The 144,179-nt window shown below is 41.3% G+C and overlaps 4 protein-coding genes across 5 annotated transcripts; 2 read left to right on the top strand and 2 right to left on the bottom strand.

Annotated features, from left to right (window-relative positions):
• Positions 1-1,320: 1,320 nt before the first annotated feature.
• On the top strand, positions 1,321-29,151 carry LOC140993970 (inactive phospholipase C-like protein 2). The gene is made up of 12 exons (XM_073463527.1): positions 1,321-1,663; positions 12,720-12,821; positions 13,032-13,181; positions 13,318-13,478; positions 14,715-15,183; positions 15,305-16,528; positions 16,983-17,232; positions 17,355-17,641; positions 18,496-18,699; positions 20,666-20,741; positions 27,537-27,646; positions 27,826-29,151. Exons 1-12 carry the CDS (start codon positions 1,418-1,420, stop codon positions 27,982-27,984), a joined length of 3,438 nt encoding a protein of 1,145 aa, XP_073319628.1. The 5' UTR covers positions 1,321-1,417; the 3' UTR covers positions 27,985-29,151.
• Positions 29,152-30,388: 1,237 nt separating this feature from the next.
• Positions 30,389-53,012, bottom strand: tbc1d5 (TBC1 domain family, member 5). Of its 2 annotated transcripts, XM_073463211.1 has the most exons (23): positions 52,949-53,012; positions 47,151-47,202; positions 46,628-46,746; positions 45,260-45,317; positions 44,994-45,102; positions 44,694-44,783; positions 43,598-43,672; positions 42,642-42,709; positions 42,397-42,499; positions 41,847-41,935; positions 41,669-41,719; positions 41,486-41,555; positions 40,453-40,625; positions 40,224-40,366; positions 39,114-39,220; positions 36,544-36,629; positions 34,810-35,123; positions 34,570-34,632; positions 33,129-33,337; positions 32,909-33,008; positions 32,487-32,566; positions 32,132-32,383; positions 30,389-31,627 (listed from the first exon to the last, which is right to left on the bottom strand). In XM_073463211.1, the coding sequence occupies exons 3-23, from the start codon at positions 46,725-46,727 to the stop codon at positions 31,337-31,339; spliced, it is 2,631 nt and encodes an 876-aa protein (XP_073319312.1). In that variant the 5' UTR covers positions 46,728-46,746; positions 47,151-47,202; positions 52,949-53,012; the 3' UTR covers positions 30,389-31,336. The 2 variants fall into 2 exon arrangements, with proteins under 2 accessions (XP_073319312.1, XP_073319313.1); XM_073463212.1 differs by lacking the exon at positions 34,570-34,632 and having other exon boundaries at positions 52,949-53,010.
• A 5,370-nt stretch (positions 53,013-58,382) lies between these two features.
• Positions 58,383-71,748, bottom strand: satb1a (SATB homeobox 1a). The gene is made up of 10 exons (XM_073463382.1): positions 71,532-71,748; positions 71,239-71,415; positions 71,027-71,153; positions 69,204-69,327; positions 67,855-67,966; positions 66,041-66,576; positions 64,157-64,354; positions 62,536-62,691; positions 60,336-60,539; positions 58,383-59,243 (listed from the first exon to the last, which is right to left on the bottom strand). Exons 1-10 carry the CDS (start codon positions 71,746-71,748, stop codon positions 58,383-58,385), a joined length of 2,712 nt encoding a protein of 903 aa, XP_073319483.1.
• Positions 71,749-82,826: 11,078 nt separating this feature from the next.
• On the top strand, positions 82,827-137,688 carry kcnh8 (potassium voltage-gated channel, subfamily H (eag-related), member 8). Its single transcript, XM_073462797.1, has 16 exons — positions 82,827-82,902; positions 99,450-99,683; positions 104,324-104,455; positions 106,841-106,968; positions 108,462-108,699; positions 109,169-109,326; positions 114,418-114,622; positions 117,321-117,530; positions 120,462-120,661; positions 122,902-123,151; positions 127,556-127,770; positions 129,424-129,462; positions 130,617-130,900; positions 132,031-132,146; positions 132,406-132,485; positions 137,098-137,688. The coding sequence occupies exons 1-16, from the start codon at positions 82,827-82,829 to the stop codon at positions 137,686-137,688; spliced, it is 3,156 nt and encodes a 1,051-aa protein (XP_073318898.1).
• The last annotated feature ends 6,491 nt before the right edge of the window (positions 137,689-144,179 follow it).

Below are 144,179 nucleotides of genomic sequence, written 5' to 3'. Positions count from 1 at the left end.
AGCTATTTCATGTATTATTGACCCCCAGTTCTTCTTTAAGGTCCCCGTCTAATTCAGTTGTTTTATGAGAATGCTGCAACACTGTTTTGCTGTGAAGCCCCAGAAATGTTTTGTGGACTATGAAACTTCACCTGACTTTCCATTCACTTGGGGATAAGTAGATCATGACTGACTTTTCATTCTTGGGTGACTTATGCTTTCAATCTGTCAGTACACAATAATATGTTGTCAACATTGAAGGTCAATGTATGTATTATAAGAAGAATAATCTGTAAAATAAGTGTTAGCCTACTGATATTATTCTTAGACATCACCTCAATGCACAAATACATGCAGCCTGCATATGTCTGAATTAAAGTTGTCATTAGTTACAAATCATATTAGAGGTTTTTATTATCATATCTGCTGTTGCAAATGTTTATAGATCATTATTAATGGGTTTTAATGATCAAGCCTGCAGTTATGGATATTATAAAGGTCATTAATATGGTCATTGCGATATAAAGTCTGCAGTTATGAATTCTTATAAGTCATTTATAAAGGATTATAATTCAGACACTGCAGTTAAATTAATAAGCCATTAATAAACGGTCCTCAAATCCACAATTAAAATGTGCAATTATGAACGTTACGAAGTCATCACTTCACTCACTACTTAATCATAAAGTGATAAAACTTTGGTTATAAATATGTTTTTGTGTAGATAAGTCTGCAGCCCTTTTTCTAGAAATAAACCATTAAACTGTCAAAGAGAGATTTCCCAACCTGGCAACCCAGAAGTTGTTCCTGTTGATGGATTATAACTGATCTGTGAACCATAAAGTGATTTATTAAACATTAATAGAAAAGGAGCACCGAGACATACACACTTGGTTGCTGTGGAAACGGAAAAGCAGAAACCACCCACTCATTTAACAGATGATGATACAGCTGCTGCTGCTGCTGCTGCTGCACATAGACACCCAGTGACTGAGCACAGACGATAGCAGGAGCTGGTCCAAATGTAAAAAATCATCATCATGTACACACAGTTGTGTGGCGGAGGAGGAGGAGGAGGAGGCGACAGGCTCCATCTACGTTTCCTGAACGCAAGCGCACACCCAGCTGTCGAGGAGCTGCGATGAGTTATTGGCGGCAGACTTCTGGAAGGTGTGTCAGTCACTGCTGTCGCTCAGCTTTCTCCCCCCAGTGTGTGTGTGTAGTGTGTGTGTGTAGTAGGAAGACGCTGCGTGAGGGAGAGCGAGAGAGAGAGAGAGAGAGAGGGAGGGAGGAGGGGGGGAGAGAAGTTTCCTCTCTTGGCGCACGCTCCGCCGCTTGCTCACTTCAGACGATGGCACGTCCGTGTCCGTGTGCAGCGCTGTTGCGTCCGGAGCCCCGCTGCTTTCAAGACAACTGAGGAATCCCGACAATTGTGACCATGGCTGAATTTGGAGGGAACAAGAGCTCCGTCGGTCCACCGGTTGCTGGCTGGAAAGCTGCGTCAGGAGGCGCCGGAGTGAGCCTGGAGACGCACCGAGGGGAGCCGGTGTCGAACGGGAACTGCAGCGCGTCAGACACCGTGAAGAGGGTCCAGAACGAATCCGGCTGCGAGTCCCCGACGTGGGAGAGCTCGGGTTCGGATTCAGCCACCAGACCGATCCCTCGACGCAGCAGTCTGATCAAGGTAGGCCATCACACCCACTAAGAGATGACAGCTCATTTTTTTTTTTAAATCCAAAATAAGACTATAATATATAATCAAAATCATGCAAACTGTTGCTGTGATGACTCCACAGAAGATCACAAAGTAGGGTTACTTCAACACCACAAGCCCCTGCAGGAATGTTATGATGATGCCATGAAGCTTAAAAAAAATCCAATAAGTCATGCACATGGTGACCTAACACACACACACACACACACACACACACACACACACCTCACCCCATACAACTGTAATCAACCTGCAACCTGAGAATGAACAGTTAACACACTGTCACTCTGCTTCCTGTCAGCTTCCTCTCCCATCTGTGACGAATAGCAGAATAATCAGTCACCTCATCTCACTCACATGTCAGCACTGTTGAGGAAATTCATTCAGATGAGCAGAAGAAGATTTTTTTTTTCCTTGGCCAGGCTCGTGTCACACTCAGGATGAGTTCAGACCCTTGACTGACACCACATGACTCCTAATCAGTATTAACAAAATGCTCAGTTGAAGAGATTTTCAGCCGTACGTGTCACACAGAGTCAGTGTGTGCAGGCGAGCTTTTTGTTCCAGCCTCAGACAGCAGCAGGCGATGTCACTTATTAGCACTCCATCAGCTCTGGAGAGGAGGGGGAGGAACTAATAAGTGAAACCACCTGCTGTAGTCTTTGATTAGAAGAAGAAATTGCATTCTCTCCGCCCTCTGTGGCTCACACTTGAATACCCCTGTCCAATTAACCCCACCGCCTGCCCTGATCTGAGCTCACATTTAAGCAAGTTTATAGTTTATACGTGTAAAGCCCTCGACACAGATTTCACACTTACTTAACAGTTCACGTTTTGCCACAAAAGCAGTTTAAAGTGTTGTTGTATCAATAACATCTAATCAATAACTCATCCCCCAGACTTTGTTCCTTTTATGGCTTGGGCCTCGGGCATGTGGGAGGTCTCATATTGATCTCTAGTTGCTGCTTGTCTCCAGAGCTGCGGCCTGCAAAGACATGACTATTTGAACATGGCTTCTTCTGCGCTTGATTGGCTCACGCTCAACGAGACAGGAAGCCAGCCAGTTGGCCAATTTCCTCACACAGTTAATGTTGCAATATTGCTATTAAGTCATGAGCAGTTGGTGAGGACACGTCCCTTTCTCTTTCAGTGGAGCACGCACGCGCGCGCGCACACACACACACACACACACACACAAACAAACACAAACGTTTCTCACCTCCTTGCCCACACACAGGCCTGCTCTTGTTTTTCTTCTGTTTGTTTCGAAAGTGCAGCCAGCCTGACATGGAGGATTTAAAAACACTCTGTTTGCCTGCATGAGGTTCTGCCATCTCACGCTGGGTCGGAAATGGTGTTGAACAAGTCCTGGGTGCTTCCTGATATCCACCGCCATGTTTGATGTGTGCTGTTAAATGGACATTTTACCCCAAAACACATATTTTTCGTCATACCTGTAGTGCTATTTATCCATCCAGATTGTTTTGGTGTGAGTTGCCAAGTTTAGGATATCAGCCATAGACATGGCTGCCTTTTCTTGAATATAATAAAACTAGATGGCACTTAGCTTTTAAATAAGTATTTTAATAAATATAGTCACTCGTGAATCATCTCCATAACTTTCTTCCATCTACTACGGTAACTTTGCTCTGCCTTTGGCCCAGCGTCCATAGCATTTTACTCATACAGAAAAGCTCCGCTCTGGGATAAGGCAGTTGTGCCGTGAGACAACAAAGCTCTGATAGTGGGTTTTGATTGACATTAGCCAAGTAGGCTAGTTAACCTAAGGCTAAGTTAACAGTGTTGAATTCACATCTAACAGACAAGCTTCCAACGCTCGGGGTGATAAAAGGACAACAGTCATCAGCGACATTCAAAGTCCGGCCTAACTGCTCCCACAAATGTGCTTTTCTCTCTCGGTTATAATAATTTCTGGCCTGAACCAAGCCCCCAGGAAGAGCGCCAGGCTCTGAAGCCCGTTTTTTGTACTGGCCAAACCATGTAATTACATCGTCACGTGATGCTCTGAGGCCCCAAAACAAGCTTACGTTGTGAAAGAAGCCTCTGTAAAGCAGTGGATAGAAGACTCTAGTGCGCATGCACCATGGGAAACACAGCGATGAAGATCTGGGTATTTTCATACTTTATTGGCTTCAAAAAGCGCCACTGAGCAACTTCCGTAAGAATGAACACGACTCCGCCTCCAATGCTGTGTCCTGATTTAATGTAGCGTCCTTGGCCTAAACACACGTGAAAACAAGATGCTTTTGAAACATCTGATGAACAACTTAGTTACAAGTTATTTGAATCGCAACCTCACATCCAATGTGCTGACTTTAACCTCTAACGCTACAATATCAGAAGCGATGCCTCCCTCCTCCTCCTCATCATCACAGGGATTATCAGTGTCTAGCTCGATTATTACTCACTAGCAAGAAAGTTATCAGTTTGAAGTGTTTTTGTGATATCTGAATGCCCTCTAGTGGACAGAACGTATGTAACAACCACATGCTGATAGTGGCACTGGCAATGCGTAAGCCTTCGTATACAGTGTATAGATACATGTAAATATTGAGTTTGAGTTTTTGTTGTTGAGTTTTTGAATTTTTAGCACTGTCAAGTTTTATTCTTCTGGCGCTTTGAGCATCACGAGCCGAGTGCCATCTAGTTAAATTACAATTAAGAGAAGGCTGACATCTTTAGGCCTGATATCTCCAAAACTCAGCAACTCACGTCCAAACAGTCTACCTGGATAAACAGCACTACAGGTAGAGAGAAAAATATTTATTTTGGATTTTTTGAATGAACTGTCCCTTTAAATAGCCCCAGGGCCCAGAGCATCACCTTCCCCCTGGGTAGGTCTTTCATGTGCAGTGTGTTTGTATGTTCAGTGGGCACATTTAATGCTGAGAACATTCACTGACGCAGCAGTGCACATACATTTGTGCCTTCACCCTAAACATGCTTGTGTTATGAATCGCAAACACCTGAGGCTTTAGATGGATGGAGCTCAGTCCAGGAGCCGAGGAGTTATGCATCCACCTGTCAACACAGCAGTGTGTATTCCTGTGAGCTGAACTACCCCTATAGCTGAGCTCAGGATTCCACACAATGGGAGTCTGGGTAGATAAACAGGAAACATGACATTCCAGTCTGGCTTTAACAGGAGTCCGGGGATTTATGTCCAGTGTATGTGTGTGTGCGTCTGTGTGCTCTTTTTCTCTCCGGTTGAGGTAATGAGAGTACCCTTAATTGTATTTCGGCAGAATGTCCTCCGCTGTCCTCTCATTTATTCTGTCCCGCTCTTCTGTGTGTGCGTGAAGGAGATGCAGGATCAGATGCTCACTCAGTGTGTGTCTATTTCAAGTTCATCTTGATGTAGATAACCATCAGCTACTCTCTTTTTCTCTTTTAGATTTCAAACCACACACACACACACACACACACACACACACGCACTACACACACATTTAGTCACGCACTGACCTGCCTTCGAGTAAAACACAGCTAAGCAAAACAAATATCTGCTTTCCAGTTCCCTCATTACTCATGATATCATACACTATAAGACACCCAGTGATACATGGCTGGCATGTTTATGAGTGTGTGTGCATGTGTGTACGTGTACGTGTGCACATTGCTGTCCTGTGAAATATCTCAGGGATCTCAGTTTTTCACGAACAAAGAAAAATTGATCCAAGGGGAACTTTAAACCAATACTTGTCTCATCTCATAAAGGAGATTTCAAGTTACCTGCAAACTTAAAGGGAATAGTTTGACATTTTGGGAGATATGCTTATTAATATCTATTATTAGTATTATTATCAGATGAAAAGATAAATACACTGGAGCCTGGAGACAGTTATCTTAGCATTAAGACTGAAAGCAGGGGGAAACAGTTAGCCAGGCTTTGCCCAAGAGTAACAAAATGTGCCAACCAGCAGCTCTAAACTAATTTACACGTGATACCTTGTTTGTTTAAAGGAGACCTATTCTGCTTGATCTTTTTTCCTTTCCTTCATTGTGTTATAAAGGTTCTTGTGCATGTAAAAGGTCTTAAAAGTTAAAAAGCCAAAAGTCCACACCAGGGGAAACACTCCTGAAACGCCTCGTCAGTAGTCCCGCCTTTAATCCCATAACTTTGTGACATCACACTACATCACCATGTCACACATTTGCATAATGGGGCTTAAAGAGACAGGAGCTAAAACAGAACATCTCAGACAGAGGCGGAATACAGTGCAACACTGGACAGTGCGAGAAAACTGATGCGTTTTTTGAGCACTAAAGCATGTAAACCTAGTTTATTTGTGCATTTCGGTTGTCTTTTTGTGTGTTTTTCAGACTAAGGGAGCGACACTAGCCTTAGGGGTTAACAAGCAGCTGGGGAGGGTAGTTGTTTGAGTCAGAGTAGCCCTCAGCACCTCCTGCTGTTCAAATCAACATCCTTATTTTATTTTAGCCTGCATGAGTACGGCCCTCTGCAGCACAGTGCATAAACCTTCTCACTGATTGTGATGGAGCCACAGGACATAGCACTCTGAGCTACTGGTGATTGAGTCGCTCCACACTCTACATGCGTTGCATACATTCAGCCATGTATGTGTTGAGCTGTACAGAGATATATGTGTGTGTGCATGAGATGTCTGAGTTTATGCTTGTATACCTCACCGAGGTATGTGAAAACCCAGCTCGCTGCGCTGATCGCTCAGTTGCCCGACTCAAGCCACCAACCACCTGTTCTTCGTTTTAGCGGCCCTTCTATCTTCGGTTAACGCATCTGTGACGTTTGTCAGCTGAAATCGCGGTTAGCTCTCTGACAAGATGACCTTTTCAAGTCAACCTTTTACTTGTTTCATTTCGTGCAGTGTGTGTGTTTGATTGTGTGTGTGTGTGTGTGCCTGAGTGCACATGGAACTTCAAAGGTTTGAAGCGTGAAAGAGCATCTGCCGCTCTACTTGCCACAAGGGCAGAGGTTCATAGTCACACTGAGCAGTTGATTTACTGTGAACGCTCACCACATTTTCTGTTGAACAATATTCCCATACACTGAATCACTTGACCACATAGTGCTTCCTGTGCGCTATTTAAACCTAATGTCCTGTCTTCTGTTGCAGTCACACACGTGTGCAGCCCCCCACCCAGCACACACACACAGAACGTCTGATTATTACACACTGTAAGTTGTAAAGGCCTTTACTCACGAGGGACGTGGCGAATAAACAGCAGGAATATGCGAAATACACGATTGCGAATATGTTGCATCAACACTATTGACACCAGCAGAAACGCAGATTTTCAATAACATGCATATACGAATTTGCCCCACGTGTACATTATAACATTTAAATGGTACTTCTACTTAGGGTTGTACCGATCCGATCACGTGACTCGGAAATCGGGGCCGATCACGCCACTGAAGACTCGATCGGGACTCGGACGTTACGACCCGATCAGAGATCGGTTTTATATATATTTATTTAGTCATTATTTGTATTAGATTGTTGATATATGGGCTATTGGTGATTCAAAATAAAAAAAATAAAATGAGTATTTACTACCACCGTTTACGACATGCGCATGTGCAGAAGACCAGCACGCCAGTTTGTTTTGAAGCGGAGTGGCGAGTTGTGGCGCACCATGTCTGCTGTGTGGAAGTATTTTAAAGTGAGTGACGAGAACGATGCAGTTGCAAACTGTCAGATATGTAAATTTGGGATATCGAGGGGTGGTAAAATATAATAAAAAATAAGGGACACCTTGGATAGTTTTCTTCGATCTTTTTAATTTTTTAAATGTATTATAAGAGTATCGGATCGGGACTCGGTATCGGCAGATACTCAAAAATCAAAGGACTCGGACTCGTATCGGGGGCAAAAAACCCTGATCGGAGCATCCCTACTTCTACTACTGAGCGGCTCGCTGACAGGTAGAGAGAGGTTGCATTCATCATGTTCATCTCAGCTGCTTGGTCTGGTCCTTAAGAGTGTATTAATAAGTAAACTAAAGTTTCAAACAAACTAACTGATCAAGAAAGCTGTAGACCAGTAACTCCCATGTTCCCGTGTTCGAGGTCACTCATCCCAAGTCACCTTTGTCACATTGTCTTTGAAATTTTGCGTTGTGTTTTGCGAATTAGAAAATGTAAATGACAGTGTTAGACCATAAAAATCTAAATGAAATAGTCTTACACTAGCATAGCCGTCAGTATTGAAAAGAAAAAAAGGTAATCCAATCGAATCGTGTCAAATCAAAAGACAATCTGAATCGTGGATTTGGAGAATCGTGACAGTAACAGTTAACCGGCACATAGCACAGCCATAAATATTGTTTCTATGTTTATCAGTAGTGTGTTAGTCTATACCTTGTGTTGACTGGTTGACTGGAACTACAGTTTAAACGCGGGCCAATCGGAATTAAGTATTTTCATTATTGATAAGAACTGTATTCACACACATAGTCCTAGTGGTGGCTGCTGCATTAAATATTAAGTCCAGATAGTAGAGTCCCTTACTTCCTCGAAGGCCTTTTTTTGCACGTTCCATACATCATCTCACGATCCCAGTAAATCACCTCCTAACCCCCCTCCTGGTGGTGTGGTGCTCCGGGGTGAGAGGCACTGGAGTAAACTATGCCATTAATCATCCATCACCTGCCGTCTTCACCACACACAAAGCTACAGGGAAGACGATTCAGCCTCCCCAACAATTCTCACTCCTCTATTCTTTATTTTGTCACAACTAACAACCGTCTCTCTTTCTCTGATTTTCCATCTGTCTTAATTAGCGGATCAAAGACGACGCCCACTAATGACCTACATCTTCATTCATGCTGACTCGGAGATGTTGTAATTACTGTAACGGGCATACAAACATACGCTCTCATACATCATACCATACATTCATGTAAGCTGGCTAATGAAGGCACAAGGCCATGCTGGTGCCAGCAGGCAAATACCAAGTGCAGAGGCTCTGTGACTGTACACACGAAGATAGATCTGACAGAGAGCTTCTTTATTTATTTCTCATCCATCTTCTAGCTCATTTTTCTTTCTCTTTTGTTATTATCTATATCCTTCTCTCATATTTCAACTTTCTGTGATGTCTCTCTGTCATCTCATGTGTCTCTGATAACTGCTTCTAATCTGTTCTGCCACACAGTTGCCCACATTTCTCTCGCCCTTCATCCTTCCCCACATCTGTCTATCTGTGCATACAGTTCAGTCAGTCGAGATGTCTTACAGGAGCGCAGGCAATCTCATAGCAGCGCGTAATTTTCCAAATGTATTCACAGTAATCTTTTAGTTATATTTCCATCAGATATAAATTGGCAAATGAAATAGATGTTGGACATTTTTGGTTATTTTAACCTTAAAAAAACGTAAAGTTGCTACAATCGTTAATAATATGAAAGGAATCAGTGACGTTTTGGACAATTTCCAGCTGTGTTTGTGGCAACCATTGAAAAATAGATCTGAATAAATTTGAATGGGTTTGAAGGTCTCAATGTTTGTCACTTGTTGAACTCATAAAAGTGTCAAACCTAAAAATAACAGATACTGTATCACGATAAAGTGACAGTGACATACAGAGACATCCGGCCTTACTGTGTCACCGTATCAGGAATCCTTTCTGTCTTTCTTGTCTGTGTTGTCACTCGACTCTCAGTGGAGCCACAGGAAGCTCTCTGTGACTGGCTGACAGGCGGCTTCCTGTTTTGAAGCGCAGTGGTGGTTTTGGAGACTCATCTTGCTCTCAGAGAGAAAAACAAAACGAGACCTTTGTGACGGAGACATTCAGTACATTCTGACGGAGATTGAGTTAAATGGAATTTGAATTTTATCAGGGGAACGGAGGCTGGAATTGTTTAGCTGTGTGTGTGCGTGCGTGTTCGTGCATGTGCATGTGTTTCTTCATCTCTAATCTGGTTAGACAGTGTTTTCCTATTTTAGAAAAATCAATAGATTTACTTTTCTTATTTTATTCAGATGTTTATCTTCTCGCGGGGTAATTTGTGCCCTCTCTAGTTTTCTCTTGTAAGGAAAATTTAGAGTTTAGAGTCTGCAGTGACGTCAGCGTTGTTTGGTTGTGTGTTTGAGCTCTTGTCTCTGTCAGTTATTTATGTTGTCGGCAAACAGAGGTGCAGGATGTGCAGGACGGCCTCCACACAGGAGATAATTGAATCCCAACTGTTGAACAGTCCTCTTGGACAATCCTGGTGTTCCCCCTGCTTCAAACACTGCTAGTGTCAGGCACACACCATAGGAGGTTTATTAGATTTTGGTAGTTTCACAGCAAAAAAGGGTTGCAGCGTTCTCCTAAACAAATGAAGTAGATAGGGACTTGAAACAAACCAAAAAACACAAACATAAAATGGCTACATACAGTTCGTCTGGTGTAATCCGAGTCTCAAGAAGCACCAACATCCCAAATTGATTTGAAAAGACGGTGTTTACACCCTCTTTTTAAGCCAAAATCTTCACTGTAGCTGCTAAGCTAAAAGCGTAGTTGCAGCAACAAGTGCCTCTGTTTGATCTGATGTTACATTTTTGGTCTTTGTTCTATTATCTAACCTTCGTAGATATAAAAAAATGTTTTTTGTGTGCGCGTTCTTTATCGTTGGATGTATTGTGACTTTCCAGAGACTACTAGACTTTAGCTCGATGGCTAAAATAAAGATTTCTGCTTAAAAAGGGTGAAAAAAGCGTCTTTTCAAGTCAATTTGGGATCTCGGTGGCTTGGAATTTTCATTATTTGGCTGAACGGTTCCTTTAAAGAGAGGTACCCATAGCCTCAACATGATTTCTGTCCATTGCTCGTCTATTAATCAGGGCTGACGTGTTTGTTAGTAGTAACATCGTATACAAATGTCTGCCGAGACCCTGTTATTTATGTGACCTTTCCTAACTTGGTGACGTGTGCACAGCTCTTGGTGCCGATACAGCCACAGTGGGACCATTACCAATGTCACACACAGAGGGAGAGATATAGATTGAGACCAACATTCATCTGCGGTACCCGTCAACGCACTGCATGAAAGGAAAAGGAGAGAGTGACTGATAGAGTTGGTACGGTATGCTTCTGTGTCAAGGTGCGTGTGTCTTTTGATTTAAGTCAATAATGTTAGCCCTCATTCTGCGTCGCAGAGGAATTTCCCACGAGGTTTCAGAGGACATTTCAAATGCAGTGCTGTTTTTCAAAATAAATTACTTTTAAGAGTGAGAAGCCTGATTAGGTTTTTATATTTTTCCCCTGCTGGAGGGGTGGAGCTGTGTCTTCATATTTGAGTTAAATTTAGAGGTGTTGCTGAAGCACTCCAATGGGGTGAAGCTTTTTAATGAGAACCCAAAAATCAATTATCTCAATTACAAGTCAGCGTTTTATTTTGCTAATGCATCACCTTTCACCTAATATCTTTTATAGGGGCTCAAATTCAGAGCTCCTCCTCTTGCTTTCCCTTCCTGCAGCTTTCAGAGTAACATTGGAAGGCGGGGGGTCTTTACTATCTCCCTCTCTTCACACCCCTTTCGCTCCATCTATCCTGCCCCAAGGCACTAGAGGTATTTTTAGAGCACCACCTCCCGCCCCTCACCACAGCAGCTCAGAAAAACTTGTCGCCATTGGAAACACTTCTCCATCCTAATGAGGCGATTCTGAGAGGATTTGTGATGGTTAGGCGGCTTCCGTTCCCTCTGAGGGAAAACCTTTTCATCCTCTATGAATCAAGCTTCCCCTCTTTCACGTGTTCATTCATATTCTTCAGATGAAACACAGCTCAGGTCTTTCTTTCTCTTGTCTCCTTTTGCCTTTCATATCCCCCAGATTTCCTTCAAAAGAAGGGTTGCCTCTTTTCTTCTCTCATAAAAGACCCGAGTGCTCTTGAGGTTCATATGAACGCTTATTTGAATGAGATCAGATATATGCTGATTAGTAGAGATTAATCAGCCACTGATCAGTATTCATGTTCGTTATAAATATGAAGATGTTGATCAGCCTACTGGGGATCAATTGGACTTAAACAGCAGTCCAAAAACGGCTTTGAGAGGCAAAGATATGACCTTTATGCATTTGTTGGCGACAGATCAACAGGCGGCTGGATCTTCTTATGATTAAAATATTTTATACGTGTTTTCCACCATTTCAAAAGAACTTTGTGAAGGAAATCTCACATAGACTGTGCTGATTAGTGTTACATTTAAACTTTGCTTTCGATTTTAATTCAAATTTTGTACAGATGAAACGGCTGTAGACAGAAAATTAACTGGAAACTTTTGATAATTGATTTATCCTTCAAAAAGGTGCAATGTGTAAAATGAGGCCAGCATTTTGCGTGATATATGTTAGTAAGACAGCAGTATTTTAAGCATGTGGGTGTTTGCTGCTTCAATCACTCTACTTAGGATTGACTCAAATACAATTACGCTATCCTGCTTACCCTGCCTTAAATTAGCTTTAATGAAGACTTTGATTAGATTTTATCAGGACTATAATATATCCATAATTGAATAAGCTCTCCCACGTATATGCTTTTATCTGTCAGTGTAAGGATCTCTGTGGGGCTGACATCTGATCGGTCAATAAATCAGATGGATGAGCTGTGATGGTGAGCTCAGATAAACTGATTGGGTCTGCCAGTGTCGTCGTGAAGGGGCAGAATTAGAATGCTGCAGCCTGCTGCCTCTGTCTCGTCAGGTATGATTAATGGTGTAATGGTGAAGGGCAAGGGCAAGCAAAGGCTTTTAGCATCAGGAAAAACAATAACAGATTGGGAGGAGGAGGCTTTATGTGGTAGAACAAATAATCTGTGTTTATGTATGGTTATATAAGCTGATATGCCCTTTAATCCTCTGAGATCCATTCAGCACGGGAAAAATGTTTGTCATGCACAAGCAAAAGATAGTCTTCAGAGGGATCACTGTCTGTCTTTCTCTCTAAACTCATTTTCTTCTTATTACACCCCCCTTCCTCCTCCTCTCTTTATCTCCCCCGTCCTTCCTTTCATCCTTTCTTCCCTCCCTCCTCATCAGGATGGGTCACGTGCTGGTCGGGAGAGGAAGAAGACGGTGTCCTTCAGCAGCAGCCTGTCAGAGAAGAAGATCAGCAGTGCTGCAGACTGTATTCACTCCATGGTGGGCCATCTACAGTGTGACCCTTTACATAAAATACAAATTTTACATACCTTGACATGAAATATGTAATGTGCAATGCATGCATGGGGTTCTGTTAGATCGCAGGCTTCTGAGCCGTCAAACGCTGAAAATAGCTTATCAGAAGTGACATGTAGTGAGCCCTGCACTGAAAGTCAATGAATGACATCTTCATCCATATCTTGCTTTCAGGTTGAGGGGAGCGAGCTGAAGAAAGTCAGAACCAACTCCCGTGTTTACCAGCGTTACTACCTGCTGGACACGGGCCTCCAGGCTCTGTGCTGGGAGCCATCCAAGAAGGAGTCGGACAAAGCTCGCATCTCTCTCGCCTCCATACGAGAGGTCAAAAACTTTCTGAATCTGCCCTTTATGAATGACCTCATTGATTCTTTTGGTCTAACTAAGGCAGCCATATGGAATACAACAGTTGATTTGTTTTTATTGTATCTGATGTGTCTCTTATGGTGTCAAATTCTAGGTACGGACAGGTCGCAACACAGAAACCTTCCGCACCAGCGGCGTTTATGAGCAGATTTCAGAGGACTGTGCATTCTCCATCATCTATGGGGAGATGTATGAAAGCTTGGACCTGGTGGCCAACTCTGCTGAAGTGGCTAACATATGGGTGACTGGCCTAAGGTATGACACAACAAAGAACTGGGAGCAGTCTTACTGTGAATTATAAAATGTACCAGAAAGACTCTACACAGACTTTTTAGGTAAATAATCTTTTGATCTTCAGTGCTGCTTCTTAACATTTCATCAGCAGTATACCACAGCAGTAGTGTATATAAAAGACACGACAATGAAATTCCTTTTTTGTCATATAAAGCAGTCTCGGTCAAGATATTGTTGATTTTTTGGTGATTTATTAGCAGCACCTTACAGGATGACATTGTGTTTCGTTTCAGAAAAGTTAAACCAGGCTCAACTTTTTTGCCAAACTTCTGCCTTTTTTTTTGTTTTTTGTTTTTCGCCGTAGCCCTCTGCATCGACACCCCTGCTGTGTCGGCAGACTGGCCTATCGTAATGAGTAAAGATGACGTTTTTTTTCACATGGGGCTAAAATTGGTCTTAAGCTGTAGCTGTAGTCAAGTCTATTTTTATTCATATAGCCCAAAATCATAAATCACAATTTACCTTAAAAAAGGGGTCAAGTCTTGAGACCCCTAAACACCAAACTGTCATCAAAGAACAAGCTGCGACCAGCTGCCAACTGTTGTGTTGCCTCATGTCTCCTTTATCTCAGCCAAAAAGCTGCACTTGAACACACAGCAAAGATAACACCTGGCAGCCAATAAGCTTGGACGCTCTGTGCCTGTGTGAATACCTCTCTGCCAATAAACAAACCATTGATATGATTAAGCAGCATGTTTTGACCACTCTCGCTACTACAGTCACTCCAAATGGAGAATATGTCTGATAAAAAGTTGCAAATTGTACTGACAAAGAGGCAGAGGAGAATAATGAGGAACGCCGCTAAATCTCTTTTCTGCACTGATCCACTTACCTGAACAGCCAATAACAGTGATTTGACATGAAGATCAAACAATGATGACAAAAATTTAACTTGTGGTCTGTACATGTGGGATAGGCTACGTAAATATTACTAATTTATTGCTAATTTTGGTAGGCCTTAGTTCTCTTATCTTAGTTCTTAGGCTTTGTGGGGGATAATGAGATCATGGCATTGATTTGTTGTTACAGTCGTCTGAGATGTGCTTTTCGTAAAGGGTTATGACAGGAAGTGATTTTACTTTAAACAGAGTCTACTGCCGCTGCTATTTTAGTTTAGATAAGTGTCAGCATAATACTTGTGATGTAAATGAAAATGTTGCATCGACTCATGTTTATTCTTCTCTCATCTTCCTCCAGGTATCTGATGCAATACGGGAAACATGCGCTCGACATGCTCGCCAGCAGTCAGGACAGCCTTCGGCATGTCTGGCTGGAGCAGTTGTTCTCCTCTGCAGCTGAGTCGGACGGACAGGAAGACGTCGATGAAGGGATCCGCTTGCAGTCAGCTGTTAATTTGATACAGAGCGTGAACCCCGGGGTGAACGGCGACAAAGTGGAGCACAGGTTTAAAGAGCTTCAAAGAGTTAGGGAGAAGATGTGTGGGCTTACCCTAGACAATGGATCTGGAGTGAAAGATCACAGCGAAAACAAAAGACTTATAGGAAGGAACGAGCGAGTCACCAAGCAGGAGTTCATCGAGGTCTTTCATGACTTTTGCACACGTCCGGAGATCTACTTCCTGTTGGTGCAGTTCTCGAGCAACAAGGAGTTCCTGGACACCAAAGACCTGATGAGGTTCCTTGAGGCTGAGCAGGGCATGGCTCAAGTGGGTAACATAAATGAGCCACACATATAAATCAGGTGTACATTCCCAAATGCAATTCCCAGCCTTCTCATTGTATGTCCAACCCCTGTCCAATTTCCCCTTCTCTAACTATGTCCTTTAGGTGAGTGAGGAGACCAGCCTGAAGCTCATCCAGTCCCACGAGCCATCTGAGGAGGGCCGGCAGCAGGGATACCTGTCGCTGGACGGCTTCACCAGCTACCTCACTTCGGCAGAGTGCCACCTCTTCGAGAGAGAGCATGGCATCGTGTGCCAGGACATGTCCCAGCCTTTGTCTCACTACTACATCAACTCCTCCCACAACACCTACCTCATCGAGGACCAGTTTCGAGGTCCATCCGATATCTCCGGCTACATCCGCGCCCTCAAGATGGGCTGTCGATGTGTGGAGGTGGATGTCTGGGACGGCCCTGGTGAGGAGCCGGTTGTGTGTACCGGACACAGCCTCTCCCCACCACTGGCCTTGCGTTGTGTGTTAGAAGCGATTGGAAAATATGCATTTGTGGCATCGGAGTATCCATTAATTGTATGTATTGAGAACCATTGTTCACATCAACAGCAGAAAGTGATGTGGCAACATCTCATGAGGATACTAGGGGAGAGGATATACATAGATACCCCAGACGAAGGGGAGTCATACCTACCCTCGCCCCATGCCCTAAGGCACCGAATCCTGCTAAAAGGTAAAAAGCTGGGGCCAGATTCTGATGTGGAGGATGGGGAAGTAAGTGAGGAGGATGAAGGGGCAGAGATGTGTCAACGGTTAAAAGCAGCTAACAGTGGAGGGACTACACCTGGAGGAAACGAGAAGGACACGGTACAGAAAAGTGTCTCTTTCACAGCGGTCACTCAGTCTAATCCTCTTCATCTTCCTCCCAAACGTTTCCAACTCTTGAAGGAGCTCTCTGACCTTGTAACTCTTTGCTGCTCGATCCGCTTCACTGACTTTCAGACATCATCCGAAGAGCAAAAATCTTGGGAGCTGTGTTCCTTTCACGAGACTCTGGCTTTGCGTCTTGCGAGCGAAAGCCCCGGTGACTTTGTAAATCACAACAAGCATTTCCTGTCACGGGTGTACCCCAGCCCCATGCGCATTGACTCAAGCAACATGAACCCTCAGGACCTGTGGAAGTGCGGCTGCCAGATTGTGTCTATGAATTTTCAGACGGCAGGACTGATGATGGATCTGAACACGGCCTGGTTCCGGCAGAATGGGAGCTGTGGTTATGTCCTGCGGCCGGCCATCATGCGGCAGGAGGTGTCTTATTTCAGTGCCGACACCAGAGACACGGTGCCTGGTGTGTCTCCGCAGCTGCTGCATGTGAAGGTATGGTGGAATAGGGTCCAAGCTTTGTAGCTTTGGCCATCATTCTCTTGGGTAATAATAATATCTGGGAAAATGGCTGAAAATAAGTCAGGCAGTCATGCAGGTTTTAAAGAAACCACCGAGTTAGTGATGCATATTTAGAAGACACAACAGTGGTGAAATTACATTTCACTTGCGCTAACTTTCATTTTTACTTCCAGACAAAGGTGTTTATTTAATTGGTGGCTTGTTAATAGTTTGACCTTCTTACAGCTCATTTCTTACCCTGTTGGATCTCAGCAATTTATAGCACCTGTTTGCAGGTGAACATATTGTCACAATAACCCAGAAGTTAATGGCCAAAGATACAAAAATAAGACAGCAGTTGTATTTAACTGCAATAATCCTCTATACTCATGATAATGCTCTGAAGACCAATAATGCGTGAATAACTTTGTGTTGATCCATCTACCAGGTGATAAGTGGCCAGAACCTGCCCAAGCCGAGGGGTTCGGGGGCCAAAGGAAACGTGGTGGACCCCTACGTGTACGTCGAGATCCACGGCATCCCAGCTGACTGCACAGAGCGCCGCACCAGGACGGTGACCCAGAATGGGGACAATCCCATCTTTGACGAGAGCTTTGAGTTCCAGATCAACCTGCCGGAGCTCGCCATGGTTCGCTTTGTGGTGCTGGATGATGACTTCATCGGGGATGAGTTCATAGGTTGGTGTCAGAGTCAGAGGTCAGATTACTGTAAATGAATTTGACAGTGATTTGTATATGAGTGGATCAGGTTTTCATATTCCTTTGAAAGGCTTTGAAATTAAATCTCCTGACTACCACAGGTCAGTATACTATCCCTCTGGAGTGTCTTCAGCCGGGCTACCGACACGTACCGCTCCAGTCTCTGACCGGGGAGGAACTTCCCCATGCCAAGCTGTTTGTCCATGTGGCTCTCACCAATCGGAGAGGAGGGGGGAAGCCTCACAAAAGAGGACTGTCTGTGCGGAAGGCCCGCAAGGGGAGGGACTACACGGCTCTGAGGGACCTGGGAGTCCGGGCTGTCGATGATGTTTTTAAGATGGCTGCTCCTCTGCTGAGAGAAGCTACTGACCTGAGGGAAAACATGCAGGTGAGAGGAGTGAATTCACCACGAACCAATGGCATGGTATTTTTATTAAGTCATTTACCAAGCAAAAATATACTGGTTCCTGATTGGGAAATGTGGTGATTTACTGACAATTTCCTTTTTTTATTTGGTTTAAATTGAATATCCAACAGCCCCTGGTGGTAAGACTACACAAACAACATAAATATATGTCAAATTGGTGTCTGGGACATTTTCTAGACCAAAAATTCATTATATAATTGAAAAAAACTGATGAAAAATGAAAATAATTGTTTGGTGCAGCCCCCAAATAATGTGCTCGATAAATGTTTATTATAAGGGAATGAGGAGTAATTTGGATGTCTCATTTCTCTTGATCATTATCAATGTATTCAGGGATGATTGCGTATCCAACAACATACAGAGGGAAACAAAATACTGGCACTGGTGATGCATTTTCTGCAATTGTTGAAAGCTGATCCAACCTTCACGAGCCAGGCAGCCATTTGTTCTGTCGGTGCTTGTGTCACCCTGAGGCAATAAAACAGTAATTATATGTTCAGTCAGTGGGGTGAGACTGTTGGCATCCAACATATCTTGATTTCCTCCATTTCAACCTGAACAACTACCACGGCACAACAGCAACGGGAGAGCAAATCAACTGTCGAAGAGAAAGACAAACAGCTATCTTGCAGAAGTGGGTTTTCATTATGTGTGTGTGTGTGAGAGAGAGAGTGAAAACAAATCTTGCAGAAGAAATGTTTGACCTCATTCTCTGTGTCGTTGTTCCATCGCGGTCAGGAAATAAGAACGATTGTGAAAGACTTTGTGTGCGTTCGTGTTTAAATTTGCAGATGTCCTCTCTTTGTTTCCAACAGAACTCAGTAGCAGTGTTCAGGGAGCTGTGTGGGGTGTCCGTGGTGGCTAACCTCATGCAGTGCGTGCTAGCTCTGGGCTCCAGGGTGTCAGGACCAGACGGGGTGCCTTTGCTACTGTTTGACCTCCGGGACCATTACCCCACCCTGGAGCCACAGGGGCCCCTGCCCGATGTCCTTCGCCGGGTCGTCTCCACCTACGAAATGGTGAGGAAGGAAGAGAGTTGACAGTTAATATGCTATGTATTTCAGAGGCTCACATTGCTGAAATACATTTAAAGGAAGGAACAGCCAAACAATCTCCCATCTCCTGTCTACTTGACCTAACAATGAAAACCTCCCCTCGCAGACAAAAGCTTCCTTTTCAGCCAATATGCTCTGAAACACTCAAGTGAGCTCTCATTGTTATGTAGCAGACAACTTTCCCGCTTGTTGTGGCTGTAACCAGGCTCGTAAACACACCAGCGACATCCTCACCTTGGCCTGAATCCAGTCTCTGTGTTTCAACCCAAATAGAGACTTTCCATCGACCCGAGGAGAAAGTTATTTAACAGCGTAAATTTATGTAACGATGTCTAAAAATAAATCCAGTCGTCGAGAAAAACTCCCCCGCGGAAATAAATACAAAGAGAGAAAGAGGAAGAGAGAGAGAAAAACGGGGGCAGAGCGGTCAATTGGTCTTTTAGATAACTCAACTAGTCAATAAGGTGGGATGGAACGGTTTGAGTGGGATTAGGATGCTCTGCAAGGCTTTCTCTCATATCTAGCTTTAACATATTTCTTTTCAGTCTCTATCTCCATCTCTCAGACTCCTCTTTGTCCTTCTCCTTTCCTTTCCTTTCCTTTCCTTTCCTTTCCTTTCCTTTCCTTTCCTTTCCTTTCCTTTCCTTTCCTTTCCTTTGTCATTAATCTCTCTCAGTTCTTGCCTTGTCTTCTCCCTCTGGGTCTGGTTGGACTGTGGCTGGCCACCATAAGTGGTTTCCTTACAGCTGTGATGGCAGCCTGTCTTGCAATGTTTGAGTGTTGCTGCGGTAAACGACATTACAACCCCCTTTTTTTTGCCATCGTCTGGCTGCTGCAATACTTTTTAAATTGATATTTGCTCAAAGTGCACTTCTTCATGTTTCATCTTAGATATATTCCCCAGGAGTCTCCAGGGTAGGATGATGGACAGTCAGGATGAATTGCCAATTTAGTGATACTGTCCAGCGAGCATATGTGATGTGTGTAAGCGTATGTGCGGAAGGGAGATAAATAGATCTGTTTCTAGTCTTATTAAGTTATGATGAAGGTTTCGGTGTATAAACCATGACGCTTTAATTTAACTACGGTTGTTTGTCACTGCTATGCAACTAGCAACCACACACAGACCTGCGACTGTCTTCTTGTGCATTAGTGTGTATGTTAGGATGTGCACGTGTGTGTCTGTGTGTGAGTGTGTCTCGCTACTTCCGTTTTCAGCCAAGCAGATCAAAGTTGAATACCATTAGCATAGATTTGAATGTCGTTCTGCTAAATGGGTTCCACACCTCAGTCCTGATGCCTGGAGGGGAGAGGCAAACAACAGAGACAGGAAATGGGGATGACTGTGTGTGTGTGTGTGTGTGTGTGTGTGTGTCTTATTGAATTGGATCTGGTCAAAGTAGTGTACTGTAGTTAATCCCTTATTTGTCGAACAGCATTTTTTCCTCCCCACAGAGGGGTCATGTCCCAGCAGGGTTGGTGAGAGGAGGTGCAGAATTAATCAGGCAGAAGCTCCTCGTGTCATTCCTGCGCGCGTGTGTTTGTGTGTGTGTGTGTGTTTGTGTGTGTTGTGTAGTCATTACGAAAAGAACTGACACACTAGTCTCCATGGATGTCTACACATGCATGTCTATGTATAAATGTGTGTGTCGACTGTGCATTTTATGGTAAATATGCCTACAGTGTGGACTTCAATTGGCTATTTCTATCACTTTAACACCCATCAACGTATGCAAAACATGTTCAACCGCTATGTAATTTACACCAATCTGTTCTCGCCTCGATATATTCTCCTTATTATTTTCCTTTACAGCAGACAATAAAACAGACTATGTGTGTTTAACTGAAGGATTTATGCACATAAAACAAAATGGCAAAATTAGTGAATGGTTTATGGTTCACATGCTAATACATGTTTCCCTGTTTGCAGATGGTCCAGGCGAGCAGAGCAGTGATCGAGCTCTCCGATGGAATCCACGACAAGATCCTGCATATACAAACAATGGGTGTGTAGGCGTGTGTGCCTGTGTGTGTGTGTGTGTGTGTGTGTGTGTGTGTGTGTGTGTGTGTGTGTGTGTGTGTATACGAGGTGTTGCTGCTATGTAGAGTGTGTGTTATGACGTGTGTATAATGAATAGAAGCCGGGCTGTGCTAGCTCATGTTCCTAGTCCACTCATGAAAACTCCCACACAGCCTCTTCAACAGTGCTGTTATCCACACTGCAGTGGTCGCTTTTGTTATTAACTTAATACCTTCCTTTCCTTTCCTTTCCTTTCTTTTCCTTTCCTTTCCTTTCCTTTCCTCCCACCATATTTCCCTCCGTCCTATCTCCTGCAGATATATCTGTCTAATGCCTCACAGTGTTACACAAGGTCAGCTGAGTCTTTAACTGGCCCAGTTCATCAGTATGTTTTGGACGGAGAGGGTTTAAATTGGCGCAGCTCCTGTCATCGATCAGCGTTCAGTCTCTTAAGCGCAGGGCACAGTATCTGACCTGCTCCTATCATTTCTGTGATCTTTGGCAGAGGTTTGTTTACTTCAGCCGGGCCCCTTGGGTCATCTGACATTAGTCAGCCAGACTGTCGTCATAGTGGCAATAAACAACCCCACACACACACACACCAGCACACACACACGCTGCTTACATCCCCTTCCTAACCCCGGCTCAGTCTTCAGCTGTCACCCAGTAGACACTGTGATTGGCATTTGGAGGTGATAGCCAGTGACTTTGAGCAAAAAATAAACACATTCACGTCATTTATATGATTCTCAGGGTGCTGGATTAAAAAAAACAGAAAAAAACAAAAGCTGCAGGTACAGACATCACATGTTTTCAAAAGATGACTCTTGGGGCATATTTAAGCATCGATGGGCTTCATGAGATTTTCTTGGGTTGAAATGCCTGTAAAACTCAAAACTGTCAGCTTTTAAATACCACCCCCGGGAGGAGTGTGAATAGAAAATAAGGAATTAAGATAAAGCTGGAGCAAATTGATATTTCGAGAGGAAGATAAGGGCTCAATTGGGGCCATTGTGGAGACAGAGAGACTATTTGACGGAGATGAATGTTGTTTACAAATTTGCAGACTGCTCCACGTTACTCTGAGACAACTCATCCCGCCCGCCGCTGAACTTTATTTTAGGATTTCTGGGGCTGTGGCTTCACTCGCTGATCAAATACTTTGTGACATATTCATCCGTTTTGCAGCTTGGACTGCAGCAGAGGACAACCGCTGCTGAGATCCTGTCACACCGTATTACACTCTATCATAGATCTTTTTTATTTCACGTGTGATCCCTTGTAGCAATATTAGTGAATAGAGTGAGATTTGTGAGTGTGATAGCCCAGCCCTGTGCCGTCGGCCCGTTGCCAGTACGTTCATCTGATAAAGAGCTGCAGCAGAGTCTCATGAACAAAGCTCTTCCTGTGTGTACAGAGTAAAGATGGCGATCAGGTGATCCCAAGGCGGAGGTCCACCTCTCTGTCTTGGAGGAGGGGGTGGGAAGCGAGAAGGCATAAACAGGTCACACAGAGCCATGGGACGGATGGTGGCAGAGATGGATGTCTGGAAGTTACATCAGAGCAGGGACATGAAATGGAGAGAGGGAGAAGAAAGCCGTGGGAAGATGAACAGCAGAGATGGATAGCTAGAGGCGATGCTGAGAGGAAGACAAGAAAAACCGAGGGAGAAGAGAGAGGGAATCCACTAGAGTATATCAGGATGTGTTGGTGTGTGAAAGGCTTGGTTTATCCAAACTAAAAAACACTTATTGTCTCAGTTTTAGTGGTATATAGTCATGCAGATAGTTTTGGTTCTATTTAGCCAGGTTTTCTCTTTATCACTTTTTAGATTGAGAAACATTTTATAAGAAGTCACTCCAGTAACACGACACTGTAAAAACAGTTTTTTTCTGATGATGGGTGAGATCAGACGTGCACTCTCTTGTAACCACACCCAACAGTGGCTCTGCTTCCATGAATGTATTTTTTATGCACATCTTCAAGTATTGCATTAGCAAAGGTTGATGGAAGCAGCAAAATTAGTTAAAAAAAAACAAAACAAAAAAAAACTATGCTCCTGGAGAAGAAGAAGAAGAAGAAGACAGATTTTATTTCTTCTTGTTGTTCTTTGTGGTTTATCGGCAGTTGGCACACAATTGGTTTCACTCAACCACATCTGCTTCTTCTTCTCTGTTTGTTACAGCCATACATTACATATCCTGTACCAACAAATACCTATTTAACTATATTTTGAGAAGCCTAGTTGATTGGCTCTATATCAGTTAGTGGAAATGAACCTAATTCACACTTTATTTATTTAATTTTTGTTTGTTTTACATTTTTGCAACATTTCAAAAGTTTGCTTCAGATTTGCACAACAGTTAGGAAGCACTGCTACTGATGTTGCAGCTTTCTGTTAACACCCTGAAGTACACATCTGCGACCCTGCAACAAGGTGTGAAGTTCAATCCCTCGAACCCCTTGTTTTGTGTGTGTTGTTCAGAGGGCAAAGAGGTTTTATGAGAAACAATGAAGACATTGTTTCTCGTAAAACCTCATTGCCCTCTGAACAACACACTATTCTTGGGGCCCTATTTCTTTGGTAGAACGTAGGATGAAAACATGTGTTTATCAAGAGTAGTTTCTGTCGCTGTTCAGTTTTTCGATGCTGTGAACACGGCAAATAAAAATTACCTCTCAGTGTTCTCAGTTGGACACACTTTGTAATGGTGACATCGCTTTGAGATTCCCTCAAACAAACAGCGAGGCAACAAATAAAAAAACACCCTAAATAAAGAGGAAACATGGATCCGCAAGGAGTCACATGAAAGAAAATGACATGAATCATATGCATTGGCCTTCACACCCACCAGATGTCAACCTCTGGGAGATGTTGGAGCTGCGTGTCAGACAGCACTCTCCGCCACCATCATCAAAACACCAAATAAGGGAATGTCTTTGGGAAGAAAGTCCCTCGTGGAGGCAAGGTCAAGGAGCATGGAAGCTCTTCATGAAGACACTTTTTGTTGGTTTCTACCTCAATTTTTCACCCATCTGTATGATTGTTTGTGTGAACTGACCCTTTAAGAACCTCAATGAGCAGCTGCCTCCTTTATCCACTCCTGGATATATAGACTTTTTACACTTAATGAGATGCTCATGATTATATTTGCCTGCTTGTTTCTTAACGCCATCATGCTGGAAGTCGGACCTGCAGGTTTTCCCTCTCTCATCACGACCACTCACAGTTCACGTAGAGGACAGGAAGTGAAGGTGACGCACGTCCTGTTACGTCCTTCTTGGACGGTCCTGAAGGCTTTTTTGGCCTGCGGGTTAGGGTGTTTGTCTGTGTATGAACACTGTGCCAGTATTGGCTTGGAAATAATGTTCCCTCCATTGGCTTCGCTTGGTTTCACAGGGAAATAGACACACACACACACACACACACACACACACAGATATACACACTACATTGGCACGTAGGCTTCGAGTTGCCTAGCAACCGTGCAGTAAAGGTTATTATTCAGGCAACTTCTGTAGGTGTGTGTGTGTGTTAGTGAATGTGGAGTAATGACAATGTATGTGTGTGCAGGTGTGTGTCCATGCTTGCGGTGACAGAGAGGGATTATGTGTGAGGAGCTGGTGAATTATACTCACACCCAATCTGTTTACTCTCTCCTCAGAGTATGTGTGTGCGTGTGTGTGGTCCACAGCCTGGCATGTTAAACGTCTGGGCTCACGATGATGGCTCTTGGTGATGGGTGCTCGTGTTAACCCACTTCCGGGTTTCCATGGTAACAGTGGGACAGTGGCCCGGGGCGGTCAGTGCGAGCCAGACACACAACACAACTCATTGCACATACTCTTAACTAGCCGGCGGCCTGACTTTCTATGACACTCCCTCCCTCTGTTTCTCCCTCAGTATCTTTCTTCATCTGTCTCTCAGATGTTCCAACATCTTGACATCAATCCCCATCCTATTTTTTGTTGCTCACTCTTTGTTTCTTCTAATCCTTCTTCTCTGTGAACATTGATCCTCAGAGGTAAAGTTGAATTTCAGTGAAATCAATTTGAGGTGTTTATCAATATTCATATTGGGTGGCAACGTAAAAAGACTTTGATGATTAGACCCCGCTGATCGTCATTGAGGCCTGTGTGAAGATAGGATGGAGTCTAGATGCTGGTGGTGGTGGATGATGGAAACTAGAGCATGGATATCAGACAACAATTTAGAAATGATGTCTGGGTTCAGGTCAGGTTTGGTCAAGGTAATGACATTGTGCTTTCAAGTTCTTTTAGTATGGTGTCAAAATACATAAATATAAAGTAAAAATAAGTGATGAGTGAGGCAGCAAGCATTCACTTTGTTTTAGCTAGCTAAGGATGGAAGACGTACAGCAAAACTTTTCATTGGGGAACTTTAAGACTACCGACAAACCATGCTGGGAAATCGATGGGTATGAGTATGGAAACCTCTAGAGAGGGCATTTTGTGTTTTTTTTGGCTATTTGCCGAAGTATACAAACAGTTATACAACTGTTATGGGTTGATGATAATGGATCCTTTTTTAGATATTTTTTGCCTCCACACCGGTGACAGTGGTTGGCCGGAGGCATTATGTTTTCAGGATGTTTGCTTCTTGTTCTCGTCTTCTTCAGGCAATTTCTTCAAATCTGGCACAAACATCTACTTGGAATCAAGGACGAATTGATTAGGTTTTGGTAGTCAAAGATCAGAAGTGCCTTGGCTGCGCGGCCTTTGCAACGTCGCCCGGTTCCTTTCCAGCTGCTTAACTTTGTTGCATGTCTCTCTCCCCTGTTCTATGTCTGCTTCTGCCTCTGCTGTCTAGTAAACATGAAAGGTCAAGGTCACTGCGAGCTCACGTCCGTCCCATTCTTGTGAGTGAAATATCTCAGGAATGCCATGAGGAAATTTATTACATTACATAATGTCCACTTAAGCTCGAGGATGACCTGGTTTGATTTTGGCAGTCAAGGGTCAAGGTTACTGTGACCTGACAAAAATTGAGGTTTTTGGCCATGAGTTGAGTTTATACACTAATTATGACAAACTTTTACGAAACATTTCTCATAGGATAAACTGATGAAGTGAAAACATCCAAAAGGCCAAAGGTCAACTTCACTGTGACATCATAATGTTCTGCAAATACACTTTTGTATTTGCAGAACATTATGATGTCACAGTGAAGCTGACTCTGGCCCTTATTCAACACCACTGGCTGCACTGAAACTCCATCCACATTTTATAATTTGTAGCTTCTTTGGGGCAACATCCATATCTACCACCATTGCTGCAACTACAACTGTATTCTATCAGAATCAGCTTCATTGGCCAGTCATGTGAACATATACAAAGAGTTTGACTCAGTTTTTTTGTTTTTCTCAGTTGCAATAGTCACAGTATTCCACCACAAGATCATTGGTTTTACTGATATTGAGCTTCAGGTGGTTGTCGTTGCACCATGTGACGAAGCTCTCTATCAATCCTCTGTACTCCTCTGTAAAAAAACAGTCGAAGTGAAGACAGCATGTTTCTTACTGGAAACGATTCACTGAAATCACACGTTAATAGTGTGACTTTTATTCAATTCCTCTTAATTCTACACTGCATATAGCAGCTTGTCAAGTTGACAGAGGTATACAACTGTGAGGCAGTAATTCTAATTTTTCCCCATTTCACAGCATACAGAAAACAAGTAGCTGGTCAGGAACACACTGAAGTCTATTACAACTGTTTGTTGTTGTGTTGTAGTGATAGTTTGTCAAACTGAGTGGTGTGAAAAGACTAATGTGCTCTAAGCTCTAATTGATGAGTGTGCAGAAATCAAAATAACCCTCTCTGGGCAATAATAGCAACAACACTCTCTTGCTAACTCATACACTGTGTTTAAGACACTACAGTTCTTTTATTTGAAATGAGAAAAGAGAAGGCGTCATTCCTTTTTTAAACCAAATGTCTGTGGACACATCCAGCAATCACAGCAAGCGAGATTAACACTGAGATGATGAAACTTGTGAATCATTTTGAAGGCATGTCTGGGGGGAATGGGAGAAAGGTGAACCAATAAAAGTCACGGCATCACCTCGAATGCTTAAAAAATAAACCCAGTTACAGCAACTATATTGCAGTGATGTTCAATTGTCACACAGTGTACCCAAAAGAAGAAGGTAAAAATATCATGTTAAAGTATAAAAACTAAGTCTTGCAATAATGTCTCAAAAGTACAATAAAAGTAAATTAAACATATGTTTACAGTTATGTAATACTGTATATTATGGGTCGACCAATTACCTGCCCGGATAATTACTGATCCGCTATTCAGAACATTTCTGATTATCAGAATCTGTTTTATTTATTTTTTTTTACTGCCGATAACATAATGTGATTTACATACGTATGTGCTGCTTTGGCTCTGATGCAGCAGGTAATCTGCAAAGTAACTAGTAACTACAGTCATCCAATAAATGTAGAAAGTAAAAAGTACAATATTTGCCTCCAAAATGTAGAAAAGTGGAAGTATAAAGTAGCAGAAAATGGAAATACTCGAGTAAAGTACCTCACAATTGTACTTTAGTACAGTACTTGTAAATGTCAGCCAATCCATCCAGTGGTCGTTAAGAAATTTCGTTTTGTCCAAACTCTTGTTTGGATAGTGCTTATTGTGTACAATTACATCAATTACAGGGAAACATGGATGACGTTGGTCTGACTTTTGGAATAAAGTACAAAGCACTGTCCTCTAATCTGCTGTGATGTGTGTGTCTGTTTTGGGCTCCAGCCATGGAGTTTCATGAGAAGCTGCAGAGTCTGGCGGCGAAGGAGGGGCTAAAAGGTCGCAAGGTCAGCCGAGCGCTGGAGAGTTTCAGCTGGAACATCACCATCCTTAAGGTCAGCGACACTCCCCCACACACGCAGTCATACACTCACAAAAACCCAAAACCCAAACAGCCGTAGGGGTGGACCATTAAAACATGTTTTGTCCTCTAACTAGTTACTCATCTTTTTCGCCCTCTGTCCCCTCCCCACTCTGTACTTCTCTTCCTGATTTCCCAATTTGCCCCGCTCAGGGTCAGGCTGACCTGCTGAAGCACGCCAAAGCTGAAGTCCAGGAGAACATGAAGCAGGTCCATGACGCTGCTTTGACTGGAAACCTCACCAAGGAGCGTGCGGGAGTGAGAAGAGTCCGCTCCCAAACACGACGAGGTCAGGATGACAGACCCACCTAGACCGCTAGGGGACCGTCGGCGTAGCGATCAAATGGTCAACAAATGAAAGAGGATGCGACCAAAATTGCCATTGTAGCTGCTGTGACAAACCCTTTTCATGTCATTAAAACTGTTCCGACGTCTTACTCCACCTTGGATGCAGACTTTATGAGACCTAGAGCAAGTTTTAAGAGAAAAGAACAGAAGAGTTGAATGTAAAAGTCTTCAAATTGCAGCCACCATCCACCCACCTGCTGCAGATAACCCTCGAGAGCTGGTAAAGTCAGGGCCCTGCAGAAGATTCATGGCACTGGGGAGATGAATGTAGTTAGATTTAAAGCCAAGGTTCAGTTTATACTGTATTACACTGTAAATACAACAAGTGTCTATTAACCTCTTCTTATGTGCAATGTGTCTCGAAGACGGAGGGAAAATATGTCGTTTTTCTGGCACAGTCTGGGATGACTCAGCTCAGCCAAAAGATGTTTCAAAGCCCTTTTGAAAACTGTTGAAATGCTGCCACCTCCACATGTCGGCAGCTTATGTTTCACAAAGCTACTGTCAAGCAACATCAAGTAAGGTTTCAAATCAAGATCGGGTAACTGAAACACACTTTTCTTTATTATTTAAACGAGAGACAAGCAAAAATCTGAGGATGCTTTAGGTCTTTTAAGGTTATATATCTTGGTGAAGCCCCATTAATCACACTCCTGCTTACTTCCATTAAGCATCTGTAGGTGCTGGATCGCTGCTCTTCAGTCAGTCACCTTGAGGTCCTTCGTCTTGCCATGAAATCTTCCACAAGTATTGTTGACTTGCAGACAGTGTTGCAGACTTGCAGACTATATTTTTGTATTTTCCCGAAGACCTTGTGCTGATTAAACCACTGTTACCCGCCATAACGATCATACATGTACTGTAAATGTCTGCCTCTAGGGAACAAATACTGTTATGTTGTAAGTGCTTACTTTGTGTGCAAAAAAAATACACTGTACAGTATTTTAATATGTAATTCTATCCTTTTGCTGTAAAGAGTATTTTATATAAGTTATTGATCCTGAAAGAAAACATTCCAGATTCATGTTATCGGTGCAGTAGATGAGGCCGACCTGTTCAGCTCTGTATAAGGTTGCAGTTCATGATTACCTTCCTTCATAGTCGGTATGGAAATAAACTAGTTTTTAATGACTGATCCCTCCTGTGTGTGTGTGTGTGTGTGTGTGTGTGTGTGTGTGTGTGTGTGTGTGAGTGTGAGAGACTGCCTTGACAGCTGGGGACTGTATAAGGAGAAACAGATAACGGTGCTGTAATGTGCAGTGGATCAAAGACGCCAATCAGCCTCCATTCATAGCTTTAACGATCCTATAGTCTCACCACAGGGTCCATTTTGTTGCCTGTTCTCGTCAAATGATTTTCATCAGCAGTCAGCCTAGTATCATGGAATTTAAGAGGTTACAATTACCATCCTTAGCCACACTAGTCTTATAATTCATTGGCAATGGACCACTTTCATGGCCATGGCGGCCATTTTGCTTTGAAATCACACGCAGGACGAGAAGCGCAAATGCCAACGCTAATGTCACGCATTAGCTAACTATCTTGCCGTGTCTTCACGTGACAAGCTTGATTGATGATCATCCAGTGTGTTTTAACTCCAGACTTAAATGTGTCCCAGGTACTCTGAGTGTATTGTGTAACACAATCAAACAGTAATGTTAGCAAGGAACTCATTGAAAGCCAACATCAGCTGTTGTCTAAAGGTAGCAAATTGGTTGTCAAATATGTGTTTTCCCATGAAACATAGACTTGTGCCTCTGGATTTACACTTGCCAATGTCTTTTGAAATCATTGTCAGATTGTTTACACGACTTGGAACACAGCAGTACGACATTATCCTAGCATTTGAGCTTCTCATCCTGCGTGTGATGTTGAAAGAAAATGGCCGCCATATGAATATAGTATGCTATATTTGTCGGTTCACTACTTTAGTCCAGACTGAAATATCTCAACAATTTCCGAATGGATTTCCATAGGTTTTTGTAAAAACATCCATGATCCACAGAAGATGAATGATTGTCTGATTTTTCCTCTAGTGCTACAATTAGGTACACACACACACACACACACACAACAAAGAACAAAATGGAATTCCATGACAGGGAGACAAACGTATATGCTGATGAAGGTCATGTGATATGATAGAACGCTCCAGGGTAACTGCTAACTGGGCCTAGCTGACAAATCAAAAGCTGTTTTCAAGGTCAGAGTCAAATCTGAACCGCTCATCATTTTCTCCGACAGTGGCATCATCTGTGAGAATATATACCAACTGCGTAGCCCTGATACTTACACAATCACAAAGAGGTTCTCATCAGTGTCTTAAAGGCCAGTGCTGCATACCCAAACAGACACAATAACGTCAGTGTTTAGCAAGAGCGATGTAGTTTTATTGGTCTTGAGTTAATTACGCTGAATGGGCAGCTAGAGAGACATTCTTTGTGTGCGCTGCTTTACATGGTTTCCGAAGGACACGAGAACAACTCAGTTGTAATGTGAGAAATGAAAATTACCACATTAAAATGTCCACATTGGAATCAATTTAAAAACAAAAAGACTTATTCTATAATTTAATATTATTTTACCCAGGAAGCTAAAGGTCTAAGGGTTAAAAATATTTTCTTAAAAATAAAAAAAAGCTAACAAAAAGAATAAGATCACAGAGTTAGGTTTTGTTTGGTTGAGAGAAGAATAATGGTCAGAGGCACTGGTTTAGGAGGGGGAGAAAGCTGCCCTCGACAACTGATGGGAGGACATCATCCTTCTTTCCTTTGAGTATCAGTGAAGAGAGCTTCCTCTGTGAGGACAGACATACAGACATAACACAGGCAGAGGTATGGCCAGATCTCCACATTCAGAAGAGAACAGAGTATCACACTCACAATCATTACAGTAAGCTCAAGAGGAGCGAGTCCTCCCCTTGTGTGGAAATTGCAGTTTGAGGTCCAACTCGTCAGAGAAATCATGTAGTGACAGGGTAAGAAGTTCAATGGCGCCCTCTCTCTGTGGAGCAGGGCGCTACAGTTGATTATAATGTGTGACAGGAACCAACATAATAAGGAGACAGGCGTTAGGGAGATGAGATAGCATACAGCATCAGCTCAGACAGGACTCAAGTGGCACAGATGACAGGTAAAGAGACAGAGTATAAGGTATTTGTGACTGGATGTGTCACAGTCCACATGTGCAATTTTTTAGCCGACAGCTGCTCCGGCTGATTCCACCCTCGGATCCCAAGTCAGTTTTTATATTATGGAGCACGTCCTCTGAATGAGATATCATATAAGAGGAGGGGAGAGAGGGCTGTTTTGCTCGTTCACAGGTCGTTCGGGTTCACGATGGTAAAGTCAGAGTCCTTGCTGTGGGTGGAGCCCTCATCTGGGCTGGAGGAGCCCGAGGTGGTGCCAGCCATCAGGGGGTCGTGGAAGGTCCCGGCCGCGCCCTCGGGCTCCATTCGCACCAAGCCGCGCCCTCGCCTAATCGGAGGGGTGCGCTCGACTGCGGCCCTTCCTCCTCCTCCTCCATCTGCAGATTGCAGGTCTCCGTCCTGGGAAACAAGGATGTAATCATCCCAGTTCTTACCCTCTGACCCGAGGGAAGAAGCCACCTGCACGGGAGAAACAGTGAGGGTCACCTTTAGGACATGTCTGTGATTCCGCCCTCTTATTTTAAATCATTCACCCAATATAATCTAGTGCAGTCTCTGGTAGTACAAGGTGTGTACATGAACCAAGGCTGTATAACCACTCGTTTGGCTCTAAAGCTCAATGTATTCAAATGCGACAACATTCAGACTCCAGGGAACATGTGACTGAGCATTTTCATTATATAGTCGCTGTATTATGCAGCATCATTCTGGGTTTCATTCATAATGGGACAGCTTTAGTGTCACATGGCCTAATCCTGCAAAGAATACAATTCTAATACAAACACGGGATCATTTTCCACACAGGGTTGAATTTGCTAAAAAATGATCGGATTTAAAGACACTGCATCTGGATGAAAAGGTCAAACCATCAGACCAAACGAGTGGAAACTAATCCCGTCTGAACTGAGAGTTTTAGTTAATACCAATAAAGGTGCTGACACTGCAGAGGACTGATTAATTAACCTGTTGCTCAGGCGGGGTTGTCCCCTCCTCTTCTTTCTCGTCCGTGCTTACGCTCCCGTCAAGATCAGAGTCCCGACTCCGCCTGCTCTGTCCTTGCTGTGGGTGGTCACTGTGGTGATTGATGGCACTCAGAGCAGTTTCAGCGGCTGCTGTGGAAGTGTAGTGATCGTCGGCAATAGTGATCTCCTCGTTCTCCTCGGCCTCCAGCTGGCTTTGGTTGAAGCGGAGCGACCCCTTAAGGATGTCTTTGATCTGACAGGATTTGGGGCAACGCATCAACATTACAGTAACATACAGAGAAGAAGCACATGTGAAGAGAGGATGAAAACATGACACAAATGTTAATGTGACTCACCTGTTTGAGTCCAGCCAGTGACACCAGGACTTCGTCCTCTTTCTCCAGGTGTTCTTGGAGAATCACTTCCTGGATTTTACCTGTCGAGATAAAATAAGAATTATTAGAATTATTGACATAAAGTCTGTGCCATGTTTTTTGAAACTTTGAGATATGTCCAAAATTAAAAGATATTAAAGTTTTGATTTATGACAAATAAACAAAACACACAAGAATGTGTATCATTCATTTCCACACAAACGTAAATTAATTGAAATAAAATGATGGATTAATTTATTTTAGACACTGACACGTCATTTGTATTACACTGAGGTCCTTAAAAGGAACAATGCCCCTGACTTGTAGTATCTGAGCTGACTAATGTTTTCGATGCTGAAAATGAACACAGAGATGTGACCATCTGCTGCTGCTGCTGTACTCACAGATGTGAGTGTTCATCATCTTGGCACAGTATTTGCTCATAGCCTCCAGGTCGTTGATCTGGCCCTGCAGGAACGATACCTGGGCTTCCAAGTCCTCCTCCTGGGATTAGTGTTGAAAGTGTGAGACAAGATGAAAAGGTGAGAAAAACAGAGTGTAGACAGCCAAAGAGAGAGAGACAGAGAGAGAGAGAAAGAGAGAGAGAGAGAGAAAACAACTCACCATCTCTTTCTTCCCCATGGTCTTGCTGTGGGAGCGAGAGCGAGTGATGTTGAAGAAAGACTCCTTCTTGGTGGCGGAGAGTGGCGGAGATGAAGTGCTGACATCACTCCCTCTGGAGGGGGGAAGTGGCGGGGAGGCGGTGGACTGAGCACGCCCACCTGAGAGGCTTTCTATGCTGGGAGAGGAGCTGACCGTCCTGGAGCTTTGGCCTGAGACGGGGAGAGAAAGAGGGAGAGGCGGAGGACAGAAGACAAAAATATTAACACACAGAGGATGTGCACAATGGACAATTGAAAATACAAATACAAATTATATATATCTATGTATATATGTATATATGTGTATGTGTATGTGTATGTGTATATATATATATATATATATATATATATATATATATATATATATATATATGTATATATGTATATGTGTATATATGTATATATATATATAAAAATAAATGTTTATCTAAAGAAATGAAGGAGAAGGTTTTTCAAATGTCTAAATTAGAAGGTAGAATTGGAATAATTAACTATAAATAACTAACTTAGAACATGTTAAATATAAAAAAAGCAAAAATTGATTGATTAAATGTAAATTAGTGTAAATTTGCATTTAAATGATTAATTTATAATTTAAAAGTTAAAAAAGTAATTCAATATGCCACTTAATACCTATGTCCTTATTCAGTCTTTAAAAGACAAATTAATGACTTTTTTGTTGCTCCATAAAATCTTTGTCTCCTGCGTTTACATTTTGTGTTTAAAAGTTTTGCTTTCATTTAAAAATCAGTCTTTAATATGAAAATTGTGTGAGCAGCCTGCCAGCTAAAACTTAAATGAGGTCTAACACATGGAGCGGCAGCAGGAGCTCTGATTGGCCAGCTGTTTTGGGAGTGAGACCAATCAGAGCTTCTGCTGCTGCTCTGTGAATGATACTCATTAATATATCATTTAAATGCAAATATATTAAATCAATTTAAAATTGCCTTTTTACATTGATTAATTTATGAACTGATTATAATTAGAAACTGTATATTAATTACATTTATTCCAGGCTCCATAGAAGAAGGGCATTTTGCACAAGACGCACAACAACAACAACAACAAAGATTACAGCCACTGTCACTCAGAAACAAAGCACACACACATGGCACACACATGGTCAAAGCAATGCTGACAGCAGATGCCACAACACATCCTTCATGTTCATGCTATCAGTATATTTTCCCCTCATGTGGTGAGCTGTGATCTCCCTCTGCTGGTCGACATGTGCCGTTACATGCTCTGGACACTAATGTCCAATTACTGTAACGTGGACCTAACGAACAGAAACGGATGAACGACAAATGACAAACTTAGTGTGCAGACATGCAATGGCAGTGACGCAAGCGAAGACAAACGGGGACGCGTGTCACACAAGCGGTTGCCATGGTAGCAGTTACCTTGTGTGTCAGTGTGAATCTGGGCTGGGAGAGAGATCTGAGACACTCCACCTGAAACTACATCTAACAGACAGGAGAGTAAAAGCTGATGCTGCCACACCCACACTAACAATGGTGTTAATCTGGTCATGCAGCTAATTCACTAGTCACATAACAGCCAACAGAAATGCACAATCAGTGGTTGGTAGCGTGGTCTGTCTGTGCTGGAACAAATCTAAATCTTTGTGTCTGGCCGCTCACCTTTGCTGAGGTGGACAGGCATGCTCTCCGACTTGAGGAGACGGTAGTGTTGATTCTGGGCATGGCTCTGGGTCAGTGGAGGGGCGTGTCCCGAAGGGGGCTCAGCCAGCGGGTGAGACAGGGCGGGCGGGGGTGCCGATGCAGGGGAAGTTGACGAGGAGGAGGAAGAGGAGGAGTGTACCTCGCTGTTGATTGGCGAGACGCCGCTGGAGCCGCCCGATATGGCTGGAGCGATGAGCTTCCTGCCGAAGCTCAGCAGGCTGCTGGAGACTTTGTTGATGTTAAGGGGGGTTGCTTTTGTACTGGAACCAGACCTGGAAGGACAAAAATATGTGAGGGGAAAAAGGAAAAACAAAAGCAAACAGACAGAAGAGTATCTGTGGTTTGCATTGTCTGGATCTTCAGCAATAACAACTCTCCACTGTTTGTAGATGTGTTTTAGATTTTAGCCAGTGGTTTCCATTTTATTTCTAGACAGAATGAAGCTCAAATTGCAGAGACTTGAAACTGAATATGTTTCCATCACAGTGAACAATTCAAACTCTTGGGTTAAGTTGCATGAGAACTTTTCAACAAGTGAGATTTGAGCATTGACTGTCCTATAGTATGTACTTCTGGAGGTCTGCTGTCAGAAAATCAATCTCACATGACACACAAAACCCAAACATGGACACCATAGAAAAGTCATGTGAAATTGATCACTTCTTGCACTGAAGAGCTTGTTGTTGGCACTGGGACAAAGTCTTGAATGTCACAGATTTCAGTTCCTGTATGTACTAGACCAGCTTTCAAATCCGTTCCTATTTAAAAATGAATTTCTGTGCACAATAACATAACTTTGGCATAAAATATAGGGATGTTCCAATCAACTAATAAGTTTAAACTTGGACTAGTCGACTAGATTAATGTAGGAAAACACTCAGAAAACAATCAAAATTGAGCACATGTAATTATGAGATATACATAAGAAAAAATCTTTATGAAACATTCCTGATGATTACAACGGCATTTTCATTGGATGAACGTAATCGCATAGAACACTAGAAAGATATGACATGCAAGTTATGTCAATATATACAAGTTAAATGTGTATATTAACAAAATAATGATAATAATAATAACAAGTTTAACTGACTAGTATTTCTGGTACCTAGTGGGAGTAGCAACGTTTAATCAACTCATAGACTAAATGTGCGTATCTCTAGTAAAAGAATAAAGACCTCAAAGTGAGTGTCAAGTCTGTGTAGCTTGATTTTCAACAGTGAGGTGAAATAGAAGTGGGTTTGAAATGGGGTCATAAGACCTTAGCACCTTAAGTATGATGTTCTCTTTATTGACAAAGAAACTGAGTGACATGCCTGGGAGGCGTTCATGAAACATGAATTCTTACAAACAAACAAGCTCAAAGCGGATAAATTTGTCTTGTTTGCAAACCAACGCGCGTGAGGACTATCACAAGAGCAGTTTTGTCAAAAATATCTGTTAATGGATGTACGGTCAAGTGTTCGCTGCACATTCTGGTTATTTTTTCATTGTAAAAAGTGATGGATATTGTTGTAAATTTGTTGTAACCACTGTGAATTCAAGCAAACCTTAACCTCTATTTACTGTGAGGGATAAAACTATAAACCTTTTACAGCCACTTTAAAGGTATACAAGGGGATGAGTGTTTTATAACCAAAGTGGAAAAGGTTCACTGAGTTTTAGAGAGGAAAAGTGATTTGTGTGTTTTACCGTGTCTTGTTCATCAGGTCAGCCCCCCTTGTTTTGTAATAATCCAGGTTCTGCTGGAACTGGTAGTTGACAGGCCGTGGATTGTTCTATAAAAAGAGGGATGGAATAAACACATTTCGTGTCAGCAAATTTCATTAAAAACTGTACGGTGTGCGTGATAAACAGACGACACGTCAGCCAAACATCTATGAGCATGCATGACTACATAAACAAGCAGATACGTGTGCCTTGGTACGTGTTTCTGAGTCAGCACATATGAGCAACGAGCCTCTTTCCTGCCCCACGTCAGCCCCCTTGTTATTAAAGATGATGCCCCAGCCTCCAGGTGTAACTGTGATGTGGACGTGCTGTGACACGGGCGTTCACCTGAGGGAAACGCTGTCGTGTAGGATCAGCACCTTCCTGTATTTTCATCCCAGGAGTGCAGAGGACATGAATGTAGTGAGTTGTTGTGTTTGAGTATTCGGGTCAGTGAGTTTGGAGGAGGAACAGAAGATGGTTTGTATTGGGACAGTGAGGCGCTAGCAGAGGAGCCAGTGATGTTTGATTTAACAAACATACACGTCGATACCTGGTTTTCATAAAGGTAAACAGAGGAATGTGATCCTTTCTGTGTGAGTGGTAGTAACGAGAGTGGCAGAGAATAAGGATGTAGTGTGCGTGGGAATGGCAGAGAGTGAGAACAAAAAGGAAACAGGTATGTGACAAGACAAATACGCTGAGCTGCAAGATACAGTCAAAAAATTACAAGCAGAAGTTCAAGCTGTGAACATTTGATCTTGTTTTCACTCTTACTATGTTGCAGTCACAACGGTCCAACATTACAAATAATAATTACATCATTGTATTAGGAAGAAGCTACTAAGGCAACAACATTTTTGGGAACTAAAGTGTTTTCATGTTCAGTATCAAGTTGACTTTGCCTTTTAACACTGGGCCATTTCATGATTGTGGTCTACTGAAAAAAAAAAAACCTGCACACAAAACATACCAGGTTATATCTTATTCCTACATTCAAACTTCCCTATTTCTGTCTTTGACTTGGATTCATTTGTTTTGTTTTTTTTACTCACTTCTCATTTTACTTGTGTGATTTGAATTGTTGAGAACTAGTATTTCATTGCTTCACTGTAACTATTGTGCAGGTGACAAATACTATCAGGATACTTTTTAAATCTAATTTACCACAGATTTTTGAACAAATCATCTTTTTTTTATTCAAGCATCACAGATAAATATGAAGGTATGTAGTCCTTTGTATAGGCAGTTTTATATGTAGGGATATGGTTATTAGAGTTGGAGGTTTATTTATTTAGAGTTAGAGGTTTATTTATATTTTGCCAGAAAGCAAGTGCAGGTACAAATTAAAAAGACAGCACTGGGTTCAGTGTTACTTTTAAAGATTTGCAACATCACAATTGACAACTTTCCCCCCCTAGCTTTTCTGAGTGGTATTATTGTTGGTGCCGCAAAGACAACGGGGTACGTTTTCCTCAGAGTCGCAAATAACAAGAACACAGGACAAAAAGTAAGTAAAAGTTAAGTCTATAATCAAAATGGACCACCAGTTAACCTTCCTTTTCATGTGTGACCACAGACAAAATTGTATAATGATAGCAAAGTTTATAGGGAACCAATGTAAACATAGAGGTTTTATTATTCTATATTCATTACATTGTGCAATAAACATTTACTTCGTAATGACATGTTGAAGCAGAAAACTTGTTTATTGCCTATTAATGACTTTAAAAGGCCTAATATTTATAAAATTGAATTTTAGACATTTTTAGACTATTAGGGACCTGCAGACTGTAGGACTAACCTGCAGTTAGTTAGTCTGTGGTAGTCCCAAACTTGATCTCTAACATTATTTAAATATTGTGGGTTTTAACAAGATCTAAAAAGCTTTATAGATGTCATTTACAGTGTGCGGAGGCCTCATCAGTTCATGGAAATGTTGAATGTGTATATATCTGTGCTATTTCCTCTTATTAACTGCTTCATTGACTGCACCTGTGCTTCTTGTGTTTACTGTAAGTGCCTTATAATCTCTAATATGTGACCACTCAAGCGTGAGGAACTGAAACATTTGATGCCAAGTTTAACTTTTTGTTTTTACACCTCAGCATTTTTTCACAGTGCAACCAGGCTTTTGTTGGGGTTTTACGCTACATGACAGTTGTTCGAGGATTTCAGCCTCGTGTTCTGTGTTTCACTTCTGCAAATCTTCTCGTAGCTCTGCAGAAAACAAGGGTGAGCAAAGTATCGCCTCTGCTTTAAATATTGATTACTAGAGGAAAAAGTAGGCTACAGTCATAAATTCAAGCTCCAGGAAAATCATGAACTACCATTTTATTCCCCGAATTTTCATTTCATGTCTAACACTTCTCCCTTTCTCTTCTCCGTTTTAACTTGTGACCGGTCAGGCATAATGAAAGTGCTAAATAAACCACACTGGCACTTTCAGGGAAACCGAAGAGTAACACAAACACTATCTGTTGATCTCGCAAATAGAATCAACATGTTTAATCACTTTCAAATCAGTTATGCCGGTGTGGCCGTTTGCTTACTTTGGGATCTCGGAGGAAAAGTGCCTTTTGCAGCAGAGAGTTGATGTCTCCTAACGGAGGGTAGTGCATCAGAAGGCCCAGGCAGGTCTGGAAGTTACTAGCAATGACTGAAATGGACAGAAAAGCAAATGCAGCATTAGTGACTAGAAACCTATTCACATATAGTATGTTAAATTTCAGAATAAGCCAACATCTACTGGGTTAGTTTAAACAAAATCTGAAAAGACTCTGTGTAGCTTAAACACACTAAATGGAGACATTTTATTGTTGTCAGGATTAAACCTGAGACCTTCCCATTATAGTACAGTCCACCTACACAAAAAGCTTCCTGTTCAACTTATGTATTACACAATGCACTCTGACTTTCTGAAACACGATTGTATATGATTTCACAAATGGCTTCAAATGAAAAAAACAAAACAAAAACAAACTTAAACACGTCGCCACACTGAGCGATCCATTCAGTGCACACTCAAGTGTGTGAAAAGTGATTTCCTCTAAGTGTTCCCATCAATCCTTGCATTTCATCTACATTCAACCCTTCAGAGTACCCTTCAGAAAAGTACCTCTTTGATAAACTGCTTCTTCTTTGCTCCAAGGACACTTGGCTGTAACTGCACTACAGAGCAACCCAGCAACAATGAGGCTGCAACTAACAGTGATTTTGCTTCTCAAAAATAGCTGGTGATTTATCTAACCGATTAATAATTGCAGCTTTAAAATCAACCATATCTTTGTCTTTTGTGCTAATTTTTGCAACTTTGTATTTAGTTTTCCTCTCAAAAGTATGCTTGGGCAGTGCAGACTGACTGAAAAGTCTCCTGAAATGCTGTACTCGTGTGCTTTTGGGTCTCTGGAAATGTTTGATTCAATGTCTTAAGCAAAGACAGTTAAGCAGAGACAATGTCGGCCGTAGAGCTTAAACCCCCATCCTGTCTGTACGTATGACAGCAAAGATCAACTGTATTCTATTTAAAGCAATATGACTCCATCTAATTAAATGAGGCGGAGTAAATCACATTCTTCCAGTTAAGCGTTTCTTATGAAATTACATGCTACAAAGACAACACATGGCGTTATTGGATTATTTCAGTAATAAATGGAGCGTACGAGCATCTCTGATGTAGAGCAGCATGGCCACAAAGACGTAGTCCACCAGGTCCAGAGTGATGCTGTCAGCAAACAGGGCATCCCAAACCACCAGCAGGTCCTGGAGCGGAAACTCACGGCCGAACAACAGACGTACCCACCGGCTGCAGAGAGACAGGGCAACTGCATTTGTGTACTGTGGGTCTAGAAAAGTTATCAGAAACACCGAACTAAAGTTGAAAATACTGACATGCCGTAGATTTGCGGGGCGATCTCCAGCCGGTTGACGTGCATGTGCAGTTCAATGTCGTGCTTCTTCACCAGCTGGTCCTGGATGCGGTTGACTTTGGTCACGATGGCAACAGATGGCCCCGAGTCCTGGGGCCGAGCGAAGGGGATGCTGGTCAGCATCTCTTCCTTACCCTAGAGGAGTCGAACATTACGTGATTAGCATATCATCATATAAACATTAATTAACAGCATCTGTGTCCATATGATCAACACTTGCCAGACATGGTGGTATGAAGTACTACTGAAAAATACAGTTTCGGTTTAGCAGGTGTCTGAACCATATTTGGCTTTAAGCTAAATAATGTGCAGGTTTTATCATTTACATTAAAGTTATAATCCTTGAGAATCCTACTATCTATGGTCAGCATGTCTCAGCAACAGACATATAATATGTTTACATTCTGTAATTACCTCACTGTCTAGTAGTTCAGATCTTTAGTGGCCGAGTATGCCACTAAGAGGGATTCACAGTACATTAATGTTTACTGTTCACAGCCGTATTGGGGCTGTATTAAGTTACTGCTAATATAAACCAAACATTTCCCACTGCTGCTAGTTCAAATTAAAAGCATCCAACTGGAAGAACATGGAGTGGCTTTCATAGTGAAGCAGTCAAAGAAAACGCATGTATTTGTAACTGCGACAGTTCATCAAGAATTCTTATACAAAACAAGACAAAGGCCACAGCTTTAAACCTAGTAGGCTGTAATTTGGCATGTACGTCAAGTGTGTGTGTGAGGGTGTTTGTTTCCATTCATGTCATTTATATACATGGGATGTTGTTAAAAAAAATCCATCCTGGCTGTTAAATCAACCAGGACCGAAGTCTTAAAGAGTATAGCTAGAAGTGTTAATGGCAGTGCGTCAACACGAGTATATGTCATGTCTTCTGCATCATCATTATAGTGCAATCAGCCCATATTGTGTTACAATGTACAATAAATTATAGTAATTATTACAATGTCAGAAGCAGCTCTTTGGATCAAACTGACCTTCCTCACTTCCCTCTCATAGCTGGAGAACCACGGCTCCGCTGTCTCCATCAGCAGCGAGAACATGGCACTATTAACAGAGAGATGTGTGTGTGAGTGAGAGAAATAATGAGAAAAAAACAAGAGGCAAACAGTCATGTAAAATGTCTGGTCTAGTTTATCTGATATTAGGACTATACTCACTAGGCGTCGTGCTCAAGGTACACTGGGTTCAACAGACACTTCATCTCCTCACTGTGGGAAAAGAAGAGATCCCAAAAAAGGTGACCTTTCCCCATATCAATGCAAAAATATCATGTCTAAATGTGTTAATGGGGACTTAAAGGGGAGAGCTTCAGTTTTGCAGTTTATCAGAACTGACCTGGGGCTGGCTGTCTCACTGGCATGCTGGAAGGCTTGATGGTCACAGTGCAGCACAAACACTATGGGAGCCAGCAACTCGTGCATCCCCTACAGGCAAAAGAAGACACAGAAGTAGAGGGAGTGTAAGATGTTAAAAGGACAGGGGAGAGAAATTATGCTTCATTTGTGGTCAGTCTTTCTTTAATAGTGATGCACGAGGTCTCTAATCTGTGGTGACAGCTTTAATTTAGATATTGTTAGCCACTGCCCAGCCATGTGTCACTTCCAGTTTGCTAAAAAGATGCTGTACTGGCCGTCTATTCATTCGCTGGCACCTGTTACAGACACTGATAATGATTAGGTTACAAAGGCATCTTGTTCTTTTGTCAGAGCTCACTGGGCACTAAGAAGCCCACACATATAAGGCTTGATTATCAACACTATGGCTCGGAAAGAAAACCCAATCAGAGATATCAAAAGGACCCCAATGTAAAGGACATTTAAGATTACAAAGAAAGATGTCCGACTCTCGCAGACAATGAGCCGTTAGGACAATGTGTCAGTCCTACCTGTTTATACAGTAACTGTTCATTTTCCCTGGCGTAACAGAAGAGAATGTCAGTCAGCTTGGTCCTCACATCGTCGTCCTGGAAGTAACGGATCTCAGGGAACCTTACACAAAAAGAAAGAAAGAAAGAAAGAAAGAAAGAAAGAACGAAAGAAAGAAAGAAAGAAAGAAAGAAAGGATTTCAATCAGTGTCACTCTCAGATATAAGGTGTAAAAAAACAAAAACAGGATGATAGTGATACTGACGTTCTCATCACGTCCTGTTTGATCATCCCCTTCAGCTCTTTATCCTGGAAGAACTTGTTCCACAGGCTCTGGACAGGAAAGAGAAAAAAAGCCAATGGCAGAAACTGTTTTTAAAACTTTTCAAAGCAATAACTGACATGACGCCATTTTGTAGTTCTGTCCTTGACTGTTGCATGATAACAAATTGCATGATACGCTCATTACAAAAGATTACAGATTACATGCAGCTTCCTCTTGAGCCATAAATGGCTTTATAATACTTTATTCACATATCATAAACACAGTTTGCAAAGTTATCCTTTAAGCTGTTGGGTTTAAATGGAAGAGTTTGTTCAAGAAAAATCTTCTCAACTGCTTATAAACACAAGTAAATATCCATTTATTAGTGGTCATTCTTCATGTTAAATTGTATCCTTTTCCAACGACATTTCATGTTTATCTAACTTGCTGTGCTCTAAATAAAATACTTACATGTACACTACAATTAATGTGACTTAATTAAAAGGAAATTTACCAATTGAACACGGTCTTCAATTTCTCTATGATTAGTACCAAATTACATTGTCCTCTTTCCCAGGAAACATCCAAGGATATTGTTGTTCCAAGATGGCACATGACAGCTTTTGTTACCACTCTGTTATTACCAGTGTGGCTGCATGTCATCATCAAATCGGAAAATATAAGTGGTAAAGCAGCAGGCAAAATTAAAAGATGAAAAAATAGCTTTTTGAATATTTTTAGGAATGGGAATATTATTAACTGCCTAATCAAAAATCAACTAAATAGCTTTATAACTACTTTGAAAAAATGTTAATGAATCCACAGTAATGAATTACTCAAATAGTCTATAATTGCTGCAACAACACAGTCTGGAGTGAATGTAACAGGGTCACATTTTGCATGCAAATATGAGACTAACAAAAAGAAGTGGACTACACACGGAGACACACACTCACCCCCTCATCCTGGGACAGTGGGTTGTTGACCACCAAGTCCTGCTGGCCTTTGGCCTTACGAGGGTTGGTGATGTGCTGTGACCCCCAAACAAAACAAAAACAGATGTCAATAACGGCGATTCGCAGATCAGTGATGAGTTCATTTCTGAGAGGCTGCACTGTTAGAGATGCATTTCCATGCATGACTCAAGTTTCCTTAAAGGATAAGTTCAGTACCAAGTCAGTGAAGCATTGTCCACAGAACATTTCTGGCCTTGCAGCAGTCTCTTTAGCAGTCAACTTTATTTGATGGGGACTTGTTTTCAGACATAAAAAAGTGTCCTGAAGCCCCAATATCCAAACTTGGATTTAGAAAAACGTTATCCACATCCTTTATAAGCAGAAATCTTCACTGTAGCTGCTAGGCTATAAGTGTTAGTGGGCACCATCCACACCCATCTACTTCAGTTGTTTAGGAGCTCCAAAAATGTTTTAGTCAACTACAAAACTTCAACTGGCTTTCCATCAGCATGACGCTGAGTAGACAATGACTGAATGATGAATCATTTTTGGGTGAACTTATCCTTTAACTATAGCAGCATATATACTGTAGGCAGTATACATTTTTATTTTGTTTTAAACGTCTGCAGGAATTCAAACAGTGGGTAGAGATTCAAAATAATTAATATAAAAAATTAATAATTTATAACAATAAATAATTGATTTTAACCACCATATCTAGAATAAAATACTGGGGATTATTAATTACACCATAATGCTCCACAAAGTGCTGCAGAAACACAAAAAGCTACTTTGAGTGAATATACAGATGTCTCTCCTTTCACATGACACGCTCGCCACTGCGTTACCGCGGTGACCCCGTGGCGGTAAAAGGGGAGGCTGCACTTGATAACTGTAATGGTAACTGTAATTGTAATTTCACGGGTTATTGTTCTTCAGACGATGAGGCTAAACTAACCAATATGTGCTAACGGCAGTTGCCACAATAAACATCATGTAATGTGAATACTGTAGAGTGCAGAATCAGATTCTTTAAGGAGAGACATCTGTATAACAATTTTCTCTGAAGGAAATGGCCACATGGTGGCGCTCTTACCGTCCCTTTGATCTTCTCATACTGGGCCCGGAGCTCCTTGGACTTGTTGATCCACTGACCCTTGTCTTCTGGAAGAGCCTCTAGGTACAGCTGAAGTCAGGAGGTGAACGGGTTAGTGCATGTACTTCAACAAGACTTTACATAAACATGCAGAAACACTTTCAAAACTAAACTCTAGGCCGCCGTTCCCACTAAAGAAGGTCTGCGAGCTGCCAGAACTCTGTCTTTTCCACTGCAGGAAAAATTGCCAAAGCCACTTTAATCAAATCGATAGGACGGCTTGATCCATTTGGCAGTTACCTTCCAGCATACGCTCCGAAAGCGGCTGCTCCTCAGTCGACCGTTGATTCCTGCCTGCCGGATCCTGGCCAGGTAATTACTGTTGAGGAACAAGTCGTCCCATTCTTTCCTGCGGGGGGGAGAGGGGGGAGGCAGAGGACGAGGAGATTTATGAGCTTCTCAACCCAAATTGGGCACGGTACTCCATCATCTAGCAGTAAACCAGGAGGCTGGAGCAGTGAGCTGGGCCAAGAGTCTATGGCACACCCACTCAAGGAAATACTCACCTGTATGAGAGGAAGGTTGAGTGAGGCTGTGAGTAAGTGCTGCTGTCAAGAGATCCTCCTGTTAAAACAGACACAGACACAACCACAAGGGGGAGATGTAAACAACGAGCGCTGAGAGGTAAGACTAGAAATCAATCACCTTTAAAGCTTGTGAACACACAGTCATTGACAAAAACATAACCTCTGACAACTACCATGATAACACACTGGCCTGTTTACTGCTTCCAAATGACCCATCGGTTATTTTTGGGGCTTCTTTTTCAAGTGGAGCAAAAAGTGCCAGAAGCAGAAAAAACGATGACAAAGAGTCAAGCATCGTACTCATCTTCATCTTTATTGGCTGTATTAAGTCTAATTTGGCCTGCAGGTGAACGTGCATTCAAGTCGGAGAGCTGTCTATCAACATTAGTTACAGGAGTAGATCATTCCACAGGGACACTCAGCATGAATATTCATCAGTTCCACAACATGCCAGCCCCCGACATTTTCTCCCTCTCCCTCACACACGTAAACATAAAAACACAAAAACACCCTCAGCCCGGGGGCGTCGCCAGCCACGTCTGTGACTCACACCTCACAGCAAGCTCCAAGTTTATTTTTTTATTATCTCTTTCTATCTAGAGCTTGTGACTCTCTTCTGCACCGGGCTTTGTCTAGTGGTCAGAGCCATCACTTCACTGAGCGTAAGAGTAGCTTTATTACTCTAATACCAAAATGGAAGGGGCTACTGATAAGGGTTTCAGTAAAAGTATGTTGAGACTGTTTCTATTACCCTTTAAACTCTGCAATAGATAAAATGAACATGTGATGGAAAGTAACAAAGTTCAATTTACTCAAATACTTTGCTGAAGTACACATTTTGAGGTACTTTGTAGAGTATTTTCATTTTCTGCTACTTTACACTTCCACTTCACTAAATTTCTTTGATAACTTTGGGTACTACTTTGCAGATTCAGATTATCTAGTGTTGATGGGCTATTACTTGTGACGTGTAACCAATCAAATAATAAAAAAAAAAATTGAGTAAGACCACTGAGGGATGACTACAGACAGAGAACCGCCGCTGGATCAGAACATGCAAAGTACTGCATTTTTAAATTATTCTATTTTATCGGCAATCAGACAGAAAAATCCCTGATACCAATAGTCGAAAAAATGCTGAATATTGATAATCGGTCAATCCGTAGAATGAATGCTCACGCCATTATGGTTTTCCTTTAGATCCATCTAAACATCATCATGCAAACAATGGATCTCCCGCAGCCACTTCGACTTCGCTCATGGGCTCTGAATGTCTAGTAGTAACTATGCCACAGGTTGTATTTCTGAGTTTAAATCAAAGTCTAGTCGTGTGAGAGTTTGACGTACTGCTGCGGTTCTTGTTGAAATTATTGAGCGGGTCGAAACCCGTCTCCTGCTGCTCGTCTGTCTGGAGCGGGTGGCGGGTCTCGAAATTGGGGTGCTGCATGGCCGCGACCCAGCCGGACCTGGAGGAAAGTGAAAGGAGACCAGAGAGAAACCAGAAAAGAAAAACAGAAAGAAACGGATCAGAACGGAGCAGATCAGCTAGAGAAGACAAAAACTTTAAACCAAACTTTGGGTAGATTATGTCTTAATCATGTTTGACTTTGAACTCAGAGAACAATCCAAAAAACTTTCATGATAAAGAACAATAGCTTTCCTTTAAACTGACAAACATCTACTGATAAGGAGACTGACCTTCGATCAGAGCTTGTGCTGCTGCTTTTTGAGCAGGAATATTACTCTGTTGCTGACCCTGACATCTGACCTCTTCATGAAGGGTTGCGTGGAAAATCTATCTACTGCAATCACTAAAAGTCCTCCTGCTGTTAGCATTTACTCCCCTGAACTGTTAACTCTTGGGACTTACTTTCACAGTCTTGTGATTCTCCTCAGCCAAGACTCAGAAGAAAAAGATGACTCTGTAAGAAGAACAAGGAACAATAATGAAACTAAACACCTTCGGCACACAGAGGGAAATAAAAAACATGGGTTCTTAAAGGGACAAAAAATGAATTGGTGTTATAAGATGCATGTGCATTGCTAATTAAAATGAAACACAGGAAAGAGGCGGCAGACAAAGAAAACTAATACAATTAATGACATGTACCAACTATCCGCTGACCTTAGATGCATTTAAACTCCATGTAGCTCTAGAATCAGTGAGGCAGTGGAGGTCAAAGTCACCACTTTATATTTTAGACACAGCATTTGCATAAAGCTTTGACATCTAATTCTCTTTTTACCATAGTAAATACAGACAAAACTGGGATATATGATGAAAACATAAATATTCTTATATAGTTATCAGTGACTGGCTGATAACTTTGTAGTTCTTTGCAGCGTGATCATCACAAACTCAAGTCGCTGTTTATTCACCTTCTACACTGAACAAAATGAAACAGTGACACTGATTACAGTCTGTGAAGAATGGCTTGAATTAACAAGAAGCACTTGAGCCGCCTGCTGCCCCGCCATGCACGCATAAACATAAGCAGTAATGCTAATGAGGTCATTAAGAAGGCAAATTAATGCATTAATTAAATATTTTGACGTCAACAGACTGGTCCTCAAATAAAACATTGACAGTATTAACCGTGTCTCTGAAGTTATTAAAGAACTATTACAGTTTCAAGAAAATTTGTTGCTGCTCATGAAATGAAATTGTTTGTAGCGCAGTGCTTCAAGATGTAATGAGATCATCTCCTACAGGGGGAGGCTGTGATGTGGGTATGAAGTTTCTGTTATGACTTGGTCTTGAGTAACATGTGTTCACACACAATGTCCATGCTACTATACTACTATGTAAAATCACAAAATCTGACAAATATACTACTACAAGATAAATCAATAAACAAATAAGAGTATATGGGTAAAAAATATGACAAAAAATACATATACTTAAATATTTTCTGGTTACAGTATCTCAAATGACCGGGTTGCATGTATCGTTTTCCATCTCACCTTAGATGAACCCATGCCCAGAAGTGGGGAGTAAAGTACAAGTACTACAGATTTTTCAGGCATCTGTACTTTACTTGAGTAATTATTTTTCTGACAACTTTTTACTCCCTGCACAGATGTCTGTACTTTCTACTCTTACATTTTCAAAACAGACTTTAGTTTTAATGCATTTGAGGGAAATTATCGATTCTTTTTATTTTGCATCATTGCAAGCCACCTTCCCAACATCACAAGACTGATTTCAAGCTATTAGTGCCAATAGCGCATGGCAAACACAGCATGAGGCCTACTCGTGTACTAATAATCAGTTAAAAGTTACTATTTATGGAACAGCTAGTCTTATCATTGACAGAAACCTAATCTGCAACTTCTACATGATCTATAGTTTCAGAAAGTTTGACTTGCTTTTATTTGTCTCATCTCATTGTAAAATGAATGTCTTTGGGTTTCGGATTGTTGGCCAGACAGAATAAGACATACAAAGATGTCACCTTGGTCAGCTGGAAATTATAATTGGATTTAATTGGACTCACCATTTTCTGACATTTATCAGCAAAACTATCAATTGATTAATCAAGAGAATAGTCGGCAACTTAATTTATAGTGTAATTATTGGTACTTGCAGCCATAATCAATTCATTGAAAAAAATGACAAGTTCATTTAAATAATTGTTTGTTGCAGCCCTACGAGTTATGACGTACTGTACATCATTAGAAGTGACAATTAATGATTTTTGATTTTTCAAATTGTCAAGTGTCCAGTATCAGACAAAGCAGGGTTTATTTAAAAATCAGTATGCTACTAATTTAAACATCTTCATTATTAGTTAAAATTTTGTGCTCTAACTACAAATACCAACGTTCAAAATAAACATGACAAAAATCATCACCAGGTAAACCCTGAGCCAACATCTCACACAGCGACGAGGAAAAGTTGGGCTTTCTCTGTGAGACATCACAATCTAGGTTAAACAATTCTGCCTCCATTCTTTATCCGGCTTGGGATTATTCCTCGTTTATGAATATGGTTAGCCTAATGCACAGGCTACAGAACAGCACGCTTCCACACAGCATTATGTTTCCTCTCTCTCTTTATTAATGGTGAAAAATAACACAACAAAGGCATCTCTTAAACCTATTAACCGTGTGAATGGAACACCGCTCGATAAATCAGCTCCACACGCCATCAAAATAGAAATTATTTTATATGCATAATGTATGTGGCTGTTTTCTTAGGAAACATCTGTTCTCCTCGAAGACTAATGCTCTCCTTAAGTCTGAGGGGTTTTTCTCCCTTCGCTCATAAAAAGGATATTATCCCGTTAAATAATCGTAACTAATCCAAAACTACAGGGAGAGACAGAGGAGTGTTGTATCTCCAATAATAGCCTGTTTTCTTCGTTTGACTTTAAAAGATTGGCACGAAAGATTTATCAAACTCTTCTGAGCAGCTACAAATATAACAGCAGTCATTTCACAGAGAATATTAATTCATTATCATCACTATCTGACTAAAATTTGCATTGCACAAAGTGCCAAGAGATATTTTGAGCAACATTTTTCCCTACAGACCTGCAGGCACATCCAGCGTCTCGTCCCTTCTTCTTTCCAAAAATAAAAAAGTCATTCCAAACTTTCTGAAGAGGCCTTCCTTCACAGATCTCTCTCTGTGACTTGTGCTTTGAGGAGGCATATCTTGTGTGTGCATGGGTGTGTATACCTTCGTGAGTAAATGACACAGGTAAAAGACTCGAGGCCTTGCTGTGTTAGCGCAATCTTGCCTGAAGCGAGTCTTCTTCTAGCCTTCGTTACTTTCTCCCAGAGTCGAGCATAGAAACGACATCCTAACTTTACTACATGATAATCGAGGCGAATTAGCTCCTGCATAATTTAATGCACAGCACCTGGAGACAGCTCAATAATTCAAAACACGAATCTTTCATGAAATAATCAAATCAATACATAATGAAATGCATAAATAAATCAACAGACAAATAACACCGCGTCCATCTGTTCTGAGGTAGAGGATCTGTTCCTGGGACTTACGACGACAGCCCGTGAAGCAAAATGACATGATCTTCTTACATATACTAACATTTGGGCTGCAACTAACTTATTTTCAATTTCCATTCATCTGTTGATCATTTTCTCAATTAGTCAATTGGTTGTTTGGTCAATAAAATGCTGAGAAACCAAAGAATGTATACATATGAGTAGCTGTGATCAGAGAATTCAGACATGTTTTTCTTAAAGAAATGACTCAAAACAAATTATCGACTAATCATTGCCGTTCTACTTACGATTCCTCAACATTTTCTTCTTCATATCAACTCGAGCATGAATTTAAAGAAGCAAAGCAGATGTTTTGGATTGTATAAAGCACAATGGAAGCAAACCAAAGTCAGTGAAATGGCCTCACTCTGAACCCCTTCCTTCAATAATCCTCAGTGTATGCAACAAGACATTTCACTTCCCTTTATTTAAAACCCACTTTCAATCTGAAAGGGGCCACAGTTATCACTTTATCTGAAACCTTCCTCTACTTCTTTGTTTGCTCACTCAATCAAAAGGGTCATAAGAGTATTTCCAGACCACAGATCAGCTGAGCGGCAATGAGATGCGAGGGGTTTTTCGCCTTGATGCAGCAGCGGAGAGACAAATTTAAATTCACTGCAGCTCGTCTTCAGAAACAGGTTTTATTTGTGTAGTGGCTGACAACCACATGCTTAAGATCCCACACTCAAGTAGAGCTGACATGGAAATATACAAAGAAAAGCTTCAGCCGGCCCTGAGCTCATTGGTCTAAAGGCACAAAGGCGAAACTATTCTGAAACTAAACCCAGATTAAATTGTTTTAATGTTTTGCCTGCAGAGAAATCTGAGTGAACTACAACTGTAGCTCCTCTGACAGGAACAGACCTTGTTTTCCATGCTTTTCATGACAGTCCACACTTTTTTAAGCATTTACTAGTAACATTAGTCCTCATTTCAACTCAGTCTCAGAGCAGTTTAATGTAGAATAGATTCAGAAAAATAATCAGTACATGGGCTCTTTAGAGGATGAATATTCAAAAAGGATATTACTGACGGCGACCAGAGGAGCCGTCACTGCAGCTACAGTCGCAGCGACAGATTCCAGTTCAATCAAAGTGAAAGAGCCCAGCTAAACAAACTCACATGCCTCTACTTCAGCACACAGCGAGAGCCCAGGAGCCTTCAAAGTCACATGCTCTGCAAGCGGCTGAGAACACACTCTAAACCTTAACCTTGGCAAAATACTGTGAATAGCTGGGTCTTGACTGATTCAATTGCCGAATACATGAGGAGAGATTGAATCTGACATACATCTGTCTGTATGCAAAAAATAGAGCAACTTGGACAGGATAGGAAAAAATTTATATTTCTGCTGATAAGAGAATCATTTCCTTTAGACTTTACCCTAACCTTGTGTTGCATGTTTCTTGTAAAATTACTCCGCACCCACAGACGTGCCTTTCTTCAACAGAAAACACTGCTCCTGAAATGCCTCTCAGTAGCCTTTAATTCACACGACGTCACCATGTCACACATTTGCATAATTTAGGCTTATTTGGCAGTAGAAGTGAAGCTAACTAGAAGCTGAAAACATGACAGAGCAGAGCGGAGACAGGGGTGAGCAGTGCTGACTCAGGCGTGTGTGAGCTGACCAATCAGAGGAGACTGGGCCTTAAAGAGACAGGAGCTAAAACAGAGAGTTTCAGACAGAGGTTGTCATGGTCCTGTAAATGAGCATAATGTCTCTTTTAAACATGCAGCAGCAGACTCTGAAGTGTCGTAAATTTCCCCACCATTGACCTACAACTCTCACTAGACTTATGCAGACATGTGCATTAAAGGCCGGCTATTGTCTCCCAGCACAATAAGCAGCAGGTCAGCAGGTTAGTGCCAGTTATTTTCTGGAGCTGAAGGGACAACAACACAGCTCTTGAGTCTTGGTCAAGGTCCCTTTTCTCTAATCCGGAATGCAGAGACTCACCCTGTACACATAATTTTACTGACCTGGTTCTCGGGAGTATGGAGAGATGTGTGAAACCGCATTAAAGCGAGCAGGCTGCCAGTGCTAGCTGTTACCAAACCTCTGCTCTGCCCCCGGACCCATCACTAATATCTGTCAGGCAAGGGTGGGCCAGCCCGAGGAAATGGGTTACACGACATGAGCAAACATGTCATTAAAAGGAGCAGTTTGTTCCACAGTTTTGACGCCATGATTCAAAGGCAGCACTGATAATGTCTCTGTAATGAGAGTTAAAATGAACGCAGTGTCCTTCTACGATGCACCGCGGGAAGCGTGATGACAGCCAGCGGGATTATCGATGCAGGCAGGGCAAGACTAAGCTAAGCTAGCTCGTATCCAGAGTCGGCTAGCAATGCTAAATGGAGGCTAAATACTTTACTAAAAGTGTGACAACACGCCGCAGTTGTCACTGTTGACTGAATGTGACTACAGATGACAGGAAGCAGGTAAGCTAAAGTGACGTTAGCTCTGGCTGTTAGCAAGTTGTAACCGAGCCGACGCACGGGCCTGTGCTCACTTCCGACACACAACTTATAACTCTCTCACACACACAAACACACACACACACACACATACAGGCTAATGCAAGTGCGAGTAACGACACAGAGTCACCCATGACCCGCTGTGGGCTCTCAGTGTGGTTCAGGTACCTGTTCAGATCATGCAGGACTCCTCATTCTGCTGTGTCCGACTGTCTGCTGATTTGTAAACAGTAGCGGGTCAGGCGGATGTGCTGAAGACCAGCTGACTGGTCATGTGATCAGGGAGCTGAGGCTGCTGGCGCTGCCCCTGTCTGCAGGTAGGCAGTCTGTAGTGTGGTGTAGTAAAGTCAAAGGGAGCTCTCACTCATCAGGCTTTGGTTTGCATTAACACAGATAGAGAAGCAGACAACGATACGAACAACAAGATAACAGGTAACATGGTAGTTTTTGCAGCTTTTTGCACTAATGCCAGTGATGGAATGTAACTAAATACATTAACTCAAGTGCTGTACTTAAGTAAAATCTTGAGGTACTGTCACTCTACTTAAAAATGTCCATGTTCTTCTACTTTATATTTAAAAGTCACTGTATCTAAGAGGCAACTACTGCTTTTACCTCCACTACATTTGTGTTATTATTTTAGTTACTAGTTACTTTGAAGCCTGCATGCTGCATCAGAGCCAAAGTAGGCCTACTAATGAATAAAAAACAGTGAATGCTATTCAGATCATTTAATAATTATTATTTTAACGATAATATTTAATAATATATTTTATTTCACTAGCAATCGGGTTAAAAAGCATTGATTCCAATAATCAAAGATAATAAAAATGCTGAGTGTCGGCCTGTCCATTATGTGTCGACCCATAGAATATTTATAATTTACTTGCATTAGTACATTTATTAAAAAGATACTTTTGATACTTAAGTACACTTAATATCAGATACTTTAAAACTTTTACTCAAGTAATATTTTAGCATGATATCTTAACAGTTAGTAGGACTTTAGGGCACACACTGAATAATGCTTTATAGATCAGTGTATATATAAACAAATTATGCATATATGTTATTTAGTTGTTGATACATTTCTTTTGTTTTGGATGGTCTGTATATATTGGATATTTGGATGGTGTATATTCATTTTATGTCTTCAGTTTATTTATATATTGTTTTTAGTTTTTATTAGTCTAGTTGTCGGTATTTGATTATTTAAAAGTGATGGAAAGGTAATTAGATTATTTTACTGAATATCAATAATAATATTACTTTTTGGACAGGCTAGATATATTGGGCAATGATATCATTATTAGACAGGTATTAATAGCTTGTCTTTTCTCTTTTTAAAGACCACATACTGCAGTGTCTTAGGGCTGACACGACTTGGGACTTGACTTTACTCGGCACAGCTTGTGACTTGACTTGATGTCACATGTCTGCAATTTATAAACCCTTTAAAAAGGCTGCCTTTTTTTTAATGGGTGCAGATTTAACAACCGTCTTCTGGTAAAGCTATAGTATTGCTACACTAGCCAAATGAACTGTCAGGACAAATATTTTAAATACAGTATATGAAGTTATGCATATTTCCCATAATTGAAAGGCTTATTTACTTAGTCTCACAGACCACAAACAGCACCCAGATTGTCTTCCTTGAATTTGAGCTTACCACAGCCCTAAATATTGCGTTGTCTCCTGTAGTCACATGTCTATCCCATTAGACAGGTTTGTAAAAATCATTTTTGACATTACTCCAATTATAGATGATGTCCAATTACTTCATACCGCAGAGATTGAATCACACAGGAGATTGCAAATTCTATTACAATTTTATCAGCACATGAACTGTGGCTTTCAAGCTCCTTATTTGCATAAGTAAACAGCAACGTAGTATGTGGATGGCAAGTTTATGAATATATAAATAAAAAGAAAGAATGCTGCATTGGCAGTGCACCAGGTTGTGGTGGATCACACTACCAAGGAGAAATAAAACACATCGTGAATAAGCAAGAACACTGAAGGGCCTCTACAACAGGAGGGTTAATTAGGATAGTTTTATGGAGACGTAATTGCAGCAATTTCTGAGGTCAGACAAGTCAAGTTTTATCTGTAGAGTGCTTTTAATCAAACACCTTCATCCCAAAGTGCTTCCTACAGACAAAACAGAAAACACAAAAACAAACTGAAGCAAAAGCAGCAGGACAGTGTTGATGGGAAAATAGTCTATATGAAAATGCACACAGGCAGTGACATTAAGTGGCATTAATGAGCCAAATGTGCATCGGTAGTGCTGTGTGTGTGTGTGTGTGTGTGTGTGTGTGTGTGTGTGTGTGTGTGTGTGTGTGGTCGTTTGTGTAGTGGTGGGGGTTAACACAAAGCAGTCATAATGACCATCATCGCCATTACCACCATCATCATCACAGGAATGGCATTTCAAGAGCGCCATTATCATCATTATTATAGCTAATATCACTGATGATGAGGCTTTCATGGCCTTTTGTTGGCCCTGACTAAGGTATTGCCATGGAAACAGATGACAGAAAAAGAGCATAGCTTTATTGAATTACTCTATAAAGCTATTCTGACCAAATGGGGCTTGAATGTTGCACCGTGAAAAGTCCCGAGGAGAGACAGACGAGAGTCAGTGGCAGAGATACAGAAAGAAGAAGCAGCTGAGACAGATAAAGTGAAAGAAGAATAAAAAGGAGACAAACGCTGGCACTGAAGGACATGTGATCGTACAGAGACACAGATCCACTGGTACAGAGAGCCCTGGTGATCAACACAGAACAAGATTGTCTGATTGCTGGAAACAATGGCAGCAATTCACCCACACCGACACGGTCGCAAAAGAGGAAATAATCAGTAATAACTATAACGCCAGCACAGACAGTGGACATTTAAAACTATTGACTCACTCTTTAATGGCTCTTTTGCAGCAGGCTATTGCTCGTCTTAAAATAGCACTCTGACAAATGAGCTTCATCTCTTATTTACTGGACTTATTTGCCTGTTTCAAAGACACTTTCTAGTGTGATAAATCTAATAAACTGTCCCCAAATCCAATTTTATACATTGCTAACATGTCCCAACTAAATAAGTTTAAAAACTTTAAAAGTGCAAAGGTCATCTGCTGATATTATGCCACTTAAGGGAGAAACAACCATCTTTTTATTTGTCAGAAAGCAGAAATAGCATGATGCCCTCCAGTTCAATCACATGAGGCATTAAAAAGTTTTCTAGTGAGAAACATCATATTTCGCTATTTTTTCCAATTCTGATTTATATAATGAAATGGATCTGTGAAATGTCTGCAGCAGAACCAAATGAAAACATCTAAGTTAAATGTGCATTATGTAAGAACTTTAATTTTTGCCTTTAGCATGCTAACCAGCTAGCCCCTGCCTGTCCTTTTTCATAATGCCAATCCAAGCTCCCAGACCGGCACCACTAGCCGCATGGCTAACTGAGCTAACTAGTTAACAGCATCTACAGTTAGCGGTTAGTATGGTGATTTGCTGTCGTATCCTATCGTATTTGTATGAATTTGAGAAGACTAGTCACCCATCATTGTTACCAACTGCAAGATCAGACGCTCACAACAGATTTGAAGTAATGACCATACCTACATACATAATGAATTACCCTTATTTATTTATTTATTTTTACAAATGAAAGTGCTGTCTTTTAATTTGAACATTTCATGTACACTCTGCACAGCTTCAGTCTTATATTTCTAGTCAAAGATGAAACACCCCATACAGCACGCTCCTTGTGAAACAGATAATGATGATTATTGTCAAAACAAACTTTCAGGGATACTTTTATAAAGATTCTTCATTGTTGTCTGTCTCTGCTTCAGTACAAATGATAAATTAGCACAATATGACAACCACAGGATGTGTAAACATGACACTCAAAATAACAAAACTAGATATTTTGGGAGATTTAGAGATTCATGCATTAATAGAAGTACTGTAATTATACTATGATTTGTTCAGGAGCAAATTAGAGCTCTACAAAATCTAACATTGTGAAGGAAGTTGGGGAAAAAGGAACAAAAATTTGACTCATTTGCAGTAGACACACTTTAAAAGTCCATATGTTGATCAGATGTGTCTGTTTTCATTGTTTCATCTTAACAACACAGGACATCAAAATGTGAGAAGTTATTTAGAAACACTTTAGGAATGACTTAATCCATGAACGTCCAATGAGTTGTTCCTGAATAACTGTGATTCAAGGACTATAAAGTAGATAATGAAGAGCTACTAGTGAACAGGCTTCTCCTTCATGATTATTAGAAAAGGGTAAGTAATGGTAAGGTAATCATGAGGTAATGACAGACCACTCGTATGATGTATCATTTTATTTAAGGGAGTAATGAATGAGTCGTTACTAGTTTGTGCTGCTCAGTGGCTGTTAATCACAGTTAATCAGGAACAACTCATGAAGAAAAGTGGTCCATGTGTCAATTTAAAAATATTTCTGAACTAATCAATACCTAACGATTCATTAATATAGTATCTCCCAGTCTGTTCACTATTAACTCATCATTATCTGCTATATAGTTCCTGAATCAAAGATATTCAAGAACTACTCTTAACGATTCATTGATCAGATCATTCCTCACTCGTTCCTTAGTGACCACTCACATTCTGGTGTTACACGGTCTTGTAAAGATTTACCGTTTCGTCCACTGATTTATTAAAGCTGCTGTGAGCATTGTTGTCATTTTAGCTGACTTCCAGTCCGTTTTGCAGTTAGCAATCCCCTCCCTCCTCTCTACGCCAGGAGGATCCTGCTCTCTGTGCCTTCACGAGCAGACAGGACGGCCTCTGTCCTGATTGGATAAAATGGGCAGGGATACCAGAAAAAAATATTTTTATCTTTTACTGCATGAGAGGAGGGAGGAGAGACATGGGTTACTGACCAAACACTGGATTACAGAGCTCTTTAGCGCTCATTAATAAGAAAATAACACTTACAACAGCTTTAAGAACTGCAGTAAAAAATGCAGAGGATTTATAAAAGCTTGAATTCCAGATGCTAAATATCATTCAGCATTTCAGCCAACATTTCATTTAAAAACACCATCAGGAAACTTGATATTTAATACAATGTAACAGACAAACTTGAACAATGTAAGAGATGACAGTGACAAATCTGATTGAAATCTGATTCAAAACACTGAAACATAGTAAAAAGAAAACCAATGGACATATTGATAATTGATAATAACAGATTGGCAGTGCCACTTTCTACAAGGCATTTCTGGCATGAACATTTCTCAAACTTTAGATCAGTCAACCAACGACATTTACTCTTTTAATATGATATGTAATCTGAGGCTCTTTGTATTGGGGGTCCCATTCATCCAGACACATATCTACACATCATGACATTACCTGCACATATAGCCACAGTTATTGTCTCTCTCGATGTTTAAACACCAGCATCCTTCTAAGCTGTGGTATAAACATATACAATAAGTCATCTTTTAGTCTTCCCACAGCCTTTATGGACACATAGCTGTACAAGACTCCAACACCAAAACACTGGGAGTCATCCAAGATACAGTATGTCTCTGCAAGTGCTTGGGTTAGATGAAGCTCTCCTGCTCCTCCTTTAGAGGGGGAATGGTTTGAGTGCCAACATCTGATTCTTTCAAATCAGTCATCTCGCTCCCTTCACTTCCTGTTTGCTTCTCCTCCTCTTTTTCTTCTGTATCACTCTTCCCACCACCTTCCTCCTCCTGCTCCTCCACAGTTCTGTCTGCCTGGGAAAGGCTCGGCCCTTTACAGCCATGCTGCTTGTCTCGACTGTGTTTCGGGCTCTGGCTATCGTGCTGATGCTGCTCATGGTCCTGGCTGTTGAAGAATCTTCGGATGACATGCTTGGGCAGGCCCAGCTGAGCCGACAGGGTGTGGACCGCCTCCTCGTCCGGGTTGAGGCCCACGTCCTGGATGAAGCTCTGCAGGATTCCCAGTGCTTCATGGGACAGTCTTAAGCCCTCACCTTGGACCTCATCTCCATCTACGACTTTGTTATCTGCATCATCATCATCCCTCGCGCCGGGCCACTTCATAGTGAGTTTTTCCTTTGTTCTGCTCACTTTGCTGTCTCCAACGGTCTCATTAATCCCTTCCTCGCCCACATTTTCATCCCTCACCTGCTCCTTGCTTTCATTATGCTTGTCCCACACCCTACCAGTACAAGCCCACTCCCCTCCCAAACTGCTCATCTCTCCTCCACCACCCTCGACCCAGTCCTTACTGTCCCCTCTCTCGCTGCCCCTGCCCTGCAGACGTACCCTCATGTGGCCCCAGTTGCCCCCAGCCTCGGACTCGGCTGGCGAGGCGGCACATGGTTGCAGAGGAGATGGGTGAGGTGGTGCCTCGGGCTGCAGGGGCTGATGTGGTTGGAGATGGTGTTGCTGTGGCAGCGGGGAGTTGCGTTGGTACTGATGAGAGAAAAAAGGCAAGTTTATTTATTTAGCACCATTCAGACAAAAGTGCTTTAAAGAGACATACAGTAGAAATACAGAAATGTATTTGTATGATTTGAAGTGATAGGTATTACAAATAAAAGAACAATTTTTTAGTTTTTTTAGCATTTTATTGCAGATTCTATTTTTAAAGGTACGATTATTGGCTATATAATGATTTACTTCACTGATTGATGAAACATGCTCTATTCATTTTAGATGGTTACTGTATGTTAAAGAGAACTGGCATCAAATTTTCTTTCTCTAAATTACAAACACTGACTCACTGTCATCAGAGCTGCTCTCAGATAACGACCAAAGACTAAACATGCTTTGCTGTTACTTCACAATTGTCTCTCGTGGGAGCTCTAAAGAATCTAAATATAGCAATCGGGGAAAGTTCTGTCCTTCATTTGACCTCACTTGTTCGAGCTGTGCAATGCAGCCATCCAGGGTTCATGTCCACAGAACCAATCAGTGTCAGAACCAGTACATGTCAAGTCTTCATGTCCTGCTGTTAATACCCCCAGGCACCATTCTGTGCTTTCACAAAGAGATACACAACTAATTTTTGACATGTTAACTGGGAGTCTGTGCTATAACTGAGCCATAAAATAACTATCAGCCACACGGATCACTGCTCAAAGTGGTTATCATCTTTTATCTGCCATTTTTGGCATTTAGCTGTCATTACTGTGGCACCGCTGCACATTCCCAAGATCTGTGTGATGACTCCCGAGATTCAATGAGATGTATTTTCTTTCTTCTAAGAGAAGATTTCGATTTGTCTTAAATTGATTTTGTAAGGTGCCTTACAAAACTGAAAGACATGTCAACCCAAGCCCTCATGTAAAGGGCAGCTTCCTGTCATACACATTGTTGATTGGAGGGTAACAGTTACTTATCTGCTTGCCTTTTGCTGCTAATGTTTTGTTTTTGATTCCAAATTGCTTTTTCGGTATAGCTCATAAGATAAGATGGAAAAAGAAAACATTTTGGATTTTCTACTGTTAGTAGCAGCAGTCTGTGTGAAGAGGTGTTGTGTTTATTTTGTTGTTGTGGTCTCACCAGTGTATTGTCATTGCTGAGCAGCGTGAGCCTGTCAGTGCAGTGCTGCTGTGCCGCCGTGTTGCTGCTCTCCTGCTCATAGATAGCGTCTCGTTCGGTCTGGGAGAGGCTGAGGAACCGGCGGATCATGCACAGGTTCTCCCACAGGGTCCGGTTCTCTGGACTGGGGTCCTCCTTCCAACGCAGCAGCTCACACAGCCAGCCCTGCAGGAGGAAGGGTAAGGCCCCTATTTAGCATGTATAATATAGCTCTTGGTGCAATTCTATCTGACCTCCTCCGACAATAAGGAGAAAAATAACTTGCATTTTGCAACAAGAAGCTGCTGAGCTGCCAAATGTCCTGTCATAACTGCCATGATATAACAGACATATCCATTAGCCATGCTAATTTAGATAATAATCTTGGTAATTACTTCATTAATTAGTGAATATTTCTTCATAAAGAAGCTCATCTTCATATACCTAACAGAAGCAATATCAATTGGTTGGCCAATGTTGGCCTATCACAGATATACCGTATAGGCATACACATTATCTGATAAATGCCAATATGTTATGTTGTAAGAGATTAAAATGCAGAAAAGATCTTTGGGATAATTTATAATTATTAAATTCCCATTTAAGTTTTCTGTTTGGCTGTTGGTGCATTAAACAGGAAATGGATTGAATGTTTGATGTAATCTCATGTCTTTTATAAAGAATTATGTAAAACATGTTGCCTGGATTGACCAGGTATCCACCTCTGGGGAAGTTTACAGGTGCAGACTACCTGCCTCCAAATGGAGTTGCTGTTTAATTGTAAAGACAATTTTAGTTTGTTCCTCTTTTTTCAACATTTATGCAGCATATGAGCAAAATATAATATTTTCTGTTGTATAGTGTGGACCCTAACAGTTTTGACATCAAAATTGCCATGGCAACACCATGAAAATTTATACAATGAGTTTTAATTCATGTCACCCCCATACACCCACTCTCCTATTAATTTTGTGACTAATTAGAACTTAATTAGATATATGTGGTAATAACTGCAGAGGTCTATAAACTATGAATTCACAATAATTTACTTTTTACATTCATCCAAATTGGGTTCATGTTGTAAAGCATCTCATTTGTCTCTTGTTTGCTCTTAATATACAAACATAAATAAAGTAGGAGGTAGATCCTCTAATGGTAAAGGCAAAAGATGATGGAGATATTTTCTTATTAGCTCGAATCTTTTCTCTGCATCACCAGGGAAGAAACTTGTGAGTGGCAGATTGAGGAGGGTAAAGCCAAGCTAGTTTCAGATTCATGAACTGGAGCATGATTACGTTTGCAAGCAGGCTGATATGCACACACACACACAGATTCACGCGTACACACACACATACACCTGGCTGTAGCCCAAGTCTAGCACACAATGCCATCCAGATGCACAGTGCAGATAGAACAGAGAGATCCAGCACGGTTATGCCTGCCAAACAGCCGGGTAATACAGAAGAGAGGGAGAGGGAGAAAAAGAGAGAGATAAAGAGAACATAGAGAAAGTAAAGTAAAAAGGGAGGCCAGCAAAGAGATAGAAAAAGAACCTCAGGGGTTTTGGACCACCTGTCTCTACTGGCATGACCGCTGAATGACCTCCAAACATTTTCATGATGAGTAGAGAGATGGGAGGAAGAGAGAAAGGAAGAAAGAAAAGTGAAAATTGGATACATGCACAAGAGGAAGAGAAAATGAGACAGCTAAAATCCCCCCATTCCATGAAGGGAAATTATCCTCAAAACAAAAGGCAATAACAAGCTTATGGGGCCGCCATAAAAATGAGAACAATAAACACTCAAATCATGCCTGTGTGTGTGTGTGTGTGTGTGTGTGGGTATTAGTGAATCTGTTTGCTTGTGTGCATGCGTGCGCTAGTACAGTACGTCTATGTGCACAAATAAGTGGTGTGAATGCGTGCACGTGTTTTTGTATGGTGACTATTAAGGAGATAATTTAGGACACAATAGCAGTCTGATGCACTGATGATAGTCCTCTGCAGAGTACAGCTGCTGCTTGATTATCTGGGCTTCCCTCCACACACACCAGCCACCCCTGCTTTAACTGAGGAAATGGATTCATCGGAGAAGCTGAATTTGAACAATTTAGAAACATTAAATATGTGTGTGTTTAAGACTTGACATCTGCATCAGATTCACAACAGGAAGCTAGCAAGTACCTGACTCTTGGAGGCGGCAACCTTTGCGAACAGAGCTTGTGACACCTTGGCTCTCTTCATCTCATGCTGAATCTCCTCGTAGATAGAAGCGCTTACGTTGAGAACGCAACTGTCCGTCCTCAGTCCTCTGTCTCCTGCAACTGGGGACAGTCGTGCCTAAAAAGAGACGGACAAGAAGACAAGAAAAGTCATTTTAAAAGCAAGCCTTTGAAGCAAATCAATCTAATATAGAAGAAAGACAATTTGCAGTCTGGCAAAATCACTTTTAAGTATTCTGAGATGGGAAGCCAGTGAGGGATCATCTCCTTTATGCAGCCCTATAAGTGTCCATATAAAGGGAAGGTGTAACCGGGGGGGCAGCATGAGCCGATTTACATGATGCTCCCTAAAAAAGAAGCTCCTCCCTGGCGGGAGAAACAGCTGGCAACTTCATGTATATTAGAGGAAACATGTGGCAGTCTGCACCCTCTCCAGGGCAACAGAGGGTGTCAGCAGTGTACTGAACAGGGAGCTGATAGCAGATTGGGAGGAAATGGGTGGAAAAAACAAAAGAGATGAAGCGATCAAGGGCGCAGATCTCATCCAAGCAGCAACCTCCAGGGCTGAAAAATGAAGCCAACACAGAAGTACCAAAAACTGCAGTTCCATAAATGGTCATTTGAGGCGTTCCAAAAAAGATAGTCAAACCCCAGACAACCCAGGACACGTTTGCAGCCTGGTACAAAAAAACAATTTTGGTCTCTATACCTAATTTCCCTGCTCCTGACCACTGTATGGGGGTAGGAAAAGAAATCACTGGAGGATAACAGAAAGAAACTGGTGAGTGCTGACAATATTAAACTCAAACACAGACACACAGCTAGCTTGTCAGCTGTGGCTGACTTGGTAGCTTCCAGCTAGGTGGGCTTCAGCTCCACCCATGCTCCACCTCTTTGCCCATTTTGGATTAGCTGGGAGTTAGGCAGAGTCAAGTACTGCAAAGATGGCACTTCATTGGTGGCTCAGTCCACTATTTTCACTGTCAAAGCTACATGCTAACTTGCTCACAATTACAATCCTCACATGCATTTACAGGTATAATGCTTACAATGCTCACCATCACGGTTTACCGTTAGCATGCTAACATTTGCTAATAAGCCCTAAACACAAAGTACAGCTGTAGCTAATATGACTACCTTTGGAGGTATTTGGTTTAAAAAATAGTATTTGTCAAATTGCAATTTTGACCTGATGATGGGATCACAGCTAAGGGATCACCAAATGAATTACAAACCATCCTGAGAGAAGCAAATATATCCTTCCTTGCAGTTTGTTCTTTGCTGTCTCGACATCTAATGGTGGTGCTATTAGAGGAAAGGTCAGCGGCTTCAGAACAAGTCCCTAATATGATCATTTATGGTTTGTTGTTGATCACATCCTCTTTTAAATGCCATTGTTAAAATTAACCCTCTGTGCATCCGTACAATTCATGTGAAAGATTGTCTCTTTACTTTTGATGAGGTAAACAACATTCATCTCTCTCTCTCTCTCTCTCTCTCTCTCTCACTCTCTCTCTCTCTCTCTCTCTCTCTCTCTCTCTCTCTCTCTCTCTCTCTCTCTCGCAGTCTGTCTGCTGGCTGACCTGTGTGGGTCTTGGAGGTGTATTATTGCAGCCAGGGGTGAATCCAGTCAGGCTTCTGTCTTTCTCCTCCTGGTAGATGCGCTCCCTCTCTGCCTCAGGGAGCTGCAGGAAGCTGTACATGGCCCGCAGGTTGACCAGCAAAGACTGGGAGGCGTGTTTGGGGTCCTCCTCCTTCCGTAGAATCTCTGACAGCAGGCCCTGGTAAAGACACACACACACATTGATAGTCACACAGTAATACACACAAATTAATTCAGGAAAACTGGTGTATAGTGGTTTTGGATGACTGTTCTGAGAAACTGATTACTGTGGTGAAAATATTGCGGGGGTCACCATCACAGTTATCTTTGATCGACACCACTCTTAAATCTGTCTGTTAAATATGAAGCAACAGCCAGCAGGTTAGCTTAGCTTAGCATATAGATGGGAAACTGGGGGAAAAGCTCAACTTGTTGTTTTTGCCTTTCAGTATCAACAAAGGAGATATAATGTTGTAGTTATAATGTTAGCTTTTCATGTGCTGGTAGGCCTTTGGGATGAAGCCAGGCTGCCTGTGTCCCTAAACCAAGCTAATCTTATTGTTTAATGGCTCTAGTTATATATTTACTGCATAGAAGTGAGTGGTATTGATATTTTTCTGTAACTCTCAGCTAAGAAGCGCATTTTTCAAAATGTTGAGCTCTTCTTTTAAACTGCAAGTTGTATGATGTACAAAATAAAGGTAGAAAACATTTAATTGGACAGAGGCTTGATGGACCAGATTATTAAAGATTATGGTTTTGCCCCTTAATCATAAAACAAAGATCCTAATAAAAAGTTTCTCATGTGCCTGAAGGAATTTTGCAAAAGCCCCTCCAACCCAAATCTGGATCTCATTCAAACCTTGTCAAGTTCCTGTGGTTTAGTGTTTCACAGCTATAGATGATACAGAGCCAGTTCCCAGTCAGCTAAGCATGCCTGTAGAGCCAGCATTATTGTGTATGTGTTTATGCAGGAAAGCCTTCAAACATCACATGCAGATTGTAGGGCTTCCTTCCTGAAAAGAAATCAGATTTCACACTGACACGGAAATGGAGGGATGGGAAACGGCCTTCTTATTCAAATCATGGGTCATCTTTGGATCCACCCAACAAAACCCCTCCCTCCAAATAGATGGAGGCTTCATGACAAATGCTCCCCTCACTTTTATATGGCATCTTGGCATCATGCCAAAGTTGTAGGGCTGGAGCACCTTGGACTTGGCAATGGGGAAAACATGGGGGTGGATAATAACTAGCTCTGCTTATTGTGATGAAAATGATAATGACGGTAATAATAATAATAAGAATAATAATAACAGTGGGCTTAGCCTGTCCTCTGAGCTCCATCCCTTTGGGTGTGGTGTTGGATGTAAGATGATGGACACGGATAAGGTGGCATTTCAGTGTTAGAGGCGATCAGAGTGAGACAAAAATGAGGGAGACCAATGGAAAGAGGAAGGCAACGATTTTTTAAAAAGTTGCATTAACAATCAGAGGTGGTAGTAAATGAATAGAAGGGCTGCGAGAGTGAAAGGTGGCAAGATGGAGGGACAGTAAGATAGAAGAAGAGGTAGAGAGGGAGACAACATTTCTCTAAGGGGTTGTGATTAGTTGGCCCAGCAGCTGCTTCAGTGCTGGCACCAGCTTTGTGCTGCAGAGAGCTGGCACAAACACACACACACATACACACATGCATGGGGGGAGGGGGCACTGCGGCAAAGGCCATGCCAGCGTGCCAACCATCAAACCACATATTCACAGAAGACACTGCTCCAACCGCAACACCTGAAAACGCTTCCAGAAGATAATCACCTGCAAACAGTTTAATTCAGATCACAGTCACTGTGATCTATGTGATCCATACCTGGGTCCTGTTAAAGGCCACCCGGGCAAAGATGGCTTGGGAGATGCCTGCTCTCTTCAGTTCCTCCCGCACACAGTGGTAGATCTCAATTGGCACATCCGTTGGCCCCACAGAAGACCCAGCCGACGTCTGGCTTTGCAGCCCGACTGTGGGGCCTCCCCCTTGGCCACAGTGTGCCTGCTGCGGGGCCTGGGAATCAGGGGCTTTGGAGAAGACCTTGGCAGGAGCCCGACCTACAGGCGGGTGGTTGAGATACTGCTGTGGGGAGGGTGAGAGACCTTGGCCAGCCAGCATACGGCTGACAGCATACTGCTGATTGAGAAACTGGGCCATCACAAGCTGCTGGTTGACCATTTGAGAGCTCAGAGGTTGGGTTACCAACCCATGGGGGCGCAGGCCAAGTGGGGGCCGGCCACATATGTTAGGAACTTCTCCACGAGAGAAAAGAAGGGTGGAGCTCTGATCAGCTGGGCTGCTTGTGATTGGCTGCTGGGTGAGGGTGATATGTGCGGACTGGTCGGAGAAGCTGTCAATCTCTGGTGAAGGAAAAGGAAAGACAGATGAACAATTATTGATACACCAAATAATAATAGTGTCTGATTCCAGCTTCTTAAATGTGTCTTTACTCTTACTTTTTACTTTTTACTCTTTACTTTATGACAATAAACTGAATATCTTACAATATATTTGAAAACATTTGTGCTTTGAAAACACTGATTGACAATTTTCACTGTTTTCTGACATTTAATAGAATAAACAACTAATCGATTAATCCAGAAAATAATGAACAGATCAATCAACAATAAAAAAATAATCGTTAGTTGCTGCTTTACTCAGTCGTCAGTATAATCAGATTTGATGGCATGCTTATTAAAAACGGTTGGTTTTTGAGTGTGCTGTTGAGGGACACACTATTCTCCCATAATGCAATGCAAAAATTAGATGGAGCAGCAGCTCACAGCTGGAAATGTTTGAATAAATTTCAGGTGTTACTGAGACACCTTGAGAAACATTTGGGGGAAAACAGTTCAAATTAAGTATTTCACTGCTTGGCAGATGGTCTTTCATATAACTGAACTGTCAATGCAGCAGAAAACACACCAATATTCTTTAGATTTAGAAACAGATATAAATGACTGTTGTATTCCCTTTTGCTCAAAAGGTATAAAACCTACAACCACACCGAATCAATAAGGACAAATGCTGCAGTCAATTGCACTTGGAACCCTGAAAAAAACAACCTCTGAGTTGCCATTTTCATCTCCATTAAGTGGATTTATGCTTGATAGAAGTCTTTGTAAGCATGTGGTACAAGCTTGCTCCCCCTGTGTCTTTATAAGTGCTCTAATCTGTTAAATCAGCTGCTGTTGTTGCTTGTGAAGTTCACAGAATTTCCATACAAACATGCTGTGGGTGTCCATGTTTTCCTGAGCAAATTGGCTGGTCCGGTTTGGAGCAATCGCAGCCGGGTGACACATTTCTCATATTAATTAATTATGTTAAAAAACATTTGAGCCATACATTAACAGAATTGTGTTTCATATGTGATCAGCACTGCAGAGTTTGACAGTTTGATCTGAGTTTCTGAGTCATCCCTCCCTAAATCCAAGTGAGAGACGCTCCTCTCAAGTTTAAATACCAGTGACTTTCCAAAGTCGCCGTTTAATTGATGTCTGACGTCTCACACATTATACAATTTCCTGTTAGTATAGAACGGACTGTGTAGACTGAGACTCTAGTATGGATTTATGGTAGGACATGCTGTTAGACTTATCAGACACTTAATGTTTGCAGGCTTGATTGAAATCCCTCACCTTTGAAGCATTTGGTCTTCCTGAAGTGCTTGTACCATCGACCAAACTCGTGACACTTGGCAGCTGAGACATTTGCATAGTAAGTGCTATTTACAATAGATGATATCATACTCTGAAACAGAGGGGGAAAGACAATAGAAATTCATTACAGTTTCCCAGCTCCTGCTATGGGCGGCCTGGGTGTCTCAGCTGTTCACACATCTGATATTAATGAACTCAGATCTGTGTTATTAAAAAGACCCCCAGGTAAATAGGATAATAAAGACAGATGAGTGTGTCAGTGTGGGAGCTCCGCGTGTGCTAACACAGAATGTGTATGCATGCATGTATGTGTGCGTGCATACTGTATATGTGTGTGTGTGTACACTAGAGGTCATCAGAGACTATGCATCTCTGTCTGTCTGCCTCACTCACACTCAGGCAAAAACACACACAGACACACACACACATTTCCTCACGCACACACACACACAGTTTTTCCCCAAAGACCGTCCTCTTCTGCAATCTTTCCATCTGATTACACCTTTCATCTTCTCATATTTGTTTTAATCTGCTTCTTGCAAACAACAGAGTGGGTAAAGGGAGTGATAGGCGGGAGAGAGTGAAAGAGAGAGGGAGAGAGAGAGAGAGAGATGGGGGAGGAAAGATGGGGGAGGGAGGATTGACTTGTATCAGATCTGCAGAGAAGGAAGGAGTCTGTAGAAGAGGGAGATAGCGAGCAATCTTTATCCAACTGTAGATGTCCTTCGCACCCTCAGGCAAAATAACAGATAGACTAAGTTGATAATTATGAATATTCATAAAGAGGCCTTCCCCCAAATACTGCATCATTAATGTAACAGTATTTCTGCAGTTGCGTCTGTATTTGCTTAATTAAACACCCCAGAATTGAAGGAGATCTTAAAACCAGATATGGATGTTATTGCTGAATCAGTCAGGAGTGCAGAAAAAGAGAAATAGCAACGAGTGAGAGAGATGGACAGATAGTGAGAGAGTAAGATGGAGGGTGAGGCTGACAGACAGACAGACAGACAGAGTGACAGGCGGACAGACAGGTTGGCAGTGGAGAGAATTAAGATAGGCAGCAGCCCAGGCAGTAGGGCTTTTTAACAGATAACCATCTCTCTTTATCTATTCCTCTCTCGCGCTCTGCCCCCACACCTTATCTACCTCTGCATCTGACTTCCTGTCTAACTATTGGACCACACGCTCACTCTGCTGCAAGTGTCAAAGTAGGCACAAAACACACACAAACTCGGAGGGCTTTGGAAAGGCAAATACATAACACTTACAACCTGAACTTCTTTGCATGTTAGCTGTGTGTGTGTGTGTGTGTGTGTGTGTTATACCTGGGACAGTGGGCACTCCTTGGCCAGAGTGCTCTGGTTCATGTCCTTGAGGAGCTCCTTCAGAGCGTTTCTCACTGTGGAGTGACTCCACTGCTCGGCCGGCAAGTCCTCCAATTTGGGGCAGCTGGACAAAGAGCAAATTAAAAACACTTGAGTTGCAGAATTTTTATATATTACAGTTAAACGGGGGAGTCCAGTGATTTAGTGCTGCACTTCCATAAAGTCAGGCAACTCACAATCGACAAACATGACATTTAGTGCTCAATATGATTTAAACTCCAAGAACTTTGGCTCCTTTAAGTCCCATAATGTAATTTAAAGACATCATCAGACTCCAAAAAGCTCCCATATGATTGTTTTCACCAGCCCTGTCGCCATACTTTTAACCAGACGTTGGGACATTTTCCAGCTGTTTTTTGTGGCGACAAAACCAGCCAAAACATAATCTTTTCCCAACCCTAACCCAGTGATTTTTGTGCCTAAACCCAACCAGGCCATTGGCCAACAAGATAAAATTGAAAACTGAACCTAAAGAAGGTTCAACGTAGCCGTGCTTTACAGAAACATACATTGCCAACATTTAATCTGTTGATTGGGTTGTTTTTCACAGGCTTTCAAGTACTTCTTGTAATTAGTAAACTGACCTTCAGGTGTCAAATCAGTGGAGGGCCCCTTTAAAAAATAGATATCCCAAAAAGTTTGTTACTTGCTTATATAGAGCCTCTCCCAGCATGAAGTGGTGATGGGCAGGAAACACACACTTTGATGGGTGTGGATGAAAGTCTGGGCTGTGGGAGGAAGCTAAATTTCGTCATAAACTAATCAATTAAATGAATAAACTCATCCTTCTTTCTTCGAGACAATTAGCGTTTTTACAGAAAACATTTTGACTATGAAGGACAGAAACTGGCGCTGCTGAGCACTTGTGTACGGGTCAGGTCAAAGCAGCAGTAATAGATCTGATCACACCGCAACAGACAATCTGTTTATCCGCTTTAGACTGAGGTTGGACTGCCTATGTTATTAACATACAGACACAGAAATACATAAATAAATACATGTGGCAATACATACATAAATACATGAATACATGTGAGAATACATAAATAAATGAATAAATAAATAAATAAATGTAAAAAATACATTAACTTCTGCATGTATTTATTTATTTATTCATTTATTTATGTATTTAATTATTTATTTCTACATTTATTCATTTATTTACGCTTACACTTGTCATTTTTGCCCTTCATATTTGCCGTGTCACAGCAGGGGTACCACAGTCACAGGAGTAAATGATAAAATTAACGATGTCTGAATGTTAATGTTATTGGTCAACATGTCTGCTCTGGGAACGGCCAATATTAACCTCTGTACTTTTGTATCTTGTAATAATAAAATGCTGCACTGTCCTAACTCTCGTGGTGAATCTGACCCGAGACCCAATATGTGGCACAACTAAAGGCCACTGTAACATAAATGGAAGGCACATTCATCATTCAAAAATGTTACAGGAAATAACTTTTAATGTCTCCCACTATTAAAAGTCCTCATTCATATTCATTGCAACAAGCAAATAAAAATCACCCATTAAAACTTAATCTAATGGCATTACAATAGAATAAGAAAATTCTCTGCTGGAGATTGCACACCAAAATACATTTTTATGGGTCTGATTTGGTCCATGCCCTTTGGCTGTTTTATTTTCTCACTACAAATTAGAGACGGTGGGTGGTGGGGGTCTTTTAGACTCTTTCTAGACACCACACAGACGGGAAAAGGAGCAGAACCTGGCTGTAACAGATGTGATGTGAGCTTCCTACCTGTGCAGCTGTATTTTAAGGGTAATAACATGGTGAACATCCTGCAGCATATCAGCCACTGTGGCGTCAGGAGCATCTGTTACACAGGACAGAGGCACCGGGTTCCACTTGCCCACCTGGATCAGACCTGAACACACACAAAAAGTAAAAAATATGAGAAAACAATTGACGTTTTTATGTCCTTTTACTCTTCGTGCATTTGCGTTCTGCACCTTTGGCCTGTGCGGCAGAGCTGTGCGAGTAGCCCAGTGTCAGCAGGGCCATCTCTATCAGCTGGTTGAACAGCAGATCTCTCTTGACCAGCACAAACTCAGCGTGTTCTTCTCTCCTCTCTCTTTCCAGAGGGTTCTCCTTGTGCTCCACCACGCAGAACACCGGCAACAGACTCCCTGAGGTGACGGACACAGATTATGTCGCAGAGCATGACACATACACCTCATCTGTAATATCATGTTTCAAGAAAGAAGAACATCCAGACTGAGCTTCCTCATATAAGCCCCTGTACCTTTGCTGTGCCAGTTCTTGCTCTGTGGCCTCGCTGTGGTCGGTTTCTGGGCCAGACAGGGTTTCTTGGCTACAGGACTCCCCTGCCTGCTCCTCTCCTGGGCCGAGGGTCCCGCTCCGTTTTGTTCCAGTCGAGCCAGCTTGGCAGGAGGTGGCCGGGGGTCTACAACAGGATCACTGCCCTCGGGTTTCTTGGCACCATTACACAGGGCGTCCATCTGTGGTGTCACACTGATACAGAGACACAGACACTTAAAAATTCAAGACTGTATGAGATAAACAAACAAAAAAAAACACTCATTACCTTTATAGTATGTCTGTGTGGTCAGAAGTGACCCTTTTTACATATATAAATTAGGCTACATATAGTTTAAAGTAACTTTTGCACAGGCACACATATATCTGCATACCTGGTGAGTGTGGTAGAGTGTGAAAGAAAGCTGATTTAGTCATTTACAGCTCTGTCTCTAACAGGAAAATTAGAAAGCACAATTTTGACACACACACACACACTTAGATCTGAAGGATATCCGGATCAGTAGTAGGGGATGACCTTCACCCAGATGCAGCGACTGGGATAACCCTCTAATTCCAGTAAAAGTCCAGCGAATGCCACAGCGCAGCTTCCCATAATAAACCTGCTGTCTTCTCCAGGCGCGCCGCTGTAAGCGACAGTGATTCAGTTCATCGTCAGCTCTTAAATGCGCGCTAATCGTCCCACGTCTGGTTCTGCTGAAGTTTGATCGGGGCGAAACCAACCTGTTTCAGTGTCCGACCTGCCATCACACCTCAACAGCAGCCCGTTCCTGTAGACATCGGCAGTATCCATGTGTTATCCTCGCTTCCATTGATCACGGAACAGAAACGCGTCTTCTGGATGTCGGCACGCGTCCTTTAGCTTTACAACCATCTGTTTAACATCGACGTTATGTTTACTCTCTAAGTATTTTTTTGTTCCTTATCCCTCCTCCTGGTTCTCCTTTCCGGTGTGACGATAGGTTGGCCTTAGCGCAAGTTCAGAGCGACCTCCCATCCAGAGCACCGGGACATGCTGCTACTGTGGATCAGGCTCAGGAGAGAACAATACACGGCTCGGAGCTGCTGGAGTACATTCCCTATCATATATTACAGCACAGCTCTGACTCCGGGACAGCAGTTGGTTTCACTTCAAAGCCCTGTGCGCACGCGAACAGAGAGAGAGAGAGAGAGAGAGAGAGAGAGAGAGAGAGAGAGAGACCCCCCCACCACACACACACACACAAACACACACACGCACAGACTCATAAATACGCGGACCCAGCTGCATTAGCATATGGTGTAATAATGAATTCACTAGCGCGCTCCGTAAATGTATTAAATGTGACAATTGCGCATAAATCTATTTATTATTTTCTGCCGCATGCTGTGCACGCACTTATTATTGTCTTTAGGGTATTGGAGCTCTCCATGGTAACAAAGTGGAGCAGGACGAGGTGGAAGTGCCTGACTGATATTAACTTTTGAACGCTGATGTTTTATTATACAAGATTGTCGGTTTTATATGTGGATAATCACAGTTTTTACTCAGTGCCGCCAAGGATGAGCTCTATAACCCACTGCAATTACAGTACTATGGTATGATATAGTATATAATAATATCTAATAATATTATAGTAGCCTATATATTGTATAGGTACAATGAAATTACTATATGTACTATAAAAGTACTATACTCACTATACTATACTATACCATAGTCTACTATGCTATACTATACTATACTATAATATAGTGTGTCATAGTATAATATGCTATTCAAAACACTATAAGGCATATAGAGCTATAAGTATACTAAAGTAAAATGCTGTATAGTATATGCAGTAAAATATTGGAGTGGATTATAAAAGCAACAATATACTTTAGTTGCTTTATACTAGATTATACTGTATATACTATACCATACAAAACTATATTTTACGAAACTATACAATACTATACTATACGAAACTATACGAAACTATACTATACTATACTATACGAAACTATAATATATGAAACTATACTATACGAAACTATAATATATGAAACTATACAAAACTATACTATTCTATACTATGCTATGCTATACTGTACTATACTATACGAAACTATACTACACTATAATATAGTGTGTCAGTATAATATGCTATGCAAAACACTATAAGCCATATAGCGCTATAAGTATACTAAAAGTATATACTAAAGTACGAAACTATACAAAACTATACGAAACTATACAATATGAAACTATACTATATGAAACTATACAAAACTATACTATACTATACGAAACTATACTATATGAAACTATACTATGCTATGCTATACAATACTATACTATACAAAACTATACTATATGAAACTATACAAAACTTTACTATACTATATGAAACTATAGTATATGAAACTATATAAAACTATACTATACTATACGAAACTATACAATATGAAACTATACTATATGAAACTATACAAAACTATACTATACTATACGAAACTATACTATATGAAACTATACTATGCTATGCTATGCTATGCTATACTATACGAAACTATACCATACGAAACTATACTATACTATACTATGCTATGCTATGCTATACGAAACTATACTATAAGAAACTATAGTATACTATGCTATACTATGCTATGCTATATGAAATGAAAACAAAACTATACTACACGAAACTATACTATACTATACTATACTATATGACACTATACTATACTGTACTTTACTACATAAAACTATATTATATGAAACTAAACTATACTGTTCTGTACTATACTATACTGTACTATACTGTACGAAACTATACGATACACTGTAGTATAAAAGGCGTTATATATGTACTGCATATACAAGTATTATACTTTTACAGTATAATAGGATATGCACAATCACATTACATACTACACTACATTATACTTTACTATAAACTGTTAAAGGCTATACATATTAGTAAGGGCCTGTAGAGTACTACCAGTGTTAGTGTATACAGTATTTTATTATATCGTATTAATTGCACTAGACTGTCCTATACTATACTGTACTATACTATACTATAGCAATATACTGTAAGTGCAGCATAGAGAGGTATAGTATAATATAATATAGTCTAATAAATTATAGTATAAGATACTATATTATACTATACTTTATTAGACTTGATTATATTAAACTAGTACTACAGCACCCCTTGCTGTATACTTTATATATACAGTATATACAGTACAGAATATTGCAGTAGCTTCTGTCACATACTGTACTATACTGTGCTAACATAACACAAGGTAGGGTTAGGGTTAACAGAGTAGTTCATCACATATAAGTGGGCTACAATAAACAGCAAGAGAAAGCTATGTATAATTCTCAAAATGATCACTTGACACTAATTATTTAATTTTAGCACTAAATTACACTGTAAAATATCCCAAAGTAGGACCATTACAACCACCCAAAGCTCAAAGCAGGCATGAGAGTAAACATTTTAATCACTGTACCTCAAAGTTCTGATACAGCTGAATCAATTAACATAGAAACAGCCTGTCTTCTGTCCTGTTCGTAGAATCCTGAAGTTGCAGCCAAGTATCAGCAAACCTCCCCCATGCAGCCTATTGCAGACGAGATGCTCTTCACCTCTGGAGCTGTGATCCTGTGAGCTAACTGGTGCCGGAAATCTCTGTGAAGGTATCACAAAGAGAAAGGTGGCAGGTGTGTGTGTTGTGTGTGTGTCTGTGAGAGAAAGGAAGAGAGAGGAAGAGTCAGAGAACCTTCATTCTGTCAGATACGATTCAAAGACTTGCCCCATGAAATGTTACACCGGTGTGGTAACAGGTCTGCCTCTTTCTACAGAGAGAACGGGCACGTAGATGGGTGGATGTTGTGCAATGAGAGCGTATGTTTAGGGAGAGAGAGCATGCTCTACTACTTTTGACTAATTAAACAAAGTGAATTAGCTATCTCCCCAGCCAGAACGAGTCATGGCTGGTTACACATCATTCATCGTGACTAATTCAGAGAGAGAGAGATGTCACTCAGCTGGGTGGAAATGTGTGTGTGTGCATGTGTATCACTCTGATTACACCTCTGGGTATGCTGCTGTATAAGTTCACTGTTTTGTGCATGTGTGTGTTTAAGAGATATCTGCTAATATTTTGTGTGTGCTTGTGCCTTTAAGTGTTGAGATCTTCACATTTCTCTCCCTCTGTCACCCTCTGCTCCACTATTTTATCACTGGCTTGATACGTCGTCAATGAGGCTGGCATGCTAAATGATAATTAAGACCATTACACGCTCACAGAGCATGCTACCAGTGCAGCACACGGCTCCCTCAATCGCAGCCTCATCTCAGGGGACACCCTACTACTCACACAGTCGTGTATCTCTCCAAATTAGGTTAGATTTTCATTCCACCTCATTCGCCATGGATGTGATGTGGTTATTATAAACTCATGATATGGTTAGTGAGCCTGCTGCCATTAGATGGGTGGAGGCATCATGTTGGCGCGTTAAAGGGGAAATGGATTGCCAACGCTCAGTGCTGCACATCTCTGTTTCTCAGATGCACACAATCTGATACACACAATGTTATACAAAACACTCACAGACACTCACAAGTAGGTGTTTGTGCAGAGACAAATACACATCCTTTGCCAAAACACTGTTAACACTTGTGCAGCGGTGAAAAGATATTAAGACCATTTATAGTACTCAAGTTCTGTACTTCAATACAGTTTAGGGGTACTTTTACATAACTTGGGTGTTTCCATTTTATATTGCACAAAATATTGGGAATTTTTTTTAATAGTTTTATTATGTCTTTTAAGTACTGCACCTACAGACCACAGCAAATCCCTCGTATGTGTAAACTTACTTGGCAATAAAAGCAATTCTGATTCTGATTCTTACTAAGATCTAGGCCAAATTATCCAATATTCACAAAAAAGCAAAGGGAATGAGTTGTGAACCACCGGACTAAACTACTGAACTGTATGTTAAAGGGTAACTCCACCAATTTGACATATTACGTATGTTTACAGGTCTTGGGGAGTACCACTGCAAATGTGAAAAAAGTAGTATAAAACCTTTTGTAGCTGCAGAGGAAGCTGCATGTAATCTGATAAATTGCCTCCAGTGATTTCACTTAGTGGTTAAGTTGCGTTGTGGGTAATGTAGGAGCCAGGTAATGAAAGTGTGGAGTAAGAATATATCTGGTCGGTTGTATTGATTTTGATCATTTGTTTTTAAACTGTCCATAATGAGTCCAACAGTGTTATAGGAGTGGCGCCTACATTATGCAAAATGCAATTTAGCAATTCCACCAGAGTGACTTCTCCTCTAAGGCCACAAAAGATATAATTCACAAAAGAAGCAAAGATTAGAGAAGGAGGGGCCAACCCCTGGGCTGGGAACAGCTGGACTGAACTACTGACCTGTATGTTAAAGGGTAACTCCACCAATTTAACACATTAAAGTGTCTTTGGGAGTACTACTGCACACGTGAAAAAGTAGTATAAAGCCTTTTGTGGCTCCAGAGGAAGCTGCATGTAATCTGATTAATTGGCTCCAGTTTCGTCACTTAGTGTCTAAGTTGCATTGTTGGTAATGTAGGTGCCACGTTTGAAGAGGAAGAAAAATGCGTGGAATTAAAAAGGAGATATCTCTGGTTCTGCTGTACACAATGCAATTTAGCCACTGAGTGACATCACTGGAGGCAATTTATTTGATTACATGCAGCGTCCTCTGGAGCCACAAAAAGCTTTACACTCCTTTTTTTTTTTACATATGCAGTGGTACTCTCTATGACCTGTTTACACACTTTAATGTGTAAATTTGGTAGTTACTTAAACTACTTCAATTTAGACCAACTGGTACTGTAAATTGCTTCTTGTGCGTTGATGTATTGATATCAGTAATCTAATTATGTCATCTATGATAACATACAATATCAGTCACTTTGAGTACATTTTACTGATTAGATGTCTTTTTATTTAAATGCAGGAGTTTAACTTGTAATAGAGTATATTTATGTTGTTGCACTGGTACCTTTACTCTGATTACTTTTCATGAAACACCCTAACCCAGAAACCTGTCTATACAGACACAATACATATCCATACAATAACCATGTCACTTACATTGTGCCAGAACTGAGTGTGTAGGCGGCTGTCTCTCCTCAGGTTTCTCCTGATCCAGGGTTTGTTATGTTCAGGCTCCTCGGCCTGTTAATGTACTGGTGCAAGTATCCTGTAATGGCTTAGAAAAACATAGCCTCGGGTTAAGGTGGTTTTGGTGTACAAATCAGAAAGTCTTTGACAAAAGAGGTTCAAGTTTGAGTGCAGGGACCTCCAGATTTCAGAGGAGATTGTGAGCTCAGGATCAGATGTGAGATGTACCCTCTTTGAAAAAATGATGAGTTTCTTTGTAGAAAGAAGAAAGACATGTCTTGAGCTTTTGGATGAGAAGACAGAATAAAGGACTCAAGACAGAAGATGGAAGCATTGGGTTAGATGGGCCTAATATGTCATGTGACATTTCTTTATAGATTTTATTAGGAAGGTTTGTGCAGTGTGGTGATGACTATAGTATGACTGTGTGTGTGTGTGTGTGTGTGTGTGTGTGTGTGTGTGTGTGTGTGTGAATGTGGCTGTGTACACTCTGCACATACAGTATGGGCTATTAGCTTTGTCAAAGTATGTGTGTAAAATTAACTTATGGCTGTATCTTTGAACAGCCATGCCCACTTCTTAGATAGCACTCGAGGGCATCATAAAAACCATTGAGGTAAAATGTCGGCACAGTGTAGCCTTTGCAACGCAGCGAGGGAGCCTTAAAGCATGAATGCATGACTGTATGTTATACAGGCACGAGGCCAGATTAGATTAGAGTTTAACCAGGAATGTTTATAATGAAACCAAAGAACACAGAGAGACAGAGGAGTGGAAACAGCAGAGCAGCACATCATCAATACACAATCAAATTCATAAAGCCTGTAGGTTAAAACCAACATCATTACACTTCTTGTAATTGTGCATTAACTTTTCTTTGCTGGAATTTAACAGGTATGAATAATACTCATGATGTTGTATTATATGTTAAAGCTCCTATGTGCACAATTTAGAGGTTTCACTGGCGACTCCTAGTGGTAGTATAAAAAAGGCATCTGACCCTGACACATGTACACGAGTATTTCTTAAAACTCATCTTTTTCTATGCGTTATGGCCATTCATACACACACAAACAGCGTTTTAGGTCACTTTTGGAAAACTCCTTCCAGGATGAAGATAGTAAATAATCTGCTTCCTGTTTACACCAGCACAGACATGCCCAGTGTATGTGAATGGCCATGTGATGGATGGAGATTATTTTCTGAAACACTTATCAGGACAGAGATAGGTTTGTTTCCTTAAAAAATAACTGTGTAAGTGTGGACTAGACCTGAGAATGACTGGCAGAGAAAAAAATTAAAAACTACAGCCAACACCACTGTGATTGCCTAAAAATGGATGCAGTCAGAATAATTTGGTATATTCGGTGTGGTCACTTAATGATTCCACACACTGGGGGTTTAAATGCTGCTCGTCACATGACCTCTCACAATCAATGTCCTTCAGTCAGAATCAGAATGTTGCTGTGAACTAATATAAAAAATTGTTATAATAAACATTTCATTTGAAAGCAATCATAATATATTAAACAGAGTACCAGCATGTTTTATTGATTTAGAATTATAGCCACAATAAGTGCTCCCCAACTTGAACTTTCTTGAAAAAGTCATCCGTGCTTTTATTTTGACCTATTTGGGCTCTTGTAATCCACTGCACTGTAGACTGAGCAGTAGCATTGTCGTCTGCCAGTTAATCCACAATGAAAGCTTTTAAGATGAGAGGATGTTACACTTTGTGGTTTCCTGTGAATGTGATACTACACTTTGATGTTGTAACAATAGATTAAGTTTAGTCTGAGTTTGACTGTCTAGTCTTTATGTGTTCAAGCTCCCTTCTTGTCTTTACAGCCTTTGACTTTGTTCTCTTGTTGTTTTTGATTTAATTTTGGTCTTAACTGTGTTGAAAGTGATGCGGTAATTTTGTTTTTAAACGGCTATAAAGATAAAGATGTGATGATGATGATGATTTTTTAATCTTTTTTTAAACTTCTTTCCATGCTGGCTATCTATTACTTTATAGTATTTCACATTAGATCTCAAAGTCTCCCCTGATCCAAATCAGCTGTTTGAGTCAGAGAGTTAAAATAACTTAAATAAGATAATTAAATGACTAGTGAACATTAAATGGAGATGTGAGTAAAAGGAGTTTAATTTATGCAGGTCTAATAAAGCTCCCAGGGAGGTAACACTGTGAGCAACAATGACTCACTTTGACTAGACTGTCACCTCACTACAAACTTAACTATGACACACACACATGCACACAAAATGTGTGTTCGGCGCAGTGATCAGGCTTAAATGATGCATTAAGCACTTAATTACTCAGGTGAAGCATCACTGTGAGTTGGCTGTCTGTTTTAATTTTATTAGCTGACACTTTTATGGAAGTATATCTGTGTGTTGCACACCGCCTCACCTCAGGGACATGATTCACATGTTTCCCGTATGTGTCTGTATGAGTGTATGTAGGCTACATGTAGTCTGTGTGCCTGTTTGAAGCCACTGAGGTGATACATGATTCACATCAGTCAGCCTTAGAGCACCTGATGACCTCACTTTGTTTAAATGACATAATGGCTGGAACAGCTGCTTCTCCTCCGTGGAGGATCAGAGTCGGAGGCACAGTGCTTGACTTTTGGTGTTTAGTCCTGTGGAAGTGTTGGTAATGGGATTGACCTAGATTGGTTGTGCCTGTTATATTTTGCCTGCAATATGTGTGTGTTTGTGTGTGTGCTTGTGAACGTACTCCAGGTTTGTTGTTATCTGCTGGAGGTGTCTTGTACTTGCAACATAAGGCTTGTAATTGAAAATCTTTGGATGCGATCCCATTTCTGGGTTTACAGAGGAGAGTTTGAGCTTGCAAAGTGGGATTTTATGATCACTGGAGGCAGAATTTTGAAGTGTTCATTTTCAAAATGATTTCCATCATTACATCAGAATTGCGCCGCCCACCTTTTTAAGTGAGGCTCTGCTCATGAACCAACTGGTGTATCTTGCCATCTGTAAACATTGAACAATGAACAAAAAAAACTAAATTTCTGTCAGTTTCACTAAAAGGTCAAGTAAAGTTGATTTAAGTTATGTAGCCCAAAATTAGAAGTCACAATTTTTTCCTCAAGGAGCTTTACAATAATCTGTACAGCGTATATAACACCCCATCCTTAGAGAAGGAAAACAGCTCCCCACAAACATTAAGTGGGAAAAAAAGGTACAAACCTCAGACAGACATGATGATGTTGTTTTTACACAGTAAACCAAAATTACGTTCGGGCTGTTAGTATGACAACATCTGCTGCCACTATACTGTTAAAAGTGAAATAGAACTTTTTAAAATAATAATAATAATTTTAATTATTTTATCTTGTGACAAATTGTCTATGTTCGGTCTAGCTCTATCTTAGAGAAGAAAAAAAAACTTTAGGCATTACGGGGATCAGATACTACAACCATAACTGTAAAAATACAGTTACATTAATGTTACAATTAAAATGATACAGTATATCAAGCCTACTTAATAGGTCGAACTTCACAAAATAATACTTTAGGATTGCTTGGCTCTTCTCAATTACTCATCAGTTTCAACTTTTTAAAAATGCAAACAATAAAACAATTCAATACAGATATAATGGAATAAGAAGTGCAGAGTGCAGTCTCCACATTTTTGGGGTCGTTGGTCATGGTTTTGAAGCCATGAAAATTAGTGCAATAATACATATTTAATGAGCTCATCACCACGGACAGTCAAAAAACTTTGAAGACATTTTTCCCAGTTTCACTGTTGATGTAGACAATGTAGTAATGGACAACTCTGCTGCCAGTAGTCTACTGTAAAATCAAGAACATACACCAATCCACTGTGTCAGTGCATTACAATAGGAGATCTTTAAAATTAACAGTAAAATAATGGCAGCCCTGCACAATTCATCAGATGTACTATTGTTTTTATACTTGATTAATTTACATGCATGTGCTCCACTGCTTTATGTACAATTATGAAGATAAAGATACACCTTTTTCTCAGATACCTGTTCTTTTGTGTACCGGAGCTTGACACTTTACTGCCCACATGAGGGCGCTATGGTGCAGCTGATGATTCTGCTGAGCACTTCTGTATCGCTCGTTAGGTGTTTTGACTCCAGCCCATGCAAGTCATGTCTTAATCTCACCATCAGATGGCGCTAAACACTCTCTTTGATGATCTCTTTGTCGCTGTGGCCAGCTGTGCGCCTGCTGACAGGTACATGCGCTCAGAGAGAGCAGACGACAGGCTGACAGTCAGACTGACAACACGGCAGCGTTCAGATCTGCTGTGCAACCACTGTGTTTAGTTTCAGCTGTATTCATGAACGGATGTGCAAATGAAGATCTTTTCTGTCTTTCATTTTTCAGTTTCACACCAAATACTGTTAGATTAATGTAAATATTTTATTTGATAGAGTGCACTATATCATAAAGAGTCAACCATTATATATAAGAACTATTTTTCATGCGCTTTTAATGGGATTCCCATCAATTGAGCTGTTAGTGGGCAGCCATTGTTCTATTGTGTGATTGCACCCCTTATAAAACGGATGAATGAAGACTTTGTATGTTGATGCGTCGATAAGACAAAGAAGGCTGATTTCTAAAAGAAGATTCAGAGGACAAATGGAGAGAAAAGCGTCTATAAAAGTTGTGTTTCTGACTTGTGATGTCACTGCGCCTCCACACTGAGAAACTCCCTCATTTGCGCTTTGATCACAGTAGTTCGGCTGATTGATGGCTCCCAGCATTGCGCGCTGTGGAGAGACGATCATTGAATCCGGCGGCATAATAATGGCCTCGCTGACAGGGAGCCTCGCTCTCTCACGGTCGTCCCTGGCTATTACCTGAACTGCACCTGTGGACTTCATCATCTCTTGTCGTTTACACACGCAACACGAGCTCCAGACTCGCGGGTGCGCGCATCGCGTTCACTCTCCAGCGACCGTAGGGATCGCATTGTGCTGAGTTGACCGGATAGCTCCTTGTTCTTGCAGAGGCTTAAATGGGAGCACCTCACACGTTTGGACGACTTGCACCTTCTCTTCAGTAACTTTGATGGGGACTTCGATATCAAGCAGGGAAAATGCCTGTGATGAAGGGATTATTAGCGCCACAGAACACGTTTCTGGACACTATAGCCACACGCTTTGATGGCACCCGTAAGTTTGCTTTTAATTTTTTTTTAATTACATTAGTCTTTTAAGCAGCTCTAATAGTTTCAGGTTGAAGTTGGGTCGTTTGGTTTGTAAGGGGCTTGGAGATCATTGAGGTCCTTGAGCAGATTTAAGCCCAACACCTGTAAAAATCAACTAAACAACAGTGACTTCTTGGTTTCTTGTCCTTGATGCTGCCAAATCAGGGCGCCACATCTCTCTGGCCGTTTGTTTTCCCTGAGATGGACTTTAACTTCCAGGTAACTCCAAATGGTTTCATGTGAGACAGAAACGGACAGCAGGAGAGGCTCCCACAGCAATTAGCAGACCGAGTCTGTCGCTGTCCGCGGTGCTGAAACACTACCGCACCACAGACAGCGACAGAGGGTTAACTGGGCGCACACACTCCCAGCTGCACTGTACTGTACTGTACCACACAGTCGGACGACTTGTTCAAAGGTTGCAGCCTGTGTCATGTATTTGATGTATATACTTGTGAGCACACCTGGATAAATACAACTTTTTTCTTTTTTTTCTCTTTTTTTTAAAATGTCCACGGGTCATTTTTCCCTGAGCTTAACCTTTATTATCTCTGCTCTTTGGCAGACAAGTCCTCCCGCCGGTCTGAGACCAGCAGTCGCATTTATCAAAATTAATTGGTCGGCAGCGGCATTACAGCAAGTCTTTCCCTGGGCTGAGGCACACACAGGCATCTCCAAACGACAACTTTTGTCTGAACTCTTGCCTCTTATCTTAGAGGTCTTTTTTTCATAATGAACAGCCTTTGTTTCTCTTGGAAATCCAGCTGTTTGTTTTACAGCTGATGTTTACCCCCATCCTCCAGGCCTATCTCTGCTTCTGCTCATTTAGAGTCACATCATAGTCCTTTCTCATCAGATTGTCTTGGTTTTGAAACTGTGGCTTAAATGTCATGTCTTTGCTCTTTCATTCAGACAGTTACTATAGCGGTAAGGCTGCAGCTGAGGATTATTTTTATCGATTGGTCTGTAAAACATCAGAAAACAGTGAAAAATGCCAATCACAGTTGCCTGAAGGCCAATGTTATGTCGTCAAGTGTTTTGTTTACACAGTCGACAGGCTGAGATGATCAGTTTATAGTGTTAAAGGTGCTCTATGTAGTTTTGGGGAAGAAAGTTTAATCAGAAAAGAATGCCTAAACAAACTAAATAAACAAACTGACCTTAAAGGACCACACAATTTCGCTATTTTCTACTTTGTTTATATGTGGCAGACCCTGCCACCTCTCTAGCTTCAAACAGTGATCTGGGGACCTTATTTTCCTCTGAGAACAGCTTGTTTATACAGTTATGGAAAAAAAATATTATTTCTGAGTTTGTATTAATACCTCTCTAATGTTGTAAACATTAAAATTCTGAGTTTGAATTTCTTCTACAAAGCGACACAGTGCCCCTTTAAGATGATTTTTGCATTGACTTTAAAAATGGTTTCAATCAATTTTGTTTCCATCAGCTAATCTGTTAAGCGATTACACGTTGCAGTTCTCTGTATCAGTATATCATAGTGCTTCTAATTAGAGGGGGGTTGGTACCCTATACTGTGTTTGTAGGAGACTAGTATTGTAGATTGTTTATTAGGCAAAATCATACACAGCGAGTACCTTTTGTGTTATTGTTGTTTCAAAATTTGCACAAAATGTCACTAGAACCTCTTATCTGTGTTTTGTTCACTCTGTGCCAATACTTTCCTCTCATTGTTAAAATCCTTATCATAGATCTTAGTGATAAAAATATATCCTGTATTTTGTAGTCATTCCAACCTAAACTCAACACCTGCCCCCACTCGTACCCCTCTCATTGAGGCATTTTGTCCACTATTACAGCACTCAGTTAGGCACTATAATAACTGCAAACATCCATCCCTTTTCAGTCCCCATACCCACTAGTCGAGCACCACTGTACGATCAAGAGCAGTCTATATGTCGAGTGGCAACAAACATCCAGCTGCCTGTGCAGGAGCTCAACCCAAGGGAATTGGAGCCCTGGTGCCTACACCACCAAGTGGCTTGTCTTTGAGCAGCGAGATAGAGGAAATTAACGTTGGATTTGAACTGCGAGATGGGGCAGACCAGAGGCAGCAGAGCTTGACGGGACAAATTGGGCCTGATGGTCTGGCCATGAGCAAATATAAGGGAAGTGCTGGGTTCACTGCTATGTGATCCCCTTTGACGTCATACCAAGCCTGGGAAGGCACATTGGACCTGGAAAAAGGGTGTGATAAATGGATGAAAGTGAAAGTAGGCAAGTTTCTAAATTGATGTGATTTGCCCTCAGAGAAAAGTTGATTTATGCTTACTGGGGTCCTTTAAAAGGGATTTGTTAGTGCTCATAAAGGCAGAGATGTTCAGACCCAGGCTTATTTAAATAAACAGAGGTGTCCCAGGCATGAGCTAGTGGTTGTAAAGACAGCTTATAATGTGAAACTTTCAGGATAAATTCAATGAAGAGCTATAAAAAAATGCTTAGATGAGTGAAGACATAAAATATTTAAGGCTTTAAATCCATTCTATGTATGAAGACTAACAACCTAACAAATACTCAGAATGGATTGTAGGATGAAGAAGAAACATAGTTCATGACCTTTCAACAGACCAACAGTTTTTGTTTGTCTTTTGTCGACTTATTGGTTGACAGACACCTGTGATGACAGCGTTAGGATCGGTGTGTTCCTGTTTGCCTGTACTGTAACTAAAATAACAGAATCTGTCTGTAGCTCTGCACTGAGATGACTGTGTGAAAGTGCTGTAACACCCTCTGTCATCACTACAACAGAGTGCCATCCAGCTGACTAATCTTACCACCTGCCCATCACTGGAGCTGTATTTAGTGGTGTGCTGCTCACTACAATCACACTTAGCTCATGGTAATGTGAAGCATATGCATATAATTGGATGTGACTAATGATTATTTATTTATTATCATATATATCATGAAATTCTGACGCTTTAGGCTGGCAGCTCGGGTCAGACGCCAACCCAAAGCATCAGTAAATGATGACACGGGATGAATATCAACAACCAACTATCTTTATCCTGGAATTTACATTTGCTGCTTTAGATGTCAAAAAATCCCAATACAATTTGCCAAGTTGACTTACGACTGAATGGGTCGATTGCCAGTGACCAGAACCATTCTCAAAACAACATGACCTGTGCAGCACACCAGTAATATGTGTACTGGATCTTCTTCTTACAGTTGCAGTTTGGTTAGGTTTAGGCACTTCAACTAGTTGGTTAGGTTTAGGGCAAAATCATGTTTGGGTAAAAATAATTACGTTACTTATGTAACTTCAGTTGTGAACAAACCTACATTATGTATGTTACTTCAGTTATGTAACATATGTGGCGTAGCATGATTATGTTAATAAGTAAAAAATGAGTCATTAGTGGTTTCACATTGGACACAAGGGTGAAAGTCTGGTGCTTGTTTGACCAAACCATCCATCCACTACCTCCTCCGTATGCGGACTTGTCCCTCTTTATACCACTTTGCCTGACTTCCTCCTTTGCTGCTGTAATTATTATTATGGCCACTAGAGGTCGCCACCTAAGGAGAAACTTAAATATAGGTTGTATTAAGCTGCTTTCACAGTCGACCTATATGGTCATTTTTGTGACAAGGACAGCCTGAAATATGTGTATTATAACACATAAATATTGTGTTGTATTTATATATATAAAGTCATTGCATCACCAGAAAACTTGCTGACTCGACTTTCTGTCACCAATGATGGCCTGTGTTGGGGAGATGGAAAACGTGTTGCGCTGCTTTTCTGCCAAATTAAGCAGACGGTTTGGTGGTGCAGTTGTAGCAGAGGGCTGTGTAAATTGTTTGCTGGGTGCTTCCAGTCCTGCACCATTCTTCCAGATAGCTATTTTCTAGCTCTGAACACACACCAGTTCCTCCTCCACTAGGCAGGTAATTACTGTCACGATCACTGATGCCAAGACTAGGAATGGCTGTGTGTGTTGAGTCAATATGTTAAAGTGTGTACGTGAATGAAAGAGAGGGAGAGAGAGAGAGACAGACAGAGACAGAGAGGAAGAGAGAGATGTGTGTAAAGAAAGATGAAGACACAGTGGACAAAGAGAAAAGAGCAGGAAGAAAAAGTGTGCAGCATTCAGCACTTTGCTAGTTTGTGTCAGAGAACTTTATGTGTATATAAGTGTGTAGTTTTGTGTGTGTGTGTGTGTGTGTGTGCCCGGCTGTCTCCATCTTTGAGCACAGGGGTAGTAAAGTAGAAGTTTCCTCTCCACTGATTAACTTTCTTTAAATGCAGCACATCTAATTAAGATGTTAAGACGCGGCTGTGGGATCCCACATCGTGATTACCTCTTGCTGCCAGGTGAATGTTTAAAAGCTCGTCTGTGTATCGCACACAATAAAGAGCTGGTTGTCGCTATCAGCTCCTGCTGTCTCAGAGAAGACAGAGCATATACTGCTGCTTTCCCCATGGCTCAGTCTCACCAGCAACCCTGTGACCTGCAGGAAGACCCAGGGAGCTAATTACTGAGCATGAAAGACTACAGACCACATGCTGACACACATATGTTTCAAAAAAGATTTATTAAAGCAGAGATAACCTGGATTATTATATTGGGATTAGTCAGAATTACTCATGTCACACAGTGTCAAAAACATCAGCAGCTCTTTAATTTCCTTTAATAGACACATATTACAGTGTTATTTTACCATCTGATTATGATAACTTGTGAAAAGGCAGGTCTAATGTTGTCCTCAGCCAGAGACTGACTGTGAAAGAAGTAATGAGTGCAGTTATGAGACTGTGAGGGAGTAATCAATCATCATTGACTGTAGTGCTGCAGGGTGTGGAGGGGCTCTCACTTACTGTCAGTGGATTGGCACTGCTGTTCCCATTTTCTCCAAAGCCCACTTAATATCGAGACTGTTTTATTTTCAGTTAAAAGATAAACAGAAAAGATGGAGCTGTGCTGCATCCTAGGGAATAATGTAGAATACAGAGGACCTATTGTTCATGCATTTCTATCCACTGTGGCTACCTTGCACAAATTTCTTGTGTGTCCTGTCACCTAACCAGAACTGATGTTTTCCGTAGTAACAGGACGCTTATCCTCTTTCTTTGAGTGATTGGTATGTGTGTCACTGGTACATCAATTATTATGATACTTAGCTACCTACGGTAGTTTCGACGAGCACTGGAAATAGCCGCCATAAACATTTCCCCCAGGAACCTCCCGGATAGCTCGGTGACATAGAGATTACTTGTAGGCCTGCCTAAGCTATGGCTAGTAAGCTAATTGGCTACATGCTATCTATCAGTGGTGAAGTACCCAAGAACATGCACTCAAATATTGTACAGTTTTCAGGCACTTTTACGTATTTCTAACTAACTATTTAAGACCTATAATGAACTATTTCATAATGAACTGTAATGCATTCTTTTTTCCAGTTATTCTACTTAATAACCAAACCTGTAATTATTTTTTGCAACATGTCATCATACCTTAATGGCTGAATAGGTTGATTGCCAGTGAATACCAAAACAACATACAGTATATGACCATTCCAGGAACAACATGAAACTACAACATGTGACCAGTGGACAGTACCTACATCAGGTGAACCGGACTGGACCTTTGTCATCATGTGGTTAATGTTATGAAACAGTTTGGTTAGGTTTAGGCAACAAAATAACAGTACTTGATTAGCTTTAGGGAAAGATCATGTTGTAGGTTAAAATAAGTTAGTAACATTAAAGATATGTTACGTATGTAATGTAGTTTTAGTACGCTGCATAAGATAAAAGAACTCAAGGATGAGCATCTCCTGAGTAGAAGATCTGTGCTTATTTGTCCCCACCACCTTGTCTGCCCTTTCTCGCTCTTATACTACATCATCTGATTTCCTCCTTTGCAACCCTCAAAATGAACACGGCCACTAGGGGTCAGCACCCAGCAATAAATGTCAAAATGGGTCGTACTAAACTGCCTACACAAACAACATATACAGTTGTTTTTTTTGGTGAGGACCACTTGGGGGTACGGCAACAAGATGTAAACACCACACTCAGCTTATGAAGGACCAATAACCACTCTCTTCCTAGCTCGTTTCCACAAGCTCCTAGGAGAAATATCTGGCACTTTAGCTAAATGCTTCACCAGATAGTCGCTAACTTTGTCTGCTGTTCATTGGCGCCGACTTGGGTTAAATAATTGGGGATCCAAAAAATGTAGATAATGTAGTGTATCATGTACTGATGATGTCATTTTGTAAGGCGACTCTCTGGATGCTCCGACCAAGTTTGGGCGCATAGTAAAGTCACCAAAGATAATAAGGCATTAAAAAGCATAAAATCAAAAGAAAATGAAGCATTCTGTAATCAATCATCTTAACCACTTCATAAATACATATGTGGTTGTTGTTGCTGCACAACGTGTTTGTTGCTCTACCCACTAAGCCTAATTTTGTACCCACTAAACCTCTGGTTTTGGCCTATTTTAATTTACTTTAGCCCGGTATTTTGTAGCTGGTAACTTTCTTTTCACAGTCTGGACCAACTCTGCTGTGAAGAATGCAGGAAGACGCTGTAGTACGATGCAGGAACAGTGGCTTTTCATTTTTCTTCTGTGGCAGCAGAACACAACACACGACCTTTCAGTAACTATAACGCTGCATCCTGAGCTTATCCAGACACTTCACTGCTGACTTATTACATGAAATACCCCTAACAGAATGCACTTTTCAAATGTGCTGGTGCTTCTCCCAGAGCCCTTGAGCTTTCAGGCTTCCCCCAAACACACTGACTCCCTCCCGTCCCACAACAAACTTGTTCGACACAGACAGGTTACCCTCAAGGTCCGGCCAGTAACACATGGCGTTTCAGGATTGGGTGGCTCCTCCATATACACATATGTGCCTCAGGAAAACATGTTTTAACTTGTCTTCATCAGAAATAGGCTGTTTCCTATAACATCATCAGTTACATGTCTTGTTATAAGAAACAGGTTCCTCAGCATCTATGTGCTCACTCACTGTAAACCAACATATAGCTAAAGGCGTCAGCTAAGTGTGGAAAGTGTAAATGAGTGTTTTTGAATGAACTGCCGCCCAGCAGTGTCCACTGGCTTTAACAAGGCTTTGACAAAGTATTCAGCCACCATCATCAGTGCAGACTCGGCAGGCAGAAGCTGTCGTCCCCATGAGGTCACGACTTGATTGTCACTGTGCACTTAAAGGAGGCGAGTACCTCGGCTGTTTCACCAAACTTCTGGGACTTCTGCATGAGACCCTCCCCGTCACCGTGGACGTTCTGCCTTGTTAAACCACCTAATTAGCAAGAATCCTCTCCTAATCACCATCTCTAATGGCCTGTCCAAAACGATCGACAAACAGGGGTTTCACCAGCCGAAGTCTAGGCAAAGTCGGCCATTTTTAGACTGAATTAGTTTTTCAAATGAGAGGATTGGGTTTTGTGTGAAAGACAGAGGGGCTATGACAGAAATTTCAAGGAAGTGGAGAGGGTTGTAGACAATGGAGGGTGAGAGAGATACACTGACCAAGAGAGATGGAGAGAAGAAAGGAAGGCGGGCCTGCAAATCACAGGAATGTAATGACTGGTGTAATGTTTCAGCTGCTGAGCGCCTGGGGGACTTTATGATAAAAAGCCACAGAAGTGATTAAGGCTGTGGATTTGTCTAATGATTTTCTCTCTTCAGTTATATGGTGTGAGAGGATTACCACTGTTTCGAGGGCTGTGTGTGTCCTGTATGTGTGTGTGCACATTTATAATTGTGCGTGTGCTCTGACAACGTACAATTTGTTAATGCAGTAGAGGAACTTTGGTGTGTGACATTGATCTCATAATCCCACGTGTTGGATAGATTCAGTATCCATTGCTGAGACAAACTGTACAGTTTGGTATGGTGTCTGTCAGTGGTTGCTATGGCAACTGTAGAGCAGAGTCATTTTAGTTTTGTATTTTCTTTTTGTTGTTAATTCGGTTTACTTTCAGAGTGGGTTTTCGTGCTTCAGTTTAGTTTTTTTGTTTTGTTTTTATTATTTAAAAATGTTAAGTTTTAATTGAGTTATTACTGGTAGTTTTAGTTGTTTTATTATAACTATATGGGCTGTAGGGTCAAGATTTAAAGGTTAGAAGTTCATTTATTTGTCATTTTACAACACCAGGATTGTAAAACGAAACTGCTACATATGAGACAAACAAACAAAATAATTCTAAAGTCACACAGCCTGAGAAAAGAAGCTGCTCTGTAGTCTGAAGGTATGGCAGTGGATACTTCTGTATCTTTTGCCAGATGGCAGCAGGATGAACAGACTGTGGCTGGGGTGGGTGTTGAATTTCAGTATTCTTCGGGCTCTGTGCAGACATCTCACTTCACTGATCTCACTGGTGCTCTGTAGATGGGTACCAGTGATGTTCTGGGCAGTTTTATACACCTGCTGTAGAGCCTTCCTGTCCTGGGCTGTGCACGAACCATGCCAGAGTGTGATGTTTTCAGTCAGGATGCTTTCTATGTAGACAGGAGTGTGTGTCTTTGCCTCTTTTTGATTTTTTTTAAATCAACGATCAGCTCCTCGGTTTTGCTGACATTGAACACCACAAGATTGTTGATTCCCTTGCGATATGAACTCTCATCGTTGTTTGTAATGCGGCCGACGATGGTGGTGTCACCTGCATGCTTCACAGTAGAGTTCTCCTGATGTCTGGTAGTGCAGTTATGGGTGTACGGTGTGAACAGGAGGGGGCTGAGCACACAGCCCTGGGGGACTCTGGTGTTGAGCATTAATTAAGACTATTAAGAAGTTCAGAAAGCTTTGACAATACAAATACAACACTTTTTTAAGGCTATTGAATAGAGCTGCAATGATAAGTCTGGTACTTGTCAACTATTAATTTAATCACCAATTACTTCTATAATATATTTATTGGTTTGACAATTTTTTTAAGAATAAGTGACATATTTCTGATACCAGGTTCTTAAATGTGTATATTTTTGTGTTTGTTTACTCCAGTATGACAGTAAACAGAATATCTTTGGCTTGTGGACAACATTTGAGGACATCATCTTGGACTTTGGGAAACATTATTTTCTCACATTTCTGACATTTTATATCTCAAACAACGAACCAATTAATCAAGAAAGAAATCGACAGATGCATCCTTACAATTTACTAACATCACAGGCTCAGAAGATAAATGCCCAAATGCCTTCTCACGCTTGCTGTGTTGAGAAAAACTAGACATTTTCTGAATATTTTTTGGTTTTTGGTTTTTTGTTAGGTTTATCAGTACCCAGCATTGTGTCAGTTAGTTTTCATCTAGTCTTGATTTTTGTTTCAGTTAACTAAAATGTTTTTAATTGTGTGTTTAGTTTTAGTAAACTATAATAACCTTGCTCTAGAGTGACGTTTTTGTTGTAATGCGGCTGCTCTGCAGCAGTTTCTCAGAAGCTCACATGAATTCTGGCAAAAAGGTGAGGAGGTCTTTCCATCCATCTCTCCACTTCCCTGCCAATTTTTACCACTCTCCATCTTTCATCATTCCCCCTCTCATGGCTCCATCTCACTTACTTTCAACTTTTTCACATCACCCCATCACCCTCTGTCCCTTTCCCACCCTCATCTGTCTGCATCGGTATATTTCTCAGCCTCCTCCTCGCTTCTTCTTACCTCTCCACAGCCCCCTCATCTTTCACTTTCTCACCTACTTTACCATCCATCTTTTTCTCTCCCTGCTGAGCCTCTCTGATGGTTTCTGCCTCCTCTCACTCTCTCTCTCTCTCTCTCTCTCTCTCGTTCTATGTCTCCATTGCTTCCTTTTGCTTGCTCACCCGTCATGAATTGTTGTGCTGTAAATAGCTCAGGGGCTACTCCAAGTGGTGTCACAGGGATGTCTAGGAGCTGGTGAATGTGCATACGGAGCATTTGTGTGTGTGTTTAAAACCACAGATCTAGGACAAAGATGCAGTTTGTGGACGAGGTAACACGAATACACACTCATCCCTTCCCCACCTATCAATTTATTTAGAAGAGGTGCAATTTGTGCTTTTTCTCTGACCCACCTTTTGTAGCACTGACCTGCAGGGAAAGTAAATTCCAACAAGTCCTCCAAACCAAACCACAAAACAGGTTGTTTGTCTTTGTTTTTAAAAATGACCGATATGAGTGTTTTCTGAACTGGTACCCCTGTTGTTAGGAGGACTCTAAAGCCGTGCTATCAGCTCTGTGAGGCTGCACTAAGGGGTTTTGAGCAAAATACTAATATCGGCAGGCTTACATGCTCAAAATGGCAAAGTTTAGCTGATGTAATGTGAGCCATATTCACCAATTTAGTTCATCGTGTTATCAGATGATACATCAGGGAGTGAGGAAGATAGTCAATGATTGTGACTTAGCCTAATGTGAATAAAACTGTAAAACATGACCCCATCCATGAAAATTGAGTCATGCCAATTTTCATCGGTAGTGGTAGTTGTTTAACAATGAAGACAGCTGTTGTCAACTTGTTTTGATTGAGAGACCCCTAGTGGCAGACCTTACACATTTTAGAGGTAACTGTAATGTTTGAAGGTTTCAAGTTAAACATTGTGGCCTGACCTATCTAATCTTTCTGCTGTGACTATTTTATGTATTGTGTTGCTTTGCTAGTGTCTATGATCAACCAAATCCACCCGACACTTAACCATCGATCAGACGAACTGATAGTTTGGGCTAACCTTAAGCTGTCATTTTCTTTACCCTGTGGCCCAACAGGTAAATTAGCTCTCCAAAGTAATGTTAGTGAACGTGTTGTTATTATAAGAAAGCATCAAACATGCATTTTAGATTGATGAGATGTATACACATGCATGCAAGGGCATGCAGGCTACGTGATGCAGTGACTTTTCTACCTGGAAGTTATTGTAAACAAACATTATGATTGGTTCTGGAAGTTTGACCTGACAATAGTGGATCACCATAGATTTTACTATCGATCCTAAGGGGAAGAAATCAAAAAATGTATGGGAACCCATGCAGTAATTGTCAATATATTTCATCCTCTAGGAACCATGAATGTCCGTAGATCTGTGTTGGTGTTTACTAGATGTGGATATATTTCATTTTATTAATGATGTATTTGATGGCAGCGGCGCTGGTGGTACTAGGAAATTTCAGACCACCACAGTTTTTAGGATTTATTTACTGGGGAGCATGAATATTTGTGCCAAATTTAATGGCAGCCCAGCTAATAATTTTCAGGACATTTCAGTCAAAATAAACACTGTTGACCTCTTGCTGAGCATAAAAGAAGCCAGGGGATCACAAAAATGAGAACTATTCATCCTCTGGGATCCATGATTTGTATTAAATTTCATTGCAGCCCACACAATAGTTGCTGAGAAATTCAACATTGCCAGCATGTGGCGAAACTACGTGATTAAGGTCAGGAAAACACTGTGGCCTTGAAAAAGACCGTTTGTGGAAGAGAGGATGCCACCTTCTCCCTCTGTGTTCAGAGATAACAGTCATTAATTGCATTATCACACAGTGTCCCTTTTAAGGAAAACCTCAGCATTGGTCAAATTATGTACGTATTCGACCAAATGACTGATGCTGTCATTTATTTTTTGGTGAGGAAATTCTTGTTAATTCTTGATCAGATGATGAGGAACCACACAAATCCCCGAACCAACTTACTGAAAGTGTTTTGAGAGGAGGAAACAGCTGTCTGAAGCTGGTCTTTTGATGGTATAATTACACTTGAAAAGTTTATTAATAGCTCACACAATTGCTTTACAAGTCATTCATTCTGCAACAATTACAAGGCACCTCCGCTGACTTTTATTGCATATGCTGTAGCCATCGTTCTCTCTTCTTCCTTCTTTCTTCTTTCCCTGCCCTCTTTCTTCTTCTACCATCTCTTTGTCTGTGTCTTTCCCCCTTCTGCTCCCCCTGTTCTTCGTGTCCCTGTGGGGTTTCTCCAGCAGCTGTCATGCAGTAGTGTGAGCATGAGGGGAGATGATCTATGGGCTTCTACACCGGAGCAATTAGCCAAAAGAAATTCAGAATGGAGAGAGGGATACAGTAGAGAAATGGGAGGTGATGAAGAGGTTGAGACAGAAGAGAGGCGATCTGGAGTAACAAAAGAAAAGACAAAGGGGGAAGTGGTGGAGGGGTCAGATGATGCTCTTATAGAGGTGATGGGGAAGAAGGTGAACGCGTACAAAGATTGAAGGAAATAAATGGATCTGGGAAAAGAGGAATGGTCTGGTGGAATTTCAAGGGTAGAGAGGGGATGAAGAGTAATTAGACGCAGAGATCCAAAATGGTAGGGGGGGCATAAAGAAACAGTTGGGAGGGAAGGAAGGAGTGAAGGTTGATGGGGGAGGCAGGGGAGGGGATGGTGGGATGGAGACAGTGGGAGTTAAAGAGAGGAAGGGGCAATGTAAAGGTAGGCAGGGAAGTAATAGGGAAGCAAAAATATTAGGGTGGGTGGGGTGGGGGCCAGAAGGAGGCTGTAATGCTGGTGCATTCACAAAGGAGGAAGGTAAGGTCTTAGGAAAAGTAGGACAGCGGGAGAAAGGAGGAGAGCAGAGAGGTAGAAAAAAGGAAGGATAGGGGAATTTGCATACAGTACAAAGTATAACATTATAAAAAGTTTAATAAAATAGTAATCCTATTCTATTTCAACATTTTGCTGAAATTATTAAATAACAAAGAAAGATTTTGATTCAAATTATTCATAAAGCTCCTGAAAATTGAAGCAAAACTTAAAAAGAAAAGCACCCCAAGGTGTACTCACAGCTAGAATTCATTGGGACTGCGGGTGTGGTTTGATCAGGTTTGATTGACAGTTGCCTGGCACCTTAAGCAACAACCGTACAGCTTTCATTAGGGTTTCATTTAAATGTTGCTAAATCCTGATTGGTGCATGGAAGTAAGTGGCGTCAGCTTTTTTCAACTAAGCTCCGCCCACTTCAAACGAAAGAGAAAATAAGAACAACACCAATGGCAAATTGGTCATGTGAAATAACTAAAACTGTTCCAGCTTTGGCAGAAAGGCAGGTGTTTATAGAGGACCCTTACCTGACGCTGAAGTCATCCACGGAAACTGTTTGGAAAAGTTTGAGGGTCTTTCAAAATCTGGACAAACCATCAGTCTGTCATTGAAGCCTAGCAAGATTGACTCTTGTAATCTCGCAAACCCATCTGCCTGGCAAGGACACTTTCACTCATAAAAGAAGCTGATACAGTTTTTAGTGCCTTTAGTACCATAAAATTCTTATTTTTCTTTTCTTGATTGGAAACACGGCCACGCCCATTTATGTCGTCAGCATATATTTAATATGTGGTCCCGCTTGCATCACAAAACAAGATATAAACATCATCTTGCCTCTCCTCCATATCTTTATTTATCTAAACAAACATATTGTACACTCAGACAATATACAGTGTACCTGTCAATTCTACCCAGCCAAAGTAATCCTCAGTCAAACACAGCACAGTGTGTGTTTCTCTGTAAACATTCGTTGTCTGTCAGCACCGTCCTCTCGTGCTCTTGGAGCTGCCACCAGACAGGCTGCAGGCCTGTGCTGTGGCTCCCCGAGAGGCCAGCAGTCATGTCGCTCTCTCTCTTGCTTACCACGAGCCTGAGGGGCCTCACGTCTGACAGCCGGTCCCAATGCTGAGACCCGCTCTGACCATCTGTCTGGGCCACGCAGTCAGAGTATTACAGCTGACATGACACTCTCGTTGTGTTTTTCTCTTTCATGAATAGGCATCACTGTCACTGGGTAATACTCATCCAAACACATTGTTAAAGCCTAATTCCAGTTTATTACAAGTTGGTTACCATTATTACTGTTAGTGATAGTAAGATTTTAATGTTAATTGCGGAGATGTGGTGACATTGCTACAAGGAGTCAGATGGGACAAGAAAGAGTGGAGTGGTGAGACAATTAGACAGATTTTAAACAGACCTCCAGGGTAGCCAAATGATTTAGATGAACTGGAGCTGTAAAATAATTACCCAACTGTCCATTGGAAACATCCATCACATTTGCACACAGTCTCACTGTGCAGTGAGGGACTATTCTCAATTTTATTTCTAGTTGAAGTGTTGGATAATCTACCTATTAGGCTTGTTCACAACCTCTCTGATTGTCAGAACACAGTTGTTATAAATTGAAATGATTCTTTAAAGGATACGTAAGATATTCTATATGTTAATACATTTCAAGAAAAGACAAAAAAAAAAACACACAAATTTATCCTACTATCAATTATTGTCTGTGTAGTCAAAGCCTGATATTATTTCAATGAGCCACAGATCACAATCCTTGTCCAGGAACTATTAAAGGGACAGAGAGAGCTGAGAGCCACAGACAGACTGGGGAAGCCAGACAGCATTGAGAGATGGACTAACACATTGTTGGTTTTGGTTCTTTCATGAGATTTGTTGACAATAATGAAAATGTAGAGTCTCGACAGTCTCAACGCACATTTTGCAAAAGTTGTAATGGTCCCAAATCTGATTAAAAACTTTGTTGCACATCTCAAAGTGCTTCCTCTCTAAAGTCCCACATTCCTGAAAATTACATGAATTACAATTTTAAGCGAGTGCTTGCAAGCGTGCAGAAGCAATTGTTGATCGCTGAATGGGATCATGAAAGGGAACATGTTGTTCATTCCTCTGGAGGGGCACGTACAAGGGTTTGGTCCTCTGCGGTGGTATTCCCAGGTCAAATCTGAGGTGGTTTCCTTCAGAAAAGCCTGACGTACAACATGAAACAATTAAACATGGAGGATGGTGGGAAAAGGGATTATTGATGCAGAAAATTGATTTTTGTTATGAAACGCAAGCACGTCGCTTTGAAGGATGTCTCAAGCAGTGGTTATAAGCAAGCTCACGTCGTGTCGTGTGTTTGTGTTTGCGAGTGTGGCTCGATGTGTGTGTTTGTGACTCATTTATTTACTGCAACTACACTAATGTCTGGGAATAATTTGCTAATGCTACACGTACCGCCTGTGCGTGTTGTCATGCAACTTCAGGTCTAGTTTGAGCAGGTTTGAATGCTTATCAACTTACAGCACAAATACACACGCATACATCCACACGCACACCTTATAGAATCTGCCAAACTGCAGCCGCCCGCTGTCTCGTATAATGGGCAGCGTACTGTAAACATTATCTGTCTATCAGCACAGCTCAGCATCATTCCACGCTGCACTGGCACTGTGGGTGTTTGTTCATGTGGATGTGTGTGTTTGTGTGCCATAATAGATGGATTCAGGTATAAACAGCTGGTCCTCTTCAACCGGGTGTTTAGAGCTAGACACAAATAGGATAATTAATTGTGATAGACTTCAGCAGCACTAATGTGATATTCTGTTTTCACTGTCATCACTCCAGCAGATTCCCCACTGATTCTCTACCAACTTTACTACTTAACTCACAAGCTCTCTTTTACTGCAACTCTCACTAAAAGTATTTTTACTTCAGGGTCAGTTTCTTGACTCTACAAAATGAGTTTCAAGAGGAGGATTCCATGGCTCTTCAGCTTGCAGATAAATCAGTAATTTATTGAGGTAAATGCCCTTCATGTTGCAGCCCACACCAGCCATCATCTATATGAGATGAAGATCCCTTCAGCCTTTGTGTCCATATGTTACAAGTCATATTTTTCTGGGCATGGTGGCTAATGAGACTGATTCAGTGAAACAGACAGAGGGGACACCTCTTGATGAGGTCCAAAAATGGTTTCATTTTTATTATCTGATGTTTCAAAAGTGTGTGATGGGAGGTTAAAGCAGTGGGCTGTGGAGCATTGGCGGTACAACGTCATAGGTAAGACGGATACATTTCAGGCAGTAACATAGTCGTAGTTGTAGTCGCAGTCATATCCAGCTTCTGTGTTGCTGCAAACGTCATTAAAGCTGGGGTTGGTAAGACTGTAGAATCCAGAAAAAGAAATCTTAATTTTGAAAGTATCCCATGCACTCCCCTAAGAGCCACCCCTCCAAAACACATGAACACACACTGCCCGACTACACCGACTGCCCTGTTACGTAGCTCTTGCCAGCCAGCTGGGAGATTTCTTTGGTTTTACTTTTTAGTTCACTGTCACCCACTCACATCAACTTCCTTTCCAGCCATAGCAGGCAGCTGTTATCAGTAAAAAGATCTGATAAATCAACTGTACACTGCCTGCTCAGCACAAAGAAAGACGGAGAGTTAGCAGCTATAGCTTGTGAACATAGAGGAACATTTAGCAACTCAGAGTGAGTGTCGACCAAACCAAAGCTAATAGAGAAGGAATATTGGACTTACATTTGTAAATTATTATTACTGATGTTAATTCATATTTATATTTTGTTTTGCCAGACATTTGCAGGATTTTGGATCTGTGGTTGTTGATTGGTAGGACTTTCAGGGATTCTTCAGACACTAACCCCCACACAATCTCAAGAATAGTGTCATTACCTCAACTCATTGTCCTCCTCTCACCTTGCCTCTTCCTCCATTTTCTCCTGCAGACAGCAACTTCATCCTGGCCAACGCACAAGTGTCGAAGGGCTTTCCCATCGTTTACTGCTCTGATGGCTTCTGCGAGCTCACAGGCTTCTCCCGGGCTGAGGTCATGCAGAAGAGCTGTGCCTGTAAGTTCCTGTACGGGCCAGAGACCAGCGAAAGCATCATCCTCAGCATTGACGAAGCCCTGGAGGAGCGCAAGGAGTTTAAGGATGAGATCATGTTCTATAACAAGACGGGTGAGCAGCAGTTTGTTGAGTTGCTGTCATTTGTATACCTTTCATTTATCATTTAATTTTGCAGCACTTTCATGCTCACACATACTCTGTGCCTTCCTGTACCATTTACCAATTAAGTGTTTAAACCAAGGCAAGTAGACAAGCACAGAAAGCCATTGGAGAGTGCACAGACAGAGCGGTTACCATGTATGACTTTCCCTTAATATTTCCATAAAAAGATGGCAATTCTCTGTGGCTATTTCTGGATAAGCCATATTAAAATTGGCATGGATGGACCCATGGATAAATGAAGTAATGACTGCATGAATAGATGTATGGCTTTTTTTATTGGCCCAGTCTCATTAAAAGGTGATTAAACAAAGCAATCAGTCACAAAAGTCCCCCAGTTATTATTTAACACTGAGATACATTAAACTTTCATAGCTGTCAGCTAGTGACTCTTTAACCCTGTCTCCTTCGATTACACTGAGCCCAATAGCCAGCCGTGGTGCGGTATGGTTTGGTGTGTGCCTCGCTGATTAGCCAGCTGGCCAGTGAACAAGATGGAGTCGAAAATAATGAGCACATCTAGGCATCAGTGGATACATGCTTGCTGTGATGTGGGATTGTGCCATGTGCTCTTGCATGGTTACTGCAGAGTTTTCTTTGCTTTCATGCTTCTTGCAGTAGATTCAGTTTTGTGAATCTACAAACTTTTTTTGATTAAGCCCGGCCCCACTTGGTGGTGAATTTCCTCGGCTGCAGCTCCGTCACAAATCAAGAGGAATTAGTTATTTGTTATATCAGCACTGCAAACAAACGTCTAATTTCCACACAACTGTTAAGGATGAAGAATTCATTCCTGACGTTCAAACATGTTGATGAAATAGTCTGAGGTCTAATAGCTGTTCTGGAGCTTTTGATTATTTCTTAAAGAAGTTCATTCTAGACCTTTTAGACCTTTTTGTCTCAGCTATTGTGCCAACATGGGCGAGAAATACTGAAAGTGCTGAGAAAAGAATGGAAATTTAGACCTTTAAAATTCCTTGACAACCTGAGCAAAGCCCTCACCTGATAATCAGACTGAACTGCCATTTTATTTTTGCTTTAGTCATCTAGCGTGACATTGTGTTCATGTTTGCTTATTCTTTCAAGGGGATTTATTTTGATTTATTTTGCCTGAACCACTCAGTGGTGAGTAATGTACCTGCCTGACATCATTTCAGTGAGTTGCTACGAGCGTTTCACTTAATGTTTTTACATCAATCAAAGATGTATGTCGATTTAAGAGTTGTTTATTCTGAATGTAATCTCAGAACAACTTGTACAGTGGCGCCACTTTATTTGCTCACAGAACCCATTCTTAAAGGGGTAGTTCACCCCAAAGTCAAAAATACATATTTTCCTCTTACCAGTAGTGCTGTTTATCAAACCAGATTGTTTTGGTGTGAGTTGCTGAGGTGTGGCAATAAGAGGCTGTAGAGATGTTAGCCTTCTCTGGAATATAATAGAAAAAGATGGCAAAGGTGCCAACCATATCATCGTGCGTGAAAGAAGCCACACCTTTAAAGGGTCTTATTTTATTTGCCATATGTGAGCGGATGGTAACATGACGTGAAAAATGAGACCTGCCCCTGTCTCTCGGTTGCCTACACAAGCCTATGGGCAATTTGTTTTAGTTCTTTAATGCTGCTAGACTGTAGTAGCAACAGCAGCTCACGTTAGTTTAGAAATGGAGTCCACAGAGCCCCTTTAAAGTTTACATCCCGCCCAGTCACCAGCAAAAGCCTCCTGTCAGTGAGTCGATGCACGCTTCCTTCTGCGCAGTGATACAGTTGGCAGGTGTAGTGCGGTAGAAAGAAATTAGTTCCTGCATGAAACTGCTCGTAGCATGGTCTGTGGATTATCTTGTGTAACTGGATCATGGTTTTTGGAAAGAGACATTGCATTTACATGTTACATTACATTTTTTGGAGCCCCAGTGCCATCCATTTCCATTATATTCAAGTGAAGGCAGACATCTCTATGGCCAATATCCCCCAAACTGCTCATCTCACACCAAAACAATCTAGATGGATAAATAGCCCTACAGGAAAGATGAAAAATATGTATTTTTGGATTTTGGGGTGAACTGTCCCTTTTATCCTGCCCACTAAGCCCTGATGGGCGATATCTATCTTTAACAGCCATTGAAAGACACAAGACAGCACCTATTTGAATTGCATAACAACAAATGGGATGTGTGGGCAGAGTTTCAGCTGCTAAATGGACCTTTTGGTGACACTGTTTTGTCAACAATTGTAAAGATTGTTTGATACAGTATGCTCTACTCTGACTGACTCATGCAGGTATTATAATGGTGTGTGCATGTGTCAGATGTCGTGCCACTTTCTTGTAATTTTTCTCTCATTTATAAAACAGATTCAGTTGATGACTCAGTGCAGTTTGCATAGACACAGCCTTGCTAATACCATCACAGATGTGACTGCCTACGCCGATCTGTCTCCTGCTTTGTTGTCTTTTTCTGTCACACCCCTCAATCTCCTTTTCCCGTCTGTTCCCTTTCACTTCCCTTTTGTTACCTTTCATCTCCCCCTGCCTCTCTCATGTCAATACCATTTTCTTTTCTCCCACCTCTTTTAACATTTCCCTATAGTACTGTTTGTGCCGATTTGTCTGTCTGTCTCCCTTACTTATCTTTGTCTTCCCCTGCCCCAGCCTTTTTTTGTTGTCTCATCCCTCTCTTTGCGTCTGTCACAGCAGTGTCCTGAAAGTAAATGTAGCTGATTGTCCTCCGTCTGTCAGCCTGAGAAAAGAGAAAGCTGCGTGTTCGCAATCAGGAACATCGTTTCTCTCACTGTGCGCTTGATAGTGCTGCCTTGTCTCGCAGGCATGCAGATATTCACACACACAAACACACACACACACACATACACTCGCAGAGACAAAAACGCTGTGATTGAGTCATCACCAAGCAAGGAAGATTCAGTGAGTGGGAGTGATGGGAGGGAACTCCGTGGGAAATCCCTCTTAATTTATTCCTAGTCATTGAATAGAGAAGCATGAAAGATACACCATCTTGACAAACCGTGCATCAAAACCCAAAATTACCTTTTTCCTTTGATTAAAGTTTTTGGAAGCAATCGTAAACATCAGCTTTTTGACTTCTGATACAGCATCAGTGGACCTTAGATTATTTAATTTATTGAATAATTAAACACGCCACAGCATGATGCAGATCAGACTAAATTTAACGTGATTAATTAATTAACATTAACAAGACTTGAACCCCTAATGCTCAACATAAATTGTCTCTTTTTATGTACCGTACAACATCTCAAACTACAGTTTTCCGGCTCAGCTTGACAGTATGTTGTCAGGCTCGGGTCTGCTTGAAAAACAGTGTGATAGTGTAACATGCTAACATTTAGCTTATTAGCTTAAGCGTCAGTTTCGGGCTACATAACAAGTGCAGCTGAAGATGGGAATTCAGAGTCAAACTACTGACATATGAAGTTGAGATACAAAGAAACTTTCATTCATTTCAAGCATTAATATTTTCTCGTCATCTGTGATCTTAATCCCATGCCTGTCTGCCATGTCAGTTATATGTAAAGTAAAGTCAAAATTTCACCAAACCATATTCCACCAAACACAGGGGTCATGGGATAATATTAGTCTCATGGAAATCAGCATCTGATTGTATTGGGTTGTATTTTATTTAACATCTGTTTCCTCTTGTCAGACAACTGAACAATAATGAAATTTGATCGTGGCTCATAATATGATGAATGTTCAATGGCTGTGCTGAGATCGGCATGATGGACAGGATAGAAGCAACAAAAGGTTGTCATATTCAAGTATAGCCGCAAAGCATCTATTTTGTGCTCTAAGTGAGCTGCAAATGTGCATTTATGCTTCAAACACATGCAGTACGTGAGCAAAACAACTGTAAACTCTATTATTAATGTGGCTGCTGAAGAGCATGTGCTCCACTTCATATCTGGGGGATAATGTTAGTAAATATGAGTAACATACAGACTTTCCTTATCCCGTTGGATTGGGCCACACGAAACACTGTTGTAGCGGGGTAATTTCTAAATAACATGAGGTCCCCTGGTAATACAAGTCCTGTGTGAAGGCTTTCGGTGATAATCTCTGGTTGGATCATTGCTGTAAGCCACCGTTTTCACATATACATAGTCATGTAATCCTTTTTTAATAGAACAATATTGATTTTAGCAGCTTTAAGTCTTAAAGACAAATACTTGTGTTGTGTCCTTTACAACTTTTTGGTAAATCAAGCTTATAAAAGTGATACAGTAGTTCAGCACAAGCACAGAGTCGCTGATGCGGCACACATGCTGACCTGCAGTTCCTCTAACAAGGAAGCTATTTAGCAGGAGATGGGACCTCAGAGATGGGTTCATCTCTTGCTGTGCCTGGGGAACAGCGACTCGGTCTATTTAAAGGCTCTGCTTCCCCAGAGGGACTTCCAACTGTAGATAGGCGTACAAGTCTGCGAATCTGTGAAACTGTTGCTCTAACCACCCATCCACCCACTCACACACTCCCTGGTTATACACGCACATGTAAATCCATTCTGAGTCAAATCAGAGATGCTATAAAAGTCTTAATAAGAGTGTTTTTTTTCCTTTCAGCTGTGCTGTTCTGGTGCCTGTTGGACATTGTGCCAATTAAGAATGAGAAAGGAGACGTGGTGCTCTTTCTGGCCTCATTTAAGGACATCACTGACACTAAAGCCAAAACCATCCAGGAGGACAAGAAAGAAGGTCAGTATGTGTATGTATGAAGGAGGATTGTAATGGTTCTCAGACGAGTGACGGAAATGTCCAGTCATGATATAAAGTTCTCAAATGTTTACTTTGACTTTAGGATCTGGATTGTGGATATGATCGTGAAAATAATGTACTCATTTTGTTGATAGAAATGTAATTCAGGTATTAAATGTTCACAGTGTATTTGCTGTAGAAAAGTAGTGGTACATAAACATGATTTATATGAAACAGGGTTATTCAAAATGTGCAGTATGATGAGCCAAAACAACGTAATGAAATTATGAAGGCAAACTTTGTGATATCCAGGTTAATATCTTTAATTGTAATTGGGTTTTTTTTTTTGTAATATCTTTAGGTAACCCTGTCTTTTCTCTTGAAATCTAAAAATAAATAAATAAATAAATACATGAATAAAGTGGCAGCACTGGCTGTTATATACTGTCAGAACATTTGTAAAGGGCTCCAATATCTCTGTCAGCACCTCAACTCACATCTGCCCTCCTAGTGTTTTTATTATCATCATCATTGTCAATACAAAGAGCAACTAAAGGAAACAAAGTTGCAAATTCTGCCCTCAAAATCAATTTCCTCAAACGATTATACCTTAAGGGCAACACCTAAGCTAAAGTCAGAATCAGCCTACAAAGCAAGAGAGAATTTCAATGTTTGTGTGTGTGTGTGTGTGTGTGTGTGTGTGTGTGTGTGTGTGTGTGTGTGTGTGTGTGTGTGTGTGTGTGTGTGTGTGTGAAGTCTGACTGAAAAACTGACTTTTCTCATCTCAGGCCTGCCGACCCTGGATCTGCCTAATTACGCTCATTACTGTAAAAAGAGGGGAACAGGAAACAGAAAGCAGAGCTATTTTTGCCCACATAATGAAATGCTTTTCATAGAGAGGGAAAGAGGCTGATGCAGCAAGCCTTTAGACAGAGACGAACACCTAACTATAATGTGTTTTGGTCGGAAAAGTTGTTTAAAATGAGTGTATGCCTGCAAATTTGGATTCCCTTTTCTGTGAAGATGTAGAAAAAGGATGTACTTGTTTTGTTTGTGTCTCAGCCAGTGCAGACGAGTTAGTAAGTAAGTAAAGTTGGTTTGTAAGTTGAAGGACCTGGAGATGTACAGGCAATGTGACATCGATGGGGCATTTCCACCATGCTGGGGAAGCCTTTCAGGGACGGACAAACACCTCCAGTGCGACCCACTCATCTCTCTGTCCAAACAATGTGGATAGTGTGTGCAAAAGAGGGAAACCCAGTCAACTGGCGACTCTTCTCTTTTCACACCCCCGTCTCCTCACCTTCTCTATTTTCTCTTTTCTCTGTCGTGGGTAAAATCTCACTCCCAGCTTTGCTTCTTGCTGTCCGGTGTCCTTTTCTCACTCCTCTCTTTCCATCACCCTTATTTCTCATATTCCAATTTACAGTATCCATCCATTCTCACTCATCATCTGCCTTACAAGCCTTCGCCCTCCCCCCTTATACACAATACCCCACCCCTCCCATACTCCCCTTCTACCCCAACAAGACTGGCCATAAAAGCAGAGGGAAATTCATTAGATCTAAAAATAAGCATGTCTCTGTCTCTGTGCTCCTGCCGTGTCGCGTCCCCCAAGGCTACACCGCGTTATGAATGGCCCTGTCTCTTCGCCTCGTCTGGGGGTCCACACACACACTCACAGCACACACCACCGAAATGCACACACTTTCCAAAGGACACTCAAAAGCAGTTATCACTTCTATTCTGCAGCTTTTGTTATTGCCGTTATCCCCCTTCAAGCCAATCTCGGCTGTAGTCTTCTCCTGTGGACCGAGCTCAAAAACCTAGCAGCAATAAAGTGCCTTCTCCTATTACCCAACTCCTTGCTCAGAACCCATCAATCCTGCACTATCTACGTTATCTACTTCTATACACTTCAGGGAAACACACACACACAAGCACGGCACGCACACAAACCCACTCCAGTAGCAATCGACCGAAGAAAATCTTCCATACTTTACTGCCTCTCTGCCCCAGCAGCAACTTATCAAAGCTGAAAATTGCTCTGTTTTGCTGGAGATAGTGTTTACACAATAAGACATCATCAGCCAATATTTATGACTGGATAATGAGAATCAAAACAGGTAACACATGTTCTTTGACATTTACAAAAGCACAATGACAGTAAATAGCTTTTTTTTCACTCCACTCATAAATTGTGCAATTTTGCTCAGAAATGACACATTCTTCCTGTTGCATATTCATGTTTCCCTATTCAGGACAGAATATTATGTATTTCATCAAGCATAATGACTGTTTCACTCATCAGGAGTTAACCTTGGGGGGTAAAGTATTGTAGAGGGGATTGTGTAGTAACTGTTGTGTGTGTGCGTGTGTTTACAGAGCGACGGCGCAGCAGGGTAAAAACAGGCTCTCCATTCAGCTCAGCTCGTATGCGGAGCAGTACGGTGCTCTACCACATCTCTGGTCACCTCCATAGCAGAGAGAAGAGCAAGATTAAACTCAACAAGGTATCATCAGACACTTCAAACAACAGGCAGGATGTAACATGATGAAGGAGCATTCAGAAGTGTGTGGGGGTGGATTGTTCTATGGGAAGTGAGAAGATTGCTGATGTTATTAAGACAGTGGGAGAAAACAAAGGGGAAGGAATATCGTGTCAAGATGGAGAAGGGCTCTCCAGTTAACGAAACTGTCATGTAAACAATAGAGGACCACCACGGGACCTTATTTCAGAAAAAACTATGTATAGTGAATGGCAAGAGACAAATCATTTTTCAAACCCATTTGAATTGGGCCATGAATTACACACAAAGTATTTTTTCAACTTGAAAAAGTCACAATTTGACAAAAAAAAAAGTTCCAAATAATTATTACAATAAGCCATACCGACATGGCCAGATTTATTGTGGTTTTCACCTTTTTTATTACTTTGTCTGTGCCCAAGTAACATGTTGGTGTTGGTGATGTATATAGAGCGACACGATGTAGTTTATTGAACGGTTTTACACAAAACTCAATGATATTTGACTAACTCTATGACAAACGGCGATTTTCTTGATGCAAAATTATCAAAATATGACAAATATATGTGTAACTCATAGTACAACTCAAAAAGGATCAAAAATGATCTCCACATTGACTACTGTACAAATGTTTTCTGAAATAAGGTTCCTAATACCCTCTGTCACAAATTGATTATTGATAATAATTAATCACAAGCAAACTACTTTGTCAAAGATCATTGTGACCTGAAGAAGAAAAAGATTTTACTTTAGAATGAAATGTGTACAAAAATGTTCAAGACTGGGTCTAGTGAGCTAGCTAGCTAGTGTGACTGTCAAGCCTCTGGCTCTCACTGACCTTAAGTACAAAGTGTAATGCATTCATTGATTTTTGGCCAGCTGCTTTATTTTTTCAGGTTATCATAACTTATTGTTCTAATGTTAAGTATGACAGTTAATCAGGTGAAGTGATATTAAATTGCAGTTCAGCTTAATTCTGCTGTAGTTAAACACAACTCAACTACAAGTTAAACCAACTCGTCAAAATGTTTGGCAACCGTTAAGCAGAACCTTGAAAGTTACAGTTAGATAACAGTGAAATTGTTTAAATTCTATTTAATTTTATCTTTTCAACCTCTAAGGCAAGGCAAGGCCATTTCATTTCTATAGCGCATTTCATCCCTCAAAGCAAATCAGCGTGCTTCACAGGAAAGTAAAGGCAAGCAATACAAGAGACACAGAAATTTGAATTAAACTACTTCAGTTTTGATGAAGGAATAACAAAAGATAAAATAAATTAAATATTCCTGTATTTAGGTGTACCGTGCTCGAAATGCTCGAAATTCAGGTTTATGTGTACTGGTCTCGTCTTGGTTTAGCCTTGGGTGCAGAATTTCTTCATTGCACATACAAACTCCATGATGGATTAGACGTAATAAGTGGACGTAATAACTTTTTGCTACTTTGTCACTTCTGTTTTCTTATCCTGTCCTGTCCAGAATGTCTTTGGGGATCTGCCTGCTCTGCCAGAGTACAAGGTAGCAGATGCCAAAAAGTCCAAATTCATCTTACTTCACTACAGCACGTTCAAAGCTGGATGGGACTGGCTGATACTACTCGCCACCTTCTACGTTGCTGTGACGGTGCCCTACAATGTGTGCTTCATCGGTGATGATGATGACCTGACCCGCAGCACAACTGTCAGTGACATCGCAGTGGAGATTCTGTTCATTATAGGTTAGTTGCAGAATTACAGAACTATTAAGGAGACATATCATGCTTATTTTCAGGTTCATAATCTTATTCTTGGTTGCTGCTAGAACAGGTTAACATGCTGAAAATGCTCAGAAAAAAAACACATCAGGTTTGTCATACTGTCCAGTGCTGCAACACTGTATTCCCGTGCCAAACTATCCGCTGGGTATTTAGCAAATGTGTGACATGGTGAGGTAGTGGGATGTCATGATGTCAGGGAATTAAAGGCAAGAGTGTTTCTGTGGGAGAGAGGAGCTTGTGTTGGTGCAGAACTTGACCATTTTAACTTTCAAAATCTTCTACATGCACAAGAAGCGATCTAGAACACTAAAGGGAAAGGACAAAAATGAAAATGCATATTAGGTCTCCTTTAACTTTTATATTCATACAGATTTGAATACTTGAGACTTTATGATAACCAGATTTGTTTGTTTTTCTATTTCCCTGCAAGACATTGTTTTTAATTTTCGCACAAGTTATGTCAGCAAGTCGGGCCAAGTGATCTTTGACGCTCGACAGATCTGCATCCATTACCTGACCACATGGTTCATCATCGACCTGGTGGCTGCACTGCCCTTTGACCTGCTCTATGCCTTCAAAGTCAGCGTGGTGAGTAGCCATCGACTCGTTGCTAAACCCTGAGCACTTAATATAGAACACAAACACTGAGCCACATTGTTAATAATATTTGTTTATCACTCGTTTCAAGGAATCTTTGATTTAAAATACAACTTATTATTCATAAATAAAAACATTTGATCCAAAATTATTTGATATTTAACAGAAAATGTAAAAAGATGAGAAAAATACAGTGAAAAAAAATGGAAGAAAGAGATAATGAACAAGGAAATATTGGTATAAGTTAGTAAACATGACTATGATAAAAAATAAAAATCTCACGACTGATGGATTTCCCTGCAGCAGAGACTTGCTCTCTAGTCCTGTCAACATATTGGTGCATTGTTAAGTGCAGCACCTCCAGCTTATTTGACATTTCGTAGAAATAGATTGCACGGCGTGTTTCCAGCGCTGCTCCAGTGCCTCTTTGATTCTGCGTATTGATTCCACATACTGTACAAGCGCTAAGAAAACAATCAAACCTGTATCATTAAAACCTTTTTCTGTTCTGCTGGAGTCATATACATGGCCCCCTTAAGAATAGTTGAATGGAGGCGGACACGGTGATGTGGAGCAATTAGATAGACGTTCCAGTCTTGTCCCTGGCTGAATGATATCACACAGTGGAAGCACTACACTATAGGGATGCTTTGATTGGTTGGACATTGTGCTTCTTGGCCTCTAATTTAGAGAAAGACATGCTTTGACTCTGCTTTATGCTGCTTTTTGCTGTCACTCAAGCATTGTAATGTGAATCATATTGTCCAATATATGAGCGCATGTGTGAACGAACTCACACAAAACCCTAGCTCTTCAAGAATCCTTCTCATAAGGGTACAACAACAGGAATACAATCTAGTCAACTTGGGCTCAGATTACATAAAGTGAGAGAAAAAACAGAGAAAGAACAAGAGGAGTGTCCAAAAAAGTGCTATAAAAAGAAAGAATAGATGCTTTCTTTTATACAATGAAGGGGAGAGTGGTAGAGAGTTAGGCGCAGTGACAGGTTGCTCCAGGCAGTTCGGTTCCAGACTCTATAAATGGAAATACCACACTGTCCCAGTAGGTCAGGATTTGGGTATGGGACTACTGGGCCACAAGCTCCCCTGCCACCATAAGGGGAGAGCGGGAATGGCCAATTGCTGAACTTTGAGCGTCATGTCCCCTCTAAGGATGGAGCATTCAGACTGATGATGTCTCCTCTGAGGACAGACGCCATCATTCACCAGAATGAGCCAAGGGGCCTCAGCAGTGTCCCTCCCCGGTGTTCTCTTTTGTTATGTTTTTGTCATATATCTCTGTGGTTTCAGCTTTTCTGGCATGTTTTACAGTTTCACCTTGACATTGTTTTTTTTTTTTTATTGTTAGTGCAATACCTATTTAATCTTTATTGTCTTCATTTTTCCTATTTCCCATGATTCTTTTTTTTTTCTTTTGAGGAAGTTTAAGGGTGCTGAAGTTTTCAAGATTTCCGTAGCAGTTTGTGAAAAAATGTACATTGTCACTGTCTTTCATTGCACTTCCTATTTATTTCTAAAACTTAAAAGTCCACTTTGTAAGAAAGAACATTTTTGAGTTTCATTCCCAACTCGTCAAAAACTGACACTTTGGGACGGCGGCTGACCAAAAAAAACAATGTCAGTATTTGACGAGTTGGGAATGAGACTCAAAAAATCTACTTTCTTACAAAGTGGACCTTGAAATTGCACTAAACTAAACTGGATGACCATTCATCTTTCTCATTTTGACACTACTGGGTAGATAGAGTACTAAAAATCTATAGTCAGGAAAAGAAATACCAAAACTCCCATATACACATACACATACATATACACAAAGTCAAAATTACCATGTGAAAACCCACTCAAGTGTAATTAAAAAGAAGGAACAATAAACCCACAATAAATTACTTTCCATTGTAAGTTACTTCCCAAATATTTTGTAATTTTTAAGTAATTGCAATTATGAAAGTAACATTATTGTTAAAGCTGGCATCATGTTAGGTTGATGTCATGCATAAAAAAATTAAAGGTGCAATATGCAAGGATTGGCCACCAGTCAAATTCATATTCAAATCGGTGTCAGCATATCACCAGAGTAACTGCTAACTGCTAGTTAGCTCAGTTAGCCATGCAGCTCGCGGTTCCAACTGGGAGCTCGGGGATCAGGGGAGCTTAAATGTTTACAACGCTAGCATATGAGCTTTGGAGAGGGACAGGTGGGTGCTAGCTGGTTAGCATGTTAACTTAATACACAATACATAGACATCACAATGTCAAAACTGCAAGTTCTAATCATTTCATTTGATTTTTGAACGTAGTACGGGTTAAAGAAAGGAACCTAAGGAAAGTACTTTTACCTTATAAGAGTTATTTCTTTTTACTCATACTAGTATAAGTATTGCATTACTACCTACCCCTGCATTTTGAGATTAATAATATCAAAAATCATCTGATGGTCAGCCAGTTGATGATAGATGAACCTGTGCCAAAGACAGTGATTTGTTATTAACTGCCATAACTTCCACAGTTATTATTAAATCTCCTATGAATACATCTCCTGGGCCTGGAGGCCTAGTTGGTATTGGAGAACTGCATTGTGCATGCTTATTGGCCTGATACTGCTGCATCCATAAAATAAACAAGAATAAACATGACCAGTCACACTGTTGTGATTTGCTCGGAGCACTGAAGGCGCGGCTGCAGGGGAAGAAATAATGAGCATTTCTATAAAATTATAGTCCCGTCTCGTGTCTCTCAAATACTGCCTTGAAAAGAAGAAGAAACGTAAGCAATCAAGCAGCTAAATGTAAATTTCACACCTGACGAGCTGAGGGAATGCAAATGTGAGTGGCAGGAGTGAGATGGAAGCAGGTAGAGGAAAAAGTTGAAGGAGAAAGTGGCAGGAGGTGTGTGTCAGCGATGTTGGGTGTGTTGCACTGCTTACTGCTCACACTCCTGGAGGAGAATGGGATGTGGTGCAGGCTGCTCTCTCCATAGGTGGGTTGCAGGGAGGAGGGTGATAGATGGTGGAGAGGAGATGGAACTTCTCCCCAGGGCTCGGTAGGAGGCTTCATTACCCCTCGTGCTGCACCAGCTCTGTATTTCTCACAGCAAGAGTGTGGAAAAACCACCATATAACATATTGAGGATACAAGCAGGGACAGTACTGATAAGGACTGTCCACACATGTCCTCCTCTTAGTTTTCAGACAGTCTGATTGTGTAGTTCTCTCTCACACACACAAACATTTTATCTCGCTTCTTTCTTCACCATTCGTTTACTGCCCACATCCCACACCCTCCCTCCATTTATTTTAGTTATCACATTACACCTTTCCTATATAGTTTCTGCCCCACTTTCTCAGTCTCCAGTCACCCCTACACACACACACTACACAAATACACCCAACATACATCCTCGTAGAAAGGTTACAAATATCCTCTGTGTCCTACATACTTCCAACTAATACCTGTGTGTATATATGTGTGCGTGCGTGCGTGCGTACATGTGTGTCTACCTCCAATGGGGATACACGATGGCGAGGCCCCTAAATGATAGAATGTCGGTGGAGATTGCCTAAGGAGCAGGTGCACAATGGATGACATTCACATCACATATACAGCACATGACTGTGGGAAAGGTGTGAAAGGTAGCTTTTGCGTGTAAGTCAGTAATAGGAGGCACGAGGCTCGTGGCAGGTAAGGCAGTTAAAGAGTGACGGAACAAGGCACGGAGAGAGAAAAGAAAACCAGAGCAGACAAACACTGTACAGAATGGCAATGGTGAGGATTAAGAAACAAAACAAACACACCTGTGAACAAGCGCCTGATTGCTGTAATTTTCTATTCGAGGATCCTTCATCAGGAAATCGTCATATAGATCATATTGTTGATGATGCAGAAGTTCTAATTATAGAATGTGAGAGCAGTTTAGCAGCCTAATGTTGGAGAGGATGTGAAGCATGGTTAAGAGGTTTTTGTCACTTCAAGCAGAGCTATGTAATTGTGTGTGTGTGTGTGTGTGTGTGTGTGTGTGTGTGTGTGTGTGTGTGTGTGCATGTGCGTGTCTGTGCGTGTGTGTGTGTGTGTGTGTATTGGTGGTTTATTGCTCTTCCCACCAGATTTACTGTCTGTAAAAGCTAGACAGGTCCTCACTTTCATAGTGTCTGTTTCACTCTCTTTATACGTATCTGTATCGTCAGACACAGATCGCAGATCAGAGACTCATTCAAAGGCTCAAGTTCATGTCTTTGCTGGAAAGAAAACAAAGGTAACCAGTCTGAAACACACAAATAAATCCAGGCGGGGTGTAGGCAAAAGTCAGAAACAAAACAAAGAAGAAAGAACAAGAAGAAAGCTTAGTCAAAAACCACAGAGACCAACATTAGGAAAAATGCTGGAAAGCAATTATCAACACAAGGACGAACAAAGACAATGTGGCAACAGGGAGTCTAAACATATATGGGGTTGGCTGATAGCAAGACCAGGAGCAGGTGAGTAATTGGCAGCAGGTGGGGATGATCAAGGGAGTGGGAGACATGCGAGGGCAGGAACTGAAATGACAGGACATGATAGTATTTCAAAATAAAACAGAAAACACAACGGTTAGTGATTAACGGGATGTTGCTTACAGTTTCTCTCTGGCCTCAGCAGAACACTAGAAAATCTCAAGAAATAAAAAGTAGGTTATGTACTGTAGCTGTGGTACTTGATCACTCGCAGCGACAGTCCTGTACAGGGAAATGGTAACAATCAGGGTTGGGTAGTAATGGTATGCATGTAATGATTAGTTTGAATGTTGTTAATCATTACTTGACTATATTTTTGATTATGTCTTTAAAATATGGCATTTTTTTCCCACATCCCTACACACAGTACACTTGTGGTTTGTTTTTGCCAGGGTTATATGATTTGAACAAATGTTAATGCTGAATATGCAAAATGCAACTTATCTCCATTGAAACTGTTTTAAGAAAAAAAAAATTATTTTTGGAACTCACATTTATGTGACTGCATCCATTTCTTTGTATGAATTGCAATACTTCCTAAAAATAAATTCCCCTTGTTTTCTTTATCCCCAGGTGTCCGTGGTCCACCTGTTGAAAACAGTACGTCTGCTCCGTTTGCTGCGGCTGCTCCAGAAGATGGACCGCTACTCGCAGCACAGCACCGTGGTCCTAACGCTGCTGATGTCCATGTTCGCCCTGCTGGCCCACTGGATGGCCTGCATCTGGTACATCATCGGCAAGATGGAGATGGAGGCCAACGCCTACAACTGGGACATCGGTGAGTGAAGGAAGATGATGCAAAGCAGCTCCCAGCTCACTTATGCTGCTCATGTTTCAAAATTGAACGGGGGATTGTAGTGAGATCTGCAACATCTACAACCCGTCCAACTCTCTAGGGGTGTTGCTGGGCAATGTATCAAAACCAGGAGGTGAAGCCTATACTGAGGCATCGTTGGAGCTTAGATCAGACAGAAGATCAGTGTTACTGGGAGATTTAATGGGATACAGTATGAAGTGTATGTGTGTCAATTGCCAGGCCTGAAGTATTTTCTCTGACATGAATACAATTCCAAAATCAGATATCACAATTTTTGTGACCATATTATTGTCAATATTGCAGTAATATTGTAGGGATGACTACTGGTACTTTCAGAAAATATTAACACAATGAGATTTTTTAATAAATAATCAAAAGAAAAGATAACACTATCATATATCATGATTTGGAGATATCCAAGATCTAAGATGAAATACAGTCTCATATCACGATAACAATATAATATCGATATATTCATCACAAAACATGATATATGATTACACTGTTAAGATACTGATTTAGTTAATAAAATACTTTGCTATTATCAGATGACCTCTGAGTGTCTAAAGAGACACTTGTATTACAATGAATGTAACTACAAGGCCTTCCTCTGTAGAAATAATCCAGTTTCCAAGGATGTAGCTGCTGTGGATAAAAAAGGTCTGTTGACATAGAAATGGACTATAAGTATCAGAGCTCACGGGAGTGTTCAACAAGCGAGCACGACACTAAAGCCTCAGTGTGCCTGAAGAAGTGTCCCCGCAGCAAGACGATGTCTCGACTGTACATGATGCCAAAGGAATGAGGACCATGCTGGGTCGGGGCAGCTTTAAAACCATAAAATGTAGAGATTTTGAAGAAGGGAAGGATTTGATCTCCGCAGTTTCAGAATGATTCTGAAATCATAGCGTGACGTACAGACTGTCGTGTTGTTGATGCACTTGTAGTTCTGTGCAGCAGTGTGACTGGAGTGTTTTATTTTTATATACATTTTTCTAGCTGAGGGAGCCATTATCCAGCTTTGTCAAACCTCTCTACTAAATCTATATAAAGGAGTGTAACGACAGATCACTCCTGACTTTGTGGCTCAGAAGGAGCTATAAAGCTAAATGTTGTTTTTTATTGATCTTCTGGCATTAACAAGAAAGTAATTTTTCACTTGATCCCATAAATCCCACATATATCTCATAAAAGCAACTCCCTTTTCCTTTTTCCTCAACTTTGTTTCGGATTTAACTTCTGCTTTATCTTGACTGTGACATTAGGTGCGGGGTTCGGTAAACATGTCTATACTCTGGTGCATTGCTGTTTCATTGCTCATTATTTCCAAGTCAATACTGGTTCTGAGAAACTATTGATGCATAAAACATGCAGGGGTTTTTTGTATTCACCCGTAGGCCTGGTTTTCTTCATGGAACACATCCCTGTAGGTGTTTAAGCTATTAAGGCAAGCGTTAATGTACAGAGCATGCTGATGCACTTTACACAAGCATAGATGCATTTTCTTGGTGTTAAAGCACTCCTGTAAAATGACCTCATCGATTAATCAGAGAGACACCACACAGATGTGGGTTTGAAACACGAAATATAAAGAGGTCTTTGCTAATAACTCTGTTATTAGACACTTCATGTTCATCTGTTTAGGTGCTTTAATATTTCAGTAAATGGCTGAGTGTCTTTTATGATTTCCTCTTTGAATTTATTGACTCTTAAATCTGTTGTAAAATATGTATTAAGTGGAAAATGTGAGAGCACCAACTACATCCATGTGTGTGTGTGTGTGTGTGACTGAGCAAATGGCATGATTCTTCTCGTAATTCCCCCTCAGCCTCCAGGTCCCACATATAATGAGGCCCCCTGGGCTGATCTCTGGTCAGTATCGATGAGCTGCACTGCTTGCAATTACCTCGCTCCGGTGTCTTCCTAACTGGTTCCGGGTCAGCATTGACTGGGTCATGAGAACAATGCATATTTCTCTTCACCAATTACTGCATTTCAGTGTCATAAGATAACAGGTCAGTGCATGAGGCAGGTTTAATGTGTTGTATCCTAATTATACGTTTTTGATGCCGACGTGAGCGTTGAAGTTAGGCAGCTCTGAGGGGCTTCCATCCAATTACCATTCATCAGTGTCTGCAGGAGGCTCTCCTGGGATCAGCTGCATGTCTCTGCACTGTACTGACCAGGGATCAGTTCTGGTTCCCAAGCATTTGATCTGCGTCTGCTGTTAAATTCATTTTTCTGGACGTAGCACGGACGAGAAAGCTCTGCTTACCTCCGTTTCCAGAACTAGGAAACAATGCCATCAGCTTTGTCTGCATCTACATGCTCCACAGCACTTAGCTTGGAGATATCCACTGCAGCAAAAACTAATCACATGGTGCACTTGAAGCGATAACATCTAGGCCTGCAGCGATGCAAGAAGACTGTGAAATAATTTGTGGAATTAGTCAAAGTTTTATAATAAGGCTCCCTTTGGTTCTTTTACTAAGATACTATAGATGCTGCTCAGAACTGATATGGTTTCTTAATAGTTATTCACCAAAGTTTGCCTCTTAATGACCATGCTCTTGTCACAGATAGAGCGGACCTAGAAAACATAATAAAGGGCATGAGTTGCTAGCTCCAACCATCCATTTGTCCTTCCATCTAAAAACAGGATGGCTCCACGAGCTGGGGAAGCGCCTGGAATCGCCATACTACGCCCTAGGGGGTGTGAATGGGACCAGCAGCGGCCCCTCCATCCGCAGCGTCTACGTGGCCTCACTCTACTTCACCCTCAGCAGCCTGACCAGCGTGGGCTTTGGCAACGTGTCGGCCAACACAGACACCGAGAAGATCTTCTCTATTTGCGTCATGCTCATCGGAGGTACAGAGAATACACACACATATAGCACCGCTGTGGCTCTGGTTTTGAAAAAGGACTTTACATTCAGACAACAGCATGTAGAATTATAATGTCTTTATATATTAATCCATTATGTCCATTAAGATCCAGTAGCTATATTAACTAAATTATTATTTTCTTACTTGGCATGTCAGAATCAAGCAGCATGTATAACATATATCACACAGACCTTTACAAGATGGTCCGATCCAGTTCAGACTGGATCGTTATATTATAGATTTTGGAGGATGAAGACTGGCCGCCGTGGCTGGGTTTTCCCTGTGGACACTCCCCACTCTGGTTCGGCTAAATGTTAAATGTCCCGTGCTGCCTGGGGGCAGTTACAGTCACAGTCACAGATGCACACCACATGTACACATACAGTCCCTTGTGTGTTAATGCAAAATGAAAACTAACTCAAAGCACCTGTTCATAATAATAGCAGAGCATAGGTCAAATAAGATGAGATTGTGGAAGGAATTGGATTATTGCCTCATTAGAATGAGCTAAACTTTATTCTGCTTTACAGTTTAAAATAGAGAGAGGTAATTTGACTGAATTAGTTTCCTCACGTCAACAGTTTAAAATGTTGTGACTTAAAAGCTGAATTGAAAGGAGTCAGTGGCCCAACAGTCACACCCCACATACAGTCAGTGTTCGGTGCCTCCGTGTCCAGAGAAGTGAAACACATCTGCAGCACAGGTGGAAACTGAATCAGATAAGGAGAATACATTATCTGTGGGCGTATAAATGGCAGCCAGCCATCATTCATACTCTCAGTCCTGACACTGATGGTCCTGTCTGGGAGGTGCATAGTTGCAAGACATGAATGTAAATGTTATATTTAGCTGGTCGACTGGTTTGTCTCTCTATTTGATCACAGAAATCCATTTTCAATAAGAATCACGTTCAATCATATTTACATGATAGGGATGTTTATTGTGATTAGGGTGAAGTAGGGTTTTAGAAATTGGATTTTTTGCAGGGATGGAATGTAACTCAGTACTGTACTTAAGTACACATTTAAGGTACTTTACATGAGCATTCCTATTTTATTTTTTATGAACTACTTCTAACTTCACTACATCTCAGGCAGAGGCAGATATCGCACTTTCTACTCCACTACATTTGTCAGTTGTCTTTGACAGCTTGAGTTACTAGTTACTTACTAGTTACTCAATACTATGTATTAACAAAGTTGGTGATTGTGACTTTAAATTTTTCTTCTAAAATGAGGGATGAAGTGTTTCCTTTATGTGTTGAGAAAAATCTACTCCTTAAGCTAAATAAACTATATGGAAGCAAAGCAAAAGTAAAAGCTAAAAACAAATTACAGGACAGTAATGCCACAAACACATGATGGTCTTGTAGAATATGGTGCACTGCTGTAGATTAAACTACCCAACAGTATGTAAAGTAGTTAAAATGAGCTCAACCTTAAACATCTGCAGCAGGAAAATACAGCATATTGTACACATCAGTGCAGCTGTAATATTAATCCAGTAACATCGAATATAATTGTAAAACACTGACAGGGAATATTTAGTGTACAATGACTACTAGTAATTTTGATACTTTAAGTACATTTTGCTGATACTTTAACCTAGATATGGTCATGAATGCAGGATTTTAACTTGTTGTGGAGTATTTTTTTACAGTGTGTTCAGTTCTTTTACATAGTTCTTCTACCACTGATTTATTGTGAATGTAACTTCCTTCTTGTGTCGCCACTATGCAGCTTTTGTCATTGCTATCATCAAATATGCCTATAACCCTTTAAGCAGCTCTAAAAATCGACACCTAATTAACCTGGGCCCTATATTTATGTTTGGGTGTGTAGATGATTCATGCTGACCAGAAGTTTTGGAATCGATCAGCTGCGACACAGCTGCACTGTAATCCTTCGGGGCAACCCCGACCGTCAAAGTTACATCAACAAAAAAGTGATTATTTTTGCCACTGACGGGCTGAGGTTGTTATTCTAAGTGTCTGACAACAGTATGATTCCTACAGAAATGGACCTTTTTGTTAAATAGAAAGTTCCATTTGTAACCAGAAAAAACACATCTTGTTCAAAGAGAAGTCTCGCTCTGAAATCTCGTGAGGAAAGCTGTTATCGTTGTTGCCTCATCTGTTAGACTGTCAATATCATTTAAATATTCAGCCATGACTTTGGAAATAAATTCTTGCTGGCAGGCCCTCTCCAAAACTCCAAACTCTCTCCAACTCTGACTCATGTTTCCACTAGTGTCTTCCTGCAACAACTCACAACTCACAAGATTTAAGAGCGAGACTTCCACTTGAGCAAGATTTGTGTTTTTTTTGGTTAGATTATCAGAATAACAAAATGATGATGATGAACGATTCCAAAACCTCTAAGTATGAATCACCTACCCCCCAACGTGTTAATACAGGGCCCAGGTTTAAAAATATTGGAATTTACTTTAATTGAGTACAAACTTACGTTCTTCCTGTTTAAATTGTTTGTATTTATATGTACTGGAAATGTAGACTACAAGTATAATATACTAGCCGCAGGCTGGGATTACTAGAGAGAGTGTGAAGACATGAAACTAAGACAGAACATGGCTGCTCCTTGTTGTTCCTGTCACTACACCATTGACCTGGTTTGAGCCCTGTAGGTGGTCCGAGTGCGAATCCCAGTCATACCATTAATATTGCTCTGCACTTATTACTGTCACTGAAACATCCCCTGCTGTTCCTCTTCCTACATTTTGACACTGCCGAGCTTACAGTTTATAAAAACATTTGACTGCTGGAAGGTTCTGCCATTAAAATAGAGTCCAAAATGTTTTTCCTGTTTTGGTTCCCTGTCCTTTCAACTGTGTTTCATTCATGCTTATCTCTTCCCTCCCTTATCTCTTCCTCTACTCTCCCTCTTTACACCTGCAGCACTGATGCATGCCTTGGTCTTTGGTAATGTGACAGCCATTATCCAGAGGATGTATTCACGCTGGTCCCAGTACCACACCAGAACCAAAGACCTCAAGGACTTCATACGTGTCCATCATCTGCCACAGAGCCTCAAGCAGCGAATGTTGGAATATTTTCAGACAACCTGGTCGGTCAACAACGGCATTGACTGTAATGAGGTACCACAGGCGCACGTACACTTCAGCTGCTTTAAATCCTTATCCTCCTTTATCACTTAACTTGTGTTTTTGACACCCAAGAGCACAGCATATAGGGATCAATACTTCATTTGAAAGATCACATACTTGTCACCACTCACATATTGTCCACATTCGAGCTCATCACAAGAGTGGTAATGTGATCGATATAACACATCATCCACGATGTAAGAGCTTAGTGCTTGACAGAAGACAAGAAAGAAAATTAAGGCATCATTTATTTTTCTTACGTGGTCATTTGTGAATGACAGGATGTTTTGTAACCTTGAGAACCGAGGGTTTAAACTCTTCAAGATTGCATGTACTGACGTCAGACTTGTGTTACAGTATGTGCCAAGTACAAGGCATGGACATAAATTTACAATGCGGGGAATCTAGGTGAAATGATTGCACTCAAAATAAATGGGTATATTCATTCAAGCATTATACCTAAAGGTTAAATTTGATTTTGAACGTTAATATAGCTTCAAACAGCTAATAGCGTCCTGAACAGAGAATGACGTCATACTCCCTCTGTGTGTTGTGATCTGAGCTTCTCTGCTCTTTGTTTTGGTAGCTGGTCCAACTCTGTGTGCATTTTAGTGCATGTGAGCGTGACGGTTGGTAAGAAACTTTCTAAGAAAGTTTTGTGTGTTAAGGTGCTGCTTTCTTTTTTCCACGTTTGTTTTTGACATAGATGCTGGAGCTCTATTGTGGTATCTAATGGCAGTGAATTTAGTATATTTCACCCTAATGCAGATTTTTGGAGGAATTTGTGCTTCTCTTGATTTATTTCCATTTAACTTATATGTCAGTGCATTTCAGAGAGAACTAGAATGACACTCAGTGGGCGCATATCTCTTTCAAGGCCTAACAGGCCCATTTTGTACTCATTAATAGATACGCTGAAATTAACGAAAATGTCCCTAAAATGCCTTATCCAGCAACATTAAAGATGGTGAAAAAAAAATTCCTGGATCCGTCCCTTTATCCAGATCTTCACCAAAAGTTAATGAGGTCTGTTCTTGACTGACACTCATCCTCCATCCAAGTTTCAAGGAAATTTGTCCGGCAGAACCAACAAACAAACAAACAAACAAACTGACACAGATAAAAGACCTCCTTGGTGGAGGTAAATATTGTACTTTTTACTCCACTAATTTTTTTAAGCTTTTAGTTATTAGTAAGTTTATTTGGCATATTACAAAATACCAAAAATATTATATTATAACACTATTCACGAGTATATATAGTGATAATTAGCTATACTACAGTGAGCTAACTGTTATTACACTGTTACTATTTTTCTTTAAGGACATACTGTAAAGGATCTGAGCGTATGTTATAGTTGCATTTAATGCAGGTTCTGGTAGACAGGAATGTCTGCCAAATGCCCGACATTGACACATATAAACACTACAGATTAACATAAATTGAAAAATGGAGACCGGTGGAGACAGAATAACGTTTGCAAATGTGCCATGAGGACAGCTTCGGGAAAACACAAACAGAAAAAAGCACAGGGAAACAGAGGCAGCCAGTTAGTAGTGGAATAGCAGCTTGTCCCTTCAGGCTGTGAATGCCCGCGAGACAGCTGTCAGAGCCCAGACCAGCGTTTAGATGGAGTGATGATGATGAATCCCAGACAGATGAATTATAGATGGCCCTGTTGATTAAAGTCAGCCTGGGCCTGACGAGTCATTGATCGACTCTGTGTGACGGTGAGCCCAAGATCTTTGTCCTGACAACGAGACGGATGACAGATGAAATGCAGTGTTTTGACTTTTTTCTAAAGCTGCGATAGGGGTTTTTCCAGATTGGTGTGATAGGTGTTAATAATGGCATCATAAACACATTTAATGTTAGATTATAAGCCCAATAGAAAGTGTTGGCAGATATTATTATTATCACATAATGTTAATAAGCATCTTATGAGGCCACTTAGTACAAGTACCCTAATATGTAACATTATCATGTGTTGATTGTAAAACCGTCTCAGGCAAACTATTGATTTTGGGATATGTAAACAAATGTAACTTGTCTTGACACTGATGTTTCCTTTACTACACTAGCTTAGCAATCAAATCAAAGGCAACCAAGGCTGGAGATTTCATCCCTGAGTAGCAGCGTGGTTGTGTTTTCACAGCTGCCATGCCGCTCCTCCCTCTTGTCCGCTTCATCTGTCTTACCCTCTGCCTTTCTCCCTCGCATCATCTTCACAGCTGCTGAAGGACTTCCCGGACGAGCTGCGATCCGACATCACCATGCACCTTAACAAGGAGATCCTGGAGCTGTCGCTGTTTGCCTCGGCCAGCCGTGGCTGCCTGCGTTCCCTGTCGCTGCACATCAAGACGTCCTTCTGCGCTCCCGGAGAGTACCTCCTCCGACAGGGCGACGCGCTCCAGGCCATCTTCTTCGTCTGCTCAGGCTCCATGGAAGTGCTGAAGGATGGCATGGTGCTCGCCATCCTGGGTACGATAAAGGATGGGAGGAGGGGTTTCGTGGGGAAGAAGGAGCAAGAATACCTCTGTGCCATCATTATAGTTTTACAAAGACCAAACTCCCAGCAGCAGGCTTCATAATAAAGCTCTGTGCGGCTCATTGTGATGAAGCGGGCCCTGCAAATGAGCCCATTGTGAAGAAATAGAAGCATTACAGTGTCTTAAAGGGTAGCTCAATCTCAGAGCCTATTGTTATTAAACTCTAGTCAGATGCCATGTTTTCAACAATATGTTGCAGCAGAAAGAACCGAAGACGTAATTTATCTACAGCTGTGCTGCAAGATGGGGGCGCTAGAGTCTTGACTTCCAGAAGCTTTACTTGATGTTAATAACTACTGGTACTAGTCCAGCGAAAGTGAATGGAGCTGACAGGCAGATGTCGAAACACACACAGACAGCCACTGCAGAACATGTTATATTATACACCAGTAATCCATTCAGAGCAACCCAGGATTGCCCAATTCTATACAGGTTAAGCTGCTCCAGTCCAGTGATGTCCAGCTGAGTATGTTCAAGTCTATTCTATAGCATTGTAATTCAGTCCTGTCCGCTTTAATCTGTGTTGTCCAGTTCAGTCCAGCCCATTTCATCAGTCCAATTCACCACAGTCAGGTAATTTCAGTTCCATCTGGTCGAGGCCAGTTTGTTGCTGTCCGCTCCTGTCCGTGGTGAAGGTATAGTTGAAATCAGCCTTTGTTTGGCATTGGTATGCATCTTCATTTGCAGTGTTAAAGGCATTCTACAAGAGTATTATAACACTATAAAAAAGGTGTTTTTCAGTAGTGGGATAACACTGAAATCAGCAACTCCAGAAAAAGAATGTATTGATGTTAAAATAGAAGTTGGCTTCTCATTAATGGAGGAACGAGGTTCCAAAACATTTCCGAAAGCTGCAATTCTGCTCAAACTAAGAAAAGATATTTCTTTATAGTCATCATTTTTGTAGGAAGTGCTGTTGATACAGTAAGAGTTGTTATGTGAAGTGCTAATGAAAGGAAAAATAGATGAAATTATATAAAAGATGCTTATGGCAGACCACTTCAGAAGAACCGACCTAGATGAAGAAACTGGTCCCGTCTACCGCAGCAGGTGGACGGGGTAGGTGGTGTCTCCATAGAATCCCGAGCTTATAGCAACAAAATGCACATGTATGTTGGGAAATCCGCTCATTTTTTTTCATGAAGAGATCGATACCCCTTTCATGCTGGTGTGGTAAACAGCTCAAGCTACAACCAGCAGGATGTAAGCTTAGCAGCACCTGACAGAAGGGAGGCATCAGCTTCAACCTGCCTCTGTCCAAAGTCTGTCTGCCTCCCCTCTAAAGCTTGCAGATTGACATATTATTGCACATTTATTTGATCTTTCTCTTGGCTGTGCACCCAACCAAGAAATAGTTCGGCACATAACCCCCCTGCGAAACCATAAATTGTTTGTTTTACACTTTTTTTTTCCCCAAAATGTTGAATGTTCCTTGTAAAGACAAATTTCTTTTGGCAAAGGTATCTTTCCATTATCTTTCTAGTTATTGCTGTTCTCATATTCTCAGAAAAAGTTGCTTCGAAAATTGTTTTTGGAACTTATCCAATGCTGCTGCCACCACCGTAACCTTCCTTTATATATCTGCACAAACTTGCACCTACTTTTCAATGGTGGAGAACTTCCCACCCACAAACCTCTGCTCACCTTTCTGTCTCCACATCTGAAATATGATGCAAACAGCGTTCAGTATGGCTCTGTTTCCTACCATTCCCATCTGCTGTGTAACGCAACCACTCGTCCTGAGTGACCTTAATGGCTCTTGCTATCTAACCTTCATGACACAGAGTTATAGACCAATCTGACACAAGTGCGTGTGTGTGCCCGTGAAGAGTGTGTGTGTGTTAGTGAGTCAGCGAAAGCTGAAAGAAAGATCTGGATCTGAAACTCCATCCATCACTTTGTCTCTGTTGGTGCGGCACTTACAATCTTTATCTTAATCTCTGTTATCCTGCATGTGTGTGTGTGGGTGTGTGTATGTGGATGGGTGGGTGTGAGTGTTTACAGTGTGTTTACCTGATTGTCACAGCACCTGCATGCAAGCGCTCCTGTTGAAAAAAAAGTTTGTGTGTGTGCATGGAGTAGGTGGAATTGTTTACCGGTGTACAGAGGTGTGTGTGTGTCTGCTTGTGTGTTTGTGTGTGTAGGCTTGACAGGCGAAGAGCATTGTCTTTGTGTTCGCCTGCTGACTGTGCAGAAGGTCAGGCTGACATTGAGTGTCTGACTGAATAAGAAAAAAACCTTCGCTCTCTCTTTCTCTTTCAGTGTGTGTTTGTGTGTGTGTGTGTCTGTGTGTGTTCTACCCCTCTCTTTCTTGTCACACTACAAGTCCATCGTCACAGCTCAGTACCAGATGATAGAGAGTATGTGAAAGTGAGAGAGGCCATGTCGTGATACATGAGAGGATGGGGAGAATATCTGTCACAAGTGAAAGAAAAGCCAGGGGGTGGATTGAGGGAAGGCAGAGAGGAGGTAAGAGGAGAGTTAGAAAGAAAGAGGAGGGAAGCAGAGGTAGAAACGGGAGGCAAGTAACATAGAGTTAAATGCAGACGGAGAGAGGGAGCAGGGCAGGGAGAGATAAGACAAAAAAGAGGGAAGGAGAACAGCTGAGGAGAGTGAAAAAGGAAAAAAGAAAAAAAAGGAATTTGGAAATTTGGCAGAAGGAAAGAAAGAGGGGAGGAAATAATATTGTTTCTAAATAAGAAATGGCAGAAAAAAAGAAGAAAGGATGAAAAGGAGTAAGAATAGTAAGGAAGAACAGATAAAAGGGAAGGGAGGGCTAAAGGGCAGATTAGAAGAAAACAGGAAAACATCAGGAAAATGTGGGGGAAGCAAAGGTAAAATTAAACAAGGAGAAAGAAAGGAAGAAATTAAAGAAAATAGGGAGCTGGGGAAACAGAAGGAGCACAGTGAGTAAAGACGTAAGAAAGGAAACGGAGTAAAGAAGAAATAAGGAAGGGATACAGGAAGGAAAGAAAAGGGAACAAATGAGGGAAAGGAAGAGAGAAAGATACAAAAGAACAAAAGGGAGGAAAGAAGGAAGACAGGACGCAAGTGAAGAAAATTGGAAGAATGAAAGAAAGAGGGAAGGAAATAATAAAAACATGAGGTAGGAAAGTAAGAAATGATAAACAAACAAAAAATTGAAGAAAAAGGAATAATGGAAAGGAGGAAAAGTAAAGAGGAAGGATGGAAAGGAAATGGACGAAGAAAGAAAGGAGGCAGGAAATAGGAAAAGGAAAGACAACAGAGTGGACCAGAAGGAGAGGATAAATACAGAAAGGGAGGCAGATATGAGGAAAGAGAGGACAATGACAAAGGTTTTCAATATAGCAGGAGGAGAGAGAGAGAGAGAGAGAGAGCAAGAGAGGTGAGAAGGAGTGGACTGTGAAACAGTAGGAGAGGGGAGGTGGAGAATAAGAGCAGTCACGACTGCCGCTCCATCAGCAGCCTCGGTGTAATTTAGCAGCGCTCACAGTTCAGAATGACCATAATGAATATTTTATCACTGCGTAAGGGGCATTAACACTAACGGGGTACTTAGCTCCATCCTGTATGTATCACTAGAACAGGAAACAGCTGTCAACACAACTTCATTCAAACAGGAAAGTTTACTTAAAGCAGTGAGATTCATTATGTTATATAAATAGAAATCATAGACTGTAAACTGAAATATTTATGTCCGTTTGTTTGAGTTGAGTTTAATCTCTTTTGCTTAATTAAATTCTCACTCTGTGGTAGTTGATGCATTCAGATGACTAGTTGTGCTTTTAATCTTAAAATCATCTGACAAGTAAGTGGCAACAGTTAATAATAATCAGACCCTTATGTTAATTTTTTAAAAACATTAATAGAAAAGTTTAGTCGGGTCAGGTATGTTTATTTCTCGCTGTGTTGCTGCTCTTTACTGTAACGATGGGTGAAATGAGCAGTAGATGAAGAGGAAGTCACAGTTTCCGACAGCATCAGTTGGCAAAAGCCTTAATTACAGTGACCTTAAATGATGGTGGGATGACAGTTTGGATGCTAATTTTATTTCTTCATGTTTGCCTCAGTTTGGGCTCCTAGTTCAAAGGAATAGACTCAAGTCAAGAATATGGCAACAACTCAAACCAAACTTTCAGTCGCAGTGGTTGCTGACTGGAGCAGACTGTTGACTGGACAGGCAGTCTTTGTAATGCCTCAGCATCATGCGGCTACAAAACCCCTCACACACTCCAACCTGAGTACTCCCTCTTTAATAAATGGTAGCTCCGAGTCGCAGAGACTGCACCGGATAATGAACACTATGCTGCGACCCTCGTTCTGACCTCCCTTGTCCTCGTCTCTGTCTGAGCAGGTAAAGGCGACCTCATTGGGGCGAACCTGTCCTTAGATGACCGAGTGATAAAAACCAATGCGGACGTGAAAGCTCTGACCTACTGTGACCTGCAGTGTATCAACCTGAGGGGACTGTACGAGGTGTTGGACCTCTACCCTGAATACTCACACCACTTCGTCCAGGACATCCAGCAGGACCTCACTTACAACTTGAGGGAGGGACAAGAGACACACGTAAGTTCACTGAAGTAGTATTGATGCTGTTTCTGCTCGATGTCATTACAGTATGACTGAGGCTCATGCACACTGAGCATTCCTGCTGCAGAGTTTTGTGGTTTTTTGTCCATATTTCAAGGTTTCTCGGTTTTCATTGGCCTGTTTGTGATAGGATAGCCTTATTGGCTACAAAAATGCAGATAAACGGTTCAGATATTGATTCAAATTGTACTTACTTAAAAGTAAGTAGATTACATGGTGTAATGCATTCTTGAGTATGGGTAAAATGACAGACTACAAACAGAACAAATACCCCCAAAAATGACTTAATTACAGTAATTTGAGTGAATAAAAATAAATAAAAATCACCAGATTTTCTCTCAAATTTTTGACACTGTAAAATCTGACAAGTTGATGTTACTTAGGGGGAAAACGATTACCATAAAATTACCAATTAAAGTAGATTAATAATTGTAAGTTGTTAAAACCTTTTAGCTCGTACAACTTTTATAGTCTTTTTGGAAATTCTGAGGTAATCGGCTTCCTGACTTTTTCAAAATAAAGTCAACTTTTAAAATTGATATAAAATCAGACACAAAAATAAAATTAATGAACCTTACACAGTAAATTTTAAAGTTGACTGTACTTTAAAAAAAGAAAAGGCAGGATACTGATTACCTCAGAATGACCAAGTAAAGTAGACTTTTAAATTCAAGTTGTATGAGCTAAAAGGTCGAAAAACTTAAAATTAATAGTCTACTTCACTTGGTCATTTGAGGTAATTGGTTACCTCATAAGTCACTTTGTTAGATTTTACAGTGTATGTATGACACACAGCACTTTATACACACTTTCCATCTCTCTGTATTATGAATCGGGGAAGTGTAATAATGTGTGAGAATGAGCGATGGGCTGAGTGAGAGGAAAGAGGAGGGCACGAAGGGCTGGAGTTGGGAGGGTAATAAATGGACTTTGAGGGAAGTTAGAGAAAGAAAGCTTTAAAGTAAGAAAAGTGTGTGTGTGTGTGTGTGTGTGTGTGTGTGTGTGTGTGTGTGCGTGCGTGCGTGCGTGCGTGCGTGCGTGCGTGCGTGCGTGCGTGCGTGCGTGCGTGCGTGCGTGCGTGTGTGTGTAGAAGAGAAAGAGGGCAAAAATAGCCGGGGCACTTGGAGGAACTCTGCTGCTGTAATTACAGTCAGGTGTTTCTGTCTCTCCGATCCAAACACCATTGGCCCACTTACACACACAATACACACAGACACACACACACACACTAGCTGCCGCAGGGCTTTTAGGTGAAGCTAATGTGAAGAGAGGCAGCCCAAACCTCAGGACTGAGAGGAGTTAAAATGACAGGAGTAAGGAGGCAGCAGCTCAGGATGGAGGATGTGATTGTGGCGGGGAGGTTGAGATTACTGTTTGGATATTACTGTACTTTATAAGAGCACAACACAATAGTATCAGTGTGTTCAGGTGAATTATTTCCCGTCATTGGATCACTGCTAGCCTTTAAGTCATTTATCATATTCGTGTTTCCACCTAGTTAAGAAATGAACTGCTGAGCATTGTGAAATGGCTCCTCTGTAATTGAAAACTGAGAAAAGAAAGGCCGCATCTTGATTGCTGTGTCCTGCAGCACATTTACTGAATATTATCTCTCTGCCTCTCCTCCAGGTGAAGGCCAGACTGTCTACAACAGCTTTAGATACTCAGGTAACAGACCAGAAAACACTTTACAGTCTTACAGTCTAAAAGGCAAAATGAAGCCACTTCAATTCAAAAAATATCCCTCACCCTCACCTTGTTTGTTGACATTAGCTCATAATGTAAAATATGAAACTTGAATTTGCATTTAACCACAGATCAATTATTCTATCCCACAGAAAAGTCTGAAGGGCGACCCAACAGTAGACCTCACGCACTGATAATAGACTCAATTACTCTTTTAGTCTTAATGACTCCTCTTTTTTTGAGCCGGGAGGTTGTGGGAGGAGGACGATCAATTCTGCAAAGAATGAGTTAGCAGTCATTAAATCACAGCTGCTCCAGAATCGAGGGCGATGAAATGCTCTCGCCCTTTGAACGCTGAGAATCTGCACAAATAACACAAATGTAATCATCTGTGGTAAGATATGTTACGGGAAAATCAATGCAGCTGTCGAAGCCATTAACCTCACGCTGGCGCTGGTTTCCTCCGAGAGAGTTGGGTCACAGGCCGCCAATCAATAGGTTACGGTTGTGCTTATTTCTGTTATTACATGATTGTATCCTCATCTTACGGTTGATAGGCATCTTTGCAATTTAGCACAACTGCACACCCTTGACAAAAGACTACACATTGTTTGCTAAGACTGATGTCAGAGTTCACCAGTGTGGCCTTCATTATTCTGCAGGTCAAAGTTTTAGTCAAAAATGTTGATCTGAGGATTTGTGCTCAACCTTTTCACTCATAAATCCAGCTGATAGGTCTGCTCCTTGCAATTAGTGCCTATCTATGTATTGAAAGCACCTCTGTGTATTTCAGGGTCATGGTATTACAAACATATTAGTGTATTCAGCATTTTTAAATGAATCAGAAAGTCAGAGTGACACAGAATACTGAGAGGTGCTGCTTTTTGAAAAAAGAGATATTTAAGCAAATGTGACACCATCAAGGCTGATGCTTAGGATGACTCAAATCAACATGAATAGATTTTAATTTCATATCAGCTCTCTGCTTTTTCCATACTTATGTAATCTCCACAAAGTTCTCCAAGTATCCACACTCAAAGGTTGTATTTCAAAATGTTCTCAAATCACAGGCGATTGATATTTGTCGTGACTCTCAAAGATTCTTTTCATGTTTTTGTTTTTTTTTTCATTTCCAGTCTGGGGTGGGAAGGAACGGACGACTGGTCCAGGGCTATCCGCCCATCATCGAGGCACAGGAGGAACATGAGGAAGATGAGGGGGAGGAGGAAGAGGAAGACGAGGCCATGTCTGTATCTATGTCATCAGAGCGGAAACCGGCGATGGACCTCCGGGACACAGGTGGGAAGTCTCCACTGAGCCGCCCCAGCCAGAAGAACATGGGACAGAGCTCCAGGAGGTCTCGGAGGAAGATCCAGGAAATTACTCTCACCACTTTAGACCCGTCCAACCTCAGCCCCAGGTGAATTTGTTCGCCATTGATTCGTCTGCATGTGTAGGCTTGTGTCTCTGTGACTCTGCGTTATGTCTATTTTTGTAGCACAGTACACTTGGCACTAACTGGAGCTGGGCACTTTTTCTGTGATATATTGTGTAGTTGTGAGGGGGATCTGAATCAGATACTTCAAATTTAAGTGGATCAGTCAAAGGTAAACTGTTGGCCAACACCCACACATCCCTCACTCGCATTATTTGATCAGGGTAGCATGAAAGAGAAATGAATGGATTAGACAATGCTCTTTTGGAGACATTAATAAAGGTTTTTTTTTTTCAACATTTAACTACACAACTTTGACAAATGGTATTGCTCTGCTAGCTGCTACAACTCACAGTGATGGACTCTGGATGGTTGAGGGGCAGGTACTAAAAAAATTTAAAGGTTACCAGCTGTGTGGGGCGGGGCACCAGCAGCCAAAAGAGGCCCGAAAGACCACTGAAATGGGGGGGTGCTATATTAGCGATCATGTGGGATATCCAAACATGGATATTTTGGGGATTTTTAAATAATTTGGATCAGTTTCATAACAAAAACACAGTATTTTGCTGGTGACCAGTTAAAACCAGTAACAATCTTCATCTGGTCTATGCTGTTATATTGTTGACATGTTTGTTTGTTTTTTAAACAGGGTTTACAGTATATATTCGCCCATGAGTTTGAGATGTGTCATCAAAAATATGTTTTATAGGAGGAGAAAATTTGTGTTTTTGATGTAAATTTGACTTATAATGAGATTTATAATAAGATTGTTAGCCGAACTTTGGAGCTGAGGCACTAGCTGTTCCTTGCTTCCTGTCTTTATGCTATGCTAAGCTATGCTAAGCAGCATCTGGCTTTAGCTTACAGTATGGAACAGTAGACACATTTGGGATCTATCTTCTCATCTAACTCTTAGCAAGAAAGTGAATACGTGCATTTCACAAAATGTTGAACTATAACTTAAAGACCATAACAGCACAATATTTAACAATATGATACTATAGAATAACCACAATAATAATTGTTAGTATTGTTTCTTAATTATCTATTAATAATTACTACATCATCAGTAACAATCTTTACTTTCCTTCACGCACACTTTTGTCTCTATGCAGGATAGTGGACGGTACTGAAGACAGTGAGGGGACGGAGAGTTCCCTGGCCTTCTCCTACTCTACCAGCCGAGGTTGTCCTGTCAGTGAACCAATCAGTGCCTCAGCATCTGCCACAGGTCCTCCCATCTTACACCACACACCAATTTACCTCTCAAATATGACCAAATACCACTTATAGTCCCTTAAACATCCCACATCCTTTGGAAGGGAAAAATGTTCACATCCAAATTCCTGCAGCACTGTTGGATAACGAGGGTGATTAATGTGAAGTTTCACTTCCTGACGAGTATTTATCAGCTGCCTTGTCGCCATAAATGCATGATGTGAATTTGTAGTTCTTATTCAGAAACTGATTTGTGCCAATTTGTGTCACAGATATGCTGCAGATCAGCACAGCAGAGCTAGCAGCTAAAGCAGAGGAGACCAGAGGACAACTGAGACACCTCGACCAGCAGGTAGGACCGTGTGTCTGTGTTTGTGTCTGTGTGTGTGAGAGAGAGCAAGCGACACACACAGACAGGTGGGCTCAGGTAAGCATGAGCCATATGGCCATATCAGTATGTCAGGTAAGACATGTGAACGGATTCAGAGAAGTAATGAAGCAAAAAGCTCAAAAATAATAATAATGAGGCGTAAACAGAGTGGAAACATTTTTCATCCATCTGAACCCCACATCCATATGTTTTCATGTTTCACAGCAGCACTTAGTGGACCGACTGTGCCTGTGTCTCATTATAAAGTATCATATTTGGATGCTTTACAGACTACAGTGTTCATTGTCGAGCTTGAAATAATCTGTTCACACACATGCAGTATACACACACAGCCTCTCGTGCTGTATCCTATGGTTTTGATTGGCGGGTGGCTAAATTGACATTAGACTTTTGGCAGGTGAGGAGGAGTGTTTGCTTCCTCCTGCTAAGCCTCAGTCTGTATCCTGGGTAGTGCTGATAGAGGCAGAGAGAAAAAGAGACATGAAGAAGAAGAAGTAGCGGAGGGAGATAGCTTCACGAGAAGAAACAAAAATCAAAACAGAGAGGTATGAAAATAGGGAGTGTGAAAGGCACCTTCACAGTTTTACACATTGGCTCTGTTGTCCTTTCTGTGTCTCTGTGGGCTACCCGTGTTTGACAGGAAGTCTCTCAGCGTGGTCTTGTAGGTTGTTAATCCTCACTTGGATCCATCCACACAGATCACCATAGGAGATGAAAAGGGGTTGTTAGTTTAAACCCAACACAAATACAAATGACAAATGACAGGGCATTGTGTATGTGGCACATGCAGGGTTGTTCAAAAGGTATTTATTTGCCAAAAAAGTTTTATCGTTGAAAAAAAAACATATTTTTTATAAATCTGAGCTGGAATTAGATAACCAGTCCTCCCAAAAAGAAGATGCACAATTTCAGGGGCCCAATTTATTGTTTGGCAGAGTTAATTTTTTGTATTAAAAAACTACAACGGTTCCAATTCCTTCTGTCAAAATCAAGGAGCAAGAGCCCTTTGAGACCTTTGCCCGTACCTGTGAATAAATGAGCACAAACTGCAATTTTACACATGAGATGTGGCCAATCAGAACAAAAAACTGACAAGGGTAATTTCTTTGCTGTTTGTGACCTCAACAACACAAAGGTGGCAGCATTTTAATGAACAAACACTTTGTGAACACAGTGATAAATCAGCTCTGCTTTGCCGTGTGACTTCTTAGCGTGACCTTTCACTCTTTGACCTTACGCTACATCTGTGACACCAAGGGGTTTATTCTAGTGGGAGCTGATTAAGACATTATTGTAGTTAAAGAGAAGCCCAACATGTTGACCTTTGTTCCGTGTCATGGAAATTATAATGCTGCTGTACAGGAAAGCTACAAGGTCTGAGTGATTGCACCTGTAAGGATCATACGAGGCAAGAAACATGTGACATTATACACTCACCGCAAATACATTTCAGAATGAGATTTTGGTACACATACGTATGCACAGCAGTAGTGACCTACTTTAGTAAATGAACAATAAGAAAACAAAGTCATTACCGAAAGCTCCAAGCAAATATTTAACAGAATTTTTGAACAGTACAAAGACTTTAAAGCAGCAGTAATTGATTTTTTGGCCACATGGGGGCAAAAGCTATTAACACAGCATCTATGTATTATCTATTTACTGTGAATATTCATTCTCCCCTTTGCTGTTTTGGTCTCCAGTCTTGACTATTGTCACATTCAGAGCTCATGTCACCCGAACTAGCTTTGTCATTCTCATGCTCCAGTTCTGCTTTTAAATTAAATGATTCATATGTCAATTTATAAGTCCATTTTATTTATATAGCCTCAATTGACAACAAATATTATCTCACACTTTCCAATTGGAGCAGGTGTAGACCCTACTCTGTAATTAATTAAATGGCACCAAAACCAATTCCTTATCTTCAAAAGCCTTAGGTACAAATTCATTTTCAGAGCTACTGGCATCAACAAGCCTATAAATCTTTTTGGGAAAAACACTGGGGAAACAGTGCTTTCTATGATTTTAGACATTTAAACAGAACACTGTTAAAACAGATTGTTTCAGGGAGGGTGTCTCTAAACACCTGAGGCACAGCATGTGTTTAAAGGTTAATATAAAGTATGAAGACACATACAGTATGTGTTGCATCAAGCCAAATAGTATGCAGACAGGTATGGTACCTTTATTCATTGCATAATCAACCAGCCCAGTGGACAATCAGGATATCAGAGCAATCTAATGCATCAATTGGATTATTATATTTATGTACTGTTGTACTATTCCTGCGCATTTATTCAGATGTTATATAAGTCAGCCGGTACATTGTGTGATGTAATGATGCTATTGCTGATTTTACATGTACCTGTAGCTGCAGTGGGTTCTGGTCATCCATGGCTGCTGGATTGTCTGACCATCTCCACAGACAATTGGCTGTGAAGTGGGAGTACTGGAATCATGTTGACAGCGTGTCAGATTGGACTGTCCTGTTGCTCTCAGCTTTTTCTATTTTTATCAGAGCCAGAGTTTAGACCCAAGCTTTTATCAGCCACAGCAGAGAGGGAAAGAGATGTGATTTTGCTCTGTTAAAACTATTGTCAAGGACTCAGTGTGGTAGATTAAAGTTAAACAACTACAATGTTAAATGACATCAAAAATGTTATAAAAACTACTATTAAATCTACTTTCGTGATCACAATATGCACTCAGCCCTATCACCTCTTGATGTAGTGGCTGGAGCAGTTCCCACCTGGAGTTGTGTGTCCTGCTGAGGGCTGATGTGCATCGAGCAGCACTGATGTGCGTGATTGGCCTGATGAATGGTCATGAATGCTTTGACTGGCAGAAGCAGATGGCACGTTGGCAGTGCTTCACAGCCGTGCCCTCTGTGGACACGCCACGTGCAGGGAGGAACTAATCACCAGCCCGCCCTCATCAGTGTAATGACCAATTATAGCAGCACGATGTTACATGCAAAATGGCAGGCAGGAGACGGAAATATTTGACCCAAAATTACTGACCCCAAAATACCAAATTTTTAATGATGTACTGTATATCCTGGGGCTTTTTGTTCCAGGTAATCAGTAAGTTTTTACTAGAAAGTTTGTCTTTTACATATGTGGAAAAGATGACTATATGACTATGTTCAGACTGCAGGTAAATCACATTTGTTTCTCAAATCAGATCTTTAAGACCAATTAGTTAGTGATCAGATCGAAGTTTTGTGTCCAAACCAAGCATCTGCTTTGGTTGCTGTGGTAACAATGTAGGTGTCAGGAAGTACATATGCTGGTGACATGGCTTTCCAGCACAGAAGAAAGAAAAATTGAAATCCATCATCCCACCTTCCAAACAGTCACCCTGTCAAGTTGCAGAGTAGACAATTTATTTCAGTGTCTCTACATGGACTTATCTCTGGGTTGTCTTCCATACGCTGGTAGCAGCATTCTGCTGAGCCGTTCTGAGACACTTCTGTCACTCTGGATTTGAAGGTCAAAATCCGTTATTAGCGGTCTGGACTGAGACGTATCAGTAGAAATATGATTTGAATAGCATTTCAAACCACTTTCAAATGGGGTTTGGATCCAACTTGTAAAAATCGCATGTCATTTGGTTTTTCGCTGTCCAGACTTCCTAAAGTTAATCTTGATATGCCAAAAAATGGATTGAGGCTGGCAATCTGAACAAGGCATTAAAAAGTTATAGGCATAGAGGCCATTTTTTGTCAGTTGATGCGTTTAATGTAAAGCAGTGGCAGTAGGAAATTTTGGGTTTGCATTAGCAGTCCTTTAAAGCACCTCCCAAATGCTGTAAAGAGGATGACTGTAAACAGTGAGGCTTTCATCAATGAGATAATATTGTGCTGACTTACATGCACATGCAGTTTCCTGTTAATCTCCCACACTTACACGACTAAAAGTTTCAACTCATACGCCGCGAAAAGCAAAATACGGTACAGTCAGAGAGGATTACTCTATATTTCTGAATGGCTTTTTCATGCTTTTAGGTTGTAAAAAGTTCAAATAGATGTCATTTTGTGAAGGGTTTGCCAAATAAGTAATGTTTTGTACATTCAATCAAACACTGTACAATGATTAAACCAGGCTGACAAGTGAAAGGGCAGATAGAGACAAAGATACCTCTGAGCAATTATTAAATAAGAATAGAAGAAATCAGCAGTTTTTTGTCAAATAAATTGGAAGGTTAACGTCAAAATCTGATAAGAACAGGTTCCTGTCTGAGTGTCGAGTGCACAATAATGCTAATATCAAGCTAAAATGAATGTGTTGTTTAGCAAAGCTAGTCTTAAAACTTCAAAATAGAAATAGACGGTTAGTCGAGGGTTAGCACTACTGGAACTGGATCATACAATATCAACTGAACACACTATGGTCTGACAAATGACCACTGAAAAGCGGGTTCCGAAAATATTTAGGGGCTGGGGTTAGGGTTCAAATTGAAGGGTACATCACCCATCAGCTATAACACAGTTGATGTGTGAATTACACTGTTTATCTACTACTTGACACTTTTTTTTCCTCTTTAAAACTAAATATGGTTTGTGTTGCAGGTGAGCACCCTTGGGAGAGAAGTGGCCGACCTTGGACGAGTCATGAAGAGAATGGCCCAGCTCATGGAGAACCTCATGCCATCAGTGCCACAACCGACAGTAGTCTGTCCCGCGCACTACTCCCCAGTACAACACACATACCTTCCCCACCCCAGCCCTCCTCAGTCTTACCCTTCACCATCCTCTTCTCAGACTGCCTCCATCTGGATGGACACGGCAATGTCATTGCCCTCTTCTCCCGCCATTATCCCTCAGCAACATGGTGCAATGTGCCACAAGGACTCCCTCACACATAGACCCCAGGACCTCCAGCTGGGGTACCCCACTATACCCAGCCCAACTTTACCTCCAACTCCCAACTCATCTGCCCTCCAATTACAGCCCATCATCGCAGAGCCTCACCTGCCCTCCTCATCCCTCAGCTCACCAGATATTTCCCACTACAGAGACGGGGTTTCTGGCTCCATCAGGTCAAGGGGACACAGTCCTCCCCTTGAAGACAGGGGAGATGAGGGCCCTCATGAGAGCTCTGGGTGTTCTCCAAAAACTGGACTTGGAGGGACCTACCACAACCCAACCAAGGGTTTGTAGCAGCCCTCCATCTGAACTTCCCTGGACTTTTTCCAGGATATTTTTTGAGCTATGTTCCTGAACTTAAGATCAAACTGATCAGCTGCGGTCCACCATATCACTGGAGGACGTTTGCAGGGATGCAACTCAGATCCTTTTTGTTTTAAAGGCACGCGTTTAAAAATCATGTTGCATGAAAACAAGTACAGAAGGTTTAGGTGTGTTAGCTTTACCTTATAGAAACATAGTGTTGTTAGACAGAATGAAGAGGTTGGGTCAGCTGTGGAGCTGTATGATGGCAGCTCTTTAGGCACAGCTCACCCCCAGCCTACCTCCTTCCCCTCCTTGAGGCAGGATTGTGCTATAATGGAGGACAAGCGGAATACAAAGGAGGAGAGAGTCCTTTCTGTCCTCTCTTTTGCTCTTAGCTAGTTTCAGGTTGGCTGGGCTGGTTTGAGTAGTGGAGGTGGGCTTTGGAGACAAGGAGCAGAGGGGTGGGGGTCGTTAATGTGCTTCCCCCAACCCCCTATCTCTGTAATTTCCTTTCCTTTTAACCCTTCTTTCCTTGCTCACTCAACCTATGCCTGATGCTCCGGATTGCGTGGACCAGTGCATGGCTGGTTTGGGCTGGTCGGACTGGGAGCACAGAGATGGTGTGAGGAGAGATGGGACTTATTGTGCTCTTTACTGCTGGCCCTCGGGGAAAGGGAGGTGGAGGATGGAGGAAGTTGGTTGTGGTGGTGGTGGGGGTATGTTATGCCTTGGGCAGCACAGCCCCTGCTGTCGTCTGTCACACTGAGCACAGGGACTCTGTCTCCCTCTCTGTTTCTCGTTTCCAGTGATTCTCTCCATTCACCTACCACTGTCACTCTCCCTCCTTCTTTCTCTTTCACTTGCTCTCTGCATGCCTTTCCGAGCCTTTTGAGTAGTGCCTGTAGACACACATTAACATGCTGCATGTCACCCTGTGGAAATCCAGCTTGCCATTTATCTATCTATTTAAAGGAAACACGGTTCAATCTTTTAATAGCTGAACCTGGCATTTACTGATGCATATTTATTGGATGTTGGCTCAGTTTAAACAACTGGGTAATTTTAGACACAAGGTAGTCGCCCCTGTTGTCAAGTGGCCTGGAGCAAAGCACCAATACTAAATTGGTTCACGATCCAAATGTCGGCCATTTCCCTGATCGTTACCCAGGGTTATCAGCTCTGAGATCCATTTTCTCAGCTGCTCAGAGCACAGGCAATATCCCCACATAAAAGCACAATAAGGAGATATAGACGCTTTTATATTTCTATGAATGTATCATTACTAAAGATGTATTTTTTTACCTCAAAGAATGCAAGAGTGTGGGATAGCAGTAAATGATGCCATTGTATATGAGGTTATGGCAGTGCTGTTTGCTGGTACCAGCCAATGCAATCTTAAACCAGGAAAAAGGTCCTAACTCTCATCCCAACAGATCTACTGTTCTCTTTTGAATTCACGTAGGTTTGAATCTGCTTCTCTGCAAATGGAATGTACTGTAATCAAACATCTTTTTCCCATAACATTTTGATATTTATTAGATACAAAAAAACAACTGTTATGCTAATAAATGACAAATATGACTGTTATGTCCTGGCTTTTCCTTTTTTGTCCAATATTCACAGAGACATTCATTAATGCTGGGAAGAGGTTATGAGAGATCACATCCAGGAAATCAGCCTTTTTCACTTTTCCAAAACACAAAACCTATACAGTATTCCTTGCAACCAACATGTACAATACAGACTTAACTTTGCTCAGTTTCTGTGTTTTGGAAGTCAGTGGTTTTAATTTTAAATTTTAATTTTCAATTAAGTGGTTGGCTGTAAACCAAAGCTTAGGACAAACTTTTGACCTGATGATGTCAGTAGTGGAAAAGTTAGGGATCGCCAGCATTCCACCATTATTACAATTCATGCTGAAGGGGGCATGAATGTTGTATGAATGTGATATTTCAGTCTAGACCAGTGAACTGTCAGACTGACATTATCATCCCTAGAGTGCATGGCTAAACAAAAACAGATCAGCATCAGCATAATAGATTTTTTTATGTGAAAACAAAGCACAGACATCTTTAAGCATCTGAGACTGGTTAATGCCCAAATTATAGCTTGTTGTGCGGTTCATACAATCAAAAATGAAAACTGAGTGAGGACAAGAATTTGTAAATTGTTCCACAGCATACGCTTTTGTATTTAACACAAACATATGCTCAAGTTTGCAAAGTGAATTGTTGATCTTCATGCACACACAAAAATAAGCAAACACACAAAGTAAATAATGCCAATTCTCTGTCACGAAACACTGACGTCTGTCCACACTCTGTTTATAATAGTAGTATGTGTTTGTTTTGTGTGCGCGTGCGTGTGTGTCTGTCGTTCATAAGCTGCCGCTACGGTTCATCTGAGGTGAAAGCACTGCAATCGTCATGTCCTTCTGCGGTGACGTGGGCGGGTGGGGTGAAAACTGAGTAAGTATGCGTGCTGTGGATCACATTGACACATCTTTCATAGGTCCAGCTGCTCTCACCTGGCGAGGGGCTGCCCTAGCGTGTATGTGTGTGTGTGTGTGTGTGTGTGTTAGGAAGCGGAGTTAGGGGAATACATGTGTGCAGCAGGGATGCTGGTGAGATATGCTTTATGGGCATTTATGATTGAGGTAACATTACAACTGTCAAGGTTTGTGTGCATGTTTGTGTAAACCTTTATTGCAAGGACATTTCTGCCTATGAGTGAAGACATATGTGCTTTATGAGGACATGTGTGCTTTGTGGGGACATTTTGGTGTGTCCAAACAACTTCAAATGGCTGTTTGAGGATTAAGACTTGGTTTTAAGTTCAAAGTTAGAATAAGGTTTTGCATGTCTGTAAATGATTGATTTAAGAAGAGGCAATGGTGTGAGTGAAAATTAAAATACATGTTGTAAAAATATTCTCCACCTACACAATTTCTTGTGTGTTCTACTGAGAAGGGACTTGCAGGCGGGCGGGGTTGTGTTTGCTCTGAGGATGATTATCTGTGTATTTAGCAGCACCTCCAGCACATCTGTGGGAATGCTGTTATTTAGCCCGGGGTCCTGCAGACCCATCCATATTTAATGGTGTACAGACAATCCCATCCTGGCTGTTTATGCATCGTTTTATCCACCTGCTAGCAAACTCATCTTTTATTCACTTCTTCCCACAATCTGTCATTAGCAAAGTGAGGCCCATCTGCCTTCCTCCTTTACACCATTACTTTCTTATGATTTTTGATTAAAGTTGGGGCTGACTCAGAGGGATGGGAGGACGATATAATAGAGCTGGAACTGTGGAAAGTGCAACACAAATGCTAAAAGAGGATGTGTACTGATGATGTATGAGCTTTCATCTTCATATTAAACATACATTGAACTATGTGATTCCTATTCCTTCTATTTCTGTGTTTGATTAAACCACTATTTTCACATTGTTCAATAATGGCCCTGACCCAAATACAGCAACTATTCATCCCTGTCCACTCTTTTCATCTGAGCACACACAGAAATGCCATGTGAGCACACACACACACACACACACACACACACACACACACACACACACACACACACACACACACATTCACTCTTCCATTCAAATGAGCACTTTATCCAGTGAAAAGAGCCTCTTCACTTGTCCCTCGCCCCAGATTTCAGTGCTGAAAAACACCATCGCTGTGCAGGAGGTGAGAAATTCTCTCTCAGGTAATACAAATCTGTCCATTTCTCTCCTTTCATTTCCACGGACATAATGGAGATATGTTGAAATCTGCCAGCTGTGGTGTGGTACTTCCATTCAGCCCTTACTCGGATCCGATAGGCTGCCTGCTGAAGAAAAGAGGCCGAGCTGTGTGCTGAACCAAGGACACATTGTGTTTGTGTTTGAATGTGTGTGGTCCAACTTGTGTGAGGTACACCCACATATCACAAGTGTCTGTGCGTCCTGTATGCAAATATAAGCACACACGTACGTATGGAGAAAGCTCTCCACACAAGGGCTTAACATTGTTCTGTTCCACTCTGAGTGAGACGGCAGCCGCTGTTGCACATCCAGATAGTAATATTTGCATTGGTGTAAAGCAGAAAGGGAGTTGCAGGGCATCTTGTGTGTTTGATAAATGAGTCTGAGCTGCTCTCTTGGGTGCTGTGGTACTGGTGGTGGTGGTGGTGGGAGGGGTGGCAGAACAATGCGCATGTCAGAAGTGGAGATTAATGGTGGCTTCTTCTCTTAGAAGTGCAGGTCTGGCTATGCCCATCAAGCGTGGATACTGGAACGACGGCTAAATTACCTCTTTTGTTGTTCACCTGTCAGAGAGTAGTCTGGCATTTTATAACCGCAGATAGGTGGATCATCAGCATGTAGAGCTCTTGCTAAATAGTTGTCTTCCATTGTGTTGATGTAGCAATGATGTAAGGCTCCCTGTTGAAAAGTCTGGATTAAAATGTTCACGCGTTTATAGAAGAGGACTGAAGGCATTCTTCTGAATGTGAACACCTAGCAGCACTGACTACATTTGGACAGCCAAACATGATGTACCTTTCCATTTTGTTATGTGATGGTGCGTTTTTCTAGGATAACTAGCCAAAAATCGACATTACAAAATGAACAAACAGCTTTTCTTTTCATCTAATGAGTGAACGATAAAACTAATGAACTATTAACTCTGCATGCGGCTGTGATGGGGCTCACTGTCTTCTAAGCATCTGTTTGTCAGCTACCTAGATGTCAAAACCCCAAATTTCTTTTTTATGGCATGTGCAATATGCACATTTTTAGACAGGCCTACATATGGATTAATTATTTCAAGTTTCTTATGTTGTTCCGTATCGGAGGAAGATCCAAATCATACACATGTTGGACAGAAAGTAAAAAAGAAAAAAAAACAGAAAAGAGGGACAGAGGGAAAGAGAGCTGATCCATCTTTAAAGGACCACTTTGTAAGAAAGTTGATATTTGAGTGTCAGTATTTGACAAGAGACTCAAAAATCAACTTTCTTACAAAGTGAGCCTTTTAAGATGGAGAGGGTTAAAACTCAGTATGTGAGCTTATGTGATAAATAGTTACTTGAGGCGGCTATAATCAATATTTTTAATAATGTATCAATGTGAAAGGTGTTATATTATTTTATCATGAACATATAGAGAATTATCACCTGAATCTGCAGTTCCCCTCTGGCTTGAGGGAGCTTTACAGTAAGTTTAAGCTCATTGTTTACCTGTCCACCAGCCAACTTTACCATTTTCATTTCCCCCCACTGCTCATTTCAGCTGTAGCAGGAGGCTGTTGTCAGTGAAAAAGCTCTTTAAGCCCTTCTACACTATCTGCTCAGTACCAGACACACAGTTGACAACTAGCTGGTGAACATAGAGGAACAGTTAGCAGATAAAGGGCCAGATCTTTCCCCCAGGAGTTGGCAGAGACCAGAAACAGAGCTTAAAGAGGCTGAATGTTGGACTAAGATTTACCAGATGATCAGACAACCCAATCGCCAGAATAAATGGTGGCAATGTATACGTTTCTGCAAACCACGGATATGTTGAAACTTAACATTACTTTATGTTGCAACTTTACTTTTAAATTTTCTACTTTATGTTGTGACAGCATTGTACTTATGGTCTGGTTAGGTTCAGGCACAAAAACCACTTGGTTAGAGTTAGAAAAAGATGATGTTTTGGCATAAAATCCTTGCTTTGGTCGCCACAAACACGGCTACAGATGTCCTGACTTCCCATCCAAAATATTTGTTTTCCATCAGCAAAATCGTGGCTGGAAATTATCCTTAAAAACATCCTCCACCTCCCAATATGAAAACAAGGTCATAAACATGAAAATGTTATGACATGTATTGTCGTAATGTCAATATGCTAGCCTACATATGACATGTACAAATGTGAACATAATTGAGGTTTGCAGAAACGTTAACCACCAACGTTATATTCTGGCGTCTGAGCTGGGACAGAAACACGACTCCAAATCAACAAGAAGTTCACCATATCAACTAAAAATGTGATTTGTACATAACATTTGTAGGCTTAAGATGTCATTTTTTGGGGCTCACACAAGTCTCACTCTCAGGTTACATATATTTTTCCGTTTTGTCTTGATTCTGTCTCTTACCCACATGATGTCCATGTTTTTACTTGTCACCTCTTAGGCAGAGAAGCCACAAAAGGGCTGTGAGGGTGAAGGTTAGACATTTAGCTCTTTGTCCTTTGCGAGACAAGCTTGCATAACATTTCTTTGTGTGGAAGTGAAATCTCCCAGTTTTTATAGCGCATTGTCAATCAGCTGTGTGATGCCACTGAAGGGCCTCTCAGCTGGCTTGATTGTAACACTCACACAGGAAATCAGCTCACTGTGCACATTATAAGGTCTTGCGTATTGTCTTATACCCTTTATGGTTTCGTTTGCAACCTCTGGCTGAGCAAGGGTGACACTGAAGGGTAATATTATCTAATTAAAA

Source organism: Pagrus major, chromosome 3 (assembly GCF_040436345.1).
Source record: "Pagrus major chromosome 3, Pma_NU_1.0".
In the NCBI taxonomy this organism is placed as follows: domain Eukaryota; kingdom Metazoa; phylum Chordata; class Actinopteri; order Spariformes; family Sparidae; genus Pagrus; species Pagrus major.
This window is presented reverse-complemented; position numbering and strand designations above follow the sequence as displayed.

What these genes read in the sequence shown, in the direction of transcription:
- LOC140993970 (XM_073463527.1), top strand. Translation starts at nt 1,418, where the DNA reads ATGGCTGAATTTGGAGGGAACAAGAGCTCCGTCGGTCCACCGGTTGCT. An exon ending in CTCTCGCCTCCATACGAGAG is followed by an intron (nt 13,182 to 13,317) that starts GTCAAAAACTTT and finishes GTCAAATTCTAG; the next exon opens with GTACGGACAGGTCGCAACAC. An exon ending in ATATGGGTGACTGGCCTAAG is followed by an intron (nt 13,479 to 14,714) that starts GTATGACACAAC and finishes ATCTTCCTCCAG; the next exon opens with GTATCTGATGCAATACGGGA.
- tbc1d5 (XM_073463211.1), bottom strand. Translation starts at nt 46,727, where the DNA reads ATGCAGCACCCCAATTTCGAGACCCGCCACCCGCTCCAGACAGACGAG. An exon ending in TCAACCTTCCTCTCATACAG is followed by an intron (nt 45,103 to 45,259) that starts GTGAGTATTTCC and finishes TCCCCCCCGCAG; the next exon opens with GAAAGAATGGGACGACTTGT. An exon ending in GATGATGAACACTCACATCT is followed by an intron (nt 32,567 to 32,908) that starts GTGAGTACAGCA and finishes TTATCTCGACAG; the next exon opens with GTAAAATCCAGGAAGTGATT.
- kcnh8 (XM_073462797.1), top strand. Translation starts at nt 82,827, where the DNA reads ATGCCTGTGATGAAGGGATTATTAGCGCCACAGAACACGTTTCTGGAC. An exon ending in CAACAGCTTTAGATACTCAG is followed by an intron (nt 129,463 to 130,616) that starts GTAACAGACCAG and finishes TTTCATTTCCAG; the next exon opens with TCTGGGGTGGGAAGGAACGG. An exon ending in TGCCTCAGCATCTGCCACAG is followed by an intron (nt 132,147 to 132,405) that starts GTCCTCCCATCT and finishes TTTGTGTCACAG; the next exon opens with ATATGCTGCAGATCAGCACA.
- satb1a (XM_073463382.1), bottom strand. Translation starts at nt 71,748, where the DNA reads ATGGACGCCCTGTGTAATGGTGCCAAGAAACCCGAGGGCAGTGATCCT. An exon ending in CAAGAACTGGCACAGCAAAG is followed by an intron (nt 71,416 to 71,531) that starts GTACAGGGGCTT and finishes CCGTCACCTCAG; the next exon opens with GGAGTCTGTTGCCGGTGTTC. An exon ending in CTCTGCCGCACAGGCCAAAG is followed by an intron (nt 71,154 to 71,238) that starts GTGCAGAACGCA and finishes GTGTGTGTTCAG; the next exon opens with GTCTGATCCAGGTGGGCAAG.